At 34.9% G+C, this 144,179-nt stretch overlaps 1 protein-coding gene across 8 annotated transcripts; it reads left to right on the forward strand.

Annotated features, from left to right (window-relative positions):
• Nucleotides 1-33,840: 33,840 nt before the first annotated feature.
• LOC149562476 (fanconi anemia group D2 protein) lies at nucleotides 33,841-114,689 on the forward strand. Of its 8 annotated transcripts, none has more exons than XM_089825964.1 (3): nucleotides 33,841-34,224; nucleotides 34,399-34,479; nucleotides 56,842-57,211. In XM_089825964.1, the coding sequence occupies exons 1-3, from the start codon at nucleotides 34,111-34,113 to the stop codon at nucleotides 56,866-56,868; spliced, it is 222 nt and encodes a 73-aa protein (XP_089682090.1). In that variant the 5' UTR covers nucleotides 33,841-34,110; the 3' UTR covers nucleotides 56,869-57,211. The 8 variants fall into 8 exon arrangements, with proteins under 8 accessions (XP_089682090.1, XP_089682085.1, XP_089682086.1 ...); XM_089825959.1 differs by lacking the exon at nucleotides 56,842-57,211 and adding an exon at nucleotides 114,381-114,689 and having other exon boundaries at nucleotides 33,899-34,224; XM_089825960.1 differs by lacking the exon at nucleotides 56,842-57,211 and adding an exon at nucleotides 59,649-60,038 and having other exon boundaries at nucleotides 33,900-34,224.
• Nucleotides 114,690-144,179: the final 29,490 nt, after the last annotated feature.

Here is a 144,179-nt window from a genome sequence, read left to right on the forward strand (position 1 = left end):
TTTAAGAGGAGGACTCAATTTTGTGAACCATTCCATAGCTTGTCCTCTTAGACTTCTAGGAAACAAACGCATAAGAAAGGTGTCTTCATGCATAAAGTCCATGCTAATAGCATAGAAATGTCTCACATGGTCATGAGGGTCACCATTTCCATCGTATTTGTCATACTTAGGAACCTCTATATCCTTAGGAAATGGCAGCATGTATAGACTCCTATCGAATGGAAGAGCGCAAATTGATTCAACAAATGATGTCTTAGGTGACTCTTTTGAAGTTTGTAGTTGTGCAAATTGTTTCCTTAGTTCCTGTATTTCTTCCCTTAAGATTTTAGCCTCAGTGGGCTCTCGTTTTGGAATAATATATTCAACATTAAAACCTTGAGGGAGTTTCCATCCCCTAGCTATCATGTATCGAAAGTATTGGTCTCCATTTTCCTCTAAAGCTCTGAGCATTAGTTTTTGGGCGAAGCCATCTTGTTGAAATTTGATCACGTCTTCACTAGTTACTTCTTCATCGCTATCATGATGAGATGGTTTAGGTGAAGGACATGCGCGAATGGCAGCTCTAGGAGTCCTTGGAGGCGTGTGATTACCAGCATTGTTCTCAAAAGGATTTCGAGGACAAGTTCCTTTATATCTTTCATAGCATGCCTGATTGTTAGTTTCGGCTTGCTGATTTTCTCTCTCCATAGCGTATATAGCCTCCAAAGTCTTTTGGGTTTCACATGCTTGTTCTTCTAAGCGACATTTAATTTCATCAGGGTGCACCATAGTGACTATACCACTCGTATCCTTGGGTGTCTCAAAGGGTGTACCAAATGGATTTTCAAAACTATAAAGTGGGTTGTGCCGAACGTTAGCTATTTGTGTTTGAGAAAATTCGAGATTCTTATCACAAGGTTGTTTGTGAGGACGTTTGGGTGGTGTTTCCAATTGCTTGAAAATGAAAGGCATGTGGTTACCATTACCAACTTGATATCTAGTTGTGATCGGCATGTAAAGAGTTGTCTTTCTTTAGTAGGACAAGAAAAGCGAGCCGAATTTGAAGCTTTTACGATTAGGACTATTCACTTGTCAAAATGTGATAGATGGCTTGTCAAACAGTGCTCAAGATCTTACAGCATGGGTGACTCGAGCCGAGCAGACGAGCGAGAAGCTCAATAGCGGATAGCTAGAATAAAATAATAGCTGAATTTTGACAAGTGATTCATCAAGACGTTTCAAGACTTACATTCGACAGACTAAACCCATCTTTTCAACCTAGGAGGAAATTCTTCACACACTGATACGTAGCCAGGATCAAGGGTGACCAGCGTGACGCTCCTTAGACCAAAAAAATCCAACGGCAAACTCTGTTTTTGACCCAAAATGACTCTAGGCGATACTTTCTCAAAAGGAGGGTGACATAAGTTTAGAAAATAGTGTCGTGCGACAAAATTTCAAGAACAGTGCGACACATTTTTCTCAAGCGACAGATATTTGGCCCAAGTGCGATAGAATCTTGCAAATAGCGAGATATAATTTACCAAGACATGCGACAGAATTTTTTGAAAAAAATGTCGCGCAATATTTCTTTTAAAAGTGTGCGACAGAGTGCTAGTTTTGTGCAAAAAAAGTCAATTTTTTGGTTTGAAGTTCGTTTCAATTTGTCAATCAGACAGTAGTTTTAATCAGACAGCGTTTCGTTTCAATTCGTATCACTAAACAACAAGGTTTGCAAATAGTAAATGTTGTAACATGTCTCAAAACAATTAATCAAGGGTAAAAACAACCTTGTCAATACGCATTTGAGATATCAGAATGGCCTTCCTAACAACTTTTTATCAGAATGTTTATGTTGCAAGAATGTTAACACTGGTCAAAACATCGAAAGCAATAGCCAAGCAATCTACCTTAGAGTCATGGTTCATTACTCAACAACTTGGCCCACGCTTGATGCTCCTTCGCCTCACACCAAGTGGTTTCCCACAAGAGATATTGGCTTTGTCATGGAAGTGCCATAAGCACAACCAAGGGAACACATATGGTGAGTGTAAATCTTGGGGTGATCCGAGTAGTCCACTAGGATCGATCCTTGCACCAAGAAGTTGAGCGGATAAAAAAAAGTAGTTACTAACTTACGGTTTTTAGATCGGGCTTCCATTCATAGTGTTCCTCTTGCTCCCAATTATGGGACACCTCACCTTGCAATGAGTAACTGATCTCGCGATCATAAGAGTACCTTAAGCATTCTTGCCTAGTGATCTCCCTATGGTCGAAATCCCATAAGTGATCACACTAGGTGAAGACAAACACTACGTCTACCAAAGTTTTGTGTCCTTGGTAGCCTTGAGTTTATAGTGAGTTGGAAGAGCCAGGTAATCGGCTTGTCCCCACTTGGGTCGTTCCTCTCAGGTTGTCTGAGAGTAGGCCCTCTAAAAGATTCTAACTACACAAAGTGGATCAACTTTCAGAAGTCAAGATTTCTGGTTCACCACAAGGGTGAAGAGCATACTCTCCTATTCCAATTGTTTTCTCCCAAACACGCCAAGAAGATTCAATTACCCCTTGCTTTTGAAACCAAATGGCAAGTCAAGATTTTTGATTCACCACAAGGGTGAAGAGCATACTCTCCTATTACCAAAAGACTCCAATCACAAGTTTTATGTGCCTATAAAAATGAACAACTATTCAATGTCGCACATGGAAACAAAAAATCAAGCAAGTTTGGGTTTTTATGCTTTGGGTAGCCTTGCAAACAATGTTAGTAGCCCTTGCGCATTTGAAGCTTTGACATGCGTTCTTTTGTATGCAAGGTTTCAATTTTTTTCTTCACAAAGAGGGCAACCTACAATCACAACTCGTTAGCCCACAAGTTAGTACAAAATAATCACAAAAATCGTGAATTAAACCTTTGTAAAACAACCTAGAAATCTTCTTAAAAATGACAGTCAGCCAGCTAAGAAGAAATTTGATCAAATCCCTCAAGGAACGAGCAAAAAAAATGTCAAGCGATACTTTTTTCTGAACAAATGTCGTGCGATACTTCATAGTACACGCAGGTGACAGTTTTTGTTCAGGCAACAATTTTTCTTTAGCCGTGCGACATAGTTTTGCACAGAGGGCGACAGTATGCAGGCTGCAAGCGCGACACTATTTCCAAAAAAGTGCCACACGACAGTATTGTGAAATGTCACGTGATACTAGAAAAATGTCGCCCAACCCTGTGACTGTAAAAAAAGTAAAAAAGCAGAGCAGTAAGGGAAATGCAAGCGAAAATAAGAAAAGGTAGGGTGAAACATACAATCCAGCCCCACGGTGGGCACCAAAAATGTACACTTGATTTGTGTCATGCTCTAAACCATTCTATCCAAACAATTCCATGAGTTGGAATGCTTAGATGCCGGCTTAGAGCTCCTATCCACAGAGTACAAGAAGTTAGTTTTCAAGCATGAAGGCTCTTAGCCAAGCCTTAGAAATGTACTTCTTGCTAGTAAACCATGCAATGGGAGGTTCTTTGAGACAAGAGCAAGAGTGCAAATATCTTCAAGGAATCCCTCAAGAATGCAATGCAAGTATGGAAACTAAGCTAAGATGATAATGCAAAATGCAACTATGCTAGAATGTGAATGAGAGTGTTACAATACCATTATCTAAACTATGTGAGATTATTACAAGAATCAAAGCTAAACTAACATGCAACTATGCTAAGAATGCCATATGATCTTATGCTAATATGATGGAAATGAGAGAATGAGACAAGAAATGAGAAGTTCTCCACAAAGCTCCAAAGAAACTTGTTAGAAAACCTGCAGCATAACAATATTCAAAAGATGGATGGATCCTTTAAGGGGGAAAGCTCTCTCCCTTTTAAAGATGTATGGACGGTAGAGATCAAGATGAAGATGGTGGATGATCAACGGTGGAATTCGAAAATAGGAGTGATCCATGTGCACACACAAGTCAACCAATAGAATATAAGTTGACTTGTCACATAAGACAAAAGTCTCACAAGCCTTTTCTTTTAATTGTAAAATAGAAAAAGGACTTTATGTGTGCACTTTAAGTGGGTTAAAAGAATGGGGTCTTTTATTTAATTAAAAGGGGACATGTTCTTTTAATCAAATAATGAACTTAGGATAGCATAGTCAAACTATAGGTTATAATCAAATAAATTGATTATTAGCAATTTGGTCTAGGTAAATGATTAAATTAAATTATCCAAAATGCTGAGAAGGGGGCTAATAGTCTAGATGACCATTTTTAGGTGATTACAGTAGGTCCCTTTCTGTATATAGAACCTATTTCTTTTGGACTCCCAATGCCTTGACTTGTTTGGAAAGTTGTTTGAATTGTTGTAATAGTTCCTCATTGGGGTTTTGCATGATGGTCTTTCCTTCAACTCTTTTGTGTCTATGAGTAGATCGTTTGCTGTGGTGAGAACTATGTCTACTTGGTTCTGACATTTCTGTGTCTGATGAGTCTAATAAAGTGTCACTAGGTGGGGGAGGTATGTTAGCACCTCAAAGATAGAAAGGTCCTTGTTGTTGGGGTGCTTGTTGTGGTATTTGATGTGGCACTTGTTGTGGGATTGATTGCAATTGTTGTACCATGTGTTGTTGTTGTGCCGTGTGTTGTGGTTGTTGTTGGGATACCTCTGTTGGTTGTATGTGAGACCATGTGCGTGCTTGTTGTTCTAGAGGTATCTGTTGAGATTGTTGTGGCACATGTTGTTGTTGTAACAAATGTTGCTAGTATGCGATTTGTTGCTCAAGGCATTTTTGGTATTCCAGCTATTGCTTGAGTTGCTCTTGTTGTTTAGCAAACATCATTTGTTGTTGTTGGAATCGCTACTAAAATTGTTGTTGATAAATTGTGTGTAAGTCAATTGGGTCACTACTTTTGTCTTGACATGCCCTAGCCATTTCTTCATCAGTGTCAGAGTCATCACTTAGGTGTACAATACCTTGTTGTATGTTTGATGTGTTAGGTTGGCTGAATTCAAAGGAATGTGATTGTTCATCTTCAAGTGAGGTTGGTACACTTCCTCCTCCTGGTGGCATTGGCACGAATATAGGTTCAAAGTCAGGACTCCATTGAACCATCCCATGTGTGGGGGAAGTGTTTGGAGGAAATCTCATGGTAAGTGTATTGTTCAAGGTTTGTTGTGCCATAGCTTGAGGATCTTGCGGATACATGTTCAAGGGGTCTGCTAGTAATGTTTGTGATGCCTCGATTTGGTCTTCGTCAAAGGTTTGTTGGATTTTCTTGCTCTTTCTTTTTCTTGGATGAGGTTTTGGTTATGCTTGTGCCTTAGAAAACAAAGGTTGATAGAGTTCCTCTAGTCTCTAAGCTGCTTGTCTCCTAGTAAGTGCTGGCATGATACCTAAGAGTGCAAAGAGTGGTGGGTATGCAAGATATGAGTGTTTTTTTTTTGGGATTTTTTAATTATTTAGGAATGTTATGCAATGTGAGGAAATAATAGATGAATTATGGTTTTGATGTGCAAAGTGAAAATGTCCTAGGGATGTTATGCAAATGCAAATGCAAGGTGATGTTTTGAGGTTTGACTAGAGGGAATGAAAATGACTCTAAAGTATGCAAAATGACAATTAGGGTTATGTTTTGGACTTGTTAAGGGTACTAAAGGTTGATTTATGCAAGGTATATCATGCAAACAATGATTTTCTAGGGTTTGTAATGATGTTTGGGACATGCAAAATGAGGGTAAATGCTCAAGAAGGTAATTTGATTGATGGACAATTTGATAGGGTTTGGTAGTGAAAATGATGCTAAGGATTTTAATCAATGCAATATGAAGGGGATATACCACTAGTGTAGGTCAAAATAATGTTTGGGGATGCTAGGGATATTATTATGCTATGAAAAGTGTACATGGAAAGTTTTGAACTTAGGTAAAATCTTTTAGAAAGTATTTTTTCTAGGAGTTTAACCTTGTGATAAAGGACTTTGGATCTTGACCAAAAACTAATAAAAGATGAAAAGATAAAATTGATAAAAGATGACAAGGTCAAATCTATCAAGACATAGATAGATTTTGACCAAAGGAAATGATAAGAAAAGATAAAAAGACTAGTCAAGATCCATTATCCGTCAACACTAGGAGATACTCTAAGACTCATACTTTGTTCTAGATTTTTGACTAAATTCAAAGGTTTTGGGGGTTCAAAATGATGTTTTGAGGACTTGAAATGGTGGTGATGCTAAGAGGATATGTGATATGGACAATTCCTATGATGCAAAAGGGGATTTTAGGTGCAGGATACGATTTTGTGTCAAGTGCAGAATGGGTAGGTATAGAGGCTCCTAGATGCAGTTTTGGGGTCCTAAAGTGCAGTTCGGAGGCCAAAAATGGTCATGCAGGTACCCAAGTGCACCCTAACAGTTCCAAGTGCACCCTAAAAGTACCAACTATGTCATTGACACACTTGGAGCCAGTTTGGGTGCAGTTGGTAGTTTCTAGGCGCAGTTGGTAAGCTAGGAAGAATGTTTGCTGATTCTGAGGGGTATGGTTACCAAACTGACATGCCAGGAAGCCAGGATGCTGGGGTTGATGTTAGGATGGGTTGGGAGATACAAAATGAAGGTTATGATGTACAAAATGATTTCCTAAGTGAAGGTGATGAAGATTAGGTGCTGTAGAATGTAGGTCTGGGCAAGCTAGTGCAAGGGGAGCTAACCAGGTACCTAAGGACACTGTTGAAGCCCCAAAATGTTATCTGGAACCCAAAATTGGATCTCAGGACCACCAAGTGCACCCAAACAATGTAGAATATTTCAATGATGCAATTGGGGCCCAGTTGGGTGCAATTGGTAGTTTTTGGGCGCAATTGGTAAACTGGGCTGAAACTGAGGCAATTCTGGAAGCTATGATTTCAGGATTGATGTCACAGAGAGCTTAATAGCAGAGGACAGTGTTCGGGCTAGTATGAATGCTCAAAATGATGTTTAGGACACTTAGAATGATGAATAAAGTGGTCAAGATGATGAATAGGTATGCAAGGATGCAAGGTGGTGAATGCAAAGTGTTGATTTTGAGATGGGAATGCAAAAAACTAAGGAAAGTGAACTGAACCTAAATGGATGCAATATGAAAGGTAATAGATACTAAATGAGAACTAAAAGGTGCAATATGAAGTCTATATGATGCATGAATGAGGCCTATACTAGGGTGAATTCAAGTGAAGTCTATGCAAGTGTGAGATCTACGTTTTGCCAAGCACATTTAGGAGCACAAGTCAACATGTTTTTCAAGGTTTGAGTGTGTTGAACCAAAGTTTACAAAGTTTGATAAAGGCTGAAATGTTTTGGCCATGTGTGATGTTTTGACAAGTTCAAATGATATCCAAGGTGTAAATTTAAAAGTTTTTCTTTTATCTTGATTATGTTTTACACACACGCAAGACACATTAAGACAAGAATAGCTGTTGTAAAAAGTTAACAAACACACCACAACCTAGGTTTTTAAGACTGTATCCACTGAATTCCTACTTGAACCGAAGTTTATCCATGCTTATCCAGAGCGGACAACCTAGGATCTTGGCACCACAGGCTCCCCTTACAACGTACTCACTTCTCGGGGCTACCAAGATCCGCTTCCCAAGGGGCATGACTTCCCAAGGGACTGTTGCCTCTACTAAGGATCACGAGAATGTAGGATGTCTTCACGGGCATGGGTAACCCCTTGAGCCAGTGGATAGAAAGGATTTTGGCCACTAAAACATGGTTTTTAGTAAGGGCATTTTGTTTGGCAAGTTAATGATAAACTTTTGCAGAAGGTCTCCCAGCCCCGAGAACCGAGGTTTGATGCACCACAAGGGTATTGGAGGAGAGCTATCACACAGCAATATCTCCGACACAACTTTCACTATAATCGAGTTTTATATAGCGGTTGGAACGTTGACCTGGCTTTGGCCCGTTACCGCTCTGAGGTTGTCCCCTGGCATACCCAATATCGAGTATCTTGGTCCAAGGTAGGCCTCCTATAGAAGTTACACAGATTTCTCTTACACCCAAGATCCACGAATGGCGAGGGGAGAGGATACATCCAATGCAACTCCTAAGGATCTAACACCGTAGACACGCCAAGCAAAAAAGAAAAAGGTTCTTTTTAAGCACCAAACGAAATGTTATATAATCTAGGAAATCCACACACATAGTTTTGAAAGACACACAAAGTCTCTGACAACGTCCTGCAAAGCACACACATCAGTAGTTTGTTATGATCATATCTTCATCCAACGATCGCCACATGCTGCAAATAGATCATCAGTAACACAAAATCACCTAATCTATGTCCTAGAGAGTGATAGGAGCTTGAAATGCATATTTTTATTGGTGCATGTGCTTACTATGAACCTAGGTGTGCTCCGACAATACAGATCTAGGTGTGAAAAGGAAGAGTAGATAGTCGTTATACCCTTCCAAGTGAGCTCCTTCCTTGCACCTACAAGCACAAAACAAGAAAACCCAAGTTAGATATGCATGTTCACATCGGATTCACCAAATGTAGGACCAAAAAAATGGGCTAAAAGCATAACATACTATGAGCAAATCACAAACTCAATAATCATACGTTAGCACCCACTAGTCTACCATGAAAGCCAAACTAATAGAGAAAGCAATAGAAACACCCTTTTTCGTTTGTAGCTCCCATGTTCTTCTTTCTTCTCCAAATGATTGTAGCTCCAAAGTTGCCTATAGTGCACAAAAAATTGAAGCAAAAGCCTATGATGTGCATAATGCCATGAGAATACTTGAAGTGTGATTTTATGTGAGAGAGAGAATGCAAAATGCAAATTAGTAAAGACTCAAAAACTCAAAGATTCAAGGATTCAAGACTTAAGCATTCTAGATTCAAGAGACCCCAAAATGAGAGAAGAGTGTTCATTTTATAATCAACACTCAAAGCGAGGGCATTGGATTTTTCACCCATAGATGTGCGATGTGGCAAGAGATTCCTATGACGCATATGACAGAATATGCCAATTTTGAATTTCTATGACACATGCAAGTCAAATTTGGAAGAGAATCTATGACGCGTTATAAGATTCCTCAACCCACTTAAAGCCAAGAATATATGACGAATAAGCCAAATAGGGACATACGTAAGAGATAAGAATATTTGATTATGACAAATCTCAGCCAAGTGTCAAAGGAGAATCCACGAGGTGTCACATCCAAGTGTCATGATGATAAAATATTTTATGGAATATTTGAATTAAAAATACTTTTATTCCACAAAATAAGAATTAGTAGAAAATGGAATTAATGATGGAAAATAGAACTTAGGAAATTGTAAATTTCCATGGTTTGCAGATAATGAATCAATTAATTAATAAAATTAATTAATTGAGGATGATAATCAGGAAGAATAATTAGTGAGAATAATAGAATTAAATTATGGGTTATTTAATCCTATAGAGAAAATTAGTAGATGATTGGCCAAATTGATTAAATGAATGCGATCATATCCTTTGATGAAAATGTGACAATGATGGATATGGAATAAGATGATGAAAGGGTAGACCAAAACCATGGTCAAATTAATTGATAGATAGAAATTGATAACATGCCAAGGACACATGACATGAATTAATTGATATGTAACATTTAACCGACATTGTAAATGCTACAGGATTGAAATTGATTGATAAGGTTCGATCATAATAACATTGATTTACATTGTCAATATTATTAAAATGGTTGATGATGCCATGATCTGACATTGAAAGCCTCAATAATGTCAAAGATTGAATGACATGAATGATATTTTGACCTAGCACTGAGAGCCATGACAGTACTAAGGTCATATTGATAAGATTGATAAGTTGATAGGTTTCCAAGACACTGAAAGCCACAACAATGCCTAGGAGAAGATAAATGATGATTGATTTGGGATGTTTGATATGTTTTGGGTTGATTAGGACCAATTTTGAGTGATTTCGAGTTGATTTGGGGTGATTTTGAGTTGATTTGATATGATTTCGAGTTGATTTGAAATTGATATGAAAGGGGATACAAATGACAAAATATGGTCAATCTGGCCAAAAGATCAAAGTTAGTAGAATGAGAAAATGGGACAAATTAGTATGAAGAAGTGATGAAGTCATAGATGCGAACCATTTTTGAGCGTCTAGAAAAGGAAAGATGTTTTCCTTGTTTTTCATGAGTTGTGATTGTTGTATAAAGCACAAAGTGCAAAAAGAAGCAGATTGTTTGAGGAATGCGTGTATGTGATCCAATGGATTATTGGATGCAAGATTTGTGATCTAGTTACAAGATCAGAAGGAGCAAAAGTTCGATTGAAAGGACAAAGAAAGAGGAAGGAAGTACCATTCATTTCTATTATTCTACAAGGAATAATACAAAGATCATTTAGATAATGGGGTCATTGGTCTTATCCTTGAAGTAATTTGGGCAGTGGGTCCAACTGTCTTCCACAACTCCTAATAGGATTGAAATCTCCTAACAGGGTTGAATTCTCCTAACAGGGGTTCAAAGCCTCCTAATAAGGACTCATATGTATTGAATGTATTTATTGACTCCTAACAAGGTGCATCCTCTAACAAGGAAAAATTATATTAGTACATCATCTTGTGGGTACCATCCCCACTGGGGTTTTCTCTTTGATTAAGGGTTTCCCTAGTTAACATATCTAGTGTTATTGTGTATGAGTATCTTGTTGTGGTTTTTGATTATATTGTTCATATGGTTAAAGTTTAATAAGGTCAATAATTGTGATATTGGTTGGATAACTAATTCACCCCCCTCCCCCTCAATTATATTGGTAGATATATATTCTAACAATTGGTATCATAGCCTCAGGTCCTTGAAGAATAAGCTTGACAACTTTGGGAGATTGATGGTGAATCTTTTTTGAAAGGATAGTCCTAGATTTGATGGGTCCAACTATGAAAATTGGAAGGAGAAGATGAAGACTCATCTGTTGTGCATGAGTTTATGTTATTGGATCTTGACAAGGAGTGAGAAGACAGTTGTGAAAGAAGAAAAGCTTGAAGAATGCAGTGAAGCAAAGAAAGATCTATTCATGTGTAACATGAGAGCAAGAGAGGCATTGCTATCATCTCTTCTTGAGAACAAGTATAGGAAGGCAAAGTCACTTCAAACATCTCACAAAATTTGGAAAGAATTAGAATCTAATTTTAAAGCTGATACACATGCAAAGATAATTAGATTGCAGAATTGGATATGTGCATTTCATGATGTTGAAATGATGGAAGATGAATTTGCAAGAAACTATATTGGTAGAATATCAAAAATTGTTATAGGAATTCAGTCCCATGGTGGAACTAAGGAAGAAGATGAGGTAGTATGGAAGATCTTGAAAAGTTTGATGCCACCATTCAAGCAATTAGCTCATATGATTCAACTATTGATGCCCTACACTAAGGATTTTACTAAGAAAATGTTGCTTGGAATATTAGAAGCTACAAAAGTAGATCTGAGATAATCTAGAGATCTAGAAAGAGTGTAAACAACCTTTAGTGCCCTTAACATTCAACCTAATCTAACAAGGAGTGCAAGCACATGTGGAGATTTTGTTGGTAGCAATAGATCAGATGAAGACAAGAAGATTGAGGAAAGTATAGTCCTTCTTGTGAAGAGAGAAAAAGATGGTAAGAAAATCTTTAAATGTTGGACTTGTGATGAATTTGGTCATCATGCATCTAAATTTCTTGAAAGAGAGAAAAAGTATAAGGGAAAGTTCAAGCCTAGAAGAGATAGAAATTGTTTGTAAGAAAATGAAGATGAAGAATCTGATGAAAGAGGTCAAAGTGAAAGTGATGATGAATTAGGATTTGTAGCTATCAAGGAAGATGATCTTGATAGAGAAATTAGAGAAAAAAGAGCTCTATTTTCCCAAGTTGAAAATAAATTTGATTAGATAATTGATAGTGGTTGTTCATATCGCATGATTGGTGATATGAATAAGATTGTTAAGTTCAGGAATCATGATTAAGGTATTGTTAGAGTTGGTAACAATGCAGCCTCTCATATAACAGGAATTGGATCCATTACTCTTGATGGTAAAACTAACACTGATGATGTTTATTTTGTTGATTGATTGAAGCATGATTTGTTGATGTTGGACAGTTAGTGGAAAAGGGTTATCATTTGCAATTCATTGAGAAGACTTGCATTATCAAAGATAGAGATGGTAAGTTGATTACAGGGACAAGATCCATAGGTAACATATTTTAGTTAAATCCTCCTGAAATGAAATGTTTGGTAGCTAAAGTGGACAATTGTTAGTTGTGGCACAGAAGATTCTACCACATAAATAATATTGTGAAAGTTAGTAGTACATTTGCAGTCAGAGACTTGCCTAAGATTAAAAAAAAAAGCTTACTAATGTTGTTTAAAAAGAATGTATTTTGGCTAAATAGAAGAAAGTATCATTTCCTAGCAAGAAGTTCACTACCACAGAGAAGCTGGAGATCATTCACACAGATCTGAGTGGTCCTTTAAGAATAAGAGGATTCTACGGTGAAAGGTATTCTATGATTTTTGTTGATGATTTCACTAGAATGATGTGGGTAGCATTTCTCAAAGAGAAGTACGAAGCTTTCGAGAAGTTTAAGATATCTAAGAATAGAGTTGAGAATGGATATAGTGTTAAGATAAAGTGTTTGAGATTAGATTGAGGAAGAGAGTTAACCTTTAGAGAGTTTAATATATTTTGTGAAGAGAATGGAATCAAAAAGCATCTATCCTCACCTAGAACACCTGAGAAAAATGGGATTGCTGAAAGAAGTAACAAATCAGTAGCAGAGGCAACAAGAGTGATGTTGTTTAAAAATGATGTTTCTAAGACATTCTAGGGAGAAGCAATCAATACAACATTATACACTCTAAACAGAGTACAAATCAGAAAAAGGTACGAGTATGACACCTTATGAATTATGGTTTGATCATTCACCATTAGCTAAGTATTTCAAAATATTTGGAAGCAAAAGTTACATTAAGAGAGATGATGACATTGGTAAGTTTGATCCTAGAAGTGATGAAGGTATGTTTCTTGGTTATTCATTGAAAAGAAAGGCGTATAGATGTTTTAACTATGGAACTAAGACATTAGTTGAATGTGTAAATGTAAGGATTGATGAAAAGTTTGGAACTAAGGAAAAGATAATAGATTACAATTTAGATGAAGAAGAAGATAATTCTAGAATTGTTAGATAATATGTAGAAGTTTTGTTTGAGACTAACAATGATCTGCAGAATGATGTGTTAACTATTGAGAAAAGAGGAAAGTAAAAATTTGAACCTAGAGATGAGATAAAAGTTGAGATGTAACCTTCTACCCCTAATAGGAATTTGACAAAGAATCATCCTCCTCAATAGATAATTGGAAGAAAAGACAAAGGTGTGATGACAAGAAACAAAGTTAATGAAGAGATATGTTTGATTTCTCAAGTTGAACCTAAGAGCATGTTAGGACTAAACCATAGACAAAAATAACAATTACATGTAAATATAACCAATAATAGAAAATATTGGCTTTGCCTTCTAACGGCTTCCATAAATCCTTCTGATAAAGATAGTCTTCCATTTGCATCTTCCATAACTGGAAGTTCTGCCAATTGAACCTATCAACCCTCAGCTTACCCTCGTCTGCCATCGCTCCTAGTCAACCATGAGACTCCCACTCAATTGTGAGACTTTCTTGCAAAGGATAACTAAAAAAAACAACTAGGCTTTGATACCACTTGTTAGGATTAAACCACAAACATAAATAAAAATTACATGCAAATATAACCAATAATAGAAAATAATAGATCACATAGAAAAGAACACAAGAAACCAAGATTTAATGTGGTTCACCCAATCCCTGGGCTACGCCCACCAAACAACAAGTCTGATATTATTACGATCCAGTGATTATAACCTGATTACAATTTGTAACCCCTTACAGCTCAATATTGCTACAAGAACCAATTTTGCATCACAACTATGAAACAATTTCTAACCCTAATAGTACTTTCTTGATTAGTCACCATAGTTTAATAGAGCGTAGATGAAGCATATAAAGATGATCATTGGATTCAAGCAATGAAGGAAGAATTAGATCATATTGTGAATAATGAAACATGGGAGTTAGTTCCTAGACCTAAAGATAATAATGTGATAGGAACCAAATGGGTATTCAGAAATAAGATGAATGAGGAAGGTGAAGTTGTGAGGAACAAGGCTAGACTTGCATACAAGGGATATTCACAGCAAGAAGGCATAGACTATGAGAAAATATATGCACCTATAGCCAGAATGGAAGTAGTGAGGATGTTCCTATCTTATGCTGTGAATAAGAAGTTTAAGGTATATTAGATGGATGTTAAATCAACTTCCCTAAATGGAGAACTTGAAGAAGAGGTATATATTGAGTAGCCTAAAGGTTTTCCTTTAACAAAAGAAAAAGACATGGTATGCAAACTAAAAAAAGCTCTATATGGTTTGAAGCAAGCACCTAGAACCTGGTATGCAAGATTGGATAGCTATTTGGAAAAACTTGGATTTGCTAAAGGTATGAAAAATAGTGAAATAAATTGAGAATGGTTTGTTAATATTAGTAATATTTGTTGATGATATCATATTTGGAGGTAATGATGAAGCAAGTAATAAGTTTGCTGAAGAGATGGAGAATGAGTTTAAATGAGTATGATAAGAGAAGGTTTTCCTAAGATTACATATTGTACAAAATAGTGATGGTATTTTCATTTCACAATCTAAGTACCTCAAAGACTTGTTGAAAAAGTTTGGATTAGAAAGTTGTAAACCTGTTGGTACGCCTATGATAACTGGTCACAAGTTATCCAACAAAGATAAGAGACCTATAGTAGAGTAGAAGAAGTACATATCCATGATTGGAGGTTTGTAATATCTGATTCACACCATACCGAATATAGAAAATGCAATTGGGATTGTAGCTAGATTTCAAGCTAATTCTAAGAAGTATCATTATATAGTAGTAAAGAGGAATTCAAATATTTGAAAGGAACATCTGACTATGGAATTTGGTATGATAGATCGAGTGATTTCACTCTATGTGCATTACTGATGTGGATTGGGTAGGCAATATGGATGATAGACAGAGCACCAGTGGTGGAGAAAATTTTCTTCGAGTAAGATTGGTTTCTTGGCTAAACAAGAAGCAAGATTGTATTTCATAGAGTACAACTGAGGCAAAGTATATTGTAGTAGCAAATAACTATAATCAAGTTATGCAAATAAAGAAAATGTTGAAGGATATCAGAATTGAGTTTGTATAACCTTTTATCATTTACTATGATAACACAAGTATGATGAGTATGTCTAAGAATCCAATATTGCATTCTAAGACTAAGCATATATCTATTAAGAATCGTGTGCTAAGAGAGAAAGCAATAGAAAAAGAGATCAAATTGGAGTATGTCAGTACTAAAGATCATATTACAAATATCTTTGTGAAGCCTTTTCCTAAAGATACATTTGAGTTCTTGAGAGGTATGCTTGGGGTTATGCCCTTTCCCACTTCTAAGTAGATGATGTGGTAAGTGCATTAGTCTAGTGGTATAAAGCACTATTATTAGACTAGAATAAATGTTGATGGTTCCCATATGGGGGAGTATCTTTGATGAGTTGAGTCATTGAGGACTCTTGGTATTTGGTCTTGAATAGTGTCTTTGGACACTTGGGCAAGTTGAAGACTTGGAGCAGTGTATTAACAATTGATATTTAACAATTAGTATGTTGTCATATTGAGGCCTTTGACATTGATGTCAATGGGGGAGAGTATGCATGAAAAACATCTCCTAAGTAATGGGGGAGAAGAACTCCTACGTATGAATTGGGGGGAGATATCTCTTTAGAGAGATTTAGAAATATTCATGTGAGGAAGTAGGAATATCTCTAGGAGATATGCTCCTGATGTGTTGAGAGTTGTTTAGTGTGTGGAAAACTGATGCTAATCTTAGAAGTACTGTAGAGGATTCCAGACTTGATTATTGAAGAGGATTTGAGAAAGATGAGAACAACAACAACAACATAGTACTATTTTGGTATTCTTGAAACTTAGATATTTTTCATCTATGTTGCCATCAATGCAAAAGGGGGACATTGTTAGCATGAATGCTGATGATACTACTTTGGGGGAGTATCCTAAGCATTGGAAAATATTGATATATTGTATTCATGACTGTGTTTGTCATGGATGTCAACATAGTAAGGTTTCTGTAAAGACTGGCTATGTAGCAGACATAGATATTAGTCATACGGACAATGGTTTGATTTTATGATGATGTGCAACCATGAACATGTTCTATAATATGTCCTGATGATGTGGTTTAGTGCATAGAGTCTAAGTTAAAGACATACAAAAGTTGTACCTAATTTACTGAGAGCAGTATAGAGATAGAACATTAGGAAAGCAATTCCTAATGTTTGTTTGATAGCTTTCATCTAAGATGTAATGAGAAGATGCACAATTAGGTAGTGATAAAGGATAATCTATTTGTGACATCAGCAAGTGTGCAAGCGCCAGGGATAACTTTAAGGAACCCCCGCCCCCCTCTCCCAAAATTTATAAAATTGTGGCGAATCACATGTCATTTGGGTGAAAAAAAAATTAATAGTGTTGGCGAATTATGCGTCAATGGATGGATATTTGGTGGTGATTTTTTTAATAGTTTAGACAATTTTTATAAAATAATGGCGATTATAATTTTTGTTTTTAATAAAATTATTAATATTGATGGCGAATTATGTTTTGAAATATGGATATTGGTTGGCGAATATTTTAATAACCGATACCTTTTTTATAAAAAGGTGGCAAAATTATTTTTCAAATAATTGAATAAATTTATTTGTTATGGCGAATGGTTTTCAGAAAGTTATAGTTGGTATGGCTATTTTCAAAAGATGGGAAATAAGTAGCCTAACCTAACATACCAACTTACATAAATTATTGGCCACTACCACTGTAATTATGTTAAATGTATTATTTGAGAACTCAGACCGTCTGATGATCCAAGATCAATGGCTGAGGTTTAATTTCGGCCAACATTTCTTGAAGGAAGAAGAATTGTCGAGGTAGTCACCGGAATGTTGACACGTATCAAGGTAAGTTGTATGCGGAGTACAGTGCACCCGGAAAGAATTAAATGCCATGTCAGTGATAGCGACATTCTCTTGCTAGTATGTGAAGCCTCGACCTTGTTCAAGTGTCTGGAATGGTGACACGTTTCTGTCCAGCGTGTATCACTTAAGTTGTAGGAGATAGTATATTGATGTCTTGTTACTATTAATTACAATTTACAATTGGCCTTTTCCATCGGCGAAGTGGCTTCACACACATTACAGGACATGCCACAATCCACTAGCAGTAGTACTATTACTATTAGTCTTAATTACGATTGGCTTTTTCCATCGGTTAAGTGGCTTCACACGCATTACAGGACAATGGACGGTATTAGTGTTTAATTACAATTGGCCTTTTCGGCACGTACTTGCAATTACGTTCAAAATTTGAGAATATTTGCTAATTTAATGTAATTGAATTGGCAGTCAGACGAAAACAAACAAATAATCCCTGGCACCCTGCTCACCAAGCTTATTTATAGGTTTCTGAGCTAATTCTTTCATCATTGCTCATCTCATTTTTGGTAGTCGATAGGTCTAGTTTGTTAATTGTTTGTTAATTTTTTGGTGTTAGTTTGAACTTTACAGTAAAGATGGACAACCCTATTCGCCTGAGATGCATTTTGGAAGAGGAGTATAAGGCCTTTCTAGGTCACGTTCCTGAGGAAAACCTCTTGTCAATTTGCAATGAGGTTGTTCCATGCTCTGGTGTGAAGTTTGTTATTGTTGCTGTCAAAATGGTTCTGGGGCGTGAGTTTTTGAAGAATGAGAATCGGTATCGTGTCAACAGTGACATTACGTCACAATTTCTAGCCTCCCTGCTTGACCTCGGAGAAGCAAGGGCCGAAATTCTGCTGCTCCTGAGGAAGATTTTTAAAGTAGTATATTTGGGCGATGACATTGAAATTGTTGCTCATGCAGTTTTAGGAGTGGGGATCCCTTGGGCGGGTGAAGTCCACAAGCTTCTGGAACCTAGCCAGAATGTGGTCCTGCAACCATTTTTACTGGGCTTGACTACTGGGCAGTTGCAGCACCATAGGAAATGCACAAGAATTGGGTTGAATTTTCTTCGAAAATGGTTTTTCCTGGATGAAGTGGAAGATGGCAACAACTGGCTACAAGAATTCACAACCATGGTCAATTCTTGTGGTTTCTACAATGAATAGTACAGTACTTCTAGAGTCTAGGGTTTTCCCCGATTTTGTAAATTTGTAAATTTCAAGAAATATCAATGAAATTTCTCGAGTTTCAGTTCCATATAAAATTGTATTTCATTGTTTTAACTTCTTATGCTTACTTATGCAACATTGCAATATTTTGCATTTCTTAATTTTCTATTGAATTGTTTATAAAAGCCTATGTGAATATAAAATATTATTAGTAAACTAATGGAATCACCTAGTTCCATATTAGTTCTATAATCTAAAAATTTCATTGATATACCAATGTTTGCAAAAGGTTTATTAATTTGGATATCAAATATTGGTTAAAATAAATAAAAAAATTTACTAATTTTAACTTCAATTAAAATAAATTCTAATGAGGTACAAAATAATTTAAATATTTTATTAGAATATATATAATTATACAAATATACATTTAAAATAGTTTACTAAATTATTTAATTTTAATTTTTAATAACCAAGTTAGTGAAGAAGGTTCTAACCAATCCTTCTCTAGATTTAAAATTGTATAATTTATAGATTATTGCATATCAAAATGTTATCAGAATCACCTAGCTTAGGATTAACCCAATAAACTGTTTTTTCTTGAATTTTTTTTTTTTAATAATATAATAATTTCTTATTCAATTTACAAATTGTGATATTGAAATCTATGTAAAAGAAAATTTATGTCAAAAAGTATGCGAGAATCTAGCCGAAAATAAATGAACATGGAGGTAGCCTCCGAGAAAAGAGGTCTTATAACACTAAATAAAAAGAACCAATTATCATTCAAATAAATAGTATAGATAATATATGAGAATAATAAATTTATATAAAAACTTTAGAAATATTTGATAAAAAGAAAAATAGTTCATTTTCATTGGTTGGTTGATTCTAAACTAATTCACTTATTGTGCAAACTGAATGCAATAGTACTAGCCTCCCGACAAGTACAATAATATAGTAACTATACTCGTAATTTAATGGGAGTGGGACCCACGACCCACAGGGCCACCACACCATTCACTGGTGACATTGGATGTTTATAGATCAACGATCGAAGTTGAGTTTCGATATGAAAGGAAAAAGAAACCCTGTCATTTCAAACGCATCCTGAAAACATGACACGTGTCACTAAACTCCTCGGTCGACCAACAAATAACAATGTAGTTTCAATTTGGTGATGACATGACACTGACACGTCTAACTCATGATGTGAGTCATCCTGATACCTGACTACCTTAGTTAATGGGAGTGGGACCCACGACCCACAGGGCCACCACACCATTCACCGATGACGTTGGATGTTTATAGATCAACGACCGAAGTTGAGTTTCGGGATGAAAGGAAAAAGAAACCCTGTCATTTCAAACGTGTCCTGGAAACATGACACGTGTCACTAAACTCCTCAGTCGACCAACAAATAATAATGTAGTTTCAATTTGGTGATGACGTGACACTGACACGTCTAACTCGTGATGTGAGTCATCCTGATACCTGACTACCATAGTTAATGGGAGTGGGACCCACGACCCACGGGGCCACCACACCATTCACTGGTGTCGTTGGATGTTAATAGATCAACGATCAAAGTTGAGTTTCGAGATGAAAAGGAAAAAGAAACCCTATCATTTCAAATGCATCTCGGAAACATGACACGTGTCACTACTCAGTTAACACATTGACATAATCACATTCCACTAGCAGTTAACAGTGATGTTATGAATGACATTAATACATTATGACGGGTTAGGTAACACTAGTGGTCCACGATTCCACTCACATTTATATTGAAAGTGTACTGTGTGACAAGTGTATCGACTATAGACTATAGAGTACAGATTGTACAATTTTGGGGCATTAAGTTTCTTTAATTTTGCAGCTATACGTTGTCTGCAGATTTAGAAATTAGAAAGGGGTTACAAATTACAATTTACAAAGTTACAACGCAACAAAGTTACGAATTCTTAATTTCTGGGTTGAGGATTGTGGTCCGAGGAAAGCAACAAACTACAGTCTCTAAACTCTCAGCTCTCTGCAAAAATCAAAACTAAGGGCAACGTGAACGTGAACGGGTAAGTGTAACTACTAAAATCTTGAAAAATTACGTCCCGCATTTTAAATTTTACAACTTTACTGTTTATATTATATAAAAAAAATTAGTTTGTAAGGTTTTCATTTTGAATCACCCCTGTAGGCTTGTAGCTGTGTTTAAATATTTACCACGATGGGCAAAACAAATACCAAGAATAACATGGGCAAAATAACAGAATTCCACAATATGCTTAAAACACTAGGTTTCAGTGATTTATTCCATGATATACATGATCCTGTTATTCATGGAAATAAGGGTATAATGGAGATAAGATTTTCACTTGAAAACAAGTGGAACGATCCAAATAAGGCTTCAAAATTTTGTTCATTTAACCTAGTGTAAATGCAACTGCAAATAAAATTGCACCGTGGCTAGCTAGGTCGGCACACATGGCGTTACCTCAAGTATTCCCTTGCCTAGAAATTGTTATGCTCTGCGCCGAAAATTATGATGAAAATAGAAAAGCAATTGTGAATAAAATTACTCAAGAGGAAATTTTGTCCATAACTGAGAGTGAATTTGCTAGTCTATTGAACCTAGGGTTTCAACAACAACATTCAAACGTACATATTGACCTGGGAAAGCTGGCAGATGATTATGAAAAATTAGATGCAGAACAGAGAGATTCTTATATCAAAGGAATAACAAGCGGTTGTAGGCTGAGTCCAAATCACATGCCTCCTTATGATTTTGAATTTTTTGTGCCATGGGCACAGGACAATATTTCCTTGCTAGCATTTTATTTGGGATTGGATAGTAACAAACAAGTGGATGCCAACATTCTTGAAATGCTTTATCATATTCATTTTAAAAAAGAACCAGTAAGATATCATTTTATTGAGCACATTGTTCGTTTCATGCAAGATCAATTACTAATGATTCAAAGAGGTTCAGAGAAGACATTTAGATTCACAACCTACTTGTGTTATCTTCTCCTAGCAAAGCATCGTGCATTATTTGAGGCAAACAAGCTTTGCAGTCAGACTAAAGGCCAAAATCCAATATATGAGTGGACACCTCATATAAGGATGATTGATAACAGAAGGAACTACAACAATTTTGTAGACTTCTTTTTGGCACCAATGTACCATTAAATTACAAGCACTCTAATGCCTAGATTGCCTGTTACTTGTAGAAATTGCATTCAACTCGGAAGTGAACTACAATTGGCTGACTAGTACTTAATGGAAGAGTACACTGTGTTAAGGTTTTATGGTTCATGGGTAGAACCCTACAAACTTCCAATACATGTAATAGATAAGGTATTTCCATTGGAATATGTACGACAAATAGAGAGCACAGATGTACTCTTTCATGGTTAGCAAAAGAAAATGATATTTCCCTCCTTGCCATTCTCCTTTGGAGGGTTCGCATTTGAGAGAAGAGGATTCAAAGTGGCAGAAGCCTTTTTTTCAATTTTTCAATTTGATGTTGACAGTCACTGGCAGTATGATCCACTGAACATAATTGGAGCAAGGCTTAAGGGCATTGGGACTTCTGCAAGCAAATATCAACATTAAAGTATGCCTTTGATTGAAAATTTTAAAAACATGGACTCCTAGGAGGAGGTCAAAAAACAGATGGAGAAATATGCTGCTAAAAATAATATGTCAATACAGGAATTGTCATCACAAATAATGGCATTGCACAAACAGAAAGGAAAAGTGCAGGGCATGACATCGTCCAATTTCTACAAGAAAGTTGATAAACCATCTAAAAAACCTATTCCAAAAGAGCTAATGAATGATTGTATATATGCTGGATGGAGTCGAAGCAAAATTTATCAATTTTGGGAAATGAGGAAGAATCTTGGTGAGCCAAAGACCTCTTTAAATTGTGATGAGGCTGAAGAGGATAGAATATTTGACGAATTGTGGAATATGGAGCATCCAACTAAAGCACATCACAGTGATACTGATGATGATTACGATGACCAAGATTCTTTGAATCCCTCATCCAGTACACAAATTCAGAGAGGAGTTGATGCATCCACCAAACTTCTATATAGCAAAGGGGCAGAAATTGTAGAAAAAATGGGCTACCAAGGTTTTGGTGGTTTGGGTCCCAGTGGAGAAGGGGTTTGGTTACCACCTCAACCACCAGCTGTAGCACCAAAACATGGTCAAAAACCAGGCCTTGGGCATGGAGATCAATCATCAACTTAGTCAATTCCATCCACATTGGATTCATCTCAGTTAATTAAATTTGTTCCTGCTTCATTTACAGTTCCACTTCCAAGCACTCAGATTCAATCTGAATCAACTGTCACTCCCACAGTTGTAGATATCATGGGTACAACTACAACTAGTGGTCCAAAAAGGACATTGTATATAGATGCAAAAAAAATTGGTCCCGAAGATCAAGAAAGTGTAAAGAAGCAGAAGGTTATGACAAGTATTAGTAGTGCTACTATTACAACAACGCCAATGGTGACTGTGAGTCCAACAATTGCCCATCCTTCAGGACAAAATCCTCAAAACAGTCCACAAACCCCACTAATGGGTCTAGGTGTTGGTTGTCCTCATGGTATTGGTGGAAGCTCATACATCAGAGCAAATGCTACTGCTATTTCACCATTCAAACATTCAATTGTCTCACAAAATCCTAATTTTTGTTACAATGAATTTGTAACTAACTATGAAAAATCAAAAAACAAGAATAGACAAAATAGTAAGACAATGAAGATGGAAGCAATTGTTGCAGCTCGTGATGCAGAACCTACAACCAATAGGCTATTTCCCACATATGACCCAGATAAAGATATGATGGAATTCATGGTTGTTATGCCCCCAGCTAGAGATAACATTCCACCAGAGAGTTAGTTAGATCCATTTGAATTTCAAGTTAGCACCCTCAAAATGGATTTATCCAAAATTAAAAATGTGGACAAGATAAATGTGTCCAAAATGACCAACCAAGTGGTCTACAATTCAGTGATGAAGTTGGAGAGAGAGAAAGGAAAGCTTCAAGGCACAATAGATAAGTTAAAGGCAGACCTGGCAAATGTAAACGCAAGTGAGAAAGCAACAGTAAACAGATGCAAAGAATTAGAGAAAAGGATAAAAAATTCATCCTCTGGCTCTAAAGAAGCAATTGAACAGTAAGAACAAATGGACGCAGAACTGAAAACTCTAAGGGAAAATTTGGAAAAAATGGGAAAAAAACTCCAGGATGAAAAAGAATCTTCAACAAAGTTATACAGAAACTTGGAGAATGTTGCAAATGTAAACAATAAGTTAAATAAAGAATTGGAAAATGAAAGGGTAAAAACAAAAGAGTGGGAAGAGAAAGAAAAAGGGTGGGAAAATAAAGCAGAGCAAATAAGAAAACATAGTGAACACCAGTAAATAATACAGTAAAGAAAATAAAAAATTACTTCTGGGGGCACATAAAGACTTCTGCTGATAGGTTGTGTAATTGGTTCGAACTCTACGAAGCTCTTATAGATGTTTTTAGGAAGTTGAAAGAGAAACTTGAGGAGAACAAAAGTTTTGGTCAGAGACAAAAAACTGCAAAGCGGATTATGGAAGAAATCAACAGCACTGCTGACAAGCATTTGGCAAGCAAGGGAATTCAGGACCGCATTGGTTCAATAATAAAGGCGACCTCTGTATTTCATAAATGTCAAAAACTAACAGAAGCAGAAGAAGTTCTTGCTTTATTTGGGCCAAAGCTCGCCAAGATGAACAATAAAATAGCAAAATTGATATCTCTTGGTTTACCGAGTCCTGGACTTGATTTCTCAACAACTGGTTTCGTTGGAAGAGAAGTTTACAAACAAAAGTTGGAGGACCAAATAACCTCTAATTTAGGCAACCTTCCTCAAGATAGAACTCATGAACGCATTGCAAAGTGCATCAAAACATTCACAAATTTGCATGCACTAGTGGAACGAACATTGCTTGAAACTCGCTCTTCCAAGTATGGAATGCTGACGAGAATGCAGGTCATTTACCATAACATCAAAATTTTTTCCCTTCCAACTGAAGAAGAATGGAGCAAACTACATAAACTTATAGTATGTATGTGAAAGTACTTTCAGTTTCAATCATCTCTATATCTTTACTATATATGAATATCTTTCATATTATCCTACATACTACAGTCTAGACTCTAGAATTGAGTTTAAAGTAACAAGTTTGAACTTTGTTTTTTGAACAGGATCAATGTTGCAGTCTTGTAGATGCTATTGCCTATGCTAAAATTGCTAATTTACTAAACTAGCCTATCAAATGCAGAAATGTACAACTAAAGTTGTAGAGATGTTTTAGACTTGTAGATGTCTTACTGATTTAGATTTTGAGACTTCACATTAGGCAAATCGACCTGAAGCTGTTGTTGCTCCCTTTTTTCTATAAAAGGGAATTCAAGGTCATTGGCTTACAAGAATTGTACCATATTAGCTGAATATTGCAAATGAAAACCATTAATAATTATTAATTGTGGAATTGAATATACGATTCTATCTAATTTTCATGTTTTCCAATTCAATGTATGTTGAATAAATGAATAAAATAGAAAACAAAATTCCATTCAAGAATTTCAAATTCAAATATGAATGATCATTGATGACATGATATAAACTACACTCTACAGTAATAATACTCTTTGTTCTCAAATTTTAATGATGAAACATAATACTAATTTTTTGCTTTTCTAAAATGAACATTGAATGATAGGATATCATATAGTAGTTATTAAGTTCAAAAAATACCTATTGGTTGCCATTGCTAATTTAGCAGAAATTTCCTAAATTTTCCAATTCATCTCTATGTCATCATCATCATCCAGTTCTGGTAGTCCAGTTGCTTCATTGTTCTCTTCATTTTCGTTTGTGTCTTCTTCAACTTCAAGTTCACTCTGACCTCCGCTTCTATGACTCGGACTCCCAATCCCATGGCCAGTGCTACTGCCAACTGTACTTGTCCCACTTGGAGTCACTGTAGGAGATTGGTTAATGGTGTTGCCTAGTCCCACCCTTCTTCTTTTGCATCTTTTCTTCTAGATTTCCATTGCTTTTTGAAAAGGAAAAGTATTGACATTATACCTAGATGTGTATACCTTCAAGCATGATTCCAAATTCTTGTCTAGTTTGTTTCTTAGCTTTGATTTTAGGAAGCCCAAAGCACTAAAAACTCTCTCATCCTCCACTGAACCCAATATCATGGTTTGACATAGATCAGCAAGCTTGAAGTACTCTGAAATTTCTTCACACAACAATGTGCTCTGTTTTAGTTTTGTCCAAAGCTTTGTTGCCGAGCCCTCTTCATGTGGGTTACACATTAATTGATATTGATGCTTCATGGTCCTTGCAAAGGTGCCTAATTGCTGTCTAAGAAGACCCTCATCTAATATTCCGTTGATAGTCACTCCATTGAATTCTATAGATTTGCAAAATTCCTTTATCAAAATCAACAGCCTTCTACGATAATCTTCCTTATTGTTGAAGGAACAATATTGAGGAAACACAATTGCCATGGCCTCAAGCAGTTGATCATATGGGAATCGTGATATTATTTCAGAGGAAACTCTATAGGCTATGTCCCTTGCAGTAGATGCTATAGACTTGACGATCTTGGTAAACTCTTCCCTTGTAACTCTTGTAACTCGCTTCTTTGGGGCACTGTAGTACATTGGTATCTGAAATCCCCTTACACAAACACATAAATCTCCATTTTCAACGATCTTTAAATAATTATTAGGATCGTCCAAATCTGTTAGCTTCCGCTAGTGATTAAATCTATCATCGGATAAATTTAGGTCAATACGATAGAGACTATCGAGGGCTCGGCATGACATTTTACGCAACTGAGCATATTCTGCAATATACATGGCTCTTTGCTGGGCTTTTTTCATAATTAACCTCATTTCTTCTAGCATGGGAAGAAGAGATGCCAAAGTCAAAAGTGTCTCTATATTGCTTAACCTCTGAAGCAGGTCGCCACATCTCTGATTTTCTGCATTGTCCCAATTTTTATACATTAGTCCAATCAAAGATTGATATTCGGAAAATACTCGATGCGCTGGTCCATCCAAAGAGATCCATTTGGTATCAACATCTTTTAGAAGCTTGTTTCCATCGGTAATTCCATCAGCAAAGTGTTGAAATTCCCTAAAACGCTTGGGACTTCGACAAAAATATGCATACAACTCTCTTACTAAATCTTCAACCTTGTTTACTGAAGGAAACTTCTTCACAACTCTAAAAGCAAGATTCATCCTATGGGCCATACAGTGAATGGCAACAACATATGGTGAACAAGAAGCCTGCATCTTTGTGCAAAGACCATTCCTTTGACCTTGCATTACTGAAGCTCCATCCGCTCCAACACAGACCAACTTCTTCGCTATTGTCAATTCATCCATAGCTCCATATTCAATTAAATTGCTCTTTACTAACTGAAATAAAGTTTCTGCTGTCGCATTGTCTCTCAATTTAGCAACAGATAGTAGATGTGGTTGGCGGACATTATTCTGTACAGTATAAACATGCGTAAGGACAATGCAGTAAAGCTTGACTCTTTTATTTTTCTTTGTACATCCTCTATTTCAACCTGCGCAATACAACTTGGTCATTCCCATCCACTGTTTATCGACTAATGACTAACAGGATAGTTAGGAACTTTCAGAAAGTGTAAAAAACCACTCATTTCTGGATAGTCTGTCATTGGATGTCCTCTGCTCAAAATATAGAAAACATTACTTAATTGAACAGCTTTTCCACGTTCTTCTACTTCACTTGCTTTTGCAAAAATAACATTAATAGAACCTCGAACTTCACCAGGCTTCGTCTGAAATTTCTGAAACATATAATATTCTTCAGCATTCCTTTTATGTTGACATTGCTCCTTTGTTTTATATCTTACCACTTTGATTTCCTTACCATCTACAGTTGAGGTTTCGTAAATCTTACCAACATGTTTCTTTATGGTGTCTAGTTTAAGTTGCAACCGCTTTTCCTTTTTATACTTCCAACTACAAATTGCACATCTACATTCTACTAGTGGCTCACCTACAATTGGATTGTCCACGGGCTCAATGAATGGATACTTTGTTGCCCAATCAAATTTAAATCTCCTGGCCATCTCCCACTGACGATCAATTTTTTCTTTCGATTTTCCTCTCCCTTTAGTGTCACCGTTACTGTTAATTGCACCATCATCATCACCGAAGTCGATTGATTCGTCCTGGTACTGGTTATTTACTGGATATTCTTCTTCAAGGTCATCTTCATTAGAGATATCAGGTTTTGCAACTCTGTCACCAGATTCATTAGGCTCCCCAATTCGTTGAATGGACTCCTATGTAGGTTGAGATTGTATAGGGTCCTCTGATGATGTACCTTCCTTACTTTGACCAACACTGTTGCGTCTACCCCCGCCAAAGTATGAAGATATATTTTTGCATTTCGTTGGCCTCTCTTGGACATCTCCACCTTCATTAGTCCTACTCCTCTTCCTATTTAAATTTGACTGTGACATCTCCATCAAATTAAGGTTGCAATAAAATACTATGGACTCGTTCCAGTTCTCTATTGATCGCAATACTATGAAGAAGGCTCCTTTCAGCATGTTTCAATAATGAAACTCATGTCTTAAATAGACAACTACAAATAAACCGTTTTCATTTTGGCGAATGGGCCGACCATTACATATGATAAGAACTAATATTTGGCGAAGCCTGTGTAATTTTAAGTAATCGATGGGCGAATATGGCAGGAATTTGGGACCCCATTGTGTGTGATGCATAGTGAATTGGGTCCTAGGACAAATAAAAATTTCACATAGGAAAATGGGAATTTGGCGAATGATGATCGTCAAAAGAGACACTCAATTAATTCCGTGGCGAATAAGAGTAAACATTAAAGAGAAATATGGGCGAAGAACTTGACTACCAAACTGAAATTACGTAATAATAGTGGCGAACGTTCCGACCACTATATGAGTATTTTATAAAATCTGGGCAAACTGGTCAACTAGTATATGGTGTTTTTTTTGCCAATTTCTATAGCCCGATCAGGACATATTCACCATTTGGCGACTAATCGCCACTAAAAAAATCCCTAGCAAGTGCTAGTATCACATGTGTGAAGTTTTATTTAGACTATGAGCCGACAGTGCTATTATAATTAATTAATTATCTTATTATAATTAATTGGGAAAGCCTCAAGGTCAACTCAAGGAATTATTTTGAAGATATGGTATAAAGGAAATATATTTTCCTTGTTTTTAATGTGTTGTGATCATTGTATGAAGTGTGAAAAGGAGCAGAGTATTTGAGGAATGCGTGTAAACAATCCAAGGGATTATTGGATATGAGATTTATGATCTGGTTAAAAGATTAGAAGGAGTAGAAGTCCAGTTGATAGGACAGAGAAAGAGGAAGGAAGTTCTATTCATTTCTATTATTCAGAATAATATAGTGATCATTTGGACATTGGGTTCATTGGTCTTATCCTTTAAGCTATTTGGTCAATGGGTCCAACTGTCTTCCACAACTCCTAATAGGGATTCAAAGTCTCCTAATAGGCAGTCATATGTACTGAATGTATTCATAGACTCCTAATAGGGTCCATCCTCTAACAAGGAACATTTATATTTGTAAATCATCTTGTGGGTACCATCCCCACCAATTTTTCCCTCTGATCAAGGGTTTCCCTACTTAACATATCTAGTGTTATTGTGTATGAGTATCTTGGTGTGGTTTTGATTATATTGCTCATATTGTTAAAGTTTAATAAGGTTGATAATTGTGATATTAATTGGATAAATGATTCACTCTCCTCCCCTCCCCTCTCAGTTATATTGCTAGACTATATATTCTAACACATCCTAGGTGTAAGGGCAGTCTTGCATCACCCTAATTTTTTTTTTGTCATTTTCAATAAGGGCCATTTTAGTATAGAGTTACTATTTATGAAAAAATATTATTTTTATTAAGTGGTTCATATGATCTCATAATGTTTTGATTTTGTAGGTGGAAGTTCATCTTAGTCATATTAACTTGCCAATGTAGTTGTATTGCCACACTATATGTATTACAAAAGTTATTTATCTTTTTGGGTACAAAACCCTTGAGCTCAATTCTAAAGGAATTAGAGGCTCCATAACAAGGTCATAACTAGACTAACTAACACTTGTACATGTTAGGTGTTGTAGTTTAGGAGATGATGATACTAAATAGTACACAGAGTTGAAAATCAGACATAGGATTTGAAAGTTATGGCCTCTAGAAGTTGGGTTACTTAAAAACATAATTAGGGCCAACCTCTGTAATACATTAGGAAATAAATTTTAATTGGAGTTTTGCTAGCCTCAAGGGCAATGTTTAGAACCTTCCCAGGTAGTGAAAATTTGCCTATATAAGGAAGGCCCATAGTGATGTTTAGGTAATTCTGGGTGATAGTTATAGCTCTACATTATAGAGTGTTGTAAGGAAGTCACCCATGTGGGTTTGCATATTGTAATTCTATATTTCCACATTTGTGGTGATAATAAGAAGCACATATTTTGTTCTCTCAATTTGTGTTGTTTATCTATTTTTGTTGTGTTGTGGTATTAAGGGGAGCACCCTTCATCACATCTACTCTATATTTATTATTGTGGTTTGTTTATTGATCATCATTAAATCCATTCAATTGTATTTCATGTCATTTTGTCTCTCTTGTTATGTTATCTGTCGAGCTTCTATATCTCGAAATTTTCATCATTCTTTGTCTCAAGAAAATTCTTACTTAGTATCATAAACATTTGAGTGCTCATTGTATATACATTGGAGAGTTTTTCCTCTTCAAATTTAGAGGACCACAATTTATATTTGGAGGTGAAACAATTCATGGGAGTACCGAGAGAAAGATCTAACCTCAACATTGCATCCAAGTGGTCATGTCAATGAATTTTGACTGTAAATTTTCCTATCTTGAACAAAAGTCAAATTTGAGACAATTTTTGTGTGTAAATCAAGTTTGATTTATAATTTGGCAGTACATATACAATTTATGTGATTTTTTTGAAATTGCTTCTTTATCTAGCTACATATTTTCATCATTTTAGTGTTAAAATTAGGGTCGATTTAGGGTTCCCTCCCTTGTGTCTTTGTCGATTAGGCCTTTTGTAGGTGTAGGTGACAAAAAATCAAGCCAAAGAATATTCTAAGTACCAAGTGGTAGGAAATCAAGCTAGAGAATTCTCTAAGTACAGGACAATTCAACTGTCAAATATCAAGCCCCATGAGAATGTGACAAACTTTTGGAAAAAATACCTTTAGAGAAATATTGAGTGCTTCTTCTCGTCCCATTCCCATTGGGCTACCCTTCAAGAACACACATATTTTGATGACAACTTTTTAACAACATTACATTCAAGCTTTTCATTTTAAGATTTGCAAAGGAGCAATTATAAAACCAAAGGATGAGACAACTGAAGAATGTGGGACTAAACCATAAGAGTACTACACTCTATTGAGCTCTTGAGATGAGGGAAAATTCAATCACCTGTGATCTACAACATTAGCTCATTGAGTGACAAGGATGAGTCCACAAAAGTGACCTCCCTGTCAAACCACATACCTTTGCCTAGTGACAATGTGACAAGTGGAAAATTTCCAACTGCCAACACTTCAATGTGTTAGTCACTAGACACATGGACAATTTTAAATTGGGTGAGTGAAAACTCAACACTTAAATCCAACACTATAATGCAATCACACCCATTAGAAATCTAACTCGTAGCATTGCAAATCCACCATGTTGGATAGATCCTACCATGTCATCAGTAAGTCAACTTGATATTTTTTCTTAGTTTTTGCATTTTGTATCAATGTTTATTGTGGTAAATTTGATGGGTGTATAGGTTCAACTATGACTTTTTTCAATTTTTCTTTGATGAGGGCCTAGTTGTAAAATTAAACTAGTGCTTACACCTCCCATTTGGCATGTTAAAATTGATGACAACCCAACTATCATTTTTGGGTAGTTTTGAATTATTGCGATAGTTGTTTAAGTATCAACTTTAATCTCCTTGTTCTCCCAAGTTATCAAGTTTGAAACATTTCCACCCCTCACCATATGCAATTTTGAATTTGCACTTTGACTTTCAGAGGCCATAACTTGGTCAGTAAGGCTCCCTTTTTAGTGAAATTTCTATTTATTATAGGTTGTATCTCCTAAATGTTTTAGTGGTGCAACTAGTTTTTAGTTTTGGTGCATGATATTTTTATAATTTAAAGATTTTGGTGATATTACCTATCCAATACTTGAACTTGCAACTTTAAAGGCTTCGTTTGGGCTCATTTAGACATATTTTTATGTGTCTTTTTTTAATGTGAGTGATTGTTTGAGTACTTTTCAAATTTATTATAAAATTGTAGTCTTGTTTTGGCAAAAATGTCATTTTTAGATCTAGGTCATTTTTGGCCATTGTTGATAATTATAATGCAAGGATTTTGATTTTATCCAGGGCAATATTGATTTGAGCCCCATTTGGCCTTATTGAGTGATGATGACACAACTCAAAACACAAATGAACACAACGGTAAGAGAAATTTCTTTTATCTGAATTGAGAAGCTATTACATTCATTACAACCAAAAAATAAACCCTAGTATATGCCATATGGTTACAATATTATCAAATTATGGAGAAAAATAATTCTCACTCCCCCCAAAAATTGGCTTTTCAATACTAAGATGGGCCTTAAATAGTCTATTTTAGGTTTGGATCCAAGAATGAAAATTATATTTTGAAATTTGGTGGTCGAGTGCTAGAATAGAGGATCTAAAATTTAGATTAGAAGTAGGTGTGAAAATAGGTTGTTCCCAAAGAAGTGGTCCAACTTTTGCGAAGCATAACTCTAGATCTAAGAATCGATTGACAAACCATTTACACTATCAAAAAGCTCTTTGAGTTCTCTCTAGTGTTATGGATGCTTATAACCATCCCCTATTTTTTAGGGTAGCCTCAAATCTGACTCCAAAGGTTTTTCAAGAGGTCTTTTGAAACTTATAATTGTAATAATTTTCAAAAAGTGAAATATTCTGGCCTGATTCTTTTTTCAAAATGCTTAAAATTCTAATTACCATATTTCCTTGAACTCACACCCTTCAATTCTTTATAATTGTGGTCGTATAATAAAATAACTCATTTTCCCTATATCTTTAATGTTGGCATGAAATTTTGAAAATTGACCATGAAAAGTAGTAGTGGATAGTTGAAATCTTTAATTTGCCCAAATAGGTATCCATAAATGCAAAAATATTAAACAAAAACTATTACTAGATATATTTTTAGGTGATGTAGGATTGTCTTGACAACGTTGGATGCTCATGTATCATTGACGTGGTTGTAAACATCAAAATTAGAATTCCACTTTGACCTATTTTAACAAGTGGCAATTGTACATGCAATGCATATAGTGTCAAACATGAGGTGGGGATGGGGATTCTTAGATTTAATGAATTTGGGGGAGGGGGTGTCTTGTGTGCTTGTGTCTTTGTCTCTTGCGCTCTTTCATTTTTTCGTCATGGGCTCACCAGCTAAATATCCATTACTAGCTTAACATAAAGTCACATGGAAAGATAAGTATGGAGTAAATTAATGAAAAAATGTGTAAATCTCCATGTCAATGGTACATTGTAAAACCCACCCATCCTACGTGCAAATATTTATTGGAAAATTAAAGACAACATGACTTTAAGAATTATAAGGAGCAATGTTCAACAAGATCTCTTCTACATTTCAAGCTTTGAGGATGCCAAAGGTGCTCGCAACACTTGAATAATTGTATGGTAAAGTAGACAAGGAAAACGATTCTCAATTGAGGATGATCTTCATCTCTTATATCCTAGGAATTTTGAAATAATTCAAGACTATGTCAACAAAGCCAATCAGTTGAGAACACTACTTAAGGATTATAGTAATTCAATAAAGGATGATAGTTTGATTCATCACGTCTTGAAAAGGCTTCCTTCAGACTATTTAACTTTTGTCTAAAGGTACAATAATCACAAGTTGACCATGGGAAATGCCTTCATTAAGCCTCCATTTGACATTTGCAAAAAGATTAATGTTGGAATAGTTAAAATTAATGGATATGAGTATTCTAAAGTTGACCATGGGAAGTTCATTCAACAAGCCCAATTAATGGTTCATAGAGCACACCACTTGGCAAAGGTTTTACAAATAGGGTTGCAAGTATAGTGGGTTTAACCATAGAGGAAACTCCATAGTTAAGTGCACTCGAGATGGGAGTAGTACTAGGATGGGTGACCTCCCAAAAAGTCCCAATGCGATTATGTAGAAAATATCTCCTACTTATCAAAATCAGATTTGTCTATTTCTTTTCAATGCAAAAATTGAATACAAAAAACTATTACAAATACATATTTTTTATTCAAATGTATTAAGACTAAAATCTATATAATTCTAACTTCCTTAAATTTAAAAGAATTTAAAATAAAAAACTAAAGTAACTCCAGATAAAAAATATTCCTTAAAAATCTCTACACCAACAGCTAATTTGTTTAAGGAAGCCCATGAAAGCCCACCCCTAAATATGTACATTCGATAAGCCCTTACTTTTGTCACAGAGGGAATGATTTTGAATTTTAATGTTAAGGTCAGATCCAAGCAAAGCTTTTTGAAAGTCCAGACCTTTGCCCTGGGAGAGTACAATATGTTTTAAGAAGCAATACAGAAGCTAAATTAGAGGAAAGGGCAAAAATGCTGCGAACACGTATACTTTCCTTCACAGCAGGTTTTGCAGTGACAGGCGCTGCTATTGCGCAGCTAGCATGGAAAGATTTGTGGTCTACTCATGCCGCTTTTTCCTCGCAGGTAATTTAACCTTCGCACTTTATTGGAGAGGGTAAACAGACAATTTTAAACATCTTAAAACCCTTACTCAAAACAAATTTTCGTCTTTGAAATATTCAACCTTCATCTAGCTTGAGTATCTGTATTTTTAACTGTTTAATCATGGATTACTTAAATTTGAATTGTTTGTGGTAGGTTCAAGAATATTATGATGCCCTAGAAAGACGAGTAGAGCGACTCGAAACTCATATATCTCCTCCCCCTACAAACTCGGAGGTATTCTCTTTTTGTTGAATGATTTAGTTAATTTAACGGAATGCAGTATACGTTAAATTGTTTAAAGCAGATATATAGTGTTTAAGGGAAATAAATGTTTTTTCAAAAATTACTTTGATTGTGTTGAATGAACGTGCTTAGTGCGATCTTGTAATTTTTTTTGGCTTGGGTAGTTTTCTGTTGTTTAGAGTAAATCTGGAGACAATCGGAGAGACCAGTAAGAGTTTAGTTAAATTTAGTTGGACTGTATTCAGCGTGTTTGATAGAGTTTCATTAGTTTCTGTTTTGGTTAATCGATGAATGTTGTTCATCAGCTTCCTCAACCTTTGGAGAGAGTTAACTGAGGACGTAGTCCCGAAGCATGTTCATCACATCCTTAAAATGGTCCGCTGTAAGCTGGGCCTGATTGTCATAGTAAGCATGTACATTGGTTCCGGGATGAAATTTGAACCTCTCAGTGATCATTGTGATAATTTCTCCGCTTTACCTCTAAGTCATACCTGCAGGCATTGGGATCTCGATGTGATTGTGACAACGTTGCTTCTTTTAATTTAACAAGCAGCAGAATCTAGAATCTCCAATGGCTCTGAAATTAAGGGTTCGAGAAAAAGAAAGGCTTCTTATCATTTCCCTGGCTAAGTTTGGTTGCTTATCATCTGGAAGCCCGAAGTATGTTAAAATAATTTTAGTTGGTTGCTTCTCGTGTTAATGCTTGTAAACCCAGGACATCCTTCCATTGTCTCTATATCTGTATATATTTGTTAATGTTATTGTAACCAAACATTGATTATCTGATAAGCTCTCCTTTCTTTCTATGTTCATTTGCTGGGGATAGTCTTTCCCTGTGCCCCACCTCAAAATGTATGTATATTTTGGTTCTTTTCATAAGCTTTTATTGAAGTGTGATCTTTAAGAGTTCCATATGTGATGGTTGACATGTATCCATCCAGCCAAAATCTATCTGGGACCCGATATGACCCTTTCGCTCCATCACCCCATTGCAAATGGGGACCTCTCTTTTCACTTTTTCTGTTTGTAGTTGTAGGCTTTAGAACAGGCTGGCATCGTTTTGGAGTTCAGAAGAGCCTTGCAAATCTTTAAAAATCCAAGTTTTGGTTAAGGTAGGTTTCAAGGAGGGTTAGTACTTTCAGTTGAAGCATCAAGTTTAACCTTCACTTAGACTATGCGTAGTACTTGAGCCTTAGGAAGAGAGAGCAAGAGGTTTTCCAACTTGATCTAATCACTATCAAAGACATCAAATCTTTGATTAGGTTTGTGTGAATAACAGAGGAAAGAATAAAGTTTGGATTGAGGATGAGCAAGGATTTTGTGAATTGGGGCAAGCATTAGTTTTGAATCTTTGCTTAACCATATTTGGGAATGTTTATATCAAACCCAAGGGCTTGACAAATTTAGCTAAATCAAGACATTGAGCCGAAAACAAGTCAAAATCCATTCCAAACATTAAAGTTTGCTCACTAACAAGCCTAGTTTCAAGTTGCAAGATCAAAGTTCGAACTCAATGTACAACCTATTTCAAGTTAAAAGCATATGAGAAAGTGCACGATCAAGGGGCAAGTTCTGATCTGTTCAAAACGAAATTTGAGGAGGACAGGGTAAAGTGATTATGTACATTGTTATTTCTGACCTGAAGTGCAAGTGATTCCGCCCACTACATGGTAATTTCCGACCTTAGCAGGAGTAAGTAAATGTGATCACACCCAAGTACACGGTGATTTCAGACTCGAAAGGACACATAATTGGACCCAAGTATATAGTGATTTTCAACCTGAAAAGACATAGGATCAAGCCCAACTAGCATCTGATTTCTGTCTAGGTTTAATTACCTCCAAATTCAATTGAATGTGATCAATTCATGCTGGCCATAATCATAACTTGGTCATAAAATGCAAAGGGAAATCAGTAATTAATTGAGCATGGATTTAATAGAGCTCAGCCTAGACAAATAAATGCCTCTTGAGTCTCAACACCCAACTCAAAATCTGATCATCCATATTCAAGGGCAGATCAACTTCTTAAACAAGAGCAGATTGCAGCTAATTTGCAAATAAGTAGAACGAATTGGTGAACACCGAAGACATTGTTCAAAATCAGACTTGGGCAAATATTGAAATAAGGACAGATTGATAGTGCAAACCCAAGCCTTGTCAAGCAAAATCAGACTTAAGCAGGTGCGAACTGTCTATGTTGTAAAAATTCAAAATCTGAAAGTGAAAAGCCTTCTTAGAGTCCAAAGTAATTTCAGATCTGAGTTTATTCAATCAAAATTTGATTACGGTCTGTATGTTATGTAAAATGATAAAGGGTTGTGAATAAATTTTAAAGTGAATTTTTTTGAATTGGCGGGATTAGTGATTGGAATGTTTTGACTCGAAATTTTCATTTTGTCTAGATGTAATCAGGTCTTAGAGTAAATGGTTCAATCGTTTATGTTGAATTCGAGGTTATGCTCATAGGGAATTTCTTCATTAGAAGTTTGAATTCTTACTTATAACCTTTTGGCTTAATATAACCAAATATGAAATCCATGTGTTTAATATGATGATGCTGTTTTGCAAGGTTCAAGTGTGAGCATGATTTCAACATCAAGGAAAACATGGAGGCCTCAGGCATTATGAAACCACATGTTGTTCATCAAGCAAGCATGATGTTTTGAAGCCGGAGATCAAATCAAGATGCAAATTCAAGCCATTGACAAAGTGACCAAGTCAAGGGAATTATCACAAAGTTGATGAATTTCTTTTTGAAATCCAAGTTTATTTTGAAGGATCCAACTGCATGCAACACTTACATTTATATTAGATAAAGATAAAGGCAAGATATGACTACAAGCAAGTTCAAGAGTGTGTCAATGAAAAGGTGTCAAGGTGGAGAACATAAAAGGATGAGAGACTTAATGAAGATGAAGTAATTTGAGAATATGAGCCGTCTCACTTAATCGAATGTTGGAAAATGTTGAGTATTAAGAGATATCGATAAAGTGTACAAGAAAATCATGCTAAGGTGGTTCCTATTTATCTTCAACCAACTAAAAAATTCTTGCTGCATGAAAGATCCCAAAAGGATCCTTTCACTGAATTTAGTAAATTTTAATTAAAATAATAGATTTTCCTGTGCTTTCCTTGTGGTTGTAGAGAATTAGATAGAAGTTGTAGAAAGATTGTTTTTTTTTTTTGTATTCTGCAGATATAAGTAAAACAATAATTAACAACAGCAGCAAATAATATAATATTCTGTCAACTAGAATAGCTACAAATCGTACCAGGCAAGATATGTAATCAGTATGCCAACAAAGGTGTTTACAAACAAAGAATGATGATCCCAGCTGCAAGAATGGACCAGCCACACACCAAAAGGGCAGAGATGGCTGACGTAAGCCAACCAACAAATCATGTGCCAGCTGAAAGGCAATTGTACGGCTGCTATAGTTTTGCCAAGGTAGCAAGAAGATCCCAAAGTGCCAAACAAGACCCTCAATGTGCAATGCACAAGCACCCCCAAACACTAAACTTAACAATCTTTGTCAATTGCTGAAACAATACTATAGAATGTTGCTGAAACCATCTATTGGGGTTTGCGTCCCAATAACTAGGCCCTAAGGTTTGCGTCCTAGTCCTCTAGAATTGCTCCTCAGAGCAAAATCACAAATACCAAGAATGAAGATGTAAAAGATAATCAAAGAATGAGCCAACATCTCCTTTTATCTCCCTCTCAAAGCCAATCAAACCCTAAAGGGAGAATATGCCTTTCCCTTTATTATAAAATGACATCTTCTCAGTTAAAAGGCCTTTATGTATAGGAAAAACATCCCTTTCCTCAAATAACATAACTCTAGGTGCTCGGAGGTCTCCGGATGATGAAAATAAGTTATAATAATTCAAGACCTTTCCAAAGAGCAATAACACATAGGCTTGCTTGACCAGATGAAGCCAAAAATCCCCTTATTACTCCAATTAGCTATTTATATAGATTTATTTTAATTTATTTAAACGCAAACTTGGGAACTATTAAAAATATTTCCTTTTATTGAACTGGAAAGCCAAACTAACCAAATAATCAGTGAGCGGGTCCTATCACCTGCCTGTGACTGATGCCAGGCAATGTGGCCAACTGGCAGTCTCATCCCTAAAAACTAGGGATGCTTCTACAAACTAGGTAATATACCCTGTCACCTTGAGATTGAAACCGTATACTAGTCCCGAGGAGCCTCAAATCTGATCACTGCCACAACCTCCTAAGTTTTAGGAAAATCTCTAAAATTAAGGAACTGCCCTAACTGACTCTCAAACTAACTGTAGAACTAACTCTGGTCATTGAGTATCCAGTATGAGTCTCTATCCACCATTGCTAGCCTACAAGACTCCAATAATAGGTCAACTCTCATGACCTTGCTAGTTAGACTAGAGAGGGGACATGACACTGCACGTGTCCAAAATCATCCAATTAGATCATGCTAATTGTACATGTTGAGTTCATCTAATGTCGTTATGTAACCAATTTTCTCATTGGTTTTCATAAGCAATGTAATCTTTCATTGAGTCACAAGGTGGTGCTAGTTGTAATCTATAGGCATTCAATGCTTATAGCCGTTAGTTGAATTAGAGATGTGTTGGCTTAATCTTGGCCATTGACCCCAAATTTGGGCCATTCATTGAAATTGAGCTCTATATCGTGGCTTGCTCAAATCATCTATAAAGGAGGGAGATTTGCTAAGATTGTTGCTATAATGCTACCAAATTATTCCTTATTCATTTTTGTTATCATGCTGAATGTTTGTGAAGTTTTAGAGTATTGCATGGTTTCTACATTTGTCTGACCTTAGTGTAAGTATATAACTTTAATTGGAGATGTTCATTTGGATTATGCCATCATTGGGTATTTAAATGAGTATTGACAATATGAAAAACATACATGTATCCTTAGAAGCAAGCACCTCCTTTGCATAGTTGGTTTGGTGAAGCAAGAATTTGTTAGAGTTTCACCTCATCCTCAATGATCGCTTGCATTGGTAGAGTTAGATTAGTCTTCTTAAACCCTTTACATGTTTAGAGTTTATTTAGTTAAAAGTAGTTGCAGAGCTTAAACTGCTATATTATTTGCTTTGCAAATTCGATAGCCATTGAATAAACAATGTAATTCCCCAAGTGATACCTGCTAGACCACATCATTACAATTGAGTTAAGTCCACATTAAGAAGGAACCTTGAGGTTGTCTTAGTTGGTCACACAATCAATTACATTTTCAACATCTAAGCTTCCTTATTCAAGAGAGGATTTTATATTTGATATATTCATCTTATAATACTCAGTGTTTCATCATGTATGTGGAAGTGGTCACAATTCTTGTATCAATTGAACTTGTAGTGCATGTCAGGACTTAACATCACATTTGGTAAATCATTTCTAGTTTGTATAATAGATATTTTTATTTCATGATTAACCGTGCATTGATTGAGGACACATTCAAATTTGGTGATGTGAAGTATTCAAATGCACAAAACAAAGAGTAATCCAAAATCTATGTAGGAGTAGACCAAAGACTCTTGAATTAACAAACAATCGAAGGATCCAAATAATGGAAGTGAGGATTTTGAGGAGAGAGTCAATACAATACTAAAGAGATAGGATGACTCCAAGCGAGAATACATGTCAACTCTTCATTTGAGGAGGAAAGAGAAGGAGAAACAAAGAGCGGAGCATAAAAATTAAGGAAGGATTGAGGGAAAGGAGAGGGAAGAATAAGGAAGTGACTTTTGAAAGATGAAGGGTTGTAGCTGTTTGAAAGGGTTGTCATTATGAAGGTTGTGATGCTTCGAAGGGGTTGTAAATATGAAGGGTGGCGACTCTTCGAAAGAGGGATAATTATGAAGGGTTGCGACTCTTGCCAAATGCATGCATGATGAAGAGGTGGGGCCTCACCCTCACGTGGGAAGATTTAAAAGAGGAGGATCAAATAGGATTCCGAAAAAAGGAGCGTAGGAGGTCTAGAGAAGAATCAGAGCATTAATATAAGGAGGGATCTGAAGTAAGAATCGAGAAGGAAAGAAGAATCGAGAAGGAAAGAAGAAAATAAGATGCGCAGATCTAGAAGAAGATATTGAGATCTTAAATGGGATATGTGTAGACTTGAAAAGTAGCAATATAGAATTGAGAAGTGGGAGATAGGAAGTGAAAGGGTTTGCAGTTGTTGTTAAACACATGTATCTTTTCATTATGAAAGGGTGTGATCCTTTGATAAGGTAATTAACAAATGAAAGGGCATGACTCCCTACACTCAAAGGAGATATAAATGAGAACAACTTCTTTGGTTCGGGTTGGTAAAGCTTATATTTTGTTAGTTTATAATATTGAATTGCATTTGTATTAGATTAAAAAAATTGACTTCATTGGCACCAAATCATCCACGACTACCTATGTACATGCTTGCAACTTCAGATTTACATCTAGTATTACCTCTATTTTACCTAACAACACCTCACCCATTTCCGCAACATTGAAAATTTAAAATATGTTCTACATATACACAAAAACATTAAGCACCCACTCCAAACCCTATCAAAATTGAGCTCCTATTCATATTCAAGGTTATCCATAATTTAAAAGGTTTTTACGTACTAGGGTATTTGCCCTTGAAACCAAAATTTACAATCTTTTGTAACAAAATGAAATTCATATCAACATGGAAAGGGAAAACTTGAAGCATTCACATTCAAACGTACCACCTTCTTGCATCAAACTTGTTCATCATCTTGGTTTGCACCTCAGTCTTGACCATCATTGCTCTTTCCTTGGCATTGTCTAATGTTTCCATCTTGTCCTCCACTTGTCATGCACCTTCGCCTTGATTATGTCCTTTTCGGCCTATGTTTCCCTTTTCATTCCCACCATCACCACATCTTTGACCAATGATACTTTTTGGGCCGATTCCCCTCTAATAGTTTGCTAATTTTAACTTGAGAGCACTTATGTCAAACTCTTCATTACCTAGCCTTGATTGAATTACCGTTTCCCGATCAGTGGTGTAGTCTCAAATCACCATCCAAATCATTGCATCAAATTTTCTCAACTCTCTATTTACACCAGCTTGGCACAACATGAAGGATTGGATATGTCTAGGAAACACAAGTACGTGCTCTCAATCTCCAATCTTTGTGCTGAAACCTCTTCCTAGTTCTACAAATTGGCGTAGGGCATCAAGGCCTTGCTTCTGTTTTGCTTTCACACATCTTTTGACAACCCTCCTCACCTCTTCAACCTTGCTAATCTCAAGCCCTTAAGCACAAAACATGGAGAATATGTCTGTGTTGGTGCAATATTTGTAGTTTGCAATCAAGTAGTCAACACAATGGTCCCCTCACCATAATAAAAAAGAATAGATCGCCTGTGGTGTTGCCTTGGTATACTACCCATCTCAAAATTTTAAAATTTTTGTGTTAAGGGATGTTTCTTGTAAGTTCATTTTTCACATCTCATTTTCCATGATATCCCATGTCCGATGTTTAAAAAATCTATCTTTTCTGGTCCCAAGCAAGAAATAAAATGCTGAAGTTTTGTCTTAAATTATGTCATGCCTGACCACTACTTCGAGTTTTTCTACAAACTAGGACCTTGCTGTTAGAAGATTCCTTTCAGATGTTATGTTTGTATTTTTGAAGAACTTGGTTATATTACTGTCTTCGAATTATGAGACTGATGCTGAACGTATTTTCTGTTTAGAACTATGTTATTAGCAATGAATGTGATTTGGGATTTTGTGATTTGAACTGGCATATAAATATTTTGCATGTTGATTGGGTATCGATTATGTTCATTATGTTTTTAACTCATTGTAAACTGCATTCTGTGTTTGAATGCTTTGGAAAGAAAGTAAATATATATTGTGTGTTTAATTTGAATGGTAATATGCTGTTTGCATTTAGAACTTATCATTGTACTTTCATATACGTGATTGTAAAAGGGATTAAAAACTTTATATTGCATATAATAACCTTGAGATGGTTTTAATTACATAACCTATATTAATTTTGTTTTAAAGGGTTTAATAAATCGCAGTTTTGCTTTGCATACATATAGACTTGTTTTAAAAGGGTCTAACACCCTAAGTTGAGGTTGGCATAAACATTTTCTATTATTAAAGGGGTTTAATATTTGTTAAAAGGCATACAACCCTAAATGGGTATCGAATGCCATGTAAGAGGAAACTTACTCACTGTTTTTGAAAGCCATGTATGGCGGTGGCATTGCAACTGTCTTGTGCACGACCTTGTGTAGTATCATAGTTGAATTGAATGCTTGTTTATGAGGTTTGATGACACTAAGGGTTTGGTTAGCCATTTCTTGTTGTGAGTCGGGTTTTTGCAGAATATGGACCGGAAACTTGGCCGCATTGCTCTGTTTGATTACATTTGTGACCCTTGTTGCTGAGGTATCGGCATAATGAAGGGTGTTGGTTGGAAGGGAAACTTGCATATTGGGTTTAGCTCGATGGAGTTACTCCTCAGAAGTTGTCTGTTGTTGTTAATGGGTTCTTCTGCTTCACCCCATTGTGAAGTCATTTGCGAGTTATGTGTGTTGGCATTGTAGAGATTGCTTACCAGTTTTGGATTCAGCTTTTGGGGCTTTGGCATCGAGTTAGATTGCAAAGCAATTTTCCATCTTCAGTATTACAAGTAGGGGCAATTTCTTACCCTACTCTCTCTCTGTTTGCAATTGCAAAATTATTTCAATTAGCATGTTGTAAATGGTTATGAGTTTTACATATTCTGTATCGACACTCAAGGGTGGATATGTGCAGAGCATGGCACTGTGTGCAATGCTTAGCCTTGCATATACCCATCTTTGAATGTGGAGTATGGAGATATTAGTTTGGAGGTTGTTATATGTATATATTTGGGCTTTGCCCTAAACATATATTTGTTCACCGAGTTAAACCCGGTCGGAGCCTCATGCTTGCGACAGTTATTTAGTATGTGATTGTGTTATGTGTGAGTATTCGGCTTTGACAGGGCCGAGCTCTGTGAGAAACCATACCTCAAAGCTCACTTGTTTTCTACAGCAAATGGGTAAGAGGTTCGGCCTCAGTCTTGAGTTTGCCTTAAATTACTGGCTGATGACCGCAGTCGAGGGCAGAGGCATTTTGTCGAATAGTTAGTATGTAACCAAAACAATGTTATATTAACATTTAAATAGCATAGCATCTTTATGGTTTTTGAATGTTTGAAAATTTCCATGTTTAACAGCCGATACACTGTTTGAACATTGTAGTGTGGTTCGAATTCTTTATAACAGTTGCTTTAGGTTGTGTAAACTGGAATCATGTTATGTTGTGTCGCATCTTGTCTGATAGTATATTGGAGATTCTAAATAGTAAATATGATATCCATGGGTCAGAACTTGCAATTTGGCAAAATGGAAGTGAGTTTGTTTGAACACTTGGTATCATCGATTATGTTCTTTTTGTTTTAAAACAACAACAGAGCTTGGAAAATTTAGTTAACTGTATGCTGTTGGGATTTGTTAGATATGATTTAATTGGATTTGTTTTGAAGCATTTTAGATATGCAAGTAGTATTTATATTATGTTTTTGAGAGGAAAGTTATAAGTTTGCAAATTGGAATTCTATTATTTTAATGATGTTTTTTCTGTCCAATATTGAATTGAAGATTGTTTTCAATGGAAAAGATAGATTTATGATACATGTGTTTGATGATATGTTATTCAAAGCGAGAATATCATATGTGCATTATATTACTATCTTGGCCAATTCGAAGGATAAGCTTAGTTTGTTATAACAGTAGAGATAAGTAGTATTGTACTACGACTGGTAAATATCATTAAACTGATGTAACAGTTTAGTTATATTTACGAGATCGTAATATTGTAGTATTTATTTCTGTTGTTAAAATAACCTAAGTTTACTTTCAAGTTTGGTAGTTGAGGATGAGATTTTAAGAGATGAAGAATGTAATATCATGTGAAATCTGACTGCTATTCATTGCATGTGCATTCTTAGAATATCTGTTTGATGTGTATTTTAAGGATAGCTGTAATGAATGTATATTGAGGTGGCTGAATATCGATTTATCCTATTCAGTTAATTAATTCAATGATAATTTTAAAGATGAATTGGGTGGGTTAATTACATACAAAAGATAATTGGCCTTACCTATGACTTAAACCAGTAAGGTTAAGTACGGAGAACAAGGCAAGTCTCTATTGCGTCATTTCACGAGTACTATAGAGAATCCCACTATGTGTTGTCTATGGGCTTACCATATACGAATGCAGTATCTTAGCACCATAGTGATGACACCTCAATATATATATGGTTCATTAACTGGTTATTCTTAGTGCGAGTTTAATTTTGCATTGTTAAGAAGATGTTACTTCTTGCATAGTAATTTTAGAATTGCACTATGTTATGTGGTTCAGATATCTGCATTATGGTTTTATATATGTTTATTTTGACATGTATGCAGGTGGACTATGCTTTTCAACTCAGTGTGTACTGTGCCCTCTTTGTGTTGTGTTGCATTTTTGTGTATGTTTCAGGTGTTCAAGTTGAATAACTAGTGCTAAGGAAGACTGTTGAAGTTACTTCTTGAAACTGAATTTGATATTTGTAAAGTCCATATGTTGGACTAAGGTGTCTTTGAATGATACTGTTCTTCATTATTGTACTGAACTCATTATGTATTAACATCATTATGGAAATTTATTTAGACGATATATTCTTATATTTTGAGGTCTACGAATTGAGAATGATTCAATCATTGTACTTGTTCTTGTAATATGATGATTAAATAAAAAAAAGTTTTTATGGTTCTTTATGCTTGTTCATGGTTTCCTAGTTTTTAATCTTTGTTTTGTGTAGCATTACAAATTACCTCATCTTTTTCCAAAACTCCATTGGTCTTATGTTTTAAGTGTCTCCGATTGTTCCTTGATTCTATCCTGTATTTCAAATTTTTGAAAAAGCCCATCTAAATCAAAAGATATCCTGGATTAAGTGCACATCCCTTTTTTTGTTTCTCCATTTGATTGGTTAACCAAGGAAGATCAAGAGGTTAATTAATGGTACCAAAATATGTGTTTTTAAATAATTCATTAACCTTACTTAACTTTTAAAGGTTAATGTAATTATTTAAAATACGTAAAAGGAAAAGATTGCTTAGCTAAAGAGGTTAAGCAATCATCTCAAATTGCATATTTTTAAAGGATATTTTTAAGTGTCTCCGATTGTTCCTTGATTCTATCCTGTATTTCAAATTTTTGAAAAAGCCAATCTGAATCAAAAGATATCCTGGATTAAGTGCACATCCCTTTTTGCTTTTCTCCATTTGATTGGTTAACCAAGGAAGATCAAGAGGTTAATTAATGGTGCTAAAATATGTCTTTTTAAATAATTCATTAACCTTACTTAAATTTTAAAGGTTAATGTAATTATTTAAAATATGTAAAAGGAAAAGATTGCTTAGCTAAAGAAGTTAAGTAATCATCTCAAATTGCATATTTTAAAAGGATTGCTTAACATTAGGATTTATAACCACTTTGGGAAAACTATTTAAACAAACTTGTATCCATCGATGCGTTAGAAAGAAATGGATTGTCATTAGATGATTAGTCACAACACCACAATACAGAAAGAATGCAACCTTTTGGCATGATGTCTCATTAAATTTCTAGCATACAATAATCTGCAACATAGATTAATCAAGAAGCCTGATTAAAGTGCGTGAGCAATATGAAATTCTAAAGAATTTAATCCTCACAAACTACAAAATCTGAGTTTGAAATGTAGTTGGGTATCCATGAAATGCGCGGGGAAGGTTAGACATCTACCAAGGCCTAATGAAATTAATATTCTTGTCAAAATATTATAACTAGAATACTCTGTCAGACGTCTAAGAAAAGATGATTTCATAGTTAGATGCCTCAAACTATGTAGGGTACACCACATGGGATCTTTAGAATAGACAATGCATGACCTATTCTACAAAATGTCTCGAGATGTAACCACACTGGATGCAATGATTACTCAATTTCATTCAAAATAAACTTGTTGAAATTACTTCATAAAGTTTCAAGCAAACATAAGTTCGAGCAGTACCAATTTTTGTAAACTTCAACACCCTGTACACCAAATTGGGAGATTTGAATCAGCACATGGGAACTAATAGAAAACAGAATCAAGATTCTTGCCCAGTGTTTTGATGCAATTACAAATGCATGGCAAACATGCTTGCAAAATGTGGAATTTTTAAGAGCATGTTAATTGTTTGATTAATTGTCTGATGAGATGTCATTTCGAGAAATGAACTGAAGTATGTGCAAGTGGTACACATTGTGGAAAATTCAAATATGGGCTGAATTGTTTAACAAAATGCTTCAAATACATTGCAAGTGACCTATTTAATAGAGTGCCAAACGATACACAATCTCATAGGAATACAAATGGTGAATCGGTTGTAGTCGACCAAGTTTGGATTTAGAGTTTCACCACTTCAACAAGCTAATGCATCTTGACTTCTTCAAATGAGAAAAGGGAGAGTGGTTGCTCTTACTCTTTGAAGTGATCATATAAGAGTTTCATGGTTTTTGGAAGATGGCAGAGACAAAATATCCCTAAGCAAATAACCATCTTCTACAACACAAAATGATACTTCATGTTATTTTTTATCCCACAAATCCGACAATATTCACAATGTGGTGATTGAACCACTCTCTGTAAGTGCAATTTATCATTATCGTCGTGGGGGATTCAGGGCTGGATATAATTTATAAACTTCACCCTTGCAATTCCACCTCACTTTTACAATTGTAGGTGATTTGGAATTTTTTTGGACATAATCCACGTTAGTGCATATTAAAAAGATGGATTATGATGTTTTCCCTTTGCTTGTAGACCTTTCCCATACAAACCTCAACCTTGGTTCAGCGTAATGCAAATGGGTACAAGTGGATCTTAGAATGATGGATAGAGGCAGAGCTCAATTTGATTGATATAATACCACAAAGAAATTGACGCTGGCAAAGTGAGTTTGGCAAAAAGGCTTTAGAATTTCCAAAATAATGCACTCGACAAGAACAAAGCCAAATCACCTAGTCATCGCCAATCTCCTCAAGAATGGAGACTCCAAAAACTAACACTTGTACAACAATCAAAACATGACACAATGAAACTTCTATCATGAATATTACAACATGTGTTAGTAGAATATAGAGTTGTACACTGCACATTCAACTTGTTTGTTAGAATGCCTTAGCTAGAACACGTCCCTTGGAATGAAATGCGATAAGATGTAGATTATCCACCAAGTTGGATCTCTTGGAGGGATTTTAGATATTCAAAGTAAAATGCAATCGGTTGGTGTAGAAGCTAAATTTGACAACCTTTGCCAAATATTCTCAACAACTCATGCTGTATATGGAAGCATTGATTATGCACATTAAAAACTGGACAAAATCTTGTAGAAACATATTGCCTCATGAAATGCTTGTCACAATAAATGTTTAGTATGGAATCATACACAATGCATCGAACTATTTGACATAATGAATCAAGATATGTCATCTCAAGGAAATAAAATTATTATAGACTATGTACGACAAGGATTTGTTGTGAAGAATTTAGAAACTTTAAGAAAATACAATTGAAAGTGTAAAGTCCATTTCCATTATCACAAGTCACATCCTACTTGCATGTGCCAAATTGGGATGCACCCCAACTATATTGAAACGTTGATATCATGATAATTTTGGCGTGGGGTATGAACATATATCTTTTTGAGGAAGTTTGAGTAAATATAAAGGTGACGGGTATGAAGTTGAGATTTCATAACATTTACTAATCTCTTCCTTGTGCCACAATGCGTGTTTTGGAAGGAGTAGTTTTTATGTATTTGATATGTTTTGTCTGTCAAGTTTTATTACTAGAGGTACCCATTCAAATATATGCATGTTTTATGTGGAATCACAAATTGCACATAGGAATTGTTTGATAGAGTGCCTCAATGAATTATCATTCCATAAAATATGATGATTGCAGAGATATAGTACAATGGTCTATCAAAGTACCTTGCAGAAATATATGGTACAATATGTGGTGTGGAATACAAGTAAAATGTGAAAGTGAAGACAAGGTATGCAAACTATGGAAGCATACACAATGCATGTAAATTGATTGACAAAATGGCCGTAGGTTCGATTTCAAAAAATGCGGAAACATTGAGGAGGAGGGTGCATTAAATATTATTTGGGTGATTGCCGTGACGAGATTCTAGTTCATGGCATGCATTGATTGTTGAGTACTGTGCATTGTTTGTGGCTGGGTGGAATCTCTTACTATTGCTGGTTATACAACCATTACTGTTAGAAGAATGGTGTAAACAAAGATGATTCGCACAAAACCAATGCCAAAGACTTCCCCATTTTCAACGAACAAGATATGGTTTTGGACTAGTATTTTCTTAGTCCTTTTCACCCTTTGACTTTTTTCACCCTCGACTTTTGGAACACGTGCTAACACGTCTTTCATTCCTCCTATTAGAAACTGTATTAGGATATATTATTGGCTCTAAATTTCCATCAAGTACCAAGAAGCTATTGCATCCAAATATTACTTGTGCCCTACCTTCAAAGTTAACATCGTTTGCTTTTGGAGCTATTAAAGGCCCAGACTTCGTATCTATATTAGGATCATATGTTACTAAAATTTGATCTAGTTCTGGTGTTGGCGATATACTCATAGGATTTTTAAGATCCGTGAGCCTCTCATTTGCATCTCAATGTTTCGGCAAAGAAAACTTGTCAAGCAACATGTTAGAGAGATATTTTGAGTTGTGGTGTATCACTATAGCACTAGCACTCAACATTGTTATTCGAGTTGAAGCTACAAATCCTTCCCTTACATGTGGTGATGATAGGATTGATTGGAGAAAATTTTGTGCAAACTTTTATTAACAAGATTGGTCTTGATGATCCTATTGCCTAAGAAATGGCTACAACTTCTAGTGCTCATGGATTGGAAACAATTATCCTGTTAGAAAAAGAGACAGGAGTCCTTTGATTTTGTGCTATTGTCTACACTCTAATTGACATTTTCGGGTTCTCATTCTCTTTTACTTTGACAATGCATTCACTATTAAAGCGATGACATGTTGGTTATCTTAAGGGATGAATGATTATCTCATTAAAAATATCTTTGGTTCCTAGGATATGTTCACTATCATGAAGGTTTGGTTCAAGGTTTGTAAGAAAGAGAATGTTACACTCGTAGAGGGGAAAGATTTTGAGTAAATGCAATAAAAGGCCAATCCTTAAAAGAGTCAAGCCCTTGTTGAATGAATAGTCATTATGTTAAAGTTGATGTGTTGGATATGGAGACATTGTGATGCTCAAACTTAATGGAAATCTTTGAAATCATCTGTCATCCCCAAATAAAAAAAGAAAGTTTTATATTCTCGATTGGTTATACAGTGGAATGGCTATTAACAAGAATAAACTACTGGTCAAGATGCTTTGTTAGAAGAGCCAAGGCCAAAGTGCTACTGAGAGGTGATCCATGAATTGGGAGAAGCCTACATTATCACATCAATAAGGCTATTTTTTTGATGGTTTTTCCCCGAAGTTTACAGGTTCCAAGTCATATTTTTGTAAATAGTGACTTTGCTCACTTTTTTGGTAAAAGTTGAGAAATTGACCCTTTTTATGCAAAACTGGTAAGGTTAATCGACCTTGTTCAAAACACGTAAAAGAGAGTAACCTAGAAAAGAAGGTAGTTACTAGGTTGTTGTCTTGTGTAACCTTTAAATATGCAGCATTTTATAATGTAAGGGGATAAAGTTTTTTCAAAGGGAAAACTATGGAGAAATTTTTAGATAGACTTTTGGGTTTACACGATGCACAAACAGATTCTTGATCTTGTATATTTTCAAAAAGATAGTGAAGAATACAGGTAGTCGTATGTCTTGAATGGATTCATGAGTTGTTATTACTGATTTTTTCGTATGTCAAGTAATCTCTTGAATTCCAATTGTTCTTTTATTTAATTGATATGATAAAATGCATTTACTTCCTGGTCTCTTGATGTGAATGTTTTGAGATAGTGTATCTTTTTGTATGTCAGTGTCTGTTATCCATTCTTTTGTCATCATTGCATGTTGTGTTAAATATCCCTTTGTAATCATCATCCATATTGAAATCCGATTTGGCACTCGTATGTCTATCAATTGTGTTTCTTTTATTTATCTTGTTTTAGTTTTATGCTTTCTCCTTTATGTACTATCAGGTTGAAAGTACACTAAAATCCCAAATACACCTATTATACGAGGGCGTTGCTCCCCTCAAATGCAGAGGAAGATTGTGACTAGGTCATTATCAAGTTGCAATCTATCCAATTGTTGCCACGGTTGGCACTGCTCACAGCGCAAACCGGGTCAATATGAAGAAAGCATTCACAGTGACAAACTTGTTTACTAATACATGGTAAAAACAATGTTGAGAAGCTCATTGCAGACCTTGCCCCGGAAGGAGATCTGTTGCTTGGTTGCCTTTAAGTTGAAGTTGGTTTCCAATCACTGTGTTGGTCTTTCTCCTTCATCACCACAAAAAGAATTAACAACTTGTTATTTCTCTCCACCTTTTTATACACCAGTCATGGACAGAGTGAGCATTTAGTCTCTGTACCTTGAACCTTTGCAAATCCTTTGTTATCATACTTGCATTTCTTCTCCCATCGCCCTCTGCCATCATTAAATAACATGCCATTCAAATTGCCAGTCTTGAGGTTTAATTAGCACCCCCTCACCAAACCTCATGGGTTCATATTGACTGCCACCTTGGATAGGGAGTTGGCCAAGGTATTACATTCCTTGTAAACATGGAAAGCTTGAAGTTGCAAAATTCAACAATTTCTTCAGAGGAATTGAAATAATTTTATCAATTTTTCAAACATGGGTGCTTCCATTGCTGATGGCATTAACTATTATTTACGAATCACCTTCTAGGTGCAACTTTTGAAGTGGATTCATTTATCTCAACTGCCATTAGGGCAGTTGAGATTCAATTGCCAATATATTGCCTGCGGGATCTCTCACCACACACTCTGCTCCTGATGACCTTGGGTTGCCCTTTGATGCCGCTCATTTTCATGTTTTACCCACTCCACATCATCCCTCTTTTGTCTAATAGGATTAACCCTTGGCAGCCCATTACTGAGCCTATAAGAGAAAAACATCATTGAGAAGGGCATGAAATAAAAAACAGAGATCGATTAGGAGGAAAAATATATTACTCTTAAAGGCAACAATGAAAAGTGGTAACTGAAATCTTATGAAAATTGGTGACCCTTTCACTAGTAAATTGTAAAGGGAAGATCATTCGAAGCAAATATGAAAACATCTTTATTCATCAATGCATCACAAAATCAAACAATCTATGAATCAGCAAAGGTTGAATCAAACAATTTATGGATAAGCAAGGATCGATTCAACAAAGTGAATAAACAAGCAATCAAACCTTAATCAATCAATTCAATCTTGGAGTCGGAAACTAATCATCAAATGTTTGTCAAATCAGTCAATTCATCATACATCAATCATTTAGTATCATACCTACATTCATTCATTTAATCATTGGTAGAGATATGAAAAGAAAATCGAATCAAGAAAAGGAAGGAAATTGGATCAGAAGAGGAATATATATAGGGTGAATACATTGTGACCTATAGTGTTAAACATATTCTGCGGTATGGGTTTCCATACATAATAAGATTATTTGCTCTGCACAAGTAGGGCAGTTCTTTACATCTGCATAAAAATAATATTTCTAGACATCTGCATTAATAGAGTAAGTCTGTATACGTTTGCATTAACAAGATCATACTTCAAAGTAACAAGTGTTGGAGATTGTAGTTGTGAAAGAGACTTTATCTCTGGGCGTTATTGCCGTTATGGTTACCTTAAGCTGAAAATGACATTTATGATAAATTGTAATATAAAATTCTAAGACATGTGTCATACAACATGCATTGAGGCATGGAAATACGAAGAGTTGTATTTGAAAATAAACTCCTATTTTGAGAAACTCAAGAGACCTTCAGTTGTAATGTGAAGAGTCTCTCCAAGTGTTAAAATTTTAAATATATCGCATCAAAGGAAAGGCATTGTACACTTAACTATTTTATTATCAATAAAGTGATCTTTTGTCTGGGTTTTTCTCTTCATTTTTGGAAGGGTTTCCCCAGGGTAATTTCTCATGTTTTTTGTGTCTGTTTTAGTTCTTCCTTATTGCTATTTATCTCTATTTTCTGGAAAAAATCTTACATGGTATCAAAGCCAGGTTTAGATATCAGCAATTTAAGGAAGTTTCATTTATGAGTTCATCATTCTGTTGCAGATTGCATTGAGTATTTTGTAGACAATCTGTATGTATTAAGTGTTAGTAGCTGCCTCAGATCTTTATCTGCAAGTCTTGTTTATGCTCTCTTTGTATGCTTCTTTAGCACTGGCAAGTTTTTCTTTATGTGCATTATTTCCGGTCCATTCTATTGCTGTCATCGGGCCTTTCTTTGTCTATTGTAGATATTAACTTATTGTTGACTTGTCTCAGTTGGTGGAGTATTTTCTCTTTATTTATGGTTAAAATTTTAATATCGTGCTTTTTTGTATTCTTGCTGACATCGTGTCTCTTCAGATTGGTGTTTCTTGTCTTTCCTGCAATTGAAGTCCGTTGTCTTCTTGAGCATTGTCATCAATTATTGTTTGTTTTGCCTCTATTCTATTTTCAATAAATTTTGCTTGTAACGTCAGAAGTAAAAGTCATTTAATCTTTATTCAAGAGAGTTGAGATTGTTAGTAGTGTGTCTTGTATTCTGATGCAGTGGGGGGGTTCAATTCTTGTTGCTACCATTAGTTGTACATGACATCTGGTCTTTGAATCTCGTGATCTTAAGTGTGGGGTTTAGTTTGATTGCCGACCTTGTTTTTATGTTCGCACTTCAAAGCTTGGATCTTATGAAACTCAAGCATTAGATGTTTTATGCTTAGCCTACCGAACATATAGTTTTGCGTTTTTCCTCTTCTATTTTGGGATTAAAATTTGGATTTCGACTGTTTGTGTTTTAAAATTATTAGTTTGGTTCTAGGAGTTAGGCTATCTTTTGAAGGAGCTATAGATGTTTCTTCAGTGTCAAACGTCGTAAAGTCGGGCACATTAAATTAATTAAAACTTGGGCCGAAGGTTGTTTTTGAATATGGATAATGTGTGGGCTAGCAGTTAAAATGGTATGAGCGCTCAGGAGAAACATAAACGAGAGCACAAAGAGGTATGCATTTAAACCACAACATTCAAGTGTATTGAAATATGGCTTTACGATTTACTTTTCACATATTATAGATTTGGGGGCTTCATGGGAATCAATTCTTACATGTGCGTGAAGCATGTAGAGTGACTTGGAACGATTAATACTTATAATGATTTTTAAAAATTTCACAGACTGTCTTTATTGTGTTAACAAATACAAATACAATTTTGTAGAATGCTCGAATTTCACAAATATCCAATAGGGACATTTTCAGTCAAATTCTGGAGCAAATTCTAGAGGGACATTGCAAGTGATATTAGAGCATGTTCCTGCTAGCTTGTGGGAAAATAGTTGATGCAACTTAGTCAACAAGGAATTAGGACTCTACAAATGGGTAAGAAGAGGGGTTAGGGTTACAACACCTTTGCATCCTCAAGCACTAGAGTCCAATTATCCAAGCAATCTCTACAATAAAAAATGTAAATGTCAAATTAAATTTTTGTAATAGAACATTATATGGATGTGTATCATGCCCCCTTATCCTAAACTATCAAGGTTGAACACTATTAATAAAATCAGATATATCATATGATTGAGTTAATGTTTCTAACCTGGTTGGTTAGATTACCCCAAGAGATTGTTCTTATCCTGGCTGGATGTTCTTGCCTTTTGTGGGCTAAATAATGAATTGACTACTGCAAGAGATGAAACAGGGTCTGGGTGGACGTTCCTGCCTATTGTGGGCTAAGTGGTGAATTGATTACCTCAAGAGATGAATTTGGTTCTGATTGGATATTCTTGCCTCTTGTGAGGCAAGTGAACTATGACTGCATATATTGATGTGTATGCTTTTAGTTTTCATGTGTATTCATGTTTTCATGTGATTCTTGGGCAAATTTGGGGGCAAATCAGGGATGGGACATTACATTGATCTCCTGTATCTATTGGGCTCAAATTAGGGGGGGGGGCTTTACATATATCTTGTTCCCATTTGTATTGAAGTTATCTAAAATTTGAATAAAGTAATGCTTTCTGATAAAAAAATTCTACAACTAAAATTTGACAATTGCTACAATATTCAAGCGGTCAATGGCATTCATTGCCTTAATTCCATTTAATGAATTATTTTATATGTTGTCTGATAATCTTAAAGTTTATTGTCCCTCTTCTAGTGTTCACAATACAATGTTGTTGTTAGCCTATTTGCCCATGTTCTTGTGGGCTAACCAGGAAATAAAAGGGACTTAGAGGCCATTTGGCCTAGAGGCAGTTTTGGTTGCAGTTCTTTCCAAGGTGATCTGATACAGTTTTGAGCATACTTACTATTTATAGTAAGTCATTCTAGGCATGGCTGAATATCTAGTGGTAGAGACATGTCAATGGCAATGGTTTAAAATCAACAAGAAGTTTTATTTATCATTGATATGATTTATTGTGTGTTGATAAAGCTATTTTATAAAGTTAAATATAATTGTTTAACTTTATTACTGCATTGTCTATAGTTTATGAGAAATATTAAAATTAAATGGTCACCTTTATTTTATAATACATTGGAGACATAAAATAAAAAGTTATTGAGGACTTAAGTGAAGGAAAAAAAACATGTTACATGACATGAAAATATCAAAGAAAAAACGGCCCCAGTAAAATAGGGGCCAAAAAAGCAGCCGTGAGAAAATAAGGGCAAAAAAGCAAAAATCATGTAATCATAGGGAAGTGCAAACGAGTGATTTTGTTTATCCCACATTGTCAAGCTGAGCATCCTTGGTTAATCATACGAAATTGGAGAAATAGTGGAGATTATTCTTGGGGCTTCTATGCTATCAATCTTGAGGCCATTGGAAGATATGGTCTTGACAGCTGTTCTTGAGATTCAAGGTAAGATCTGAAGATTTTGTGAGTTTATTATTTTTAATTTCTATTTCCAGTTGCCAGGCAGATTGGCTTTGGAGTGCAAGGGGTTATGCCTGAAGAAATCATTTGGAGAGATTAATCTGCTGTTAGAACTGCTGATAGTCAACATACTATGTTTCGGAAGACTGAATGTGTGGTGATTGTGAAGCTTATGTGTTGGGTTCTTGATGACGTCTATTCTCAGGAATATCATCTTCCTCTTTGTTGCAACTACACAGTCAAGAAAGTAATTGATATGAATTACAAGGTAAAAATATGAGTTGCATTGAATATTTACATTATCCATTGCTCAGGAAAAAGGGTTTGATCAGAAGTCTCCACTGCTGGAGTTTATTGAAGTTTCAATATATATGATTTAAGTTAGATATCTGCCTATTATCTGTTCAACTTATTCTCTCAATATGAAAGTGCAAATTCATAATCTATTATTCTGTGAATACTAGTTAGATTTGTCCAGTCAGATGGCTAGAAATGCCTCTATATTGTCAATGGGCCCTTGATCTACTGGTGACATTGAAATGTAGTCAGTGAGCCTACTAGGGATGAAGTCTTGCTGAGAGCAAGATACTGACATTGAAAAAGGGATGGGGCTGGGATCGTGTCTTGTGCAAATTTGGTGGAGTGTATACCCCTCACCTCTTGGCTCTTAGCCAAAGAAGTTCAGCCTAAGGTTCGTGCTCCTGTATCGGGTAGCTACACATCAATGGGAATGTGTAATAAACCCTCCATAAAAAATGCCTCTATAGTAGCCTCCTAAAATTGGTGAGAACTATAGTGTTGGGTTTTTTCCAAATACCAGAGAATTGCTTCAAAATGATCTAAATAACCAACAAGTATAATCTCACATGTCAGCAGTTGCCTCAAGCACACTAAATTTGTATTGGATAAAATTTAAGTTTCCAGTGTCACTGATGAACAGACATCTTTTTCCTGCCTATGCGTGTTTTCTAATTTCATTTGCCTGTCCTTGAATTGACAGTTCCGTTTTTGGCAATGTAGACAAATTGTACCATTTTACTTTATGGACAATATAATGACTCAAAATGTAGATTGACTCTGAAGTTCGATTTTATAATTGCACTTGAATTTCAAAACAATTGAACCTTGTATGTTTGTAATGGCAGGAATCAGGAGTTTCAACTGGTAGTTGAGGAAAACACAAATCTGCTGGTAATGTAAGAATTTTTTGTTTGGTGTAAGCTAGAATTGCTTGAGATGAATGGTCTGTCACTGTTTCATTTCAGTGCTGGGATCGTGGGAAACAGATAAATGAGATACATTCTATGCATGTATCAAATTTATATTTGAGGAAAACACAAATGTGTCAGTAATGTAAGAATTTTGTGGTTGGTGTAAGCTAGAATTGTTTGAGATGAACAGTCTGTCGCTGTTTCATTTCAGTGCTGGGATCGTGGGAAACATTTGGATTTAAACATTGCACACAGTATGTTTGTCCCATTTGAAATTCTCGTCCAAGCCAGGTTATGATGCTCATGTGTTAGGTCCTTTGATTCATTTTTTTGTCATCTATTCTGATACAAGATTCTCTACTTAAGTTATTGCTAAGTTACTGCTTTGCTCCCTAGGGACCATTGATGTGGGTGTGGTTTGAACCTGATTTGGATTCAGGCCCAGGTTCCTCCAGATCTCTGTTTTTTCGTTTGTGGATTAATCCTGAATGGACCCAAGCTAACCCATACCAAATTTTGCTTTTGCTCTTTTTCATCAGTTTAAGCCTTTGACTTTTATTGACCAGAATCAAAATTCTCATGTCCGCTGCAATTTAAATCAAACAATAAATGTAGCTTTTTTGTGCTTAATTCTGTACAGGTGTAATCGATTCTGATATGGAATAAAGCTGCTGTAGTAAGTGGGTTTAGAACCGAAAGAACAGTTTCTTTAATAAATCCAGAATGAGCCAAAATTAGAAGACAATGAAAGTGAAAAAGATGTCCCGACATTTGTACGCCTCTTCAGCCACCACACCTGTCCGGCCAACTGTACTCATCTGCTTCAATATTCCAAATTCTTACATTCTCCCGTTCATTACTGCCCTTGCTAAAGTCTTAAGATATTCAGGTTTAACTTTTTTTCTTTTTCTAGTCGTCCCGCATCTGGAAAATTTTAAATTGTCAAATAGTATTATACACTAATTCACTATATTTCACTGGTGTATTTATGTACAAGGAAATAAAATGAATAACCATGAAAAATGTGAGATATGATGAGTACGCCTCACAGACCCTATACAATGAATATATGTCAAGGAACAGTGGATGGTATCAAAATGCAATGACAACCTTATGAAGGTACAGATGAGTAACATATAAAAAGCCTGAGATCCACCATAAATGATACTGGCAAGACAGTAATAAACACATTATAGGAGTTTGTGAACAATTAGTTTCTTGTTTCATGGCATAGAAACAAGAGTACTTTGACATACACATCTACGTCCCAAGTAAAACTCAGCAATGTCAAATAGTACAAGTTAGTGTAAAAAACACATTCATAAGGTTTTTCATATTCATCAAATCTACATCTAATACATTACTGCTTATCTACAGGACACCAATCCATGTTTTGGCATAAGCAATTTTTGTTTAAACAAATTGACATTAATGTTCAACCCTTTGCAATTAAGAGTAGAACATCACAATGAAAATTTATGCAAGCTTGGTTTAAAATGACCTTAGCAAGACTTCTGAGTGATCTTGAAAGATCAACAAATTTCCTCTAAAAGATGTCTTTCAGGTCACTACAAAGAGGATAATGAATGTCCCTAACACCTCTAAAAGTCTGATCTGGCTAACAAACATTTGCCTCTTCAACATAATATTGACAATGTGAATAAACTAACAACAATCTGTTCCTCATGCCAATCTCTAGATGATACAAAGAAGCTCGGTTTCTCATTTGCAATAAATAGATCATGCCCATCTTGTAAACTGTGGCGAAATTACTATACATGCAGTTTACCTAATCAGATATTTAATCATCCCCTAGAGTGCTAATACACAGTCCATCTTTTAGAGTACTTACTGACCAAAGTTCAAATGCATAGCTCTGCAAGCTTATGGCAGAGAGAATTTGCTGTTTTTTAAGACATCATGTGCTGAATACAAGCATCTGCTATGGGGAAGATTTTGGGCATTACTTAACTAATGTAGCAAAAGTTTCCTGGTTCAGTCTGGACTTTTCGTTCTCAGCAAGGCAATCTCTCATTAATCTTAGAATTGCAAACCTTGTTACACATATAACAAGATTTAAAGGACACTCATAATGATGTTCTATATAGTTATGAAAGTGTTTCAAGTGCCTTACAAACCCAATTAAACAATGGATGAGTGAAACAAATTCAGAAACCTGCAATGACATTGGAGAGCATATGGAGCAAGGTTTGAAAAAAGTGTACTGCAAAGTAAAATAGTTATGAGACAAAAGACAGTGATAGGTATAGGAAAGCATTGCAAGTCAAGTGTACAATGAATAAAATTCAAGCGGAGGATACAGTTGGATAGAGGTCCCTGCTATACTCATTTTAAAGGTCAAGTTCATTGTTGTACACAACATTGAAGATGAAGAAAGATAGCAGCCTTCATGGGCATGATAAGATAAGATAATGATATTAATGTCCGACAAAAGACCAACGAAGGGTCTAAGGGACTGGAAAATACAACAGGGAAAACAAACAACCCAGGGGGAGCACCAAACAGTGTCCGAAAAAGGGTGAGCAACAAAACAAAACGAAGAGAGTAAACGAGAATGAACAAAGGAGAGGAGGACTAGATATCGCAAAAAAATCCTCATGAGGGATAAGATCTAGGGAGACCAAGAGCCTAAGCTCGAATAGGAGTAGCCCTAGGAGTAGAATGTTGTTGCCTAATGAATCCGTGATCTGATCTAACAGATCTGGTGTGTCCTGATGCAGGTGTATCTAATAGTTGGTTCCTACCTTTGGAGGGTGAGAAGGGGGGAAGAAGGCAGTGATGAGCTGATTCGAGGCCTGACTCTAAGGAAACATGAGATGAAGACAATTATGCCCTAAATAGAAAAGTAAGGCCTTATAATGTATGGAAGAAACATGTGCACAATTTAATAGAAATAATGATGTTGCATTTGCATTTTTAGGGTATCATTGTGGCCATTATTCAAGGCTAAAATGTAAAATATTTGGCTTCATTGTGGCCATGGTAGGTCTTTGATTTTGTTTAGTTGTAATAATGTTGTTGGAAGCTAACATTGTTCAAGGTATATGGGTCGTATGGTGCATGATGAAGTTACAATAATAGGAAAAGCATACAATTACGAGGTGAACAAATTCAAGTTCTAGATAATTGAGTTTTAGACAATTTGCATTAAGTAGAGATGAAGGAAATGCTAGCCACTTCTCAACTTATGTCTTGAGTGAAAAGTCATGCACTTAGGAAGATTGTCAACAAGGCAAATACAAAGAAGGAAGAAACATCAATTATAGTAGAGTAAAAAAAATAACAGAGAGGATTAAAGGATCACAAATCTCCAAGGGTTGATAAGATTCAAGGTGACTGCAATTAATAGCTAATAATAATAAAAATTAAAATATAATATATTGAAAATAAAATGAAAATAATCATGGACTGTAATGTCTCCTTTTCTATAGGATTTTGTTATAATTAAAAAGAAGAAGAAAATATAACAAGTTATGTAGGTGCACGAAATGGGGGGTGAATAAGTTATGCGCTTTAAACAACTCTCAATATCTTTATTAACTCTGAAACATGTAAATTGTAGATGCAACAACCATAGAAAGATAACTATGCATAATAACACCAGATCTGTTAACTAGGGAAACCCTTCATCAAATGGAAATCCCTAGCGTAAATGATGTACTAATATAAAAGTTCCTTGTGAAAGGATAGACTTTTTCAGGAGTGGATGAAATACAATTAGTACATATGTGTCTTTGGTAGGAGACTTTAAATCCTTGTTAGGAGATTCTAACGTTGTTAGGAGTTGAAAGGAGGACAATTGGACCCACTTTCCATATAGCCTCAGAAACAATCTTCATTAGACAATCTTTTGGATAAGCGTAACCAAGATCTCTGAGCTGACCAAACAACTTCTTTGCCAATACAGTTCCTTTAAAGCTCATACTACATCAATCAACATCAATCTTTGCTATGACTTAGTTGAATTTGCTTTCAATTTGCATACACAATAACTATCCGCACTTATACCATTCCACAAGGAAATGATCTTTCCTTTATACTAAGTCCTAAAACAATTATTGAGTTAGCCTTGAGGCTTTCTCAATTTACAATAATAATATAGGACATCCTTAAGATGTCACATTTACATGTTTTTGATTAAGTGTTTTGAAGGGTGCTTGAAAACCTGTACAAATCTTAAGATTTTCAATAAGTTTTGAAACAAGACTGAGACATATACGATTACCCCCCAAGAAGAGGAATCCATGGAGATAGGAAAGCCTATCTCCAGCACAAACAAAACGTCCAACTAGGAGCCTAAGATCCCAACAAAGGACTCCACGTCCAAAAACCAATCGCAACAAGGGAGCTCACGATTTGCCCTTTTGATTTAGAGCCTCCCATGCTCGACCTGAGAATCTTATCTATAGGATGAATAGAGGGCTTAGATTTTTTTTCCTTTTTACATCAGTCCATCCATCGTCCACCCTAGATGCCTCACCAAGCCAAGCCTCAGAGAGGAAGTTGGGAGAAGCAGAAGCACTAGACATAACAATCTCCCTAGGAGAAGCTGAAGAAGATAGGCCCCCATCAGGACAAGGAATAGCAACCAGATCAGAGAAAGGAGGGATGGGATTTTGACCTGAAGGCCGGGCATCCATATCAACCAAAGGCCCTGAAGTAGCATCTGACAGGAAAGAGCCAACCATCAGGGGAGAGCCATCTGCAGGATTCAGGGACACATCAAGAGACTTATGCACCATAGAGTGCTCGGAGGAGGCCCCAGGCCATCAGGTAGGTCCCCACGGCTTGGACTTCACAGTAGAGCAACGAGCAGCCATGTGACCTATCATTTGACAAATCCTACATCTGAAGGGTAAACCTTTGTAATCCAGAACTTGAGTCCAGGAGCCCCGTGAAGAGGCTAGGCAGATTTTCTTTGGGAGGCCTTTTGAGACATCCAACTCAACAAGAATACGAGCAATCGAATGGAGAACATCCGAAGTAGCTGCGTCCACCAGCAGGAAATTTCCAATAGTATTCCCCACAGCTTCCAAAACAGAGTCAAGCCAGAGGTGCATAGGGAGATTAGGAAGCCGGACCTAGATAGGAACCTTGTTGAAGGATTTTGTGAGCAGATCAAAATCCACATGCGATGGTTTGGCCATGAGAGGGTAATGATCCAACCAAGAAAAACTATCACACAGAATAGTCTTCTTGTCTTCAGCAGTTTCAAACTTGACAATGAAGAAACCTTTAGCATTAGGGTAGATTTGAACACCATTGTCTAAGATTGGTTCCCAATGCTCAGAGATCCAAACATGGAGATCAGAGAGAGAGGGTTAGAAACCCCAAAATCAAAAAATAGCAGCATAGGTAGAGAAGTCCTTTGTCATACTAAAATTTTCATCAGCAATATCTTGGTCTAAATTAACCCTTGCTGGGAAAGAGACACTCATCGGAGAGGTCACACAAGGACGAGAAGGCCCAAAAGAGAGACTTGTGGGAGGAACAACACCATGCAAGCTGGCCTCAGAGGCGGCCACATTAGCAAAGGAGACCCTACCCCGCGGGCCAACAGCCTTAGGACCCGCATAACTGGCTCCAGATACAACAAGCGGAAAGGGGGGAATGACGCGACCAGGAGAGGGTGCGAGAGAAACCCTACCCCCCCCCCCCAATTGCAACATCCGCAACTTGCCCCGAAGGTAGCGGGGGAAAATCCTTTGCGACAAGCACATAGGCAGCGACTTGAGAATCCACCAGAGCATGTGCATTTGAAAGTTCTTAGGAGCGAGAAGCCATAGTGCGCTTATATCCCAATAGTATCATTGTTAGATCTAATGTCACATTTACATGTTACATCATAATGATTTTTACAATAGTTGGTTCATAGGAAATAATACTCTGAACAATCTTTAATATGTCGGCTCAAATTACATATCCAATTTTGCCATCTCAACCATAGCATCTTCAACATGTCTTTGACCATCCTTCAAGCTTGCTTAAACAAATTACATCTGTGGCAAAAGATATAATTATTTTACTAATCGCTTTTTAGAAACTCTCTCTAAAAGCTACTTCGAGAAAACATCTCATAACTCAGCCATAACTGCAATCTCTTTTAACAAACATAGACATAGCATTAGGACAAGCTCTTGAAGCTTCCTTCAAAAGAGTGCACAACATAACTTGTTGACTACACCAAACAAATCTTCCTCTATAACTGAAATCCTTCATAGAAAAAAGTGTATGCTGATATCAATGACAAACACTGTCATGAATGCAACACATAAGCTTTGAATCATGTCTTCAACATTGCAACGGTACTCCCCCACATAAATACCATCAACATTCATGTTATACATCTCATAACTTAGCCATAATTGCAAATCTCTTTTAACAAACATATACATAACATCAAGACAAGCTCTTGAAGCTTCCTTCAAAAGAGTGCACAACATAATTTGTTGACTGCGCCAAACAAATCCTCCTTTGTAACTTTGAAATCCTTCATAGAAAAAAGTGTATGTCGACATCAATGACAAACACTGTTATGAATGCAACACATAAGCTCTGAATCATGTCTTCAACATTGCTATGGTACTCCCCCACATAAATACCATCAACATTCATGTTAACAATCTATTAACAATTCTCATTAGGTGAACTTGTCTTTCCTCCATAGAGCCAAGCTTAAGGTTGATGCTTCTCTTTGAGGTCATTCTTGGCTCCATAATGCGATTATGGTGCTAAAGAAAAAAGTTGGGGATATGCAAAAAAACTTAGATCATGAAAAAATGTTGAGAGTTCATCTGGAAAGCCAAGTTGGAAATATTCTTGATAAACTTAAGGAGTATGAATTGGAACACTGACATTTGATCAAGGATAGTGGGCAGAAGATGGAGCTTGTTACTTCCAGTTTATGTGTTGCTGTGACTAGTTTAGGAAAGAAAAGCAATGAGGAGATTATGTCGCCAAATACTGTTGGAGCTAAGAGTTTAGGTGGTCCAAGTAAGAGACCAAGGCAAAGCGAAGAAAAAGGTTACTGAGGCTCCTGAGTTTGCTATGGTTGATATCATCTAGAGTACTGCAGAGGTAGGCAAGGAGGTAGTGAAGACATTAAAGAGCTTCTTTAGGAGTTGGTAGGATTCGCTGGTGTGCTAGTTCTGGTCCGTGCTGATTTGTTGGTTCTGTTTTTTTTTTGTTTTTAGCTTTTTGTTTTAAACTCTAGGTTCCAGGTCCTTGTAAAATTTGGGCCTGTTTCTATTTAGTTTACTCTAGTGATTTCAGGTCCTTGTAAAACTTGGTTTTTTAATGTTTTGTGGTGAATTTTAGGTTTCAGGTCCTTGTAAAACCTGGTGACGTGTCTTGTTTATCTTTAGCTTTTGTAAAGGGTTTCAGGTCCCTTCAAAACCTGTTTTTGCATTAATCTAAACAATCTCTCCCTGAATGAAAATATTAACAGCTTGGGTGAATCACTGATTAGTGTTGGATTTGGCGGGGAAATTCTAGAGAAGGTCAACCTGGACAATGGGCAGGCTAAGGATTATCCGAAAGAGACCAGGGACCAGGGGGATGCTCAGAACCAAGACCAGGTGGATGCTCATAACAAGGACCAGGAGGACTTGAACAATAGGAAGACCATAAAAGCTGCAAAATCCCTGTAAGTTCTTGATAAAAAGAATTGATAGTTAGGTTGTTGTTTCTTTCCTAGTGTTGTTGGTTCTTTTTTGATTTAGTTTCACTGGTTTTTGTTCCTGGTTGAGGCCCGGTTTTACGGTTGGCTTTTGTTAAGTTGCTTTGTTTACGCTGGACTTTACTGAATTCTTCTATTTTTGATATGCTGTAATACTTTTGGGTTTTAGGATCCCTGTAAAACCTGTTTTACTTAATAAAAAACAATCTCTCCCTTCGGGATTGCTGTCAACACACATGAAAAATATCTAAGTACCATGAATACCATATATATTTCTTCCTCATCTGCTTTTACTCCCCCATTCATGTTGGTCATGAATGTAAACATATATATCAATCTCAGTCAGGTGGTAAATAGTTTTTCATGTTCAAATCACAACTAGATAGTAACCACCATGCACAAGGAATGTGTTACTCTCCCCCATACATAATATTCTCTCCCTATTGATATTTTTACTTGTATTACTCTCCCTCATCAAGAATATATCAAGATAATGTGTTTCATGTACACTTATATTCCCATAATGTTTTTCATGTATACTCTTCTCTACCTCATTGAAATCAATGACAAAGGTATCATTCTGTCAATTCTCTAAGTTCAATAATTTCCAAAAGAATATGTTCAAGTTGAAGTATCCAAAGACACTGTAAAATATCAATACCAAGTGTCTTCTATGACTCCACTCAAACATAGATACTCCCCCATAGGAGAAGCATCAAGCATTGAGTTCGTATAAAGAAATAGTGCTTTGCTAACAAGTAGATTGATGCAATCTCTACATCAACTACTCTGAAGTAGGTTGGGGCATAACCCCAAGCATACCTCTCGAGTACTCAAATGTGTCCTTACCCAAATGTTTTGTAAATATGTCTGCTATTTGCACCTTTGTGCTAACATATTCTAATCCAATTTCTTTTTCACAACTTTCTCTCTCAAAAAGTGATAATTAATAGATATAATTTGTGTCTTTGAATGTAGAATTAGATTCTTTGACATGTTTACTGTACTAGCATTATCACAATGTATGATAATAGGCTCAGTAAATTCAATTCCAATGTCTTTTAGCACCTGCCTCATCCAAATAACTTGATTACAATTATTTGATGATGCTACATAATCTACTTTTGTTGTACTATGTGAAATGCAATCCCATTTCTTGCTTAGCCAAGAAATCAATCTTACTCCTAAGAAGAATACTCCACCACTGGTGCTCTTTCTATCATCCACACTTTGTGCCTAATTAGCATCAATGTACGCACAAAATTTGAAATCATGTGATTTTTCGTACCATAAACTATAATTAGGTTTTCCTTTCAAGTCTCTAAAAAATATTTTTACTACTGCAAGGCATGTCTCTTTAGAATGTGCTTGAATTCTTGCCACAATTCGAACTGCATTAGCTATATCATGTCTTTTATGTCTTAAGTTTTGCAATCAACCAATCATAGATCTGTATTTTTCTTTTGTTTTGCATTAGGGGATTCATCTTTGCTAAATAACTTACAACTAGTTATCATAGGTGTTTTAACAAGTTTACAACTTTCCAATCCAAATCTCTTCAATAAGTCTTTAAGGTACTTAGCTTGTGATATGAAAATTCCATTTGTATTTTGTACAATCTGCAATTCCAAATGGTATTTCATCTCTCCAATCATACTCATCTCAAATTCCTTCTTCATTACTTCTAAAAATGTCTTACTAGTTTCATCATTACCTCAAAAAATAATCTCATCCGCAATACAACAAGAAGCACCAAACCATCATCATTCTTTCTCAGGAACAAATTATTATTAGCATTACCTTTTACAATTCCCAAATTTGTCGAGCATTTATCCAATTTTGCATACTAGGTGCTTGTTTCAGTCTATATAATGTCCTTTTCAATCTACGAACCATGTATCCGTCAAAGGGAAGCCATCAAGTTGTTTAATGTATACTTTTTCTTCAAGTTCTCCATTCAAAAGCTGATTTGACATCTATTTGATAAACTTTAACGTTCTCATTAGTTGTATATGCCAAAAATATCCTCACTACTTGTAATCTAGCAACAAGTACAAAAGTTTCTTCAGAGTCAATTCCTTCTTGCTATGAATGTCCTTTACAAGCTAGTGTTGCTTTGTTTATCAAAACTTCACTTTGTTCATTCATTTTGTTTCTAAATACCGATTTAGTTCCAATAATATTCTTATGTTTAGGTCTAAGAAGCAACTCCCATGTCATGTTCTTTTCAATCCGCTCTAGTTCTTCTTTCACAACTTAAATCCAATAATGATCTTTACTAGCTTCATCAACATTCTTAGGCTCAACTTGAGAAATTAAAACTATTCTTCACCAATGTTGTTTCTTGTCATAACTCCTTTGTTTACACTTCAATAATTTGTTCATCAGGGTGATTCTTTGCTACATTTCTGTTATGTGTTACTTGTTGAACTCTAATTTCTATTCTAAGCTTAGATCTAGGTTCTTCTCTCTGAGTTTCCCTGTGCAACTAAGTCTGCAAATTAGTGTCAGTTTCATAAAACAATTCCTACTCAACATTTTGAAGGTTAGTCCTTGGATTAGTCTCTCATCAAAATTATAATAAAATATCCTTTCTTGAATCCTAAACTTTAGATCAACTCTCACATTTGTGCTTTTCAGAATAGTCACTAAGGCTGTCTCTTCTACTTCATCATCCTCATCATCACTTTCTAAGAAATTTACCATATCAAAAGCAAGTTCATCTTTCTCATCAACATAGAAGCAATCCTTAGGTATTTTTGATTTGTAAGGCTTTATAGGCTTTATCTTCCTCTCTCTTTTAGGACAACTAGATGAAAAATGACCAAATTCTTTGTTAGTCCAACAAGCAAAATTTTTCTCACCTTCATCTTTCTTCTTTCCAATTGTCATAGTTAATTCCATCAAACTTCAAACTTTCTTTTTGCAAGTGCGTTGTGGATCTCCTTAAGTTGCAAACTTTTCTTTTAAGGACTTGATGCTTTGATGGTAATTGTTATAAAGTAAAGTCCACCAAGAAGATTTGAGAGGGTGTGGGGTGAATCAGTTATGTGCTTAAAACAACTCTCAATATCTCTATTAATTTTGAAACATGTAAACAATAGATGCAACAACTATAAAAAGATATCCATGCACAATAACGCCAGATATGTTAACTGGGGAAACTCTTGATCAGAGGGAAAACCTTAGTGGGGATGATGCCTAAAAGATCATGTACTAATATAAAATTTCCTTGTGAAGGATAGACCCTGTTAGGAGCATGAAATACAATTAGTACATATGAGTCCTTATTAGTAGACTTTGAATCCTTGTTAGGAGATTCTAACTCCTATTAGGAGTTGAAAAGAGGACAACTGAACCCATTGTCCATATAGCCTCATAAACAATCTTTTGGTAAGCATATCCAAAATCTCTGAACTGACTAAACAACACATAGTTGAATTCACATTCAAGTTAAGATACATAATAACCATATGCACTGGATACTAATCCACAAGGAAATGACCTTAACTTTAAACCAAGTCCTAAAACAAGTAGTGAGTCGACTTAGAGGCTTTCTCAATTTATGATAATAATATAGGACATCCTTAAGATATTACATTACAAGTTACATCATAATGATTTTGACAATAGTTGGCTCACAAGAAATAATACTCTTAACTGCCTTTAATATGTCAACTCAAACTACATATTTGATTTTGCCATCTCAATCATAGCAACTTCAACATGTCTTTGACCATCCTTCAAGCTTGCTTAACTAGATTACATCTTTGGCAAAAGATATAATCATTTTACTAGTAATCGTTTTCTAGAAGCTCACTTTGAAAGCTACTTCCACAAAACATCTGATAACTCAGCTGTAACAATAAATCCTTTTTCTCATAGCATCAGGACAAGCCCTTGAAGTTCCATTCATGTGCACATGACACAACTTGTTGACTGTTGACTATGTCAAACAATTCTTCCTCTGTAACTCTGAAATCCTTCACAGAATAAGGTGTATGTTGACATCAATGTAAAACACTGTCACGAATGCAACACATACGCTCTGAATCATGTCTCTATCATTGCTATGATACTTCCCCATAGAAATACCATCAACATTCATGCTAACATAAACAACACTTTTAGTTTTTAATGCATCGATTGACAAGAAAGTTTGAGAAGCTTGATCAGCTGTGGAAACTACGCAAAAGCAATATGTTTTATGGTTGAGACAGATAAAACCTGCATGGAGGTAGTGGAACCAAGAGATATATTCATCCACCCAATAGGCCATGAGATTGACAAGGAAACTCTTGAAGGTTATGCAAAAGTGATGCTTGAATCACCAAGGGATAAGGAATGTGAGAGATGGGGAACATACAAACATTAGTAGATTTGGTGTTAATTTTCAACCTTAATTGTTGACCTTATGCCATTTTCCATTTGATTTTAACTTTTTTTTTGGGTTAAATCTCGAGTTGGTTGGAAATTTGACCAACATGAGTTTGTTTGGTCGAATGAAAGCGGGTGATATAGATGCAAAATGCAACGTTCTTTTGGTTGCAACGATAGGCTTCTGGCTCACATGACTACCTATAGTTGTTTTATGGCCGACCAATGATATCGTCTCAACATGGATTATAAACAGAAAAAGAGAGAAAAGTGCGCGCGAGGTTTGATTTTCACTATGAGCTAATCACTCGCGGGCATGGGAGGAGGGATCGAGCTCATTTATCTGGTAAGTCATTGACCCTATGCCATTTCAAACGCAAGTTATAAGCTACAAGATTTGGAACACAAGTGAATGTAAAAGGAGGTTATAATAGCCATGCCCTCCTATCACAAAGAAATCGAGCTCATTTTTGTATTTTGTAATGGTAGAAACCAAGTGAATGCAAAAGGAGGTTATAAGTTGCAGGATTTCGAACTAGAGCCAAACCCTCAAGTGAATGGTAGTGTCTTTGGTGTCATTTCTACTTAAACTCTACCTCAAATCGTATTGTTTTGTTTGGTGCAAATTTAACAAGGGTCTTTGGGGCATTGTAATATGATTTGGTAAGATCAAAGTTCTGTTGCCAATAGAATCTGTAATGTTGGTATGCTACAATACCTATTATTGCGCTACCATGAATTTCAATTTAGTATTCTCTGTAAGTGAGGTTGCCACCATATAACACTCTTTTAATTGTACCTCATGCATGGCTAGAATGTTTTGGGTTTATAGATAGATAGAACTAGTGTTTAATGATGTAACAATTTTGGTTTGATTTTTGGATGTAGTTGCATGCTAACTGATGAGTAGGCAATAGATGAGGTTGGATTTCATGTAAGAAGAGTTCTTCCAAATTGGCTTGTAGTATAAAATTGTTGTAGAGTTGGAATTAGTGTTAGAAAATTGTTTTAATATTGGAAAAATTGTATGTTGTAAGATCTGATCACAACCTTGTATTTTTTGTATTAGTATTTAAAATAGTAAATTAAAAATATTAGAATTTATAGATACTATATATTTGACTGACTTCATCCATCTATTTTGGATGTGTAAGTCATTTTCTATGTGATTCTCTTTATTTTTAGTAAACTTATCTTTGCAGCTTCGTATCATCGGTGTTTGAGGATTAAAGTTTATTACTGGATAAAGCAAGTTTATTTCTTAGTATATGTCATTGACAATTTCATCTATGGAATTACTATTCTTATTCCATTGTGTAATTTTCATAATTCTGAAGTGTTTTACTTTGCCGAAAAGTTCCTCTCCAATTCAGCTTGATCCAAAAAGCTTCTTTAAATTTGTTCATACAACTCCTTGACCCAAGCATGCTATGTGGTGGAAATGGGTGAAAAAAACAACACCACCTGCTATGTGGTGAAGTTATGTTTCTTCTATAGAGTTTAGGGATAGGGTTTCTCATCTCTTTTTGCCTCTTGCCTCTTTCATCCAAGATACTTTGAATTTGTAAATGTGCTATTTTCTTCAAAGTTTCCTCCCTCCTCAAAGTCTAAAGAATCTTCAGATTTCCCTTTTCTAAGATACTTCAAATTTGTAAATATACTATTTTATGCTAAATCTGGAAGGCCTTGAAGATTTATGCAGTAATTCAACTTAAGTACTTCGAGGTTTTTTGGACCCTGTAAATAAGAAGGCATATCATTAGGAACTTATCAAGTAGGTCTTTGTATTTTTTCTTTAATAGCACTAAAGCTTTTGTGATTTTGTCTTCAATCTCTTTTACTTCTTGAAATGATGGAATTCTGAAAATCACCTCTATATTGGCTGCCTCTGACCACAATTCCTCAATGCCTTTGCTGAAGCTTAGATCAAGTACTACTAGATGTTTCATGTTCCATTCACATGACAAGCATTTTACAGGGCAGTTTTCCCATCTTAGCCTCTTGAAATTTGCAAGTATTATCCTATAATATCCCTCTACGTGAGTTGCATTAAGCCAAAGCAATTGCAATTGCACATTGCTTAAAAACTATGAGTTTGAAGTTTTACATGTTACTGAAGGTAGATAAGACATCTCACCCTTTATGTTCCTTGATCAGGGTGCAATTGATATGTTTCATTAGCAAGTGCTAGTATTGAATTTGAATTATTCTATGGGAAATAGAAACAACTACTATCCTATGCAACATACCAATGAAATACAATGGGCATACCGAATAAATATATAAAATAGAAACATATCTCAAACATTCTGTCTACAACAATGTTAGGTACAATTCATAACGAACCCGACTATCACTTCACATATTTAGTGTAAGGACTAGAAAAGTATTGGGAGTAAGAATGAAGTAAAGAGAACTCAAAACCTCACATTCTCTTTCATTAAAATTAGTTTAACCTCTTTTGGCTTCCACAATCTGCTATGTTTCCCTAGTTCTGTTGATTCATTTGCTACAACAGCTCTTCCCGTATCTTGCAGCTCACTTTGCATTCATTAAGATGCAAATGACTTGCTTCCCAAAAGCTATTAACACTTTCACTCTTTCTTCCTGTGATATATTATGTCTCTATTCCATAAGTCAATTACTTTGGCCAAAAAACTTGATGTTATTAAGAGACAATTTTCTTGGGTAGGTGTTGAGGAGAAAAATGTCTTTCACTTATTAATTGGAAAACTATATGTTTCCCAAAGGATCAGGTAGGTCTCAATTTTAAAGACTGACCTTCTCAATATTTATTTGTTTTCCAAGTTTGGATGGAATGTTATAAATGTGGATGTGGATTGGTCTAAACTAATGTTATCAATCTTGTGATATGCCCTTATATTAATTCTTAGGAATAGGGACAATTAACTCACGAAAATTGGCGAGAAACTTCCTTTCAAGAAGACTCTAAAAGTCCTTTACAAGACTTGTAATGATGGTAATTGACACCAATTGATATAAGAGTGAAAGATTATGATTTGCAATTGATACTGCTTATAATATGACGCTATAAGATATATTACTTATCAATAAAATAGAGTATCACAACTATCTTAGATACATTGATGAGATTTATGCCAAGATGATCTCTACTATATATTAGATCTGCACTTTTATTATAACAATATGAATTGTATGAAGTCTCCTTCCAATCGTTGCTATTTGTTTCTAATATATCATTATAAGCTATACTACAAGTCTTCTCAATGTATTGATAGTCGACTTTGATATGGCACTAATATGCTGAAGTTTACTTTTATCACTTATATCAATGATGTATCTTGTTGTTCTTGATCTAAGTACACAAATATCTCAATATCACTTATAACATTGATATAGTTGTTTCTTATCTGTACTTGTCTCCAACATTACTTATACTGATGATATTGCTAATTCTGATTTGCACCTTATACGTATTCAATTGTCATCAATATTGCTTACAGTAATGATATTGCTATGTCTACCTTGTCTTTGGAAATATACAAGATATTGGGTTCTTCATGATTGCTTTCCTTCGGTATTTGCAAACTAATTTTCAAAAGGCAAGTATTCCCTTGAGCAATCCAATAAGGATAAATAGCTGATAAGAATAACTCGATGATGTCTTTGAGAATGGGATTGATTCTTATATAGACCTCACTATTATTTAATTCTTGCACCCATAGGTTGGGATAGCACCATTCTTTTTCAGAAATGGGCATTTAATGGTTAATCACTGTCATTACACAGTTATCAATAATCACTACTGATTAGTTTGTTTAGTTTTCTTGTCTTTATTTGATTAATCTTCCATAGTGGTGATAAAGACAATATCATGCTGAGTTTTGATAATGTGACTATTTATTTGCTAATAGGAAACTACATACATATGTACACACACACAACTATGACTACATTTATGTTGTTTGATGTGAACACTTGAATGGTGTGACAAAATTTTTCCTTGATGTTCAATCTTCCTAATCAATACCTCTTGTAATGGTTATAATTGATGGATGATTGTGATGATCATTTGAGCAATACAGAAGGTGATAATCTTGACCTGCTTCTTGTCTAATTGGCCCTTCCTAAAAAATCTGACCCTCTCGCCCGCCCTTTAGATATTTCACTTCACCTTATGATAGATTATTGCTCTTTTTAGGAAGACTTCACTGCAATTTTGGGAGGAGAACGTCACCTTAAATGAAGAGAAATTGTTGCTAACAAGAGAAGTCGCTGCTAATTAATAGAGTTGAAACATCTTTTTTATATGTTGAATGAATTCATGTGTCCTTAATATAGGCAATGAGTACCTTGATGATGTGTGTCCCTATGAAGGCTTACTTGACCTATTTAAGCCAGTAAAAACATTTTATTTAATTATTTTATTCATCATACAACAAGATCGACTTGCATTTATAATGAACTGAAGGCATGTTTTTATCTTTTGATCTCTCAAAGCATCTCCCTTTTCTTCCTTGGTGCTCTTCTTCATGGGGCATAATTTGAGCACGAGGGAGGCTTGATTCATCCTACCATCCCTCAAGGAATTATCTTGATTCTTCTCTAAACATCAATTTCATTCTTCAAATGTTTTTCATCTTCCTTGTTGTTCTATGTGAATTATGAGATCATTGATTATCTCCTTGTTCCTCACAACTTTGAGAGTGTCATGCCCTAAATCTAACAAGGCAAAACACAACCAACAATTTTATTTATTTATTATTATTTTTTGAAAGGTAAACTAAATGGTAATATTTGAATAGGCCTATACTCATTATGAATATCCTATCAAACTATGGTTGCTTGGAGTATAGCAACTCATATCCCTCGAGAGTATCAAAATGGTTACTTTAATCGATCAATGATGTTGAAGATAATTAATTTTAGTTGAAGTGAAAGAATTTGTTATCATTCGAAAATTCCACACTCAAGTTTCCATGGAAGACCAATTGTTTTTAAAAATTTATTGGAACTTTGAGTTATAACTTAGGAGCTAGATGGCTTATCATTTTGAATCCACATCCTATCCTTGAAGTAAGACATTTCGTATATGAGTGTGAAGGATCATCTTTATATCAATGTGATTACAATAATTTAGAAGTTTTGCAATTGTGAAGATGTTTATAATTATCCTAGGGGTTCCAATTCCAAGTTGACCACGCACGCACACACGCACGATGTGGTCTTATTTTATTATTTTATCGCACACACGCACGCGCGCACGCGCACGATGTGGTCTTATTTTATTATTTTATTGTTTAACTTTATTATTTTTATTTTCTATTATCTGGGTATACCAATTTTAATGAGCTCTTGCTCATTAAACTTCTAACTAATCCTACACCATCATTTTGACTATTGAAGATATGTATATTTTTATACCGTTTATTTAACTTTTAATTTCTCTAGAACCATATTATTAATTATCAATTATATAGCGTTGATAGGGTTATTTCCAATACAAAGATAAATTTAGTAAGTTCATATATTAACTAAGGGTCATGATCAACTTAACTACTACCTACCCTACACTTTTCCCATTAACCAATTTTCTCACTCAATTTAACAATATCATTATGCTTTACTAATTCAATTACAATTTTAACTACCATTTTAATTATTATTAAATTTAACTACAAATTTATTATTACTAAATATAGCTACCAATTTGATTATTACATCTTCTAATTAACTTCCTTACTTCCTACCTTACCTTTTCCAATACTAAAATAAAATGACAATAAGAACAACATAATTAATTGTCTTTCTTAAACCACTTAAGTACTAACTCCCTATCCCACCCCAAACACGAGCTTTTATAGAAATATTTTATCCCCTAAACATTACTAAAATTGTCTCCTAATACATAACACCCCCTTACCTAAAGTCAGGCACCTATCACCTATTTCCATGATTACCTATTAACAAAGCTTCCCTTTTTCCAAGTAAGGTCCCCTCCCCCATGGTTCACGTGACCTATCACAGAGGCTTGTCCCCCTTTCATGCATTTTCTCCGAGGTCTTAAGGAAATGGGGCCTTGTGCAGATTTTGAGAGAAAAGACCCTTTCCTTTATCCCCCTCTCACGTATACCATCTAATCCTTTTCCCAAGGCTAGGTGACTTTGTTGGGGAGTGGGAACATGGTCCCACGTAGAAGGAAAGGGATAGGTGAAAGAACTAACTAGGAGTGGTAGCTTGGAAGTACTTCATATATATATATATATATATATTGGGTTAGTAATATGTTTAGATTATATAGTTTGTTCAAACATGTATCTTCCCACCAAAGATGCCTAGGTTAGGTGCCATGTAGTGTAGGTTATTGCATATATATATAAGATGCCTAGGTTAGGTGCCATGTAGTGTAGGTTATTGCATATATATATATATATATATATATATATATATATATATATATATATATATATATATATATATAAAGGTGTTGTTCATATTTTTAACTTTGGGGTAATGACATGCATTATTATATGCATATTTGGTTCATAGGCATTTCATTTATTTTCCATCATTATTTTTAGGTGTAGATTGTGACATGCCGTCACATGATTGACATTGTCATAATATTTCTTCAAAATCTTATATTCTAAAACCTTATTTGAGGCGTCTCTTTAGTTGATAGGACTTGGTACTTGGGTTAATCTTATGAATATTTTATTATTTGTAATTGGGGAGAGGAATTATTTCCTTCTCCCATACAATTTCGAGAGAATAGGAGTGTACCTACAATAAACTTTTTCCTTATGGATTTTAGCCTATGTATCATGCTAAGTTAATTTCTTCCATGCCTACCATGAACATTTAAGGAATAGAGTTGGTGATAGCTAATGTTTCCTAATCTAGGGATTTATTTATATAATCTAACATCAATTTTTTTTAACACACTAATGTGCAAGATCAATTACAATGTGTTTCTATAGGAAACTTGGATTACACATGCAATTGCTTATTATTGAACACAAAATGAATCATTTTATATAATCTTTTTGAAAAGCAAGATCTCTTATTGCCATTAAAACAATCACATAATAGGGAATCATATAATGAAAGCATTCAAATTTGCATTAAATATTCATTACAATGTTTTTCTCACATGAGGGTTCCTTAGGGCTTATTGATGTAATACAAAGTCTAAGCAAGAATAATGAGCTGATTTACATGACTTTAATATGTTACCCTACAATATTGAATATTCTTTTACATGAAATGATCTTTTACTCCCTACACAATTAAACTAATGTCACAATCTTTCTCTTGCAAATACAACTATATACAAATTTTCGAGCTTCACCTTACACATTTACAACAATATACAATAGGGAGTAAACCCCTTTCACAATACAATGACATAAAAATTGAAGCTTAAAGTCACAACACATTGTGAGATGACATGGAAATACTAGTTTCCCCACACTTGATTCCCCAACATAGCCAAGGGTGAAACCCTAATCTCTTCATAGGATCTATTTTCTCCAAAAACCTGCAAAACAACACAAAATTTGAAACCATGGAGGCTCACCTCCCATCCTAGGCTTCTATGAAGCCATCTACCAAGCAGGGGAAACAAGGTCCAAATGGGATACACACACTCACCACTTGGTAATGCAAGAAATACACCACATAACACCAAACAATCCCTTCCATGGCTTGCACATTAATTCACCATTGGAATCATAAAAACATTGGGTGAAGGTGGACTCTTCAAAGAGGAGAATGCCATATCCTTAATACAACATCATATTGCAATTGCATTTTGCCTGTCATGGCTATCATGAAAATCTCCTCCTCCTTATACACAAAACCCCTTGTATCTCCCAAAACAACAAAGGCATATGGCTTCAATGGAGCCCATACTCCATGAAAGAAATAACAACTCCTCATCATGAGATAAATTTTCTCAACTACAATGTTGAGTCCAACTAAACCCTTCACCCAAGACTTCTCTTCCCTCCCAAGGGTGAGTGAAGTCTTCACACCCATTAACACTTGACATTCAAATTTAAAAAAAAAACAAGATCAAGAATAAAAGCCAAGAAAATTACATGAACACAATACACCTTCACACCATCACAACACAATACCAAAATTTACAATACAAAGATTCACAATACAATGCATGATCCTATGACAAATACTCCATGTTTGCAGATTCAATATGAAATGCTAAAAGAAAGAAAATGGTCATGGTTTGAACACCAACCTTGGTCCAAGCTAAAGGCAATGATAGTTGTTGCAGAGCTCCCTTAGTCTTCCTCCAAAACCCTAATTGTCTCTAAATTTAGAGAGTAGGTGAACACCCACTAGTTTGTCCAAGATTTTCTAAAAAGGGCTTTCCCACTATCTATTTTAGCAAAAACACCAAGCCACTTCTTACAAACTTGTCTCCCTCTAAGTTTGCTATATTTGACTTAGTTTTCACATGGGAGAGAACACATGTAACAACTCTATTTTCGAATTGCTGGAAGAAGGCATTGGTAAAGGGCCCCCCTAGGCTATATAGGCACTATCATGGTCAAAATTAGGTCCCTAACATGTCATACTATCATATGGGTAGCTCATTTTCACATAAAAGGCACTTAAGGACCAACTAATGACCCATCAAAACCCTAGTCAAGTCTAAATTCGAATTTCCTTTGATTGTGATCCATCCTATCCCTTGTCAAGTGGGTTTACTTAATCATTAACAAGGTAATTAGTTTTATGGTAAAATGCCACCATGACCAAAACCCTAAATGACATGTCATTACACACAAAATCTACAAGTGTCAAGTGACACATAAAAACACATTCCACATCACTATGACATGTCCCTAATGCATCTTTGTTATTAAAAAATTCCACATACAAGCAAACTTATATTTATGGAGCAAAATACTTTCACAACGACTCTTTTGAATCTTCCAAAGATTCGTGTTAAATTGTGTTCACATAGGTTTGGACTTCTTCCTGCACACTAAACTCCAACATCAGTAGTCCAAGGAGGTCATATAAAATATATATCATAAATACATATAATTTTCAAATGTTACGTAATCCATATTAACATAATTTAATTAATTTTTTTTTTTTAATCATTTCAAATAAATCATTCAAAATGTTAAAATATCAAAATCTCCATATCATAAATCATCATAATCAAATTAACATTTATTTGCATATCACATTAAATCATAAATTATCATAATCAAATTAACATTTCACATCACATCATAATCTAATTTCTATCCTATCATAAAGTTGCATCCATATGTGTTTGATCATTTTATTCACAATATCAGGTTCTTAGTACATATCATAGATGCAAAACACTACTGTAATCTCAAAATCAATAAATAAAACAGCCACTATCCATCTAAGTCTCAAATAAATGTCAAAATATCAAAGTCTCGAATATCAAAATGCAAGTAGAAACATCTATGCTATGACGGGTCGGGGTAAGGCCTCACAGAGAGCCAAATTTTTTTTTTGCATTTTTAAAGAATTTTTGGATGATAGCTTTTGCATGTGTGCTTTGGTTTGCTTTCATGTGAAGCGACCATAAAATTTCCCTAACATGGGCCATTCTAGATTTGTGACACCCCACAGGGGACCTCTTTGCCAGTGAGACTCTTTTCGTAGCACTCAACCTCATCACAGGGCCTCTGGTAGCCGCCCAGATAAGTCAGTGTTGGACTTTTCCCATGAGGAAAGATACCTAATCTTTTCCATGTATGTCTCCTACTTTCTTCTTTATTTGTTGTATTTGTTTTTTTGTGGACACCATTTGGTTTTCCGTTTGTTTGCTATCTTCTTGGTATAAGTTTCTAGTCCCATAGACCCACGTTGTGGTCTTTTGTTGGACATTAATGAAATTATTTTATCTTATTTTATCTATGAGTGAAGGTCTTAAATGTTTATTCCTCTTTGAAACACTACAAAAACTTGGGTGTTGTGTTATGTTTTAATCTTGTAGATATAGTGGAGAATCTTTTTACAAGCTTCATGCTGTGGATGTTATCATCACTACAATAGATCCGTTCAAGGAGCCCACATTGAAGTAAGAAATAATTTACTATCTTTTCTGAGCTGATTATTCAAGAGCTCTATAGAATTTTTGGCCAAGTTATTACATGATTATAGATGTAACTGTTAGAGTAAATAATAATTATTTACTCTAACACCCCCCGTTAAGTGCAACTTAGAGGAATGCACTTAAGCTCACAAAAGCTAAGATGAAATGCAGACGTGTATGCCATGTGGCAGTCTTTTTTTGCCTCGAAGACCTCCAAGCCGTCAATTTTAGGCTAGTGAAATGCTGCCATCAACATGACGTCAGCACTACATCAACACTCTTGCATCCTCTTCAGGTCCCTTTTTGACCTACTCATGGTTTTTTGGCCATAACTTGAGCATACAGAGGTATTTTTTCAATCTGAAAGAAGCACCAGAAAGCTGGTTCTGAGATAGAGACATTGGTGCAGGTATTTTTTTGGTTTTGATGTAGTTTGGTTATCTATTTTTGTAGTCTAAGTTGGATTTTTTGTTTTTCACTCTGACAAGCATATCTTGAGCATCCCATTTCTGTTTTTTGATAACGTTATATTTTTGGAAAGCTGCTTCTATCTACTTTTTAGAAATGCTATAATTTCTTTCAGATTCTACCCCATGCTCTTTCTATCATGTTTTCTTTTCTTTTCTGCAACATGGTATATATCTTAGGTGTTCCAGGTCTGAGGATCATTTTCATGGCATGGGATCTTTTCTTTTGAGCTGTACTTTCTGTTGTATCAACTTTTTCTTTTTCTTTTTTGATCATTGTCGATATCATTTGTAAGCATCTTTATATGAACACACTGAGATAAAGTGCTACTCTTTCATTTCGGGATCCTAAACGTTGTTTTGAGATAGTTGTACTCACACTATATTATAAAATGCCATGGGGTGGGTGGGGGGATTAGTTGTTGCCATTTTTGTGCCCTCTTCCTTTGTCAAGTGAGTGTCCCTTCTATGACATTAGCTCCATGATGTGTCAGTGGCACGTGCCTTTATAGGTGTTTGTACCTCTTCTTCTCTCTCGCTGTTCTTGGTTCTTTTTGCAGAGGACTTTTGGCCCACTCTCTCAATTGCTTGTCCCCTCACCCTATCTGCATTAAGTGGGGGTTCTTTTGTTGTCTCTAATGCTTCCTTGGTTCGATGTTTCGATGGAGTGAGCTATGTATTTAGTATTTGATCCTATGTACTAGGCAATTGTAGTGGCTGGCTACCTATGCATTTGGTGAGATGGATCATCTACCATATAGACACTCTTGGTTCACAACTTTCTATTTCTGTGGAGGTTCTTTAGATCAACAGTTTCTTTCTAAAAGAGTTTGTGGCTTCTTCATGCTTCAATGATGCTCTTCATGATCTTCTCTTTGTTCCCATTTTTTGGGACATTCCTTTAGTTGGAGGCTTCTTTAGTCCTTCACTAGGTTTTCAGCTATCTCGTTTTGGAGAGGGGTTTTTCCCACTGGGTTTTCTCCTTTTTCTCCGGTTTATAGAGATTACATTGCATTTCTTTGCATTTGTACATGGGTACCTAACATGGCCTTGTTGCCGAGACCTATTCTGCATTTCATCTTAGCTTTTGTGAGCTTAAGTGCATTCCCCTAAGTTGCACTTGGGGGAGGGGGGGGGGGGGCGGTGTTAGAGTAAATAATTATTATTTACGCTTTTACTTAAGTTTACTTAGGAAAAATACATTTATTTATTAGTTGTCATCTAGAAGTTGTTGACAACATGGGGGTTTGTTCCTACTTAGTCATACTTATCTTCTCACCTACATGGAAGATAATCCACCTTTTGTGGATGTATGCTTAGTTGTCAACCTTATCTCCTAGCTCTTTCTAGCTTGTTCTACAAGCTTCCTAGAGGCTTTTATAAATAGGCTCTCCTAATGTAATTTCATATCATATCATATTGTACAACAATTTCATTTTTCGTTGTTGCAATATAATTTCTCTCACTTTGTTGAGTTTCTCCAAGCCCTTCCTTTCCTTCTTTAGTTTCTCTTCAATAGGTTATTTGCATGCAGGTGATCTTGGTGAGCTGTGCACTTGGCTTTCATCAACTTCTATAGTAACGATGGAGATGTTGGGTGTATGTAGACTATTGGGAAGGGATCAAATGCACTCCAAGGCCCTCTTTATGGAGGAACCAAACACTTTCATAGAAGAAAAGGCTTGTATGGGTTGCCACTCGAGATTGATCAACACCACAGGAAAGGAAGTGAAAGGCAAAGACAAGGTAATAACAAATCTTTGGCATTAACTTGGTTTAGAGATTGAAGTTTAGTATATGGCATGTTGTTTTACCAAATTCAAATATTTCACATGAAATAATTATATATATTACTAAATGTTTTTTAATATCTTAATGTTCATAATAGTATTGTATATTAACAATAAATGTTTAATTGTTTTTATTTTAGGTATAATCTCGATATCTTTGTTGGCTTTTTTTTTTAATTGACTGTTTGTTGTGTAGTGACAACATTGTAAACTGTGGGAGTCCTTTGGAAAACTCCCCAGATCTAATTAAAAAACAATAAATTAGAATTTCAATCCTATCTGAAGCAAGCTTTCTAGAAGTTACTTTTATAGTTGTACACCACTTTGTTTTCATGTGCATGCCAAATATAGTGTCTAGTAGATTTTTGAGGCAATTATGATAAGGACTCCTCTTTTTGACTTTCTTTTATTTCCTAAAATTTTATTGCACTCGATCTTGTTTTAATTTATTATTTTTTAAGAAGCTTCATTTGATAATGCATTATTATCTTTTATTAAATAAAATCTATTTATAGAAAATGAAACGTGAGGAACAATCATGTTGACATGTGGTTGAATAGTAATTAATAAAAGGCTTATAAACATTATTTTATTAAACCCTTTAAATATTCAATCAATAACATGTATGATGTTGCCTAAGTAGAGATTCCAAACTTTTTATCATCTTGTTCTTCTCAGGCATTAAGGAAAGCATTTGGAGTATCCCATGCCCTAGTTTAAGTAGCTTGGGCTATACTAAGTGACATTCCATGCAATAACCATACCCTTCCTTCCTTGGTTACAGAGGAAGCTTTGAAGGTTGCTAATTGCAGCTAAGAAACCAAAACTGCTTGGGGCAAAGTGGTAGAAGATGCATAACCTTGTTTTGTTTCTTAAAAATAATTCCAACTGAAAGATTGCCCATCATCTTATATTAATCTTATCAGATGTCCACTATCCATTTGCAATGTAAATTTTTTTTTTTGGATTTAATTGTATATGTTTTTTAAGCATCATTTTTTTGGATCAAACTCTGCAATCCATCATTAGGATAAGAGAAAGCAAGAATGGAAAAGTGAAATATGTAGATGAGTCCTCTTTTTCTTTTTATTTCCCTTTGGTTGGGCTTGGCCTATATATTTCACTTTTCAGTGCATTCTCTCATCCTGATGATGGGTGATGAAGCATGATATGGAACATTGATGCTAAAAAAACATACACAATCAAATCCAAACACAAAAATTACTATCACCTTATATATTAGATATTTGATGCAACCCACAAAAATCTTCCATAACATAGGTGCTAACTCACTTTTTAATGGTTGCAAGTGGGATGGATGTATGGATCTACAATTGAGGATGTCATGATAGGAATGAAGATTCATAGTCTAGGTTGGCATTCCAATAGTTTCCAACCAGAGGAATCAATTTTCATGGGATGTGCAACAACCACCGGTCTAGATACCCTTGTTTAGTAGAAGAGATGGGCAACATGACTACTTGAAATATTTCTAAGAAAACTTTGTCCTTTCATTAGACTCAGAAGAGGCATTAGCCTGAGGTAGAGGATTTTTTATGCTTATTTCTGCCTATGGGCTGTTTGGTCAGTACTAGTTATCTGCTATGCCTTACTTCTTGCCACGAGTCTGCTATATCATAAATCATTCCTGCCCAAGGTTAGTTATATTTCATTTTATATTAATATCATCTTATCTATCTGAATTGAAACACACTATTAACCTATTAGCCACTGGTCTCATCATATGGTTGTGGTGTGAACAATATATTCTATGTTTTGATTAAGATCATCTTTAGGATAAGATAAGTTTTGAAAAAGGAAGTTTTTGACTATTTAACAATTAGACCTTAGTGTGTGATGTTTAAGCCACCCATTTGATTTGTTGAGTTGGTGCATCTTTAATCATATTAGTAAATGAGTCTATGTGATTTTAGATGAACCACCCAGACAAGTCAAATCATAGAACACATTACTTAAATTATATCATAAAGATGAGCGATGAACCACTTGAACAAGTCAAATCTTAGAATGTGCTGTTTAAATTATATAAAAAATATGAATTCATTTTTATTTACAGATTTGTAAACCATAATTTTCATTTTTTAACACTAGCTTTACTGCTAATGCAGATTACAGAGGTTTCTTTTCCAATTGCACTAGCACTCTTCCTTTCAGTCTATGGATATTAGCTTGTGCTGTACATTCTTCTTGGGTGTTCTGTGAGAGAGTGGTGGAATAACCTATTCATGTGGCACATTGTGTGCACATCTTCATGGTTTGTTGCACTGTTGGATGTTGTAGTGAAGTTGTTGGGATTGTTTGATACAATATTTGTTGCGACTCCAAAGGTGTCAGAGGAAGAAGAGAATGGAAATGAGGGCGAGTTTACATTTGATTCCTCTACATTGTTCATCATACCAACTACAATATTATTATTAAGCTTAGTAGGCCTTTCTTGGAACACTTTTTCAATTGTGGGTAGTGTTAGTGAGATCAAAGAGAGGCTGTTTGTAGAGTATCTATGCAGTGTTTGGGTAGTCATAGATCTCTGGCCGTTTGTGAAAGGATTGGTTAGAAAGGGAAAGAGATGCATTTGTTGGAGTGTTATCATGAAATCTTGTGCTTTGGCTGTTTTCATATACGCTACACTGGCTTAATTCAGTGAAGGGTATTTTTTCTATCTACCAATCTCACTTATTTAAATTGTATGAATCTTCCCAAAAATATTCTTCTATCACAAAATGATTTATTTGTCATGCTTTCTAGTGAGGAACTCTTCTTCCGTTAACAATATGTCTATAGTTCTGTATCGTTTCTGAATATATATTTGTGGCCCACTGAATTCTTTAAGAACAATTAATAATTCAAATTTAACTTGGAGAGATTCTAGGTACTTGATAAGTATGTTGTGTGTGGCAATTACGATTGATTGTCATTTTCCCCCATGTGAACATTTTTGTAGTTCCTTTCTTAACAGTTGCATGCAATATTATTTTCTGTGTTACTTGTGTAGGTCTCTTGTAAGCATTTCTTGATATGCTTGACATGATTTTTCATTTTAAAATATAAATAGCTTTTGTACTTTTTTTGTATCCATGTTAAAATATTTTGCTACTTTCAATATATAAAATGTCAATAGTTTAAAATATTTCACCCAATGCTTGTAAGGAGACCTTTTATTGTTATTAATGATTCTTGATGCAGTACAAATATACTTGAACTCTTGAGATAACTAGCTAATACAAACTGTAGCTATCTTATTATTCTTGAGAGTACTATAGGCATTCAGTCTATTGGGAATTCAGTGTCTAGTTAAAAGATAAAATTGTATGCATGGCTCTCTGTAGGTGCATTGTATCCCTTAATACTATATTATTAATATAAATAGTTAGGGTGTTTTTTAGTGGTGAATATTCATAATTTTGTGAATTTTAGAAATTTTTTGCTAGTAATTTGGCTAATAGTTTAAGATTTAATGCAACCTAAATTGTCACATATTAAATTTAGTTCTAAAATATTTAAAATTGCTGAATACTTTATTTTATAAGAAAAACTTTAAACTCAAAGATTGGCCATAATATTCAATACATGATTAGATTTGATTCACCTAAATATTATATATTATTGAAAAAACTAAAATTAATTCACCAATGATTATCAGAATTATTAGTTACTTTAGGGATATATTACCAATATTTAATTTTCATTATTGATTTAAAACATAATGTAAAATTTATCCTCATAATTTCCATGAGATAAAACATGTTCAATTTTGATTTGTAATAGTCCACGATGATTAGAAAACTTACTATTATTATTGAGATTCGCCAATATTTTCTACTCAAAAATTATGATTCCAAAATAATCACCAATGTAAATAATATTTAAAATAAAAAAATTGAGAGATTCAATGATAAAAATAACTTTGTTTTTCAAAATAATGAAAGATTCGCCAATAATTTATATCTTTTTTTGGAGGGGGGTTTCTTAAAGTTTACCTTGTAAATTATAAATGTGGATCCATACCGAGACATTCTTTTTTTCATCTTCTTCAGTTTCCTACAACATTATGATATTAATTCCTTTTAGATCAACAACTTTGTATAAAAGCTAGACAAGTCAACGTATACACCAATCATGTTAGTTAGGAATCATGTTTGTAAAAGATAGCGATAGAAAAACTGCTCATAACAACAAGTGAAGAGACATCATAGAGTATTAGGCTCTAGTCTATATCATAGTTAAGAACACATTGAATAACCTGGGTATGGTAGGATACTTCTCATAGTTTTGTTCCTATGATTTAAGTATGATTATCCTCATATGCGATAAGAAATAGGTAACATGCATCTGCTATAATGTCCCCTATAGAATAACTTAAATTCTTCCCTCAATCTAAAAGATCTAAAAGGATCCAAGGTTGTGAGCAACCAATAATTTCTAAAGGTTATATAAAATTATATAACTGGTTATAGAAATTTACTACTTCACACTTGATTTTAGTCAAATTTGAACTTCTTTACACTAGAATTAATCAATGAACACCTTATACATTGATAAATGAAGGTAATAGATAATATTATCCACACCCAAGTTTGACCCTTGGTTTTATTCAAATTTTAACTTCTTTATATTAGAATTTATTAATGAACACCTTATACGTTGATAGAGGAAGGTAATAGATAATATTATCCACACCCAAGTCTAATATGATTTAAGGTAATATGTTTTGAGCACTAGTTCAATATTGAGAGTTGACAAGAGTATGAAGTTGTTGTTTTGGATATCTTTTGATGTGTATAAGATAATACTTATCCAATTGCTATTTTCTAGTTAAACCTCTATATTTTGCAATGGCTTATTGATGATTTGTTTGATATAATATCATAGTACTAGTGCATGCTTATTCTGGTCAGAGATGGGTCATGTACACTCTTCACTGAATGTGTGCTAGGTTACGAAACCTTTCCTATTTGAATTCTTCAAATATGTAATTGATAATTCTCCTCCAATTTGCTAGCTTTTATATATATATGATTTCTTTGTCTTTCCTCCTCAATATGTTTCAATGGACTGTTGCTTGATAACATTAAGTGAACTGACAGACATGCGAGTAGCTGTGTTTTAGATCGTTGTTGCGTTATACAGGTCCCATTAACTAAAGTTTCGAAGGCACAAACATTGTAATCCTCATTTGACAAAACATTGGTGGTTTCATACGAAACTATGGGTTTAGCTTTATTGTTATATCTTTAGGGCTAGATGATATAACTCACTTAAAAATTGTGGTTAGAAATTGTGTAAGCATTGGCCACACTGATCCTACCAAACATTCAATGGATGCTGCAAAACCCTTCCTTGACTTCTTTGTATATTTCTTTGATGCGCTATCTCACTCGAACCATCAAATAAGCATTAAAATCCATCATTTGACATTTCATTTAAACTATTAATGAGATTTATTTTGCATAGGTGCGTCAAAAACCTCAATCGATAGAAATGTTGTTTATCGATTCGATGTTTCATATACTGTTATAGTTGCAACGATTAGGCTTCATGATTCAGGATACATTATAGCGATTGCAATATGGTCAAAAGAGATTTTGGGTACTATATCACTATAGAATATACTGAACTCTTCTATTGCTACACGTAGAAGGCCTAATCTTGACATATCAATGAGTGATGAGGAAAGTATATTGCTATGAAATAAAGCGATTCCTTTTATCGCTATGCAAAGAAACTGCAAAAACAATATAGTGATGAGAGATAAAAGAGGCTTATTGTTATAACATATAGCAATCATTAGCAAATAGAAAAAAAATTATAATCATTACAATGATGAGCAATAGAGATGTTGTATCGCTATAAGTCATGGCGATGAGTGTTTTTGATGATAAAAAAGGAGATATTGCTATAGAATATAGTGAACTCTTTTATCGCTATACGAAGAAGGCCTAATCTTGACATAGCGATGAGCAATGAGAAAAGTATATTGCTATGACATATAGTGATCCCTTTTATCACTATGTGAAGAACTGAAAAACAATATAGTGATGAGCGATAAAGAAGGCTTATCGCTATAACATATAGCAATCATCGACAAACATAAAACAAATATAATCATTGCAGTGATGAGTGATAGAGATGTTGTATCGCTATAAGTCATGGCAATGAGTGTTTTCGATGATCGAAAGGAGGAGATATCGCTATAGAATATAGTGAACTCTTCTACTGCTATATGGAGAAAGCCTAATCTTGACATAGTAATGAGGAAAGTATATTGCTATGACATATAGCGATCCCTTTTATCGCTATGTGAAGAAATTGCAAAAACAATAGAGTGATGAATGATAAAGGAGGCTTATTGCTATAACATATAGTGATCATTGACAAATAGAAAATAAATATATTCATTATGACGTTCAGCGATAGAGATGTTGTATTGCTATAAGTCATGGCAATGAGCATTTTCGGTGATTGAAAAGGAGGATATATCACTATAGAATATAGCAAACTTTTCTATTGAAAAGGAGAAGGTATCACTATAAGTCATGGCGATGAGTTTTTTCAGTGATTGAAAATGAGGAGATATCACTACAGAATATGCAAACCCTTCTATCAAAAAGGAGATATCACTATAAGTCATGGTGATGAGAGTTTTTGGCACTGATTGAAAAGGAGGAGATATTGTTATAAGTCATTACGATGAGCATTTTTAGTGAGCAATAAAGGAGGCTTATCACTATAACATATAGCGATCATCGACAAATGGAAAAGAAATATAATCATTACAATGATGAGCAATAGAGATGTTGTATCGCTATAAGTCATGGCAATGACTGTTTTCGGTGATCGAAAAGGAGGAGATATCGTTATAGAATATAGCAAACTCTTCTATCGAAAAGGAGGAAATATCGCTATAAGTCACGGTGATGAGTGTATTTAGTGATTGAAAAGGAGGAGATATCTCTATAAGTCATGGTGATGAGTGTTTTTGGTGATAAAAAAGGAGGAGATATCGCTATGAGTCATGGCAATGTGTGTTTTCGGTGATCGAAAAGGAGGGGATATTGCTATAGAATATAGAAAACTCTTCAATAAAAAAGGAGGAGATATTGCTATAAGTCATGACGATGAGTGTTTTCAGTGGTCAAATATGAGGAGATATCGCTATAGAATATAGCTAACTCTTCTATGAAAAAGGAGGAGATATCGCTATAAGTCATGGCGACGAGTGTTTTTGGTGAGCAATAAAGGAGGCTTATAGCTATAACATATAGCGATCATAAAAAATTTGGTCAAAATTTCTACCAAAGAAAAAATTTGTCGAAGTTTTGATGACAAAAATAACGATAAAATAGTTTGTCGAAAATTCTACCAACATGAGTAAAAAATTTGACCAATTTTTGTCAAAAAATGAGTCAAAATGTACTAGTGAGATAGATAAAACTTGCATGGAGGTAGTGGAACCAAGAGATACATTCATCCACCCAATAGGCCATGAGATTGACAAGGAAAATCTTGAAGGTTATGCAAAAGTGATGCTTGAATCACCCAGGGATAAGGAATGTGAGAGATGGGGAACATTAAAAAAAAGTTCAACCAAGTCAGAGAACAACTCTATATGGACACAAGAAAGAGAAAAGTAGAGAAAATGGTCAAAAGGATTGCAGTTCTAGAAGGTCTAACAATAGATCAATGAAGACATAACAACATGTAAAGAGTGAACCTAAGAGGATCCATAGATAGAAAGAAAATGCCCAAGGCCTTAGTCCTAAAAAGCCTAAGGTTGCAGGAAGAAAGAATGCAAAAAAATGGAAGAAAAAACGAAAAAGGTTGAAGAGGCACAAGTAGAACCTGATACTACTAATACACTAAATGTACCTGAGATTGATATTGAAGTAGAGAAGAAGAAATGGAAACTAGACTTGAAGACTATTAGAACTAGGATTGAGTATGATGGTAAGGTAGGACAACTTTAGAAGTATTATTGAAGATATGATGAGGAATAACATTGTATGATTGAAACTTCTATTATCAAGTACTTATTGAAGTTCAAGAGGTAATTGGTAGAGATCAAGGGTAACATCCCTGATCATTTATTTAACAAGCTAGATGAGAAGAGAATGAGAGCATTGGAGGAAGACACGAAAATGAGAGAGGATAAGTTATGTGAGCTCTGCACACTTATCACATATGATGAAATGCACCATGTATGGGAGAATGTGAGACTAAAATTGAGGACTAAGATGAGGTTAGTAAAATTAATGACTAACTTATATGATTAAGTGGAAGATGAGATTGAAATGACACATTGAAATATTGAATGATCCTAATTTTAAGAAGCCCCATGTTAGTAAACCTAAGAAAAGATCAGTTGGAATAAGCATTAATGAGCTTACTAATAAGGCTACTATCGGGGATGATACAAATTAGTTCTATAATATAATTCAACAACCATATTTCTTTGTTAGTGGAGTACTAATTACTCTAGATGCTACACTAGAATAGAAAGAGGAAGATAATGACAAGTTTGAGAATAATGTAGACATCACAAAATACATTGGTGATATCATGATAGAGGTAGTTGATATGGTAGGTTTGATAAGTGATAGTGATAAGGACAAGCATCAAGAAGATATTTAGAACCAAGAAAAAGATTAAGGACAAAAGGATATGGATGTTGATCAATTTAAATATATGAAAAATGAAGATACATCTTGATTTTCCATAGTAGATGATTGTAACAAAGTGGAAACTCAAGAAGATCAAAATGAGGTCAACTTGGGCTTGAATGATGATATCCCAGGAGCTGAACATTAGGTTGAATAGAAGGTTGAGAAATCAAACAAAACCATGGAGGATCCTTTGATTGACACATAAAGAAGGATCAATATTATGGAGAGGGATTTCTCTTGCCAGATTAAGGACCCCAATAATAAAGTCAACATGTACTTGGCCAATATATCAACTTGGAAACTAGACTTTATAACTTGTGAATTTGGACATCCTCAAGTGACAACCAATGAATCACTAGGCTCATTTAAGTTATCGACTAGGGACGTAAACTTGAAATGATATTTGCAAAGTATATGCTTTAAACTCCTTATCAAGCGTCATCACTAAGCTACAAGAATTAAATGTTAAGCTATGATGCTAAAATTAAAATGAGAAAAATTATCTTATTGAAAGCACTATAATATAGCTATGCTGCAAGAACAACCACCAGTTCTATTACCAGTGCCTACTGGAACAACATAATACTAACTTACTTGTAAACAATTGTGGAAGCTAATCTCTACCGAAAGAGAACATCCACTCACCAAGTGGGCCCCCTTGGATGAGCGAATGAAGTAACTACTCATAACTCAAATACTGGGTAGAAAGAGTATTGTGTCATTCATATTCATCTCAACCAAATACAAGTGGGAATTACAGAATCACAAACTTAACTATTTGTTGCTGTATTACAAAAGGATTTTTGATTAACTTTGGAAAATCAGAGCAACTTCTTATTCATCCTACTCTACTAAAACAAACTTTCGTACATCTAAGACACTCCACAATGTGGGTTCAACCAAATCTTTTAATGAATTACAAAAAATGTAGGAAATCATTAATCATGGAAGAGATCAACCCACAATATAGCTCATCGTGCTCCTTGATTTAGGCAGGGGCATTTAATAGTTATGCTGACTTGTTCCTTTTTAATTTTTTGCTCTAATTACTATAGGGATGTGCCACCACGTGCTTTTAATGTTACTCTCTAGGTTTAGTTGACTTGTTCCTGTGAAGGGTTAGTACAATGTCAAATTTTGAAACATATATTTAAATCATTAATCCATAGAAAAGCATTTAATGTATTAAATAACTAATATGTTCTTGCAACACATGGCTATAGGATATACCCCATTAAGCCATAGGAAGAGAACATCACATTCATTCAACATGCACTTGTCTAATCCCATTAATCATTCAAAATTTTCAACTTATAGTTCCATGCTTATAAACCATAAAGTATGTAAAAACCATAGAAGTTCACCAATCCTTATGTTTATACAACCATCACACACTAGTACATTTTGACCCAAATTATGATGACGATGACCACTTGTCACCCAAGCGATAGAACCATGAATTGGCTCCCATCGTACAGGTGTTAGACATTTAGCAAGGGCATCTATTGCAATTCCGATGGATAAAACTGTCATAACTTGGAAGAAGGAAGGGGAAAGAGTTCATGTTGACACCATCGCAATTGTGACATCCATGTGACAATTGTGCCATGGAAGCAAAATTGATATGTTAGAACTTGCCATTGTAATTGCGACAGTTTTGTGATGGTTGTGCCATGCAAGTGATGACTAGTCATCAGAATGTGCCATCACAAATGCAACGACTAGCTAAATTATTAAAAAAAACTAGTAAATTCATGTTATACCCCTCAATTTTATCATTAGATGTCCTTCCACTAAAATAAGCATATTGTACCATCTTGAATGTTGTAGCCTGCAAAAGCTAAGTTTTAGAATAGATTTATAAGAACAACTCATAGTTTCTAAACAAAGTTATTAGGGTTTTCTAGCCCTAGGTATTTTTCTCTCTATGTTGCTTGGCTGCCCATTTATTATCTTTTTTTGTAAACCCTTTTTTTGGTCATCTACATTTGCTGCTATTTCAATTGGTTTGAAAATGTGTTACAATGTTTTTGAATATAATTGTGTAAAGGACTATTTCATCATTAGAATGCAAGAGAGCTAAAGAAAAAATCAGACATTATAGTAGATTGTAGAAATCTTAAAACTTTTGGAGAGCTTTAATTTGAATCTCTTTCATCATAAATCTCGACAAATAGTACTACAACTGGATGAAATGTATTAAATTTGATATAATGCATTTTATTTGGGAAATAGATTAATACATAATAATTTTTTAAAACAATTTAGACAATGGTTTGGTAAGTAGGTGATGTAGAACATAATTTTAGAACGTATTTTCTATTACTATTTAGTGTGTTGCTTGGAAAATAGGTAAGCATAGAACAAGTTTAATTCCTTTTGTTACAATTTAGTTTGTTTGTAGAATAGGTGAACAAAGAATAATTTCTTCTTCTTCTTTAGCAATTCAAATTTCTTCTTTTGTTTTAACAAACCAAATTATGGGTTAGTATTAGATGTAAAAATGTGCGCTATAATGTGTAAGATAACATATTTTTGTGGTGATGTATTGTTGATCTAATATTTGTTTATTTTTGGTGCCATATTTATAATATTGGGTTTTGTTTAGAAGTATTTAGGGGTTTCCCATTTCATTCAATCTATGAAGGCCATGAGTAACTTAGTGAAGAAAAGAGGTAGAAAGCTTCTTCTAGAAGCTTCTTCAAAGCCAAGAGGCACGAAAAGTAGAAGTATAAGGAAACAACAAGAAGTTATAGAAGTGACCAAATGGATATTTGTGATGAGATGGCTACATGTTCAAGCCCCCTGTTGTTCTCTTGCTACCAGAGAGCTACATGTGCCTTCCAAACATCTTATGCCCATGTATCCCCATTTGGATTTAGAGAAAGACAAATCAAAAGCATAGATTGAAATGCTTATTCGAAGGCAGTGTGCCACATTGTGTCTATTTTGAAGAGGGTTGTGAAGCATGTGGAGCAATCTCTGATACAATTTAATACATGAACAATTGCAATATTCACTTTTATTATTTTGGCTAATAGAATCATCTCTCTTAATACTTATGACCCAGTTCAAAAACAACATGAAGATAGATGACTCGAGGATAAAATATAAAAGAATTAATAATCGATGGATCTACATAAAGCCATTATTTTTAAATGCACATCTAGTTTCAAACAAAACAAGCAAAACTCAGGCAATAATGGACATAAACAAGGCTAGATCATGTCTAAATTTAGATAAGATTTGGAAAGAAGGGCTATATATCTATTTCTTTGCTATATAAAAATTGCTCCAAGAAGGGCTTACATAAAGCACAAGGACCAATCCAACCATTTACCATCTCTTCTAGGTCATTTTTTCCTTACCTGCAATAATTTAGATATATAAAAGGTTAGCTAGTAAAATAGGTTGGTCTAGAGATGCAATTATTTCTTGTTAAATATGTTTACTCACATAGAACCAACCATCTACTTCATATTCTATTTCAACTTCCTCTCCAACTGTTAAGTTCAGCTGCTAGTGCAACATCAACCAACAAAGAGTTAAAACAACTCTTGATTACATGTATCCATTTCAAAATAGGAACCCATAACACTATCAAATCTTTAAAGACAAAAAAAATACTCATGCGAAAGTCTAATTGGTGATCTTGGGATGATGAAATTGTTGAAAGGTTACTTAGTCTTCTTTGTGTAGGTACAGACTTATCCTCCTAGTCAAGTGTAGAAGACATATAGTAATGTTCCTTTCAATGTCCAAAGCTCATTCTTAACTATTATGTTTGCAGTATTTAAAATTGCATAAATGTCATATTGACCAAAAACCATGGCATATGAATTGAGATTGCATATTGAACTATGGCCTCCTTCTGCATTGCCTGAAATCAAGAGATTCACATAGTTAGTTGTCATGCAACCATAGGTTAATGATGAGCTTCACTTGGTTTCAAGAATAGTTTACTATTCTATACTAATTAGGGCTAAAATAAGATTTCACCACTTTGAATTGAGAATGCATGTGAAACTGCATTCTATATGCATTGACAATAGGCAGAGCTGAAAAAATGCACCATGATTATATTTATTTAATAGGTCTAGTAAGTTCTTAAAATTATAGACCATCATGAACATTAGAATTCTAGCTACTATGGCCGAGAGAATGTCCTCAACAAGCCAACACATAGAAAGTCTTGATTTGCTAGCATGTGGATATCACCCTTTCCTATAAGAGTCAAAGTTACAATGTTCGTGATGTTCTATAACTTAAAATACCTAATTAAAGACCTAACAAAAATACAAACTTGTTGCATTTTTTAGCTCCACTCGATGTCGTATGAATATGAATTGAGATTGCATATTAAACTATGGCCTCCTTCTGCATTGCCTACAACCAAGAGATTCAGATAGTTAGCTGTCATGCAATCATAGGTTAATGTTGAGCTTAACTTGGTTTTGAGAATAGTTTAATATTCTCTACTAATCAGGGCCAACTATGTGAAGGTAGAAGCTCATTCCCCCACAAAAAACATCTAGATTCCCGGTTAACATCTTAAATATATAAGAAATAATCAATCTTTAAAGTACATGGAAGTTGGACTACTCTTAAGGGAATTCCATCTTCATTTCTCATGAGCAATTCATCACAATTCTTTAGTGCTCCTTTACATTTAACACAGGTACATACAGGAATGTCCTCATCGCCTCCTGTATAAAATGAATCAAATATTACAAAATGCCCCTTAAGAAATAATAGTTCAAGTGAAATTAACACATGAAAAATGAGATAGAAAAAGAGGAATCTACTTACCAATAGACGTTTCCATTGCATCTGTGGCCATGTTATGTGTTGAGTGAGTTTTATTATTTTTCTATTGTGCCAAAATCTCTCTGTTTGTATACATACATACATATATAGACACACACACACATACACGTGTGTGTGTATGTATGTGTACACACACACATATATGTATACACATACATATGTATATATATTTATATACATACATACATATACATAGATCACAAGGGCTCGAAAATGAAATGTAGAGATCACAAGAGCGCAACAACGAAATGCAATGACCACAAGGGCACACTAATGAAATCCTAGATCTCCATTGATCTCCACCAACGTTCAGAGCTCTCCACTCTCATTAGGAGCTCTCCAGCCTCATGAATTGCTACAAAAGGGATTAATCCGAGAAAGTTTGAGCCCATGTGTTGTACTTGTTGTATTAGCACCTAAGAAGAACAAAGAATGGAGAATATGTACTGATTCTAGAGCTATTAATAAAATAACAATGAAATATAGGTTTCCTATGCCAATGATGGATGACATAATGGATTGTTTAAGTGAAGCAAAGTATTATACCAAGATTGATTTGAAGAGTGGCTATCATTCGATCAGAACCAAAGAAGGTGATGAATGAAAGGTTGCTTTTAAGACAAAAGATGGTTTGTATGAATGGTTGGTTATGCTTTTTGTTTTGACTAATGCACCTAGTACTTTCATGAGGTTGATAATAAAGTTTTGAAAAGATTATTGGATAAGTTTTTTATTCTTTATTTAGATGATATTTTGATATTCAATAAGACTAAGGAAGAACATTCTGAGCATATTAGACAAGTATTGTAGAGGTTGAAAGAGGAAAAGTTGTTGATTAATTTGAAAAAGTGTTCTTTTATGCAAGAGAAAATCATGTATTTGGGATTTTTGATTTCAACTAATAGATTGAAGATGGATCCTGAGAAGGTTAAACCAATTTTGGAGTGGCCTACACCTGAAAATGTGGGTGAGCTAAGATCATATCATGGTTTGGCTAGTTTTTACAGAAAGTTTATAAAGAATTTCAATGTTGTTTGTAATGCTATGACTGAGAGAATGAGGGGAGATAAAAAGGAATTCAAGTGGACACATGGAGTTGATAAGAGTTTTGAGACTTTGAAACAAAAGGTTGTTGAATCACCTGTATTAGCTTTGCCTAATTTCAATAAGGTATTTCAAGTTGAATGTGATGCAAGTGGCAGTGAAATAGGAGCCCTATTAAGTCAAGAAGGTAAACTTGTTGCTTTCTTTAGTGAGAAGTTGGATGATACTAAATGGAAGTATTTTTTCTATGACTAAGAGTTTTATGCTATTTTACAAGCTTTGAAGAAGTGGAGACATTATTTGATTCCTAAGGAGTTTATGTTGTATACTAATCATAAAGCTTTACAATACTTGGGAAGTCAACATAAATTGAATCAAAGACATATGAAATGGGTTGAGTATTTACAAAATTTTACATTTGTAATCAAGCACAAGAGTGGAGCTACTAATAGAGTTGTTGATGTATTGAGTAGAAGACATTCTTTGTTGACTGAAATGAAAGAGTTGTATGATGTTGGTCCAGATTTTTTTGAGGCGTGGAGAGAGTGTAGAGCACCAAATGTAACCTATCACACTAGTAAGTATGATGAGTATTTTATTCAAGAAGGTATGTTGTTCAAAGGTATTCAGTTGTGTATTCATAGAAGTTCTATGAGGTTGAATCTAATCAAGGAAGAGCATAGTGGTGGATTGGTTGGACATTTTGGGATTGATAAGACATTGAGTTTTCTGAAAGAGAAGTATTATTGGCCACAAATGTATAAGGATGTTTAGAAATTTTTAAAGAGCTGTGGAGTTTGTCAAATTAAAAAAGGAGTGAGTCAAAATACTAGTTTGTATACACCTATTATTGTTCTTGAGAAACCTTGGAGTGACATCAGTATGAATTTTGTTCTTGGATTACCTAAGATAGTGAAGGGGTATGATTCCATATTTGTTGTAGTGGACAGATTTTCTAAGATGGCTCATTTCATATCATGTAAGAAGATATTAGATGCTAAGCATGTTGCTGAATTTTTATTTAAAGAGAATGTAAGATTGCATGGATTACCAAGAAGTATTATTTCTGATAGAGACAGTAAGTTGGTTATTTTTGGAGGACTTTGTGGAAGAAGATGGGTACTAAGTTGCAGTTTAGTTCTACATTCCATCCACAAACAAATGGATAGACAGAGGTTGTCAATAGAAGCTTGGGTAATTTGCTGAGATGTTTAGTTGGGAATAAGCCAAGTAATTGAGACATGGTATTGGCACAAGCTAAATTTGCATATAATAACTCTATGAATAGGAGTACAAGGAAGACCTTTTGAGATTGTTACTAGAATGAAGCCTAAAGGAGTAATAGATTTGAGAGATATTGTTGGTGAAGAAAAGAGAAGTGTTTTAGGAGAAGAATTTGTTGACTTTATGAAGTCTTTACATAAGAAAGTGAAGTTGAGGATAGAAAAAAGTAATCAGAAGTATAAGGAGAATGTTGATCAGTCTAGGAGGCATCATGATTTTCAAGTTGGTGATGAGGTAATGGTTCATCTGAATAAAGGAAGATTTATAGTTGGAACATACAATAAGTTGAAGATGAAGAAGTTTGGACCTTGTAAGATCTTGAAGAAGTTTGACAGTGGAAACGCTTATGAAATTGAGTTACCAGATGGCATGAATATATCTCCTATATTTAGTGTTATTGATTAATACAAGTATCATGAGTCAGATGATGAAGTTAATATATTAGAGGACTAGCCTAAGAAGAAAATTGAAGAAGTTGAACAGATATTGGATCAGAGAATTGGTAAGAGCACAAGGGGAAAAGATTATTATGAATATCTGGTGAAGTGGAAGAACAAACCTATGGAATATGCTTCATGGATTTCTCAATCTAAGTTAGATTTAGCTCAAGTTGTGACATCTCAATGATTCAAGAGAATCATTTCTTCCATCCTTGGTTGTCTAATGTAGGAGCATCCTAGGTTGCACTGCTGTCCTACATGTTTTTAGTTTTTACCTTGTTGTTGAAACTGTGATTTGTTGACACTGTGTTTTCTAGTTTCTAGGTGCTTGTTGCAAACTATGTAACTAATTTTTCATAATGAATGAGAAAATACACCTTTCAAGGATCGAATAAGGCTTAGATTACTATCTATGGTTAAAGGCACAAGTTCTAATTCCTCATAAGTTGGGAGATATACCAATTCTTCCATAGTAAAATTTTTTGGCAGTTCTACACGACAATTTTATATGCTTGAATTTAAGGATAGATGTGTACTTATCCTTGGTGAATTAGTCTTTGCACACTTAAGAGGTTGTAGAGGACCTAAAATACTACCCATATTTCAAAGCACGAGTTCTACTTCAATCAGAGCTAGGAGATATCATGATTTTTCTTGAACATCAATTTTTGGATATTTAATTATTGATGTAAGATGACTTGTGGTTCTTCAAGTATTTAATGTTAAGTTTATTTTCATTTAATATTTGCTGAGAGCCAACTTGTGGCTTCTCTATGTTCTAGAATGATTTGTAAGCCATTTTGACTAATATAAATAGAGTGTTTAGGCTTAGAGCTAAGGTAGTTTTGAAAATATGATTGGAGAGCAAAACTGGAAAGTGCAAACTTGAAGCTGGATTTTAGATCATGAATGTATTTTGTATCTTTTCATAACCAAAGAGGTCTTATAGTTGGGCATGTATGCTAATATTTTCATGAATCAATAAAGAATATTATTCTCTTTCTCTATGGTGTTGTTTAGTTTTGTGTTTTCTTCCATTGTGTTCACTCTCGCATGGTGGTTTGGGTAGCTAAGTGTGCCTATTGGCCTTTGTTACTCCCAACCTACCCTACGTCACTTCGTGCCCTTTCTCTATGATTTTATTCAAAGGGAGAAGAAATCCCTATGTAAATGTTCTTTTTTTTTCCTTCTAAACCTGTATCTCTTTATATTTCCCTCAACAAGTGAATAGAGAAGCTTCTCTTTATGTATATGCATGTGTATATATACGTACATACACACACATGTGTGTGTCTATGTATGTATGTATTTATATATAAAGAATCTTCTCTTTGTGTATATGTATGTGTATATATACATATATACACACACATATGTGTGTGTCTATGTATGTATATATACAAAGAGTTCTTTTTAAGGTGCTTATTACATCTTAGCACAACAACAAAATTAATCTAGCCACACATATGTGTGTGTCTATGTATGTATATATACAAAGAGTTATTTTTAAGGTGCTTATTACATCTTAGCACAACAAAAAAATTAATTTAGCCACACATATGTGTGTGTCTATGTATGTATGTATACAAAGAGTTATTTTTAAGGTTCTTATTACATCTTAGCACAACAACAAAATTAATCTAGCTACATACATATTCCAAAATTCAAATAATAAAACAATAAAACTCACTCAACCCATGCTAACTGACTCACCTCAAAATCGTGTACACATATAATACAAAGTAGGAAAAATAGGCAAAGTACACAAGAAATTTTACAAAAACATATCATAGCAGATATTTTTAGAAAGAAATAAACCATAAACCAGCTAAATCAATCTAGTTAATGATTAGTTGGGTTGATTACAAATTCTTGTAGAACTTTCATCAGATTAGGTATAATAAATTGAACAATCAGTCGTTCCTGGCTAGCAAGATCAAATACAAATTTTCCAAGGTGATAAAATTGCATATGCAGATGCATCACTTGCATGTCAAGCATGAAGCACATTCCCCAACTTATACTGATTGGTTGGATACAAAGGCTCCATAGTGATGTAAAGGTAAGGGTGGTGGGAGTCAAAACCAAGTTAATCCTACTTAAACCTATAAGGAAAGTACAAGGTTCCCCAAAACCTCTACAAAGCAAAAATTACACAAATAACTCCAACACTTCCCCAATGATTAGGATGAGTGTCTTAGGCCAAGGTGGATTCAAAAGGTTCCAACTAATTTTTGGTCCTTGAGTAACATCCAACACCCAAATCCCTCAAACTGTCCTAGAGGCCTAATTAATTTTTGTGTCGACCTACCATGACACAAAAGTGAGTTTTCCTCTCAAACTTTCCAAAACACTCCCCAAAAAATGGTAGATTCAAATACCCATTAAGCCATACAACAATATATCAAAAGGGTTCCATGTGTTCCTTTGGACCATATCCTAATGTTACCATACTATATCTCAAAAATGCATTAAAAGAGGGAAATTTAACAAAGCAACTACAAGTTTCTTTTATTCCCAAGAACCCAGACTCTAGATAGTCTCTCCTTATGTTGTAAATCTTCCAAATCTAAAAGGAATTAGTTCCAAAACTTTTGTAACCCCAAAAGCCTCAAATCAATCTCCTACAAACCCTCAAAGGCAGGGTTTTCTAAATCATTTCCTTCCAAGAACCTTCAAAATCAAGTGAAGGTTGTTTCACCTTATCTCCAACATACCAAAGCACTTCAAATCATTGAACACGGGCCTCTAATGGCTAGAACTCTTGATGTTGCTCCATAGCCATGAATTTAGTGCCCTTTACTTCAAAAACTCTAATGGCGATCACTAATCCTTAGAACTTCCTATCAAAAAATTATTAGATATGATTTGTACATATTGTTACAAGATCATTCCATGAGAATCAGACTCCTACATTCATGGAATGATCAACATTTCAAGTAGAAACTCAAACTTGTTAATGAAAATAATAAAACCCTTAAAGCAATGACAACGAACTTGAAAGGAATGAACTTCACAAATCTTAATGCATTAGGAATTGATCAAACAATATGAAAAACAGCTTATGAGATCATAAGACTACAAGAAATAAATGATAGTCAAGCCACCATGCATCGGCTCTATTCACACAATGTGTACAATTGATCAATCTCAATACTACTCTCTCTATACAATGTCTCAAACTTGACTTAATAACATCCCTTACAACTATGCCAACTAATTTGGGTTGGTTTAAATGCCTAATTATGCCTAAAACTCATTAAATCTAATTTCCCCCCAAAATGGAACTAACCGTTGGGATTCAAATATTTGAATTTCCCAACTTACAATTTATTGAATAAAATAACTAATTAACCCACCAAACTTTCCTATTAGGTCTTCAAGACCAAACTAACCAATCCTAAACCTTTCTAAGACTCCTAAGGACCCAATTAACTCCAATGTGCCACTATGCCCATATTTCACTATCAAAGATCCTAATGTCCTTAACAAGCCCTTTAGGATTCATTTTCCTTTTATCATTTTTAAAGCCTTCTAAGGCCACGATTAGCTTCAACACATGCCAATTTATTGGTTTAAAACCCCCCTTGCCTCTAATCCATCTTCTTTTGTCTTCTTTAGGGATCCTTGAATGTCCTAATGCTCTTGCATCACATATGTTGGCCCAACAATGGAAGCCAAGGATGTAACCACGCATATATTGGCACCGTCTCCCTGTGAGGATCCCAAGTATATATTATTGTTGTTAATTTGGGTATCACTATATGATCCAGAATGTAATAAAGTACTAAATCCGATTGTAACTTCTCCCATGTCACCAAAAAATGTAGCATAGGTTTAGAATCCCTTGGCTCCTAGGAATTTGTAGCAATTATTCTCACTGCTGGAAGAATAACTTCAATAAAGAGTAGAGTGGAAGGAGTTGAAGAAGCAAGTTTTTCTTCTCTGTAAATGTCATAATCATGAGGCTCATTCCCTTGCAGAAGCCTTTGCCACAAAGACATTACCTCTAAACCATTCAAAGGATGTTGAAGTGGCTCCCAACCTTGAAACACTCTTATAAGCAATGACAAAGCAAATGCAAATGCAATACATATACTACTATTATTTATGTATATATGTATGTATATATTTAAGTATGTATGTATGTATGCATGTATGTATATATGTGTATATATACATACATACACACACATATGTGTGTGCCTATATATATAGAGAGATCTTGGCATAATAGAAAAATGACCCATTTGCATACATATTCTAGAATACAAATAATAAAACAATAAAACTCACTCAACCCATGCTAAGTTACTTACCAAAAGATCCTGCAAAAAAAATAATGCAGACCAAAAAAAAAGGGTAGAGTTCACAAGAGACTTTACAAAAACATATCATAGCAAATATTTGTTAGAAAGAAACAAGCCATAACCTAGTTAAATTAGTCTAGTTGTTGATAGGTGGATTGATTACAAATTCCTATAGAACTGTCATCATGTCAGGTACAATAAAATGAACAATTGGTCATTCCCAGCTAACAAGATCAAATACAGTTTTCCAAGGTGATAAAATTACATATGCAGATTTATGTATGTGTCTGTGTGTATGTATGTATGTATGTATGTATGTATGTGTATATATGTATGTATGTATATATGTTTGTGTGTGTATATATGTATGTATATTTATATGTATATATGTATGTACGTATGTATATATGTATGAATGTATATATGTATGTATGTATGCATGTATGTATACATGTGTATATGTATATATATGTGTGTGTGTGTGTGTGTGTATACATAGATACACAAATCTATGTCTATGACTGTATGTATGTATATATACAAAGAGATCTTCTGGATTGTGGATTATGAATTATAAACAAAATAAAACAAAAAGCATGGAATTAATCATTCGCCATTTGTTTTGATCAATTATGGAGAATTGTACAAGAATGCACTTGTCTACTAATTTCTTCGTTCTCTGTAGGTGTCAATCTATATGGTGCTTTATTTGAAAAACTAGCTCTAGGAATTAGATCCATTCAATGACTTATGCTTCTTACTAGAGGTAAACCATCAAGAATATCATCAACAATAATATCTTTATACTCATTCAACAATTCAACAATTTCTTTTGGTACTTGGCTACCACTATCAACTTCTGCTACTTGGTCATTACTACCATCACTTGGTCATCTAGGAACTATAGTAAAACAAACTTGATTCTTCTTTACTTCCTTTTCAAATTGCTTTCCATTAACCATGCAAACTTTTATTGTAGTACAACTGACCTTATCTAGACTTTCAATTAAAGGAAACAATATTTGTTTCTTCCCATTTATCCAAAGAGTATATTGATTCAATCTTCCATCATGCACAACATATCTATCATATTGTCAAGTTCTACCAACAAAATATGACAACAATTGTAATGCCCTGCCCGGAGATCCTTGGAAACAAGGATGAAATACAAGCCAAGATTTTTTTTTTTTTTTTACAAGTATGAATGCACATGACAACATCATACATGGATCACAACGATAAGAACAAAAGACTTCACCACAATCTCGGCAACCAACAAATCTCCAAACGCCACTACCAAACTGACACACCCAAACAAAGCCAACAATGACAACGCACATGATGAGGGCACAAGAAACAACCACTCATCAACAAAACACCAAGTTGGGGTAAAATGCAGAATCCTGAAACTTGGCTAAGCCTGAAATCCTAAAGCCCTGAAAATTGGCTAAGTTTGGATTTCTGAAGCCCTGAAATTTCCTAGAATCCATAACTTATCTCTGAGAGGTTTGAAACCTATCTCAAAAGATTCGTCGCATATATTAAAATATATCTTAAGTATAAGAAATTACGTCAACTTATACTTAAGCGATATATTTTAAACCCCAGGAGACAAAAATAGAAACACAAAGACTAGATTTCAAGAGAAATCGATAGAATTCAAAATGCAACAGCATAGGGTTGAAGAACGCCCAAAAGGGTATCCAAAACAACTCTCAAAAAGTTCGGATCACGACAAAAAGTGCCTGCTATTTTCCCCCACAGGTTTTTACAAAAAATCATGTGACACTTCCTACTAAGGGAGGGCGATACTTCTCCTTAAAGCATGCGACACTCTTCCAGTGTCGTATGACATTTCTCAAGAAGGCGTGCGATACTTTATAGGATCGTACGACACTTCTCAAGAAGGCATACAACACTCTTCCAATGTTGTACGACATTTTTCAAGAAGGCGTGTGATACTTTACAGTATCGTACGACACAGTTTGTATGGGTGTGCAATACATTTTTATGTTGCACAATGCTGAAAAAATGTCCCCCATAGAAACACAAAAACACTCCCAAAAGCAAAAAAGACCAAAAATAGAGCAAAGAACCTCCACACCAGGGAGTACCGGATCCACAAAGGCTCAAGGAATGAACACTCGAGTGCAAGAACAACACAAAAAGAAGAACATCTATCCATCTAAACCATAATAGTAAGGAACATACTGAAATAAACATCGCAGTAAACAAAAATATCAGAAGAAACTAAACAACCAAAATAAGTGCATGGTTCCTCCCAACCATCAATAGCATCATAAGACCATCGTGGGTCCTAGCCATCCCCCGCATGTAACATCCCAAGCCACCGACCAGATCGTCGGCACTGTCGTAGTAGGGATGTCACTACTAAAAATATGCAACACTATAAGCATAAGAAAATCTAACATGCTAGTGAAAACACATAAGATAATTCTACAGTAGATAACATCACCTATCACATGCTAAACAAAAATAAGCAATAGATATGCTAATACAACAATTCACAGCATCTAATCATATGCTAAACATCATAATAAGGGAATGCGTCAAATAAAATAACATCATCTAAACATGATATACAAGCATCCCAATGAAAGCATAAATCACAAGAAAGCATACTTCGGAACTCGAAGTACCAAGTGAAGACATCCAGCAACAGTCGCACTAGGACAAAAAGATCGTCTCTGTACACTGGTCCCTAGCAATGGTGAAGGTAGCTACGCCTCCCAACCACGTGGCACCCAAAGGTCCACACCCGTCGTGCTGATGGAGATAAAGATCCAACCAAAAGAACACACAAAACAACATCCATGGCTAACACTCACGCCAGAGAGTATGATGGCTGCAACCAAGAATCTAAGACAATGCAACGAGTATAGGTCCTGGTCAGACACTCAAAATGCTAATTAGTAGGGGCTAACATCATAGAGAGTCACTTGGCATCGAAAAGCCCAAGCTCGCATCTGTGTAGCTCAACTCCCTCAACGGAAGGCCAATACACTGTGTAGCTCAACTCCCTCAACGGAAGGCCAATACACAAAAGTACCATTTTATTATCTTAAGTTTTATTACCAGTCACACATTTTATTAAGTTATCACTTATTTAAAACTTCCTATCCTCCACCAACCCTATGAGACTAAGGTCACTAGGCTGCGAGATAGAAGCCCCCTCCATATGCTACCCTACCCTACCCATGCTCATCCTATTATAAGTGCCCGTGGGCATGCATACTCCCATCCCAACCCCAATGATCATAACTTCCAAAAAATCCATGGAAGATCGGGACTTGCAAGTCACCCAACAAATGTACACGTACGTACTCGTGTGTGGCGCACCACCATCACGAAGATCATAACACAAGGACAGGAATGAGAACAGAATGCAAAACAAAACACCCAACCAAAAGTAACTCAAGAGGACAGATTCTACACAGATCCCAAAGCCAATAAAACCATACATCATAAAATCACTCAACCAGCCTCAATTCGAGAGTATGGATTCTACATGAATCTCAATGATGTAACAAGACCAAAAGTCATAAACTTACTCAACTGGCTTCAATCTGAGAGTATGGATTCTACACGAATCCTAGCATTCACGAAACAAAAGCAAAGGTCTAAAAGAAACCATAACAGGTATAAAATCACTCAATCGAACACAACGTCGGGAGTACGGATGCAACATGCATCCCGATGCAACATGCATCTCGATGCAACATAATAGTGTAGAAGTGGTCTGACTGATATCCAAATGGAACATCCAAGTCCACGACCCACATTGTGCCAAGAAAACTTGAGAAAATAGGGCGACATGCAAAACGAGGTAAAACCCCCAAATTTAAAAGAATTTCAAAATTAAAACCCATTTGGCCTTTGGGTTCAAAAACCCCAAAAATCCAAAAATAAATGAAAACGAACACCGTATGCAAAAATGGCCAGCATAACGGTGCAAACTCCAAACCCTCATCTCAAAAAACATGGAAATGTTCATACCCGCCCAATCGGGTAGAACTAACATACAGAAATGGAGGGAAACACTAGTTCTCAGCCTCCAACCAAATGGCTACCAAAAACAGAAGCAAAAACGAAGCTGAAACAATAAAATGGGAACGCCCTACCTCACAGCCAAAAGGGCAAAACAGAAAATTGATCCAAAAAAAAAAATGCCCGCAGAAGTGGCTGAAAATCGCGGCAATCCAAGGTCTTCTCGAGCTGGATCCAACGAGCTCAACCTTGCAACGATCCCACACCCGTAGCTCCCACAACGAACAAAACAGTAAATCGCCATGAAGAGGATTTTGGGTTTTACTCTCCAACTTTCCAATTCAAAAGTGAGAAATGAGGAATTAAATTCCTCTTTGGATATTTATTCACTTTTCGAGTGAATAATCGATTAGGGCAAATAACCAGCCAACCTAGTTAAACCCCAAATTGACCCAAACGAAAACAGGTTAATTCCTAAAAATAGGAATTCATCTATGGCAAAGTTGCCAGAAATTAAAATAAATCAATTAAAAAGCCTGAAAGCCCAAAAACACAGAAATTACCTTAACAACTTTCGCGAAAATGCAAACCTCTAAATGCATAGACACGCTTACTGGTCTAATCACATAATGCAAATGAGTTCGGATTTAATAATCACCGAAAGGTTTAAATTAAAACATTAATAAAGGATACATCAACCATACAAGGATGACATTGGTAAAATATGAATGGCTGAATCACTAACTCCATGTGCCACTGCCAGGGATATAAATTCTGCACACTAAATAACACGATCAAGTGCAATTGCATATAATAACATAGTCAAAGCAATAATGCATTAAATCACCTAATTTAACCATTTATTTAATTATATTAAAATAATCTATTTACATCACTCACGTTTGCATAAAGCATAACAATGCAGTAATGAGGTAAATAACCATAGCATTAAATCCATCACTTGACATAATAAGAGGAATGTCCAAAAACCAGATAACCAAATATCATCATAAAAACACACTGTCATCTCAAAATGGCATCATCATGTAATATGATTAACTGAACAACATAGTAGTCTAAAATCTATGATATTGAAATCAAAGAGTAACATCTGACCCTCAGGTCATCTCAAATGTAAACATAACATGGGTAACAAATATCTCTCTAATAAAAAATGTAACAAGGTAAATGTCCGCAACACATAACCAAATAATCTCACATGAACAATCCATTTAATTACTTACGCATTTAATAATGATTGATTACTCTGCATTAAAAAGGCACTTAAAACACATAAGAAAACACAGTCATAAACATGACTAACCACTGCTACAGGAACCTAGTCTAGTGTAGCATGGTAAAAGAACATAGTGCAATCGCTGCACACATCTCAGGGTAATCACAAAACAACTTCATGATACCACATCGATCCTGGTAATCACTGGCACAAACCTCAGTGAACCATAAATCACATCATAATCTCAAAGATCAATCAAAAGTATAAACAAAGCATCTGATATAGAAACATAAATCCAAACACCTCGACGGTGTAGACCACTCAGGGTCACAATCATGATCCCATCACAACAAAAGATCATCAAGGTTGCATCCATTAAGATAACTTAAAAAAGTCAAATGAGAGAAGCACTACAACAATCCATGGGCATAATATCACACAAAACTTCATCAAAGTAATGTCCAATTTTGAACTTAACAATACATTGCTCACTTATCAATATCTTATGCTCATCTTTGATCCATGAAACATGATAAGGTTTGGGATGTTTCAGCCTCTACAACTTAAACTTTGTAACCATTTCTTCTGATGCCAAATTTGTTAAACTTCCACTATCAATGATCACCTTGCAGCATTTTCCATCCATCTTACATCTGGTCTTGAAAAGACTTCTTCTAAGGATAGGTTCCTCATCACTTCCCTTATTACATAAGGTTCTTCTCACTATCAGATTTTCTTCAGCCTCAGGTCCACTTGGTGAACTCTCAATGTCTCCTTGAATCACAACATTTCTATTATTCTATCCACATTTAGAAGATCTACATTCAAAAGATCTATGTCATTCTTTGCCACATCTAAAATAATTACCATGGAAACCACCTCTAGGATAAGAATTACCTCTTCCTCAGTAAGATCCAATACCTCCTCGATATGAACTACCACCTTTCCACTCGGTCTTGTCTTTGTCATCATTCTTTGATTTAGATTTTCCTTTGTCATGCACAAAACTATCAGATCTGTCACCTTCTCCATAAGAACTACCTCTACCTCGTTGTCTTTATTCATGCTTCTTTGTCAAGATCTCCTCAGCTTTCAAGGCATATTGATATGCCTCTTTTACACTTTCCAACTTCACAAAACTTATTTCATCTTGAATTCTAGATCTTAATCCATTTATGTACCTTGTAATTTTCTCAACATCATCATCCACATGTCCAAATATGATGTCCAATTTGTAGAATTCCTCAGTATACTCTTTCACAGTCATGTCCTTTTGTCTCAAATTTTGCATCTTTCTCAACAAGTTAACTTGGTAATCAGTAAAAAGGAATTTATTCTTACCTTGTTCACCATCTTCGGCCAAGTTCTAATCATCTCCTTTCCTCTCCTTTTTTTAAAAGTTTAAAAATGCTCCCACCATAGTGAAGCATGACCTTTAAACCTAGTAACTACAATCTTCACCTTCCTATTATCAGGAGTGTTTTCATACTCAAAGAACTTTTCCATATATGAGATTCAATCTAACACAACATTTGTATCCAATTTTCTATCATAAGGAACAACTTCTATAGTAGGCTTTGAATGTGACTTAGATAATACTCTCAATAATCTTTCCTCATCTTGATCTTCTTTAGGTTCTGGATTATGGTTTGGTGCTAGTGCTTCATCATCAAGATGTGCTCCTCTCCTCTGGGCTATCTCCACAACATCTAATCTAGCTGTAATTTGTCTCAATTGATCCAATATAGCATTGTCATCATTTCCTCTATCATGAACCATCTTTACAAATTAGGTTCCTGCAAGATCATAACCCTCTGCAAGTTATAAGTCAAATCCATAGATCTACAACCGTACAATCAAATTTTAAATAGGGTTCTACACATTCCAATCTCCATAAGTACAAACCTCAAGCTCTAATACCACCTAATGCAAGGTAGGTCAGGAGTAACTAAGGGCAATAGGCACATTCAACTACCCAAACCACCATGCGAGAGTTAACACAATGAAATAAAACACAAAAGGGAACAATACAATAGAGAAAGAGAACAATATTCTTTATTGATTCATGAAAATATCAGATACATGCCCAACTATAAGGCCTTCTGGGTTATGACTAGATACAAAATACATTCATTATCTAAGATCTAGCTTCAAATTCACATTTTCTAGTTTTGCTCTCCAATCATCTCTTCAAAACTTCCCTAGCTCTAAGCCTAAACACTCTATTTATACTAGCCAAAATGGCTTAGAGATCATTCTAGAACATAGAGAAGCCACAAGTGAGCCCTCAAAAAATATTAAATCAAAATAAACCTAGCATTAAATACTTGAAGAGCCACAAGTTGGCCTGCATCAACAATCAAATGTCTAGAAATCGATGTCTGAGAAAAATTGCAATATCTCCTAGCTCCGATTGAATTAGAACTCACACTTTGAACTATGGGTATTATTTTAGGTCCTCTACAACCTCTTAAGTGTAAAAAGGATGATTCACCAAGGATAAGTGTGCATCCATCCTAAAAGTCAAGCAGAAAGAACTATCGCGCATAATTGCTAGAAATTGATACTATGGGAGAATTTTCATATCTCCCAACTTATGAGGAATTAGAACTTGTTCCTTTAATTATAGATAGTAATCTAGAACCTATTCAATCCTTGAAAGGAGAATCCTCTCATTCATTATGAAAAATTAGTTACATATTCTTCAACAGGCACCCAGAAACTAAAAAATACAGTTTCAACAGCAAGTTAAAAACTAACAACATGGAAGATAGAAGTGCAACCCATGATGCTCCTACATCATGAAGATCACAAGGGAAAAACATGGCAATGAAATCATAAAGAAAAGGAACAAAAATCACAAGGGCATGACAAAAAAATTCAGAGATCACAAGGGCATGACAACGAAATGCAACGATCACAGGGGAACGACAACAAAATCCTGGATCTCCACTGATCTCCACCCTCATTTTGATCTCTCCGCCCTCTTTCACATCCAACTATCCATAATTGATCAAAAAAAATGGAGAATTATTAATGTCATGTTTTCTTTTTCCTTTTGTTTATAATCCATAATTTATAATCTACAAGATCTCTTTCTCTCTATATACATACATACATACATATAGAGACACATAGATATGTGTGTATGTATGTATATATATACATATACATATGTATATATATGTATATGCATACATACATACATACATACATACATACATACATATATACATACATGCATATGCACATACATACATATATATCTATATATACATACATATACAAAAACAACAATGCACTTTGATGTAGGAGCATCCTAGGCTTTCTTGTGATCCTACATGTTGAGGGAGTTTTGTTTTGGAGTTGTGGAATTGGTGGTCGATCGCTATTGGGTATAGTTTATGCCTAGAATCTCAACATACTTTGTGAGCTCGGTTTGCACTATGTTGCTCGACATGTTCTTACAACACAACATGGTCTTGGAGCTCGATATGGTCGGTGGTGCTCGGTTTGCATTGCCAGCTCGATGATGCTTAGGAATTTACTAGTGCTTGGCTTGGTTTTGTTGACACTTGGTTTGGTCTTGGTCCCTATGGATGCCATGTTGTTTGTGAACTAACTTTTGGCATTTAATTTATGTATGTGTATTTAATTTAGTGTTGTAGCTGACTTGTGGCTTGACCTATATTTAATGTAAGGGATTTAATTCAGTTTGTAATAAGTTGGGCCGACCTATGGCTTAGTTGGGTATAAGTAAGGGGTTTTATGGAGTCTTTAGTCATTAGAAGAAGTAGTTATCATTCTAGCTTTGAGAAGGGAATGAAGGGTAGATGTAGTTTTTGAAGAGCTAGGGCTAGAGCTTAGGAACTAGAGGACTACTTGGTGGACCTAAGGGGACAAGTGTGGATCCTTCTTGGTGTTCTTATCCAGTTGTGTATCTAGACTAGTTGAGATTGGGTTTGTAAGTTGTATCTTGTTGGATCTTGCATAATTGATTTTTTAATTGCTATTTGTATTTGGACCTAACCCGAAAGGCCTTACAGCTAGGCATATTGCATGTAATTAGTTACATCTATGAATAAAGAATTGTGATTTGGTATTAGATCTTGCATTATTTTTATTTTTTTGTTATATTTATGATATGTGGTTGTTTGCTGGTGGGTTGGACATCTCCTTTGGGGATTCTCCTTCCTTGTACTGCATCAGATGGTATCATAGTGAAGGTTGTTCCTAAGTGTGTCGACAGATCACCAAAGCTAAGGCAATTTGCACTAGGATTTGCAGAGAAGGTTGATCTTATGGCTAATTGATCGTTTAGATTGATGGATCTATTGCTGAGGGTTTGCAAATTTTTGGAAGATGCCTCCAAGAAGATTGGACCCTAGGGAAATTGATGATCTTAGTGATGCTGTGGAAGAAAGGATCTCAGAGAAGATAAGAAAAGTTCAGATCTGAGATTGCACTAATGAAGAGTAACATGATTGCTGAAATTGTAAGTGCTTTAGGTGGTGTACCTAGGCATGTGGGTATTGGAGTAGTTATGAGAAAGTTATTAAAGACTTTGAAGTTACTAGATCTAGTGGTGAGGATAGAACTAATCATGTGGATAGACCTATTGGAACTAGGCTTGGTCTGTTTGCTAAACCTAGATCTCAGTTGATGCTAAAGCATAAGATGGAGGTTTCTAATTTCTCAAGTATTTTGACTCCTTGTAAGGCCCCTTCCCTAGTACCCTATTATAAATCTTAATAAAATGAATATGGTTAGATCTAGGAAGGTAAAGGAGTAGAGATGTTATGTTTCTGTCTCTTGTGAATTATAGCCTGTTACCATACACCTTATGATAGAATGATGGTAAGAAGGCTTTAAATATAAGTATGCCATGATTGGCATTTTCCCTCATCAATAGTGAACTAGAGATCTTATTAAGACTAATGTATATTTTAGTGCTAAGTACCCTATTCGAAATTACATTAGAATGATAAGCTAAGACCCTATGGAATGAAGACTCAAGATGTCATAACTTAGAAACTATGTTGATGAGTTCATTATACTATATAGGCTATTAGGATAATTGAATTTTGGAAAGATAAATCAACATGCACCCTTGTGAACATTACTAATAGTTATAGATGAAAATTGTTACAAAAATCGGACAAGTGTCTACACAGTAGAACTTAGTAAGATGTAATTCAATAAGCCAATTATTGTGCAAGTAGTATTAGGTGGATATGTTGATATTCACAAGGATATATTTTAAGGCTCAATAAAATGTACTAGATTTATTCTATGATTGATTTGGAAAACTATATGACTATGCACACATCCTGATTTCCTAACATAATTGATACACCTTATAATATATTGTCTCATAATGATAACGAGATACTATTAGTAATCAAACCACATTTAATTGAATCAAAGGATGCTAGTTTTGATGTTTACATTTAGGAGATTTTGATCTAAGATATGCATTTAGAACTAATTTTCATGTTGGCTGATTTAACATTGTAGATTCAACATTTCATCAATATGATCGGAAATGGATTATGATGTGGTTTAAAATATTAGTTGGAACATTTAATTATATACTAATATTGATATGCAGAATCTAATAGTTTAATATTTTGGATGCTTTATCTAAAAATGGTTAGAAAATAAAAGTTTATTAGAAAATAAAGTTGAATAGGATAATTGAGTATGTTAATGCGAATTATTCAATATGGAATTTTTCATGCACTTATATACATGTATTTTATATGATTTTTCATTGGGCTATTGATGTTCGAGTTTACTGCGTAGGCAATTGAACCATGAAATTTTATTGGGGAAACAAGGCCCAAACTTATGTGGACATAGTATAGCCAAGGCGAATTTTTGGAAGATTCAAAAAGCCTCATTGTGATGTGTTTATTTTGTAAATGTAAGTTACACGTGTGTAATAAATGTATATTCATGAATGAATTAGGGACATGTCATTTTGGTGTGTAATATGTTTTAATGTGTCACTTGACACTTGTAAATTGTTTATGTGTTGATGACATGTCAACTAGGTTTTAAGTCATGGTTGCACTTGACCTTAAACTAATTTCCTTTCAAAAGATTTAAGAAAATCCACTTAGAGACAGGATAGGATGGGTCACTATCAAGGGGAATTTCGAATTCAAACTTGACAAGGATTTTAGAGGGTCATTATGTGGTCCCAAAGTGTCCTTTTTGTGAAAATAAACCACCCACATGTTAGTATAACATGTTAGGGGCCTAAATTTGACAATGTTAATGGTTAGCTAGCCTAGAGGGCCCCTTTACAAATGCATTCTTCCACCAATTCGAAAATAGAGTTGTCACATGAATTCTTCCCCATGTTTCCACTAGGTTGAGAATAAAAAACTTGGGGGGACAAGGTTGTAAGAGGTAATGGCTTGATGTTTTTGCCAAAATAGATAGTGGGAGAGCCTTTCTACGGATACTGGGACAAACTAGTGGGGTGTTCACCCACTCTCTAAGTTTAGAGACAACTAAGGTTTTGAAAAAGAGAAAGATTAAGGATAAGGGGGATCTCCGTCGACTGTCATTGCCTTTAGCTTGGACCAAGGTTGGTTTCCATGCCATGACTCTCATTGTACTTGCTCAATAATGTTGTTCATGTTCATTTGGTGTTAAAGTTCATGTAATGTGGTTGTGTTGAGATTTTTGGTATGTGCCATTGTTGTTAATAGGTGTGAAGGCTTCACTCACCCTTGGGAGGGAAGAGGTGCCTTGGGTGAAGGGGGTTAGTTGGGCTCAACATTGAAGTTGAGAATTTTTCCTCTTGGAGAGGGTTTTGTTTGTTCGTGGGGTATGGGCTCTATTGAAGTCATATGCCTTGTTTGTTATTATGGGAGGTATAAGTGTATTTTTGTGATAAGGAGGACATATTTTGATAGCCTTGAAGAGGCATTATGCAATTAAAAAATGTTTATGTGTATATGGATATGGCATTCTCCTCTTTCGAGATCCCACCTTTACCCATTATTTCATGATTCCAATGGTGAATCATTGTGTTAATCCTTGGAGGGATTGTAAATGTATTTGTGATATTGTGTTGCATGCATTGTGAAATGTTGAATATAACTCTGTTTGAGCCTTATTTCCCTGACTTGGTGGGTTGCTTCTTAGAAGCCTAGGATGAGAGGTGACCCTCCATGGCTCTTATGTAAATGTTTTTTTGCAGGTCTTGTGCTTTTGGATCGAAGGAAAAAAGTTTGGTATCACTCATGTATTTATGGAACAAGGAAGGGATATGTCATTATGTAATGCATTTGGAAGGACAAAGTCCTCCTCCATGCATTAAGCATTATATTTCAAATTTAAAATCTCAGTGGTTACATTGTGTGATGCATTCCTCCATGCCTTTGAACATTGTATTGGCAAGGACAAAATTCTATTTGTTGCTTTGTATATTGTGCTACAAGAAGCTCTCTACATTTTATGCATAGCACTATGAAGAATGGTTTCATGAGGAAGTAAAGAATTTTAGATATACCATATGTTTTTGTGTTGAAAGATTTAATGTCATGCATTAGAGGAAAGAAAATGGAAGATAGTCATGTTTGAATGTAAAGTAGACTCATTTCAAAGGATAGCCAATGCTTAGATAATTATGTGTTGAATAGGCAGTGTTGGTATCATGATCAATTGAATCACAAAGTAATGCAAGAGAATATATTTCAATTGGAATGTTCATGTAAAGAAATACTATTAACTTCATGCTTGATAATGCTTCAATTCATTTCATGTTTTAAATAATTATTCAAGTGATTCCTAAATGCATCCATAATCTAAGTATTTACATGAAAATGTGGAAGAAGGGTCATATTGCTGCCAATCCGATATGTTAAATATAGTTCAATCAAAAAGATGAGTTATATAGCTTTCATAGCTTAAACTTCAAAATAAAGTAAGCCTGTACATGCACTTTTAAATTCTCTGAAATTTGTATGAGAAGTGGAAAAGATTCATTGTCTTATACAATCCATTATAATACTCAATCAAAATCTTCCCTAACATCATGTCTCATAAAAATTCATTAAAAGACTTAGAATCTATTCAAATAGCTAGTTCAAAAATAAGAGAAGACTCATATGAGTTAGTGACCCTTGTGTCATGATTTCATATATATATATATATATATATATATATATATATTCAACAAAAGTTATGTCAAGTCAAGAATTATGAAGGACCTAGGAACTCACCCCTTAGACCTAAGTGAAAAAAAGTAGTACCTTATAATCATCAATAAAAAAAATAGAGGGAATATTAAACCAATGAATGAAGTTGGCCCTCATTAATAAGAGAGAGGGGAACTTTTCTATTAAAAAAACACCATACACCCAAAAAGATGGGAAGACAGGTGCCTTTCCCCATACCATCCTCACCCACTCACATAATCCAATGCCTTCCAAGGCATGTAACCTAGTTACTGCACCTTGTTAGATTGCCACCACTCCCATCTCTCTCCATCCCCACACATGATTCACATCCAAAGTCTTTCCTAAGTGCAATACACTTTGACATGGGTTAGAGGTAGGTATTCACACCTCCAACCTTGACCGCCGCACTTCTACCTTAGCCCTAACAACATGGGATAGGACAAGTAGATGTTTTTTATATGGGGTTTAGTAAAGTGGATAGTGCATGGGCTTAGGAGTTAGAAGGAAGGCATGTGTAAAGAGGAGAAGGGAGAAATGAGAGTAGGAGTAGGTTAAAATGGGGGCATGGAAACAAAAGAATGTGAATGGGGTAAGTAGGTAATATTAAAGATGTTGGATGCAATTGTCCGATTGTGTGTTGTCTTTGATGTTACACAAATGTCATATTAGTTGGCAGACAATGCTTACCAAGCTCAGTTTGGTCAGCAAAGAAAAATTTGGAGTCTACCAAGCATTCCTGGAGATTACTCTATGGAAATAGTGTCTACCGAGCTGACTCGGGCATTGAAAGATTTTGTGGCAGAAGTTAGTGTTAATCGAGCTCACAAGGTTAATAAAGGAAAGTTAGTGTTTACTGACTTTGCCAAAGGATTTCATAGGATTTGTAGTGTTAACCAAGCTTCAGTTGGTTAACATTGGAAATTAGTTCAGAGATAGTGTTTACTGAGCAGGGTCGACCAATGAAGGATTTTGTTAATTTGAGAAATAAAGTTTAATTATTTTATGTAATGATTCTAGCTGACTGATGTAGTGATTATTGGTAATTGTAATTGTACATGGGCCAACTTGAGATTTTGTAAGGTATAAATAAAAGGTTAAGTTGAGAATTCTAAAGTAAGAATGAGCAAGCATGCAAGTGTGTTGATTGTTTGAAGAGAAAAGTGTGAGCAAACTTTGAAGGAGGATTGGATATCCTTGAGGAGCAGCAAAGTTGGATTCGATCAGAGAGGATCTAGTGAAATAGAACAAATATTTGTATCGGCAATTCAGTTGCATCTCATTCAAGTCAATTCATTGTTACTTTCTCACCATTATAGTAGTGATTCCTAAATCTCTTAACAGAGTTGGTTTAATAGCCATTTGTAAATCCTCTAACAAGGTGACCATTTTATTGAATTGTTCTAAAGACCTTTTGCAAGGCCACTCTTAATAGGGTGATTAAAGCCTCTAACAAGGTCACACCTAACAGTGTGTTTTGGAACCTTTAACTAGGTTGGCTCCTAATAGGGCTCACTTCAGAAGAGTGAAAATTTGTAGCTAGTTACTTGGTGGTTTTTCCTATATTGGGTTTCCATGTTAAATGTAGTGTCTCATGTGTTCATGTTATTTCTTTTATGGTTGCATGTTAATTGTTGTGAATGCTTAAAGATATATTAAAGATAACATACACTGCATCTACCAAGTTATAGCATTTTTCTGTATGTTTACCAAGTGACAACAATAACTAGTTTTATTTGACATCTAAGGGATCTGTGGATTTGTTTTTGTGGTAACTGATTCACCCCTCCTCTTAGTTACTCCATCTATATTTCCAACAAAAGAAGGTTAGAAGTATTAATAATAAGGCATTGGTTAGAGTAGTATCTTAGTAAGAGGAAATGTCATAAGTAGTTGTAGTAGTAATAGTGAATGTTAGTTTGAGTAACGAAAGAATTAGATTGTACGTATAGCATAAAGCACATGTGTTTAATACATAATGTTTTAGTAAAGGGATAAGATATATACTTAGAATAAATGATATAAGTTGGTTCTTAGTTGGTATCGAGGTTAAATTAAACTTAATTGATAGCATTGAAATAATGATACTAATATCGTTAATAAAAAGGATATTGTATTATTTATAATGATGTATGTTAGTGTAGATCAATATTTAAACTAGTTAATAGAAAATGTGGTAGAAATTGGAATAGTAAATCTTTAGTAGACAATATTAAATGGCTAGCATACTAAGTTAGCGAAAACTATTTTATGGTGGTATAATAATGATATGAATTAATTTGATGAATAAATAGATTAAATGTTGTGTTAGTATTAGTAAGTAGATGAAATAACAATGTATGTAATAGTTATAATTAACAATTTCTCATACTTTAGTACATTTATCACCTACTAGTCCACTACACATTAAGTAGTATTAGGATTTTATGATTATTTATCTATGAATTAAATAAATATATTATGTTTTGAATGATGGGTATATGGATCTAAAATGACTATACACTACTATCTTATGTTATCTACTTGTGATGTGCAAGAAGTGTAGTCAATCTAGATATATGCATGTACCTTTATACCCTTCATTGATAAGGTTTTACAAAAAGTTCTATACAAATGAATTACTCAGTAATGAATAGTAATGGCACTTAACATTAACATGTTTAAAATGAACTAAAATTTAATGTTTCAAACAAGATGTGTACCTGTAGAACAAGATTTAGTGTGCAAAGAACATTAACAATAAGAGAAACATTCACAAACTAAAACTAAATTCACATATAATCTTAGACAAAGAAAGCAAACAAAAATGCAAACCTCAAAAGAGAAAACACTCCATGCTTCCTTGATTTTGGAGATGTGTCCTTTGATGTGGATGTATGCTCAAGATGCTCAAAAGCTGCTTCAATGGAGGTGGGTAATGGAAAATTGGTAGCTTTGTGAGCTCTCAATTTGGCATTATAAGGGTAAGATTGATGGCTTTGGTTCTCAAAATAGCATGGTAACTTTAACTCAAATATTGTTGATGAAATGGCTTGGGATGGGATTCAATTTATAGGCCAAGGGGTAGAGGGATGGAGGGCTTAGATGCAAGGATGGGGAGATGGTTAAGGAGGGCTAAGATGCACTCAAAGGGGAGCACATGGATTGTGCTTGTTTAGCACCAATGGAAAGGTGACACTTGTCACAAGGAGGATGAGTGGGAGAGGGTAGGGTAAAGGGTTGGTTAAAGGCATGATGAGTGGGGTTGAGTATGTAAGAGGGATGTAAGAGGAATGAGTGTGGAAGAGGGAAGAGTGTGGAAGATGGATGTAAGAGTCATGAGTGGGCTTGTAAGAGTCTTTTATGGTTTGTAAGAGCACTCATGACTTGGTGGTTGGAATTTTTGAGGGGAGACTTTGATTTGGTTTAGGAAAGTCTTAAACTTGTTTAGGGAATGTGACAACATTAGGGAGTGGATTAGGCTTGGGTTTAGGATTAGATTAGGAATGTTAGAGATGTGCAAGTGGATGACATTAATGAGGGTGGGTGAGTTAGTGGCTAAGCTTGGTTAGTATGGGTGGATGGGGTGGATTAGGCTAAATGGAGGATTAGAGATAGGTTAGGGGTTTTTGAATTTGAGGATTTTATTTATCAACTAGATTTATTTAATAAATGGGGATTTTTGGAATTAGATAGGAGAAAAGGATTTAATTGATAAATAATAGATTATTTGATTTATCAATTAGGACTATAGATGATTAATTAAATTAATCAGCTAGGGGATAGAAAAGGATTAATTAAATAGGGATTTAATTAATGATGCCTTTAGAGATGGCTAAATTAGATTACCAAAGTGGTGTAATCAAATTTAGGTGTCTACAGTACCAAGAGCAAGGAAATGGAATTTTTATTGTGATAGGATAAAAGTAGTAAATGACTCATAATTCAAAGATTAAAAAATAATAACAATAAAATAGTCGTGCACATTATGTAAGTTAGGGGACTGAAGTTTTTTAATCCAATCATAATCCATAGTCTTTTGCATAACATACATGCTTCTACATCTTCAATAAGTGTATCATTATAATGATGAAACCCTATCTTAATGCAAAGTGCAAAAATCATATCGGGTGGATCATCCTATCATGACAACCTATGACCTCAGTATGTACTAGAATTGAGAATCTATTTGAGATGAAATTCCAAACACTCTAGTTAGGATAAAAATGAATTATGGACTAAAAGTAAGTTGTAACCCTAAATGCATGACTTGGCCAAGTGTCAAGCATTCCAATCTATTAATTCATCTTTAACCTAGTGTAATAGTTTATAGTTTTCGATGAAAATTCTTTAATATTACCTTTAAAAGAAAAAAAAATTGTTGTGTTTTGCCTTGTAAAATTTGGGTATGACACTCCTGAAGACTTGATTGATTGGATTGGTGAATTGGAAGACTACTTTGAGCTTTAGGATATTGAGGATCTAGTGAGAGTGAGGTTGGCACAAACTAAGTTGAAAGGACATGCTACTCTTTGGTGGAAAGAATTGCAAAGAGATAGAGACGAAAAAGTTGAAATGAAGATCTCTAGATGAAAATTGATGGTGACTAAGTTGAAGGTTAAGTTCATTCCTATTGATTATGAACTTGGATTGTTTAAGAGGTTGCATAATCTAAAACAAAAAGATATGTCTATGAAAGATTATACTAAGGAGCTCTACAAGTTGACTATTCGGCCTGGTCATAGAGAATTGTTAAAGGAAAAGGTAGCTTAGTACATTAATGTTTTGAGATTCAATATTCAAGATGAGGTTGGTATGTTGAATAATTATTTAGTGGAGGATGCTTATCAGTATGCCCTAAAGGCAGAAGATAAGTTGAAAAGGAAAATTCAAGGTAATGCTAGAGGGAAGGAGAAGTAGGATAGCTTGGCACAAGCTAAAATAAGTGTTGAAAGTGAACCAAAACCTATTGATTAGAAAAGGAGGATAGGTAGAGGTGAGTTTAGAGGTAATTGTTTCAGATGTGGGAAAGAAGGGCATAGATTTTTTGAGTTTCGACTTAGGAGGACAACTACTATTGTGAATGAGGTTGTAGTTCTAGATAGTCAGCTTGAGCAAGGAGAAAGTTTACTGTTCAATGAGTACTGGTTGGTGAGAGGACTTTGGGTTCTTGTTAGAGGACTAGTTTGTTTAGAACTTGTTGTAATTCTAGTGGTAAAGTCTACAAGGTGATTGTGGATGGTGGTAGTACTTATAACCTTGTTGCTAAGGAGATGGTTCAAAAACTTGGTTTGAAGAAAGTAAGGCATCCTTATCCTTATAGAATTGGCTGGTTACAAGGTGAACATGTTTTGGAAGTAAGGGAAAAATGCCTTGTTGATTTCCAAATTGGGCAGTACGAGGATCAAGTGTTGTGTGATATTGTGGACATGAACAATTGTCATGTGTTGCTTGGTAGACCTTGGCAGTATTATTCTAGTGCTATGCATGATTGTTTCAAGAATGTGTTTACTATTGAAAAAGGTGGTAGGAAATTTTCCTTGATTCCTTTGTAGAATGAAGAGCTTGGTAGGAGAAACTTGAGTATTGGTAGCCAAGTTGAGTTGGCAAATTCTAAGAAGGTTGGAGATCAGTGTGGAAAGAAGGCCTATAGCACACCTAAGATGGATGTAAAGAACTAAAAGAAGAACAAGGGAAAGAGTGTAAAAATTGAAGACTCAAAGGTTATGTATGTAAAGAATCAATTTGGGATTTATGTGTTGAATCCTAGAAGATGTTCTTACAACTACTAGACCATCTTTTCAAACTTGGGGTGTTTGATGTAGGAGCATCCTGTAATGCCATACTAAACATAAATAAATAAAATTTGAAACTAAGAACAAGAAATATATATATATATATATAATCATTTATCATAATACAATTACCAGTACAATAATTAAGTCACTTTAAAATCTCAGACTTCAAAGTAAAAGATGATATCATCCAATAAATTTCCATTATGATTCTAATACATATTAATGTTCATTACAATAATGAACTCTGATATCATTCTATATTGCCTATGTCCAACATATGGACCCTACAGTAACAAATTCTGTAAACAGAAGTAACTTCATCAGTCTTCCTTTGCTAACTGTAAATCAACTTGAAGCACCTGAAAACACACAGAGATGAAACACAACACAAAGAGGGCTCAATACACTCTGAGTTGAATAGCATAATCCACTTGCATACACGTTAGAACAAACACATACACAACCATAATGTAGATATTTGATCCTCTTATCACTTTGCAAATTAAAATCAATATGCGAGAAGTAAACATTTACTTATCTATGCAGAATTAAACTCGCACTAAGAATAATCTGTAAATGACCCATATATATACTGAGGTGTCATCACTATGGTGCTATGGTTCTGCATCCATGAATGGTATGCTCATAGTCAGCTCATAGCGGAATTCTCTACTGTAATCGTCATATGACGTAATAGAGATCTGCCTTGTTCTCCGTACTTAACCATTTAGGTCTAAGTCATAGGTAAGGCCAATTTTATCTTTTAATATGTAATTAACTCACCCAGTTCATTTTATATGTTTTCACTGCATTAAATAACTGAATAGGATTACCCAATTCAGCCACCCCGATATATGTTCATCTTGGATATTCTTAGAATACACATCAAGCAGATATTTTCAGAATGCTCATATTACATGATACCACATTCCTCATCTATTTGAACTTATCTTCCATAGCCAATCTCGAAAGTAATGCTTAGGTTATTATAACAATATGAATAAAACTATAATATTAAGTACTAGTAAATATGACTAATTTGTCACATCAGTTTTAGTGATACTTACTAATCTTAACACTGTAACTTTATCCCTACAGTCTTAATAAACCAAACATACCCTTCGAATTAACTATGATAATAAATTCAAAGTACATATGATATTCTTGTTGTATACACGAAATCAACATATATCATTTTAATCTATTCTTTTGTTTGAAACAACTTTCCATATCAATAGCGAACGAAAAACAGTTCTGAAATCAAATAACAAGATATAGTTATAGAATAAAAGAATTCTAATTCATTTCAAACACCATATATATTGTATTGATATACTTCATGAAAAATTTCAAACAATAAAGAATAACCATAACACACACACCTATAGATCATAGAAGTGTAATAAAAATCTCAAAGTAATAGTAAAATGCCAGTTATCAGCAAATACAGGGTTTAAGTTTTCATATCAACCTCACCACTAAAGTATATGTATTTGTATTTCATTAATTAACAGTCTTAACAAAATTCTAAACTCACTCAAAACCAAACTTCATAATTCATTTTAACAAATGTCGATTGATCATCTTAAAATCCCAAAATGACCCAACATTCCAAAAGCTAATATCTGTTAATGCTAAGTTTCATGCTAATAGTTTACAAATGCCGATGTCGAATCCTTGCCATTGAATTTTTTTTTTACATCCATATGTTCTTGTCACATATTCGATGTTATGCCCTGATTCAATTCATGAAACTAAAAATAAATGATATCAAATAGTTGAAGAATAAATTGATAATTTAAAATCTATGTTAACATCTAGAATCCTAGTTTTCAAACGATTCTTTTGTTTCATATTGGTGTACAATAAAATATTCTGAACGATTATCTATAGATTTCTTAAAAGATAAATACTGAATTTAATTGCTTTATAGATATAGAGTTTTAAACGACTACATTCTACCACACTGTTGATGATCATTCAATATATTTAATACTAACATTTTATCTATATTTACTACATCCTTCAAAATGTTGATCTTATGCGTTGCCTAAATACCAATTTGATCCAAACAAGTTGCATTTAAAATTATTGAGATAGTAGATATATCTTTTACCAATAAAGACAACAAAACGTTACACACAGATTTAATTCGTATTTATGTTGAACCAACATTCACGTAATCTGGCAATATTAAATGTTTATTCTACAACAAGTTTCGAACAGCTAACACTACTACAATGTTCAAAACATTTCATGATAACAAACCCTATGGTCAATAAAATTTGGTACTACTTCATATAAACCTTCAACGATCCAAATTTTATAATCAAAAGAAAGTGACCTGTTATCTGTTTGTTCAAATGTCCGAGCTCTGTGTTGTAACCTTGGCTCACAAAGAGCTTTGCTCTGTGGCTCTTGTTTGGAACAAAATCCCAAAAAAGTTACGTGCCAACATACTGCACTCTCTTGCTTGACGTGCAAGCATGAGCGCTCACAAAGCTAAGCTCTGTGGGTACTCATCCTTGTGCGCCAAGTAGCTATATTAAACAGTTTCTTGTGAAATCTTTTAAAGCAATGTTTTTTTTTTTTTAAAAAAAATTTAAAATTTAAATCAACCCAAAATATAATCATGCATATACATGAAACACAGGGGTGTGTGAGGTCTCAGAACTTCACATACTCCTCTGACTCATATATATATACATACTGAATGACTAACCATATATTAAAGACAGTAATATACTAAAATTTTCACTAAATGCGTTCCATTCGTTCAAATCAATATTGTAGAGCAGAGAGAGATTAAGGTAAGGAACTACCCCCTACCTAAGTAACAGAAGACAAAATGCTCTACAACCACGCTTGCTGCCAACGTCTCAAACCAGAACAATATCCACACTTTTAGAAATACCAACGATGACCTACTCGAGAGCAAATACAACAAATGCCTAATGATAATCGACAACCATCTTTCGGTGAATAACTCTACCATGCTTAGCTTCAAAAAGAAGTATTCCAAACCACTAAGCTGAGATTCCTGCTACACCTTACAGGTGTTAATCAAAACCATAGAAAAATGACCCAAAATTTGGCCAAGTCTCAACAAAATTTCCAACTCCGTATGAACTGGTCGACCACCAACAAATGCCTTAATTACTAATTAAAGCTAAGCTTTATGAAATTGCCACTTACCCTTGCCGTGCATATGGCAATTCCAATTTCACCACCAAAAGACTTGGTATATTATGCTTAACATGCAAAGCCCTTTAGGATTTAAGGGTTATAAATCCCCTTTTTTATTATATATATATAATATGTTAACATCACAGCTGCATTGTGATAACAGCTGCAGACTTAAACAAAAACCCCCATTTAAAAGAAATTGTCATAAGAGAATAAAATTAGGGTATATATTTAGTCCCTTAAACAAACAATGCGCACACACACACACACACAGATATATATATATGACATACCAACATATTGAGAGGAAATACCAAGTACATGGACTCAAAATCTTTACACATTGTAAATTAAATTCAACACAGGCCAAATGATTTTTATCATGAATAAATCATACTAAAGTTCTGCAAAAGTTCAATATATAGCATATTAACATTAATACTGTTACACTAAATTTAAATCATGATAATCATAATCAGTATGCTGATATGAAATAAAATACGAAAGCTACAGCCATAAAATCTGTGCTTAAATTAAAAACTTTCCAATAGTTATACCAATCATATTTTACCTGAAGTCTAAACACAACAATATTGTTTAAACTTGAAACATCAGATATTAATTCCAAATACATCAAAAAATTGTCAGATTCTTAAGTGCCTCTTCCAAAGCTCAAAATAGAGTATTTTTGAAACAGAAAAGCTTGCTCAACACCAATCACATGTCCCAAGGACATTAATAAAACCAAGTTCTACAAAAATAAAACATGACATCTGAAAGGAAATTATAACAACAAAGTTCTAATATGCAGAAAAACCGAAGTAGTGGCCAGGCATGACACATCCTAGGCTTTCTTGTGTTATTGCATGTTGAGGGAGTTTGGCTTTAGAGTTGTGGGCTCGATCACCAAATAAGTGGTGCTCGGTTGCTATTGGGTATAGTTTATACCTGAGAGCTTGACATACTCTATGATCTTGGTTGCACTATGTTGCTTAGCATGGTCTTGTAGCACAACATGGTCTTGGAGCTCGGCATGGTCTTGGAGCTTGACATGATCTATGGAACTCGTCATGGTCTTGGAGCTCAGCATGGTCGGTTGTGCTTGGTTTGCAGTGCAAGCTCGATGATGCTTGGGAATTTGCTAGTGCTCAGCTTGGTTTTTTTGACACTTGGTTTGGTCTTGGTCCCTATGGGTGCCAAGTTGTCTGTAAGCTAACTTTTGGCATTTAATTTATATATTGGTATTTAATCTAGTGTTGTAGCTGACTTTTGGTTTGACCTATATTTAATATAAGGGATTTAATTTAGTTTTTAATAAGCTGGGCCAACTTGTGGCTTATTTGGGTATAAGTAAGGAGTTTTGTGGAGTCTTTATTCAGTAGGAGTAGTTATCATTCTAGCTTTGAAAATGGGATGAAGTATAGATGCAAATTTTGAAGAGCTAGGGTTGCAGCTTAGGAACTAGATGATTGTTTGGTGGACCTGAGGGTATAAGTGTGGATTCTTCCTGGTGTTCTTATCTAGTTGTGTATCTGGACTAGCTAGGATTGGGTTTGTGAGTTAGATCTTATTGGATCTTGCAGAACTAATTTTGTAATTGATGTTTGTATTTGGTCCTAACCTAGAAGGCCTTACAACTAGGCATATTGCATGTAATAAGTTACATCTATGAATAAAGAATTGTGATTTGGCATCAAGTCTTTCATTATTGTTGCTTTCTTGTTTTATTGCCGCTATGTGGTTGTTTTCTATGGGTATGGACATCTCCTTTGGGGATTCTCCTTCCTTGCACTAAATCACACTTTCTAAGAGTTTACAATTGCTCAACAAAATTATTTTTTAACAAGAAAATGCACTTGAAGAATTTTTAGCTCAAAAGCAAGAACATGGTGTTGAAAGAGTATAGAAAGTGCTTGACATGAGAGCTCTGCAAGTGAGGGTGTTGACCAATCTCTAAAACTTGAATGCTGAAATGAATGTTATCGATGATCAAACACCTATACCAGAGTTGCAACACAATGTGAAGTTGATTTTAGGTATGGTAGAGGCAGATATTCTAGAAGTTTGATAACCAAAATTGAAGGCATGAGAGAGAGTCTATGGAAATATACCAAAAGGAGAAGGAGGAGCTTTAGAAAGAGACTGCACGATAGAAACAACAACTAGACAACACAAAGGATAATATGGTAGCCACTAGATAGAATCCAGGAAAGTATTACATTAGGTACTATGCCATTGGAATCACTTGAAAATGCCTTTGAGAATTTATAGTTCAAATATCAAGAGGACTAAAAGTTTTGAAATTTGTCATGTATTGCATCTCCATTTGCTTATAAGAGTGTTTCAAGTATTGGCACATTCTCTTTGTGATGATCCCAAGCATCCATTTCTTATAAGAGTGTTTCAAGGTTGGGAGCCACTTCAACATCCTTGGCCTGGTGTTTAAAAGGGTATGTTTAGAGGTAATGTCATTGTGGCAGAGGCTTCTACAAGGGAATGAGCCTTGTGATTCTGGCATTTACACAAAAGGAGAACTTGCTTTTTCAACTCCTTACACTCAACTCTTCATTAAAGTTATTCTTCCAATAGTGAGAATAGCTGCTACAAATTCTTGGGAGCCAAGTGACCTTGAACCTATGCTACATTTTCTTGAGACATGGAATAAGTTGCTACCGGCTCCATTACTTCATAACACTCTAGATCATATAATGATGCCCAAATAAACTTCAGTAGTAGATAGTTGGGATCCTCACAGGGAGACTATGCCAATACATGCATGGTTACATCGTTGGCACCCATTATTGGGCCAACCTATGGAGCCTTTATATCCAATCATTCATTATAAATTGGGGAATGTGCTTTATGCCTGACATGCAAGTGATGCATCTGCATATGAAATGTTATCTCCTTGGAAAATTGTATTTGATCATGGTAGTTGGGAACAACTGATTGTTCATTTTATTGTACCTAATCTGATGACAATTCTACAATAATTTGTTTGTAATCAACCTAACTAATCAATAACTAGACCCATTTAACTGGGTTATGACTTGTTTCTTTCTAAAAATATCTGCTATGATGTGTTTTTGTAAAATTTCTTACAAACTCTGCCCATTTTTCCTGGTATGCATGATCTACTAAGTCATTTAGCATGGGTTGAGTGAGTTTTGTTGTTTTATTATTTGGATTCTAGAATATGTATGCAGCTGGATTGATTTTTCTGTTGTGCTAAGATGTAATAAGCACCTTGAAAAATATCTCTTTGTATATATAAAGATATACATGTTTAGAAGGAAACATAAAGAGATACATTATTAGAAGGAAAATAAAAGAATATTTACATAGCCCTTGAAGAAAATTGTCGATCAAGGGCATGAAGATCACAAGGGCATGACATGACAATGAAATTATAGAGCAAAGGCATGACAAAAAAATGCAAAGATCACAAGAGTATGACAATGAAATGCACTAATCACAAGGGGACGAAAATGTTTAGAGTTCTCCACCCTCATTCAGAACTCTCCACCTTCTTTTGCGCAAAACTCGCCACAATAAAAAACAAAAGGGAATGATTTATGTCATTTTTTTTTGTTTATACTCACGTGGGCATAACAATTATGACACCAACATCGGTATTGCAAGGATGTCGAGGAAAATTGCAAAAAAAACATGAAAATAACCCACAAATTACACCATCATCCCAAATTGTCATTGTAATTTGACCCCAAATGTTGTAGTGACAACTTAAAATTCTTAGAGAACAAACATAGAAAACTATAAAAATGACTATAAAGTCTATTGAAAAAGATGCTATAAAATAGTTCCATCAACTTTTTCCTTCTCTAATAGTAAATACTGATGTAAACTAAGTCTTGATGTTAAATGCATGAATAAATTAGGTGGAGGTTTCAGTCTAGACTGAGGGGTAACAGGTTTCTCATAGGACTTAAATTTTTCTTTGCTTTTCCTATAAATAGAGGGTTCTTGAGAAACTACAACCTTCTTCTTGCTAGGCCTAAGATTTTCAGAGGAAGAGGGTTCCAGACATTCACTGACCTTAATTTTACCAGTAGGACTCCTAATTATCCTGCCTAACCCTTCTCTTGTAGGTCCTAAAACTTAATGAGAATATGTATCATTTAACATAAAATAATCCCATATTACAACTAAGTCCCTCTACAAATCTCTTTAAATTAAAAAATTAATTAAATAGTGATGACCAATGAAATTAGGCTTACCTTCTTGGACTACAATAACCATCTTCTTCAGGAGATTGAACATGAAACTAGATAGGTTCACTAGCCTATCGTCATGATGAAGGCAACTAAGGAGTTTTAAATGGAGCCTATGTAGCCACTGATAGTGACCCTTTCAATTTATATATTGCATAATGTACTCAACTCACTAGTTGTAGGGTTTGGCAACAAAGTCCTCCTTGTGCACTACTTTTTGTCAATCTCCAAATGTCCATCAGTATGCAAGGTGAATTGAGCTTTCATGGACCTAGTGTCAACATTTTCTTCATATGGATTTCCTTCCTAAGATAACTATGAAGATCCATAATGACATCCTCATTAGATTCAACAAAAAATATTTTAACTATAGCTACACCATCATGCAGGAAATTTAGGAACTAGAAGGCTGCCACATCATCGTATATTGTCAATTTTTGAAAGTATTTCAGCCAACCCCTAGCTTGAAATTGTTCTTAAGAAAGCTAGTATTGAATGAAAAGGTCATGAACAATAGGTGCACAAAGAATTAGGTCACCTCTTATCATTTTTGTATTAAGAACTTTCAAGCTACCAACATACCCATAACACCAAATTTATAGTACAAGCTTTCAAAGTTCAAGAATTCAAACTAACACAGATAGGAAAATGGAAGAAACTATAATCATACTGAAAATAACAAAAAAAAAGGTAATTTCCATAATCTTTTTTGCTTGTCACATTATGATTAAACTGATTTATTTCATAGTATGGTATACCATAATTAGCAAGCCATTGTACATGCTTAAATTGTCACTTCATCATGAACTTCCCTTCTATTTATCATGACATGTCTTTAATTATTTTAAGTGTGAACTTATTTGAAGAGATAAAATCAGACCATAGAACATAAAAAATGTGACATATTCCCCCCCCCTCCCCCAACTTAAAATAAGGCATGGGTCCCACCATTCCATGTGTGTATTATTAGATAGGTTAAGTACATAAAATGACAAATCTATAAATTAAATGATGAAATAAATGTACCAAAACACCATACCAATCTGTTCAATTTGGTAGACTGATTGCAGTATCATCACCTGTGGTGGAGGTTGAGAAAAATGAGGTGGATGGATGGAAAGACATAAGATGAGGTGTTAAATTATTAAAGAGAAGAGGACTTCCAAAAGTGAAAGTTTTTATTATTATGGAGCTTTGAAATAAATTCAAAGGAGTGAGTGAATTTTAGTAGGAGACTCAAATTCCATTGCTGTAGGATCACTGGAAGTCCCTTGGAATTTGAATTGCTGTAGGAACTCTTGTCAACTTCATGGTTTGTGGTAGGCTTTGAAGCGATGATTGTTGATTAGAAGTTTGAACTGTACAAGATCTTTGGTGGATAGTTGCACAACACTATTATCATATACAAAAACTATTTCATATGGTCCTAACCATCTGGTTTGGAATTTTCTAGGATTGTGTTGATAGCATGAATCATATAATAGTCTCGAGTTACCAACAACAAATTGCTTGTCTTTGATAAACTTGTCATGCCACTTCTTACACCATCTTTTAATATTTTTACTATTATGCAAGGAAGACTTCCTATATTCATGCAGTGTATTAAGCTACATAAAATCATTCTTTTTGAGCCTCACTGAGATCAATATTGAGTTCCAATGTCATCCTAAGTTTTTTTGGTTCAAACTCAACTGACATGACAACTACCTTCCCATAGAATAGCTCAAAAGGAGTGAAACCTATTGTGGTCTTCCATGTTTTTCTATAGGCACATAGTACTTCTTGGAGATGAGATTCCCCATCTCTCTTATGGATTTCAACTATCTTTGTCAGAATTGCTTCAATTTGCCTATTAGTTATCTGAGACTATCCATTATCTTGGGGGTGGTAAGGAGATGACTTACCATGTCTAATGGTATATTCATTCATAAGTGCATCGATGAGATTAAAGATGAATTGGGTACCTTGATAAGTCAATAATTCTCAAGGAACACCATACCTTGTAAAAATTTCTTTATATTAAATTTCAACAGCATTATTTTCCCTAGTATTTTTCATAGGTTTTTCATCAGCCCATTTAGTGACATAATTGGTGCAAATTAAAATATAGGAATTACCTTAGAGGCTTTATGGGTCCAAAAAAATTAATTCCCCATTTGTCAAAAGGTGTAACAACCACTTGTGGATGCTGGGGCATTTCATCAGATTTAGTAGTTCGACCCATCCTTTGACATTTGCCACATTTTTTAATGTATCTTACTACATATTTGTGGAGAGTTGGCTAGTAGTACCCTGTTAATTTTTTTTTGAAAGCTATCCTCCACATAGTTCGTCATGATAGGCACACAAAATATCATATGTCTAACACTCCCTCATTTATGTGCACATTACTTGATCAGGTCTAGTGTAGAACATACATCCAACAATCCAAGTGAAATTGAAGCTTTTCTTCACTAGTAACCTATGTTCTTTGGGGGAGAATTGTGCTAGTGTCCTTCATGTAGGAAGGAAATTGAAAATGTCATCTTACCAAGGGTTGAGGGCTATTAACGAAAACATGTGTTCATTAGGAAAATTGTCATTGATGGCTACAAGATCATTAGGCACCTTTAGTTTGGAAAGAAAATCGTCCACCACATTTTCTCTTCCTAGCTTGTCTATTACCTTGATGTCAAACTCTTGTATGAGTAACAATCAACATGCCAGTCTTCTTGAAATGACAGGCTTTTTCATCAAGTATTTTATGGCTACATGATCAGTATGCACAAATATCCATAACCACTAGTGTAATGTCTAAACTTATTAAGTTCATAGATTAATACAACAAGTAAGTCTTTTTTGGTGATAGTGTAGTTTATCTCTACTTCTTGCAAGTTCTTGCTGATGTAATATATAGCATGTTCAACTACTCCTTACTTTTATCCTAAAACAACACCTATGGCATAGTTCAAAGCATCATTATGGAATTCAAATGGCTTTCTCCAATTAGGACCTCTCAACACAGGTGCCTTGGTCAATACTTCTTTCAACTGCTAGAATGAATTATCATATTTTGAATTCCATCGTAATTTAGAATCTTTCTTCATAAAATCATATAGTGGGGCTGCTATCTGGCTCTAATCCTTTATAAACTTTCTATAATAATCAACATGGCCAGAAAAGCTTCTAACTTCTTTTTGTTTCTCAGTAGTCAACAAAGTCCTCATTACTTCTACCTTCTTAGAATCAACTTGGATGCCTCTTGATGAAATATAGTGCACCAAAACAACTCTCTCTTCCATCATCATTTATGATTTCTCAATGTTTAGAGAGGTTATGATCCTAACATATTTTTAGAAGCTTGTCTAGATTAGATTTATCTTCTTCAAAATTAGAACCATATATAATGAAACCATCCATATATATTTCCATGCAATCAACAAACATGTTAGAAAAATACTTATGAAAGCTCATTGGAAAGTAGTTGGTGTATTACAGAGTCCAAAAGGAGAAACTAAATAGGAAAATGTCCCTTCAAGGAAAAGAAAATGTTGTCTTATCTTGGTTTGCTAGGGCTATTTAAATTTGGTTATATCCACTGAATCCATCTAAGAAAGAAAATACTTCCTACTAACCAAATTATCAAGAACTTGATCAACAAAAGGTAACAAAAAATGATCTTTCTTAGTGGTTACATTGAATTCCCTATAGTCCACACATACTGACCACTTACCTCCTTTCTTAGGCACTATGACCAAATGTGAAATCCATTGGTTGTTAGAAATGGGATAAATAAACCGAACACTCAAGAATTTTTGTAACTCAATCTTCACAATATCTCTTAATGTTGGATTAACTCTTCTTTGTGACTACCTGATAGGTTTACATATAGAGCTGATGTAAATCCTATGAGTACAAATTTTTGGGTCAAGCCCTTTCATGTATGTGTTGTTTGAAGAAAATTCTTGCTGGTTTTCTTGCAACAACAAATCAAACTATCTAGGTTGACATGCGAAAGAATTTTACTGACTTGCAACTCTTTGGCTGGACTTACTTCAACTTTGGATACCTTATCTAACATGGATACCTCAGAAAAATTGGATGATTGGATCTCATGAGGTAGTAAGGTATGAAGGTAGCTAGGTGCTATAGGAAAATGAATTGTAATTTTAGGAGGAATAATTGTTTCTAGGGAGTAGTTCTTGTAACTACAAAAAGCAGAATCTTCACCATACTTATTAGATAAGATGGTGGTGAGGAAATCATCATCTCCTTGAGAGGTCATAAATGATTTTCTATCAAATATGTTCAACCTAATTAATGAATTGGCTTTGGTTTCATTATATCCTAAATCAAACTGCACAACTTGATCATCCTGCAAAAGTAGTTAGGAGAGTATAAGTCCAATTTTTTAATGTTTGAACCATTATAAATGGTCATCTTTCTAGAATCATAGGCTATGTAGGCATCTATAGTGGCTAACCAAGGCCTTCCTAGAATAATAGGGTAACCTCCTAAGGTATCTTTGGGTGATAATTTGACAAAATCCATTAGATATCCCCTAAAATCCAAAATAATGTTTACATCCTCAATCATACCATTAGGTTTGATAGTAGAGGTATCAAAAAGTTGATGTATAGTAGGAGTCTCTTTTACTTTGACAATATTTAAGTGCATTAGCACTTCTTTGGTCATTACATTTAAGGATGCTCCTAGATCTATCAAGGCATTTCAAACTTTCACTCCATTGATATGGATTGTAAGAACTGGATTCACAAGGTCAAAATATTCAGGAACTATATACTTATTCAACATGAGACTGGACAATTGATCCATGACATGAACATTCTGTGGGTCTTTCCTTTTGATGCCAAGTTTCTTTATACAAGCTTCCTTAATAGATTTTTCATATGCTGATATTTCCTTAAGAACATCTAACATAGGTATCTTTACAATCATTTTCTTTAATTAATTGAACAACAAGATTCTGAGTAGGAACAAGAGTTTGGAAAAGTCTTTGTAGAAATGGCAGATTCTTGGCTATAGGAGCTGATTGTGAATTGGGAATAGTTTTCTCCTTAGCAAGTGTATCTTTAGTTATTATAGGCCCTTTTGGAGTAAGAATAGTGGTTGTAGACCTTAGGTGTATATCATTTATAAAGTAAGTTTGGTATTGATTATCATTAGAAGAATACACCTACTTTTGATCTTGCATTATTAAGTTTTTCTATAGGATGAGAAGATAATTAGGTTTCCTTAGGTAGATTATAATTAGCTGCAAGAGGATGAGGCATTAAAACTCATTGTTGAGCTAGCTACAAGGCACCAAATTGTTGGTTAGGCCGCCACTATGATGACTAATGCCAATTACCCTACATGACTTTCCATTGATTGGGCTGCTGCTGCCAATTTTGTTGAGGTAGCTACCAATGATCAAAAGGAGCTTTCTAATTCTATTGTTTCCATTGGTCAGCTGGAGGTCACTTCCATGGCTAGTTATTCCATGGGGGCTGAAGTTGGTTAGGCCAAGGAGTATTCCAATAATTTGAATTTGGTGTACTGATATTTTAGAAATTAGAAATTTTCCATTGTTTATTAAAATTCCCTAAATTTTGGAGAGGGTCTTGAGGCATACCTTGTCCTATGGCCCATGGTCTTTATAACACATCTCCATTGTCATCAATTGATTTGAACTTAGTTGGCATAGGTTGAGTCTCCATGTTGGCAACCATATTACATTTGCAATTTCTCCTCTTCTCCTGACATTGAGGGAAAAACTTAGCCAATATAGCATCAACTTCTTTATGCTTTTTCCTTGCTTACATTGTATCCAATTGGGTGGAAACATCATTGATAATATCTTTCTTGAAGTCAGATAAAAAGATTGGAAAGCTCCACCTTTGATACTCTAGAACCATTAATCTTCAAAGGATTAGAACGAATTCCTCTCCCTCTCTTCACATTGGCCCTTGAATAGTTTCTACAATACCTCTTGATATCAGTCCAACTACTTTTTTCAATATCTTTGCCAGCCATGAGGTCCAAATCTTTCACACCTACTTCACTAACACCTCTTAAGAAAAGGTGCTTTCAAGATGCTTCATTGAGTTTATGCTGAGTGTTCCTTTGCAAGTTATAAAGGAATCTTGAAACATAATATTCTATAGACTCATCATCTTTTTGTTGCATGTTAAATATATCATCTCCTCCCATTTCACTTCCTCTACAATAACCTTTGTATTTTATCAAGAACAAATTCTTTATTGCATCCCAATTTGCTACAACATTTGCGCCCAACATCATAAACCATCTTAAGGATGCCTCCTTTAGAGTGGATGTAAACAATTATATATTGTTAACATTAGTTGTATAGTCATAGCTCCAATAGAGGATATGAAACTCAAAAAGAAAGGTCTCAGGGTCTTCAATGATAAGACCATATAACTTGGCAAGTGCAAAAGTGGGAATATTTTTTAGATTATTGTTGTCATTAAGGCTATGGATGGGAAATGAAAAAGTAGGTTGTACCATCCTTGGTGGTGGTGGATTTCTCTACTGGTAAGTAATAATGGTTAAAGGGTTATCCTAATATTCAAGTTTAACAAAGGGGTTGTTGAAATATAGGGACCCTTCTAAGGATGAAGGTGAAGGAAAATCTTCTTGGGCATCAACACACAGGTTTTGAAATAGTGGTTCCTATTGACACAAAAGTCTGCACCCTTTCTTGAGGTATGATCCTTAAGCAATCTTGTGTAACATGGCAATGACCTCCAAGTGTGGGACTTGTGCTTTGAGGTCAAATCTTCAGAGAAGGCCAACTTCCTTACAATCAGAATGTACCTACACTACCACTTGAGAGGAAAATGGAGAGAGAGTGCATAAAATAAAATGCTGAAGGGAATGAAGGAATGCAAAAATATTGAAATATGGTTATAACTCTACCTATGACTGCATAAAACATCAACAAAAACCAAAAATACACTAGAATTGACTTAGATCTATCTCCCAAAATGACATGCAGGTTCGAAACTGCTAACATGCTAAAAGGAAAGATACTTTTCACTAGGAAACAATTGTTAATAGATTAAACACAACATGTAAACCTAAGAAAATAGAAAGAAAACATTTAATTCAAGGCACATACATGCACTAGACAACAAAATGGAAAGAAAAGGTAAGGAACACAGATTTCATTAATGGAAAGGAAAAAGTTGTAGAGATTAACGCTATTGCAAAATACAAGTAGAGAAGAACTTGAAAAACATATTTATAAATTACCTATATAGAGTTTAGGTATAAATCTAATTTAAGTATGGAGTTCAAATCTGAACTAGGTAGAGTTGACTTGTAGAGGAGAGCAATAACTAAGAATCAGAAAGAAAATCAAATCATGAAGTGCAATTGCCTGCTGAAAGTGACATGAAGAGACCAAAACAAGTGCACCCAGCCGCAAGAGATGAAATCATTGAAGTTCAACCATTTCATGCATTAGAGAGGCATGAGTGTAATGACACCATGTAAATAAGCCCGAAGAAGTTGATGGGCATTGAAGAAATGGCCTTGATAGCATGTCATGGATGCACTAAGCTGATTCATGCTGCTAGCAAGAAATGCGGGGAGTGATAACAGGACGTGTTATCTGCCTGCAACATGCAGGGTTGACCATGAGGGGGAATATGATTTCCCCAAAAATAAATACTAGCCATTGATAGATATTTCATTCAAAATAGATGGCCCATATGTAGCAAGAAATCTCCCAATAGAAGATTAAAATGCAACCATCAATCAAGATTCTTAGTTCAAAATAGTCAACTTAGGCGCAATGAGGAAACACCCAAGATGCGTAAGATCCAATGACTATCATGTAATTCTAGACTTTAGAGCCTTGTGGAGACTTTTTAGTATGAAGAAATGCCAAAATGGTGACACTTGGCAACATCTTTCTCTTTTGTGAGATGAGAAGACCATCTCATGAAAACACATGGGCCATTGATGTAGATTCTCCCCTTGAAGTAGAAGGTTGAGATGTAGCAAGGAGAATCCTCCCAATGAAGGAAGCAGATACATGAAAGATGGGACCCTCCACCATGTGGTAGAATTTTGGATCTTGAAGCCTTGTAGAAGCACTTCAAGTGAGGAAACGAAAAAAGGGCAACATGTGGCTGCATGGTGCAACTCCGGGCTTTAGAGCATTGAAGAAATAATGCACTATGAGGGGGTTCCATAATGACAATGTGTGGCAACATCTCACACAATTTTGGGTTTTAGAGTCTTGTGGAGGCACTGGTGTATGAAGAAATGTCAAAATGGCAACATCTTGCATTTCATTGTTTAACATATCAAATGATGCTTTTTTAATCTTTTGCTGAATCTATGCCGTAGATCTACACATGTGCTTGTTGGGTTGGCTTAAACACCAAAGGTAGGACCCTCTACCACATGACACAATCACTTAGATTTTAGGGCCTTGCCAAAACATTGTAGTGTAAACAAACTTTAGAATGGTGATGCATGACAATATCTCACACAAGTACATGGACCAATAATGACCAACAAAACTTTGCCACTCGCGAACTCAAAAAAGTTGAGCTGACACATGTGGATGAATCAACATCAACATAACTCTGCTAACTATAGATCCATGAAGCCAACTCATCTAGATCACTCATCATACATGGCACAATCTTTCATTTTTATTAGGATGAGTAGGTATATAGCAAAAACATGAGAGCTATCAGATTTTGTCTACAAAGAATCTAGCCTATTGAAAGTTTCTCTAATCAGATATTAGTGATAGGCTAAATGGACCCAAAAATAGCTAACATTATTGATGACTCAGGGTGGGATTCTTGCATGCTAAGGATTGAATCAATGACCTGAAGATCCCCATTAGGAATGGAAGCACCAATAAGAATGACGCATTGTACCACTTGCAACTTCACAAAAATCTTCTTCTGCAACCAACAAATGAGAAAATTTGCTATATCTAGGAGGGAATAATTGTGCTCATGCACTTCTTGGAAATTAGAAAAACACCTACTCTATTATGTATAGGTATTTACAATTACAAAAAGAAAACAAATCCATTAATTGAATTGTTGAAATAGATTCCCTTTCTCACAAGCTGATTTTTTTTCCCATGCACATGGGTAGCTAAAAATAGAAACCAACATGAAAGACATAATATTGCATGGAGTTCCTTCCCAATACTGAAAACATAGAAGCTCTCCAATACTGTGATGCCTTGATCTTGAACAAGACAAACTTGCTCCTTCTTTTGGTCTTCACCCTCATGCTCTAGAATGAGCATGACCAGGGGCAACATGCACTATTGTAGAGATAGATGCATTATGGGGTATCCTCTTGATGGAACTGGGTCTAAGCAATCAGCCTTGACCATATTGTGATCTAAAACCTCAAAATACTTATGGACAACAAGAGTTGGCTCTAATGGTTTGGCTACAAGTGTGTGTGTCTCCACTTGTTGCTGCTGCAACATATGTTCCTCCTCCAGCCCATGTGAATCCTTGCAAACAAGGGGGTACACCTCCTCCACTTGTGTAGGCTCTTGTTATGTGGAAGAAAGAATAGGTTGTGTTTCTTTTGACATGTCTTTTATTGTAGACATCATGCTCATTAGCTTCACTTGTTATTTATCATACCTTTCTTTTTGTACAACCAACTTCCTTGAAAGAATTGCCTCATGCTCTTTTTGTTGGGCTTCCAACCACTTTGTAAGCTCTGCTATAAACTGCCTTCATTGTGCTTCTAGCTACTACAACAATATTTCTCCTTCTAGAGTTTGTATTGGCTCATGAGCAACAAATTTTACCTCATGTACTTGTGGTAGTTTGGGCAATATTTCTTCCTTCATCATATCGTGGGGGATCTCCTACTACAACACATGTCCTTCAATTGGCAGCTTCTTTTTTGATATCTATGATGTGGGCAAAGATATGTGCACTTCTTCATTAACAACCAAGAAGGGACAATAGTCATTTGCAAAATCGCCATCATCAACATGTGGAGGTGTCTAAAGTGTAGGCTGAGGCTCATGTTAGATTGCAGTGGAAGTATGAGGAGGACTTCTTTGTCTGAAGATGGAAAAATTACGCCTTGAAGGCTCTTGTAATTCAACTGTCTACATTTGGAGAAGCTTGAGCCTTGCCTCCTCACTTTTCTTCTATTTTAAATCTTTCGTCTACTGCACCTTTTGAAGGGCCCATTGAGCTTCATTGAAAATATCAAAAGCCTTGGAAACCATGCTATAAACATAAGGACCATTCTCCCACATCTCTTTCTCATCCTGCAAATCCTCAATCCAAGAATACATAAGGAGCATACCCACAATTCATATTTGGGTATGGATTTTCAACATAGCTAAAAATCTTGGAAAGTTCAACAAACCCAAATCCCAAACTATCTGAACATTCCTGAAGCTCAAAAAGATTTGAATTGAGGTTTGATTCAATCCTCTTCTCTTGCTCCTCTAGGAACTCTTGGACTATGATAAACTTGAAGGGGTAAATTTTCATATATTCATGTCCATAGATGACATGATGGGTTTGACTAAAATCAACCTCCTGGTGATCTAGGTAGTTTTGCTGGCAATAACCAAGATGTGGTTGAAGTAGAGGATGAGAGGGCTAAGGAATAGCCTTTTCATGATAAAGGGTAAAGTGGGAGGCATCTATATGAAGGGGATCCATGATAAATCATTTAGACAAGAGCCTTCATAAAAATCTCAAAGAAACATAAAAAATCAAAATTATACTAGTACTTGGTTTGTTGAAGCCAATAGATGCATAGAGTTGCCATGGTGTTGAATGAATGCCTCTAAAGGATGATTTCACTAAGAATAACATCCAAATTCTCAATGGATGGATCTTCAAATTGGTTAACCAGTGGAATTATGTAGCTATATCTATGTCCCACCGAGTGTACCAAAAACTATTGGTATGACTAGTGGAGGTTCTGAAATTGATTTGAAGCTTTGAATGTTTGTCCCACTGGGCATGACAAAATTTTTTGACACAAAATTCTATACCCTTGGTTGAGGTATGAACCTCAAGTGACCTCGTGTAAAATGGAAATGACATCCAAGTGTGAGACTTGCGCTTTGAGGTCTAATCTCTAGAGAAGGCTGACTTCCTTACAATCATGAAGCACATACACTACCACTTCTGAGGAAAAGGGAGAGAGAATTCATACAATAAAATGTTGAAGGGAAAGGAGGTGATGCACCAAGATTGAAATATGGTTACAAATTTTCCTATGACTACACAAAACATCAACCCAAAATACACTAGACTTGACTTTGATCTATCTTTTAAAATGACATGTAGGTTTGAAACTGATCAAATGCTGCAAGGAAAGATAATTTTCACTATGCAACAATTTTCAATAGATTAAACACAACATGTAAAGATAAGAAAATAGAAAGAAAATATTTACTACAAGGCACATACATGCACTAGACAACAAAATGGAAAGAGAAGGTAAGGAACAAAGTTTTCATAAATGGAAAGGAAAAAGTTGTAGACCATATGTTGCTACAAAATACAAGTAAAGAAGAATCTAGGAAATATATTTACAACTTGCCTTTATAACATTCAAGCATAACTCTGATTTAACTATGGAGTTCAAACCCCAACTGGGTGGATTTGAGTTGGAAAGGAGAGCAATAATTAAGAATTAGAAAGAAAATATGACCATGAAGTGAAATTGCCTGTTAGAAGTGACAAGAAGAGACCAAAACAAGTGCACCTAGCTACAAGAGATCAAATCACTAAAATTTGATTATTTCAAGCATTAAAGAGGCATGAAGTGTAATGGTGCCATGGAAATAAGGCCTAAGAAGTCATTGGGCATTGAAGAATTGGCCTTGATAGTGTGTCATGGCTGCACAAAGCTAATTCATGCCATTGGAAAAAATCATGAGGAGGGATAACATGACGTGTTATCTGCTCACAACATGTAAGATTGGCCGTGGGGGGGGCGGGGGGGGGGGGGGGGGGGGGAATATGATTTCCCCAAAAATAAATGTTGGTTGTCAATAGATCTTTAATTTGAAATGGATAACCCAAATTTTGAGGGACATCTCCTAACAAAAGATTAAAATGTAGCCATCAATCAACATTCTCCCTTTGAAATGGAAGACTAAGATGTAGTGAGGAAATACCTATGATGCATTGGATCCAATGGTTCTCATGCAATTTAAGGCTTTGGAGCCTCATGAAGACTCCACAATATGAAGAATGCCATAATAGTGACACTTGGAAGCATCTTTCTCTTTTGTGAGATGAGAAGACCATCTCACAAAAACATGTGGGCCATTGATGTAGATTCTCCCCTTGAAATGGATGATTGGAATGTAGTTAGGAGAATCCTCCCAACAAAGGAAGTAGATAGTATAAAAGATGGGACCCTCTTCCATGTGGTAGAATTTTAGATGTCAGAGCTTCACGAAAGCACTATGGAGTGAGGAAATGGAAAAAGGGTGATGCAACTCCAAGTTTTAGAGTGTTAAAGAAACAATTCACCATGAGGAGGTGCCAGAATGGTGACACATGGTAGAATCTCACACAATTATGAGCTTTAGAGTTTTGCAGAGTCATTGGCATATAAAGAAACACTAGAATGGAAACACATGGTAGCATCTCACACTTCATTGTTTAACAGATAAAATGATTATATTTTAACCTTATGTTGAACCTCCCCCATTAATCTGTGTATGTGCACATTGGGTTGACTTAAACACCAAAGGTGGGACCCTCCACTGTCTGGCACAATTCTAGATTTTGGGGCATTTCCAAAATATTGCAGCATGAAGAAACTTCAGAATGGAGATGCATGGCAACATCTTGTGCATGTACTTGGACCAATCATGGACAACAAAACTCTGCCACCAGTGGACCCACAAAATTTGAATTGGTACACATGGACAATTTAACATTGACATAACTCTGCTAACCATGGACCAACAAAGCCAAATCATTTGGAACACTCTTCATACATGGCACACTCTTGCATTTTAATGAGGATGAATAGGTATATTGCAAAAACATGAGAGTTATTGTAGCTCATTTGCAAAGTATCTATCCCATTAAAATTTTCTCTAATCAAATATTAGTGATGGGCTTAATGGAGGAAAAAATAGCCAACAATTCCTCTACTAGGCGGTCTTCCTCTTCTTGATTCACAAATTGGGGATCTTCTTGCTCAGGATATACAATTTATTCTATTTCTAAGGGGTCATTCAAAGGAAGAAATCTCCTGAGACATTCTCTTCTTCTATACATGTGGATAAAGGAATACTAAGCTTTCCTTATCCAAATCTATTAATAATTAACTTTGTTAAGAAATTATAAAAATGTCCATTGGAAAGGTTCAAATTAACACCATCCCCAAAAATAGTGCTGAAAATGCTCAGCCAACATATCAGCGTGGAAACTATAATTTATAACTTGTGAATTTGGACATCCTCAAGTGGAAACCATTGACTTATTATACTCATTTACTTAATCGACCAGGGATGCAAACTTGAAATGATGTTTGCAAAGTATATGCTTTACACTCCTTTTCAAGAATCATCACTAAGCCATAGGAATGAAATGTTAAGCTATGAAACTAAACTTAAAATGAGAACAATTACCTTATTGAAAGTACTACAATACAAAAGTGAATCTATTTTACTGCCTATGCTATAGGAACAACCACCTATTTTGTTACTAGTGGCTGTAGGAACAACAAAATATTAATTTTTATCTAAACAACTATGGAAACTAATCTCTACCAAAAGAGAACATTATCTCATCAAGTGGCCCCCCTTGGATGGGTGAATGAAGTAACTACTATGAACTCAAATAATGGATAGAAATAGTATCATGTTATTCATATTCATCTCATTTAGATACAACGAGGAATCACATAAGCACAAACTTAACTATTTGTTGTTGCATTACAAAAGGATCCCTTATTAACTTTGGAAAATTAGAGAAACTACTTATTTATCATATTCTAGGGAAACAAAATTTCATACATCTAAGACTCCACAATGTGGGTTCAACCAAATCTTTCAATGAATTACAACAAATATAGGGCATCATTAGTTGTGGAGTAGTTCAAAAAACAATATATCTCATTGTGCTCATGGGTTTAGGCAACAACATTTGACAACTATGTTGACTTGATCTTTTCAAATATTTTCTATATTTACTACAGTGATGTGCTACCAAGTGGTTTTAATGCCATTCTCTAGGTTCAATTGACTCATTCTTGTAAAGGGTTAGTATAATGTCAAATTTTGAAACATACATTTAAATCATTAATCCATAGAAAAGTATTTAATGCATTCACTAACTAATATTTTCTCGCAACACATGACTAAATGAACATAGCCCATTAAGCTACAAGAAGAGAACATCACATTCATTCAACATGCACGTGTCTAATCCCATTAATCATTCAATTGTAACTTATAGTTCCATGTCTAAGCACCATAAAGTATGTAAGAACTACATAAGTTCACCTATTCATATGTTTATACAACTATCACAACTTAAGAGTCTTCAAGAACAAATATAGAAAACTATCAAATAGACTATAAACCTTATCAAAATAGATGCTATAAAATAGTCCCATCAACATCCTTAACAAAAATATTATGGAGGCCATTACTGTATTTAGCTTGGGCTTGTAGTCTCAACTATTTGTAGGGTTCATACGAAGATAATGACAAGGGATGTGTTCAACATCATCATGTGAATGATAAAACTAAAGAAGGTTGGTCAGATTGTAGATGAAAAGCATATTGAAAAAATATCCCCAAGGATGTTGTGAAGTGGCTAGAGGATCTTAGAATCATGGTTAGTGTATGTGTAAACATCAAAAAGGGCTAATGGCCATGCCTCTGTTTATTTAGTTTCTATGCTAGTTTTATATACTTTGCTTATGTTAAGCATTTTTTTATTTTGTTTTGTTGCTATTTTCTCCCTTGTTCTTATTTTGAGAAAAAACTTAAGTATGTTTTACCTGAACTTGGGGTCCCAAAGTTGGTTGGGCTGGAAACATTTTATATGCTTTGGTAGTTTTAGTATTATAGTTTGAGACATGAAATACTATAAACTTATGGCTGTTTTTGATTAAGTTTGATGACTGGTAGGGCTCTAATTTTTTGTGCTAGTGCAATTATTCTCTGTTGCTTGGTTGTAATGGCCCATGGAAATGAAGACTAATGTTACTATGTTGTTACTTATGTTTAGGACTTTTTTCCTACCTATTATAATAAAAAAACAAAGTTCAAACTTAGTAGACTATGCTCGAACATAGAACATATGAGAAAAAGTATGTCATAGTTGAGAAAGAGAAGGAAAATGTTACACCTACTATACTTAGCACTTCATTTTTAACATTTCTGGTAAGTAGTAGATTGAGTGAAGATATCACTAAGTGAAAGAGAGAATGGATGAAGATTAATTCATGAAAATATTATTGTTTCCATATGCCAAGGCTAAAGAGCAATCTAAAAAGAAATTAGAAAAGAAAGTAAGAATTATTGAGAAGGCAATAATAGATTGCTAAACAATTTACCTATTCTTACACCATTATTGAGAAACACTATTATAAACAATTTGAGCAAAGTAAT

Source organism: Cupressus sempervirens, chromosome 4, assembly GCF_028749045.1.
Source record: "Cupressus sempervirens isolate cs-2001-9-10 chromosome 4, ASM2874904v1, whole genome shotgun sequence".
Classification (NCBI taxonomy): domain Eukaryota; kingdom Viridiplantae; phylum Streptophyta; class Pinopsida; order Cupressales; family Cupressaceae; genus Cupressus; species Cupressus sempervirens.

Excerpts from the sequence above, each read along its gene's own strand:
- LOC149562476 (XM_089825959.1), top strand. The coding sequence starts at position 34,111 with ATGCTGCGAACACGTATACTTTCCTTCACAGCAGGTTTTGCAGTGACA. Across the intron at positions 34,225-34,398 it reads ATGCCGCTTTTTCCTCGCAG|GTTCAAGAATATTATGATGC; the intron begins GTAATTTAACCT and ends TGTTTGTGGTAG. Across the intron at positions 34,480-114,380 it reads CTCCCCCTACAAACTCGGAG|GTCTTGTGCTTTTGGATCGA; the intron begins GTATTCTCTTTT and ends GTTTTTTTGCAG.